Below are 110559 nucleotides of genomic sequence, written 5' to 3'. Positions count from 1 at the left end.
TGTATATCACCTTTGGAGAAATGTCTATTCAAGTCCTTTGCACAATTTTTAATCAGGTAATTTGATCTGTTGTTGTTGAGTTGTCAGAGTTCTTTGTGTATTCTAAGTATTAACCCTTTATCAGCTATATGACATAAATATTTTCTCTCATTCTGTAGGAGGCCATTTTACTCTGTTCATTGTATCCTGTTACTACACATATGTCCCCAGTGTCAACTGGAGGGCAACATTACCAGTGACTCTGAAGCCCCCATATATCCTCCTCCTCCCTTGACAGAAGCAAGCGCTATCCTTACTTTTCTTTGTACTTGGCCCAAATATGGATAATCCTTAAACAATATACATAGTTTGGTTTTATATTTTTGGAATTTATATAAATGGGGTCATACTGGATGTATTTTTCTGTAACTTGTTGCTTTAGTTTCATATTACATTAGTGACATGAACCCAAGTTTGAAACATATAGCTAGAGTTTATTCATTTTTATTGCTGAATAGTTTTCCATCATATGACTGTAACATTGTTCTCCTGTTAATGGACACCTACTTTTTTCTTTTCCTTGGCTTTTGCTTATTATAAATAAGGCAGTTGTGAATGATCTGTACACATAATCTGGTGTATTTGTGAAAGGCTTTCTATAGGATACACTCAGGAGTGACATTGTCAGGTTGTAAATATGTACATCTTCGATTCCACTGGGGTTTAGTTGCTAAGTCGTGTCCAACCCTTGCGACCCCATGGACTGTAGCCTGCCAGGCTCCTCTGTCCATGAGATTTTTCAGGCAATTCTACTAGATAATGCCAAATTGTTTTCCAGAGTGATTGTACTAGTTTATATCTCCCCCACAGTGTGTGAGTTCTTGCTACTCCAGATCACTGCCAACACGTGGCATTGTCTGACTTTTTGTCATTTTTCAGTTGCTAAGCCTTGATTCTTTGGGACCCCATGGACTGCAGCACACCAGGCTTCCCTGTCCTTCACTATCTTCCTGAGTGTGCTCAAACTCATGTCCAGTGAGTCAGTGATGCTATCCAACCATCTCATCCTCTGTCGCCCCCTTCTCCTCTGCCTTTTTCATTTCTTTCAGTCAGTGCATGGGACTAAAACGATATCTCACTGTGGCTTTTTTTTTTTTGACCGTGCTGTATGGCATATGGGATCTTACTTCCCCGAGCAGGGACTGAACCCACATTGCCTGCATTGGAAGCACAGTCTTAACCACTGGGCCCCTAAGGAAGTCCTCACTGTGACTTTATCTTTTAAAAAAATATGTTTATTTATTTTAATTGGAGGTTAATTACTTTACAATATTGTATTGATTTTGCCATACATCAACATGAATCCACCACGGATGTACACGTGTTCCCCATCCTGAACCCCCCTCCCACCTACCTCCCCGTACCATCCCTCTGGGTCATCCCAGTGCACCAGCCCCAAGCATCCTGTACCATGCATCGAACCCGGACTGGCGATTCGTTTCATATGATATTATACATGTTTCAATGCCATTCTCCCAAATCATCCCACCCTCGCCCTCTCCCACAGAGTCCAAAAGACTGTTCTATACATCTGTGTCTCTTTTGCTGTCTCGCATACAGGGTTATCATTACCATCTTTCTAAATTCCATATATCACTCTGACTTTAATTTGCATTTCCACAGACCCTTTCTAACTCACCAGAGAGTAAAGTCAGCTCTTCTGCATGAGGTGGGACAAAGATGTGAGAATCTAGCAGCTTTATATATACATATATGTATATATATATATATAATTTATGTATATAATTGAAATACATATGATCTAGTTACACAGACTCTCAATGGATCCTCCTGTTCTCCACCCCAGCACACACACACACACACACACACACACACACGCAGACACACACACATACACGCACACGCACACATACATGCACATACACACAGTATTTCTTCTGAGTTATCTGGTGCTTCCAATTCTTGTGGAAACCAGCCTCTGCTGCCAGCTGCCTCTCAATGCTGTTTTCAACAAAACCAAAGGCCGGTACTTTGAAATTAGTTCTGCTTTCTCAAAATACTGCAAAAGTGATGGTAAGGGGATGACAAGTGAAAAAAGGAATAAATGTACCACAGAAAAGGAGTACCTTTCAGGGGCTACACAGGTGTGCACGCTTCCATGCTTTATCCAGACCCTCTCATTACGTTGGCGAGGGACGTGGCAGCTGTGATTCTACGTCTTTTCCCTCCTGACATCATTTATTTGGATACCCTCTCCTTTCATTCTTGTCAGTGAAAGTGAAACTCGCTCAATTGTGTCCAACTCTTTGCGACCCCACGGACCATACACTTCATGGAATTCTCCAGTATTCTCTATAATACTAGAGTGGGTAGCCTTTCCCTTCTCCACGGTATCTTCTCAACCCAGGGAGTGAACCCAGGTCTCCCGCATTGCAGGCGGATTCTTTACCAGCTGAGCTACCAGGAAAGCCCGTCTTTCTTGACAGAGCCTTATCTATGTTACTAATTTCAGAGAACTTTTAGTTTCATCTTTGTTTTTTTCTCAATTTCATCAACTTCTACTGTCTTTGTGAGTTCCTTCCTTTGGCTTTCTTTGAGTTTATTCTGCTGCGGTTTTTCTGACTTCCTGTGTCAGGGTTCAGCTCCCTCAGGTTAAAGCTGGACGTTTCCTCATAAGTCCTACTTGAGCTACATGCTGCACGTCTTCATTGTCATTCAGTTCTAACATCTTTTAGATTTTCATTATCATTCTTCTGGACCAAATAAATTATTCGGAGGTGTATTTTTAAATTTAACTGTGTAAATTTAAAATGTCAAATGTGGGAGGACTTCATTTTAGCTTTATCATCCATTTATGGGTTTATTCTATTGCAGTTTGAGAACATGCTCTGTGTGATGCTCATTCTAGTATTTGTTGAGATTTGTTTGTGGCTGAGAACATGGTGGGTTTTAGTAGTGTTCAAAGTGAACTTGAAGTGTGTACTCCCTAGTTTTCATGTATCTGTTAATCAAGCTTGTTCAATTGGTGCTACATTCTTCCCCCTTTTGTCTGCTTGAGCTACCAATTGGAGTGAGGGGTAGTGTGACTTACTGTGGTGAATTTACTAATTTATTGATTTTTCCTTTTCCTGCTACTTTTTTTGTTTGATGTACATTTGAGGCTCTGTCTTTAGGCAGCTACACACACACCTTCAGAATGGTTAGTGCTTCTCAATGGATTACTTCTTTAATCATTGGGCAGCAACCTCTTGAATTTCTAGTAATGATTTGTGCCCTTTGTCCAAAGTTAACTTCTTTCCATTAACTTCCTTTTGAGTGATATTCACTGGGTATGTCTCTTTCCATCGATATCAATTAGGGTTTGGTGGCAGACCACAGAACCATTCTAGCTTTGTAAGTTGAAAAAAAAAAAAAAAGGGTTTATTGTCAAGTAGGGACAACTTGCATAATCTTTGCAAGAGACAGGGGAACGACTCCTAAACCTCTGAATTGTTAGCTCTCCCAGGATCAGGAACAACTCCTAACCTCAAATCTCAGATAAAACGCAATCTGCCTCCTGTTTCCCAGATAAGAGACCAAGGCACCTCCTGCCCACGCTGCTTCTCTGCTGGCCAATGCCCCCTCAGAGGACCTCCAGCCTGGAGCTCTCAGCCAGCTGCACCCTCCTAGTGCTAACTGCCTGCTCATCACCTCCAGTCGTGCCTTCTGCCGGGGCTGTAGGCCCAAGGCCAGCAAGCAGTCATTGGGCAGAGCACCTTCTCTTTGACCTGTCCTTTCTTCAGCAGGTGCCACCACCCACCCGGCCACCCAACCATCACCTTGAGTCTCACCCAACCCCTTTCCTGCCCCGGAGTTTGAGCTGTGTCACCCCCATCCGTTTATTTTTTTGGCTGCCCTGTGTGGCATGCACATGTGAGATCTTAAGTTCTCCCAAGCAGGGATTGAACCCAGGCCCTCTGCAGTGGAAGTGCAGAGCCTTCACCACTGGACTGCCAGGGAAGTCCCCCTGTTGATTTCTAATTACTCTCTAATCCATCTGGGGTTTCAGGCCTCAGCACATCCAGCCTGGGTTGTCAAGCAGTGTGCTCCTTATCTATGTCTCTCTGTATCCCTCCACCTATTATCCATCCATCCACCCATCATCATCATCAATCTATCATCTCTATTATCTATCAGTCATCCATCACTTCTACCTCTTTAGGATCAGTGTCTATATCATCTATTTTTCTAGGTACAATTCACATAAAGGCATGCCTTTTAAAGTGCATACTTTGTTGGCATTTAGCAGATGGACAGTATCTACAACCATGGCCTCTACAGATCTAGAACATTCTTATTACCCCCAAAAAGGAAAACTGAGCCCATTTAGCAGTCACTCCCCAGCTCCTGGCAGCCATCAGTCTACTTGGTAAGTGGAATAATACTCTATTGTATGGAGAGACCACATTTTGCTTGTGCATTCATCTGTTGATAGACATTCCAGTTGTTTCCACTTTGGATTACCATCAACAGTACTGTGAAGAATATTCATGTGTAAAGGTTTATGACTGAACATCTAGTTTCCATTCTCTGGGTCTAAACCTCTGAGTGGAAGTGCTGGGTCACGTGGGAACTCCGTGCCCAGCTTTCGCAGACCCACCACCCTCTTGCCCACCATGGCTGCCCCGTTTCCGGCCCCACCAGCAGGGGATAAGGGCCAGGTGTGGTGTTCTTGCCTCCCTCCACTCAGCCTCTTGAAGCAGAGCTCCCATGTTATCTCCATCCTGCTTCCAGAGTAAGTCCAAGCTCTTTAAGCAAGGCCTTGGCCCCTCCCTTCCCCCTGCGCTTCGCATGTGGCACAAGCGTCTCCCACTCCTACAAGGTCTGGAAGCCATGTCCCGCTTCCCTTGGGCTGGTTGGCTCAGGACTCTTGTTCCTCTGTGTCCCCCACCAGTCCGCTGCTTGATATCTCTCTCGAAGCTTCTCATGCATGGACCAGGCCTCAGCCCCTTCCTCTTCCCTGGCACAGGGTCCAGGGTCCTCTTTGGGCTTAAACATCATTTTTGGGAGATATTACAGATGCCTCCTTGCCACAGCTGGGTCCAGAGGATGTGTAGGCCAGCATCTTTGGCTGCAGGTGGGCCACCAAGGTTGCCCCTCACTCAGGCCCACAGCTGCCCCTCCTGCCTCTCCCCCAATCAAGCCCCCATGTGGACAGAGAGGCTGGGAGGCAAGAGTGCACTTTCCACGGCAGGTCTTTACTGAGGAACTCAGGGAGGCTCCCTGACCCCAGGGCTGAGGGCCCAAAAGGCACACGGCGGCATGGCGGCAGTGGGGGTCTCCCTCTCAGGTCGAGGCTGCCTTTGTGGACACAGCTTCCCTGCTGACCCCTCTTTGGCACTAGACTGGGCACCACGGTGCCCTCATGCCTGGCGGCCCCAGGGTCCGTCGCCCCTGGGGCCAGCCCTCCCCCACCCACACTCTGGTGGTCGGCAGTGTAAGCTGGTGGGGTGGTGGGCGGGCCAGGGGCTGGCTGACCGGGTGTTCCCGCTGGCAATGGAGATGTCTACAAACAGGAATCCAATAAATTAGCTTGGAGAAGCGGGGAGGGATGGGGCTACATTCTTATTATGGCTCGGTAGGAAAAGCTGTGCAATTCTTTTCCTTGTGGATTCTACAGAATGACGGGTGGAGGGGGGGGCCACGAATGAGGGGCTGTGTCTCATTCTGAGGGTCTCACTTGGCTGTTTTTACAGCAAAAAGGGCATCCCAGGGGATGGGAGCCTTGCTGGGTCCCTGGGATGATGGCAATAGAGGCATGGGCCATGATGTCTCCGAGGGACTGCAAAGCCAAGAGTGATGAGCTGCAGCCTTGGGAGGTGCTGCCTGGCAACCCCCAGGGCTCCAAGGCCCAGGCTGCTGCTGGCAGTAGGGTGCGCCTCTGGCTGCTCTCCCTTCCCCTCGCTCAGGTCCCCAGGAAGGGGGCACAGGTTTTGTGGGTGGTCCCCTGGGAGGCCTGGGAGGATGGTGAAGCATGTGGCGGGGGGTGGGGGGGCATGGGGCTGGGTTGCGCAGGCACTCTGTCTCCTTCACGTGATCCGAGGGTTGGGGTGGGGGTGGAGGGGGGCCAAGGGCCAAGTAAGAGAGAGCCAGGGCCCTCGGTCAAGTGGCAGCGCCCTGGTTGGCCCCGGGGCCCTGGCCCAGGATCTGGCAGAGCTCCTGGAGGCGCCGCTGCATCTTGGGGATGCCCGCCAGCTGCTGCTCAAGCCGCTGCTTCTCCTCAGTCAGGCTCAGGCGGGCAGCTGAGTCCAGTTTCTCGAACTTCCAGCCACCTTCCCCGTCGAACTGCAGCAAGTGGGTGTGGTACTTCCTGCGTCAGGAGAGGGACCGGGAGGAGGCACTCAGCGGGCCGCCAGGACCCTTGGCCAGAGTCCTGTGGGAAGGGAGGGCACACCTACCACAGGGAGGGTCGGTGGGTGATGGAAAGCAGTGCGATGCCTGCGTCCTTGGCCGCCTGGAAGATCTTCCCTTCCACGTCGATGCTCACGGCGCTGGTACACTCATCCAGGAGAGCGTACTTGGGCCTTGGGGGTGTGGCCACGTGGGTGAGGCTGCGGGCCTCCGGGGCCAATGCCCCAGGCTGGTCCCAGCCCCTCAGGTGGAGGCAGGGAGCCTGACCCCCAGTCCTGCCAGGCCCCCAGGGCTGGGGCCAGGCCTCCGAGCAGTTCTGCTCTCCCCGCTTTAGGAGGTCCCAGGGAAAGAGGTTCGGGGAACTCCCGGTGCCCGAGGGAGCCCAAGCACCCGGGACTGGGAGGCTGGCAGCTCACCTGTGGTAGAACATGCGGGCCATGCCAACTCTCTGCTTCTCGCCCCCTGACAGGACGTCTTTCCAGTCGCACACGGCCTCCCAACCTGGCACAGGACAAGGGTTGATGTTCAGTTCAAGAGAGCTGGGCAGCATCTGCAGAAGGACCCGGGCATGGTGGGTGTGGTGGGAAGGCTTGGGGTTGCTCAAAGGGCTACAGACACAAGTGAGAGCAGAATATGGCAGGGAAAGGTCGGCCACTGGGGACGTCTGCGGACACTGTATTAGTCCAAAAGGACTCGGTCCAGATTTACACACATTTCCTCCAATAGACACCGGGCAGTCCTCACCTGCAGGCCCTGAGGATGCCACCCACCGCATGTGGACACTGGGTCTTCTTAGGAGTGGTTGAGTTAAAGGGAGGTCACGAGGGTGGTCCTAATCCAATGGGACTGTGTCCTTATAAAAGGGGACACTTGGAGATGCAGACACACATGAAGGAAAGATGACGTGAAGACACAGGGCACAGACGGCCTCTCCTATCCCAGGAGAGAGGCCTGGAACACACCCTCCCTCACGGCCAGCAGGAGGAACCGACCTTGCCCACGCCTGGATCATGGACATCCGGCCTCCATGACTGGGAGACAATACGTTTCTGTTGTTTGCCCCACCCAGTCTCTGGTGCCAGCAAAATCACACAGGACCTAACGGGGCTAATGAAGTGCCAGTGGGCAGCAGACCGTCAAGGCAGAGCCCCAAGAATGGCTCTGGGGGTCTCTCTGGAAACCTTCTCACCCACTGGGATGAGGCCTGTGTGTCCCAGTGAGAAGCATGTCAGCAAGGCTCAGGAGAGTTCCTTGGATGAGGAGGGAAGTGGGTGATTCATGAGAAACGCCTCCTGGCTTGCTCCCTCCACTCTCTTTCCGGAGAACTAGAACTTTTGGTAGGGCATGTGGCCACCCACCAAAAAAAAAAAAAACACTTCAATGCCCAAGTTGGCCCGATGGGAGGTTTAACCACAGAATTGAATCCTGGCCAATGGGGTGTACGTTTAAGTGTTACACATGTGGCAGCTTCTGAAACTTTCTTTAAAAGACAGCATTTACTCAGTGATTGCCCCCACCTCACCTCTATCCTATGGCCCAGGATATGTGATGTGATAGCATCCACCGTGGACTGCGAAGTGACCTCAGGAATGGAGACCACATACAGCAGTGACCCAGGGGCCTTTATGGGGTGGGGCAATCCCCGCCAACTGTGGCCTGACTTCCTCAGGACTTCTATGTCCCAGTAAGATAAACTCGTAAATGATCTGAGCCACTGTTGGTGGGTAGTTCTGTTACTGTCACAGCTGAACTTGATGCTAACGGGGTGTAACAGCCAGCCTTGGGGACCCCAGGCACTCAGGGGCACATGTGGAGCCCAGGTGGAGGGGAGCGCTCCCCGGGTGAGCAAAAGGGGCCCCAGCAGGCCAGGAGGAAGAGAAGTGAAATGAAGTCGCTCAGTCGTGGCCAACTCTTTGTGACCCCATGGACTGGAGCCTACCAGGTTCCTCTGTCCATGGGATTTTCCAGGCAAGAATACTGGAGTGGGTGGCCATTTCCTTCTCCAGGAGATCTTCCCGATCCAGGGATCAAACCCGGGTCTCCGCATTGCCAGGAGGAAGCTGAGGATAAAGCTTTTCAGGGATCATGGCAACCAGGGGCCCCAGAGGAGCCGGCCCATTGAATCCACTGTCTGCGGCCCCTTTCTGCACAGGCGATGACACCTGTCAGCCCTGAGCTTGAGACTAGCACCTGCCCCTTCTACAGGTGGAGGGCATGTCCAGGGGTCAGGTTTGGGTCAAAGTTAAGCTGCCCCTCAGTGGCCAAGGCAGGACTCTGACTTCTATCATTCGGCTTTCAGTACAGAAATCCCAAAATTGGCAGTTGGGCCACCCTACCCTCCTCTAGGCACCGTGGGCATTTAAAGATCAACCTGAGAGGCCCCCGAGTACTGGCCTGTCCCTCCTTCCTGTGGTCTCTTCCCAGGGGACACAGCCCCAGGCTGGAGGCAGACACATGGGAGGGCAGGCGTCCCCTCCACCTCCACTGTCGTCATGCACATGCTAGGCTGCCCTGCCCACACCTGGGCTCCATCCTCTCACTGAAATGCCTAACGTACCTGTGTATTCCCTGCCTGGCCCGAGGGGGCCTTGCCTGCCCCTGAGCCCACCGCCTGGAGACAGTGCCCCTCTGGATGCCCCTGCCAGGGTTGGCTCCCTTCCATGCTCAGGCTGTCTGGAGTTGTGTGCTTCCTGTGGGTCCTCCACCAGGGTGAGGCTCTCCTGACTCCACTGCACTTTGGACTCCTGCACGTTGCTTGGGGTCATCTTCACCCCGGGGTGGGGGAGGCTAGGAGGGAGGCAGGGGCAGCACTGGTGGGTGGGGATGCCCCTTCTCCTACCTCCTTCCCGCTGCAGGATGTGGTTCAAGTGCACGATGTCCAGGATGCCTTCCAGATGCTCCTCGGAATAGCCCTTCCGGCGCATGTCTTCCACTGAGTCAGGGTAGATAACCTGGTCGCGCAAGGAGCCCACGGACATGTAGGGCCTGCAGGAGAGCCGGGTGGCCATGGAGGCAAGGCTGGCACCTCGGTGGGGGGCCCGATCAGAGGGTGGCACACCCACCCCTTGGCAGACTCAGACACACTCACGTGTGCACACGTGCCCCATGGCAGTGAGGCTTCTGGGCCAGCGGGTTGCGGTAGGGGACTGGCAGGTGGAGGTGCGCAGCCCCTCTGACCCCAGGGGCAGCCTATTGTCACCCTCAGCCCCCTCGGATCAGAGTGGGCAGGGGGTGCCACTCACCTCTGAGGGATGTAGAACATGCGCTGGGGTGGGGGCTTGTAGAGCACGCCGCCGTATGTGGGCCACAGCCCGCCCAGGATCCGGAACAGGGAGCTCTTGCCGCACCCGTTGGGGCCAGTGATGAGCAGGTGCATGCCTTCTTCCACCTGTGGGGGCGGCAGGCAGCTGTGGGCATGGCCCAGGCCCCCTCCCCTCACCTGTGGCTGACCTGCCGGCCTCAGAGAACACCCTGAACCTGGCCCACACCCACCCTCCATCTCTGGCTGTAGCACGGCAGAGCCCCTGGGGCAGGCTCTGGGGTTCAGCTGCAGGGCCCTGGCTTGTCCCTGACGCACGCCAGAGACCACGGGGACAGCAGGACAGCCTGTCCTGCCATGGCCCAGCAAACAGTCAGCGGTACCCCCCAGCACACCCGGAGGCCATGTGGGCAGCAAGTACTTCGGGCTCCACAAAGAGCTTGACATCTGCTGATCTGGAGACATCTGGGGGGTGCTGCTGTCTGCAGGGTGGGGACGGCACTGAAGGCACAGCTCCCCGATCCCCCCCCCGACCACCACCTTGTGTGATTTCACCGCAACACCCCGGGCCTTCCAGCTAGGGCGGTCCTCTCACCATCCCAGAGCATGTGTCCCAGGCGGTCTCCCTCGCCCCCTTCCCTGAACCTCTGCTATTGCCCTTCTTACCCCATCACCTGGCTGAACAGGGCCGGGGGCTCCCCGTCCCTAACCTAACCAGAGCCCAACTCCACCAGTGGCTCTGCCAGGATGGAGCTCTTTCTCAGCCCCCGGCCCCCACTCCCTCGCCTCACCTCACCTTCTAACTAGCTGCCCACCTGGGCTTCCCCTGGGCCTGCCTGGCAACCGTTCAACCTGGATAAACTGGCCGTCAGCGGCACCCCAATCTCCCAAAGGTGACTACTCCCAGGGGTAATGGTGATCATACCACTGCTCTGTGCCCAGCCTCTAGCTGGCAGCCTGCCCACCTGCCCAGAGGCTCCTGGGTGAAGCTTCATGTGACTTCTCTGCCCCCAGAGCTGGTGAGCTGTGGTTCTTGCTGAAACTGGAGAGCCATCTGACCCAGGCTCTTTGTGACCCTTAAGGGCTTCCCTGATTTACCTCTGGTTTACATTGCCCAGCCTGGAGCTCAGGGAACATTAGGTGAACGAATGAATGACTCCCATCCCCAGAATGCCCCTTTAGTCCATCACTCCGTCCAAAGCCCTGGCTAGGCACACGGGTGACTGGTGGCTCTCGGCCCCCAGGGAGTCCTGTCCACAGACAGCCTGCATCGTGGATGAGAGCTCCCCCAAGGGGCCAGGCCATGCCCACCACCTATCTGCCTTGGGGGCCTCTCACAGCAGATGGGTGGGACAGCATGCCCAGGTTGGTGGAAGAGCTTCTACCAACCTGGGAACAGAGTTGGACCAGAGTCCCCAAGTCCTGGGCTTCTCAGGCATGGGGCAGGGTGTGGGGTGCTGGCAATAATATGGCCAGGAACCTATGGGTGACTCTTGCCCAATCCTGGTAATCACAAGGCTCTTTTATCAGCTCTGACTCCATTGCCCCAGAACTAATAAGTAGACACATTGCTCTTTCACCTTCAGCTTCAGCTGCCTGCCACGTAGACCTGGGGTCAATGGCTACTGACAACACAAGGCAGGATGACCAGGCTGGGTCCTAAGGGCTGAGACTTGCAGGTGGCTTGCGGGTGCAGAAGGCCAGGCCCAGGGCCTCAGGGTTGGCTTCAGTCCCACCTGAGCTTCTGGGCTGGTGCTTGGCTGTGCCTTCTACTTACCCTGATGTTGAGACTGGCCACCACCACCTCCCCAGTGGGTGTGATAATGGGGATGTTCTCACACACGATGCCCTGTTCCACATCCACCACTTGGCCTGGAGAGAGGGCGTGAGGCAGAGAGAGGGGGGCGGAGTGCTCCCCCATCTTCTGCTGGCTTCCATGGGTCCCCACCTCCCGGCAGCCCGCCAGTGTGTGGCTTTACCATGCGCCCCTTGCTGTGCTCGGGGCTGGGGAGAGGGACAGTGTCTGCTCCTGCCCTGCAGTGCCCCCCAACACCAGCTCCAATGCTTGGGGCCTCTTCCACAGCATGCCCCCCCAGCCCCTACTCCACTCAGGGGCCACCCTCCACCTTTTTTGCAAAGAGAAATCCTGGCCAGGGCTATTGCTCTGGGAAGGAGGGCAGTGGGGACCACAGCTTGCCCGGGAAGCCCTCCAGGGCACACCAGGCAGTGGTGGGAGGGCTGGGACCTGTGGGGCCTCTTTGGGGAGGGCAAGCTTACCTCGGATCTGCAGGGGCCCCTCCACGCGGACGCCAGACCTCATGACGGCCCCAGACCCTGCCTGCATATCCTCCAGCTCCCCGGGCCTCTTGAAACGGCACTGCTGGACATCTTCAAACACCTGGAACATCTCGTAGACCCTGGCTGTGTAGCCAGCCAGTTCTGTGACCTGCAGAGAGGGTGATCCTGGCTTAGCCTCTGCCAGCAGGGGTGGAGGGGAGAGGGCACAAATGGGGTTGGGGGAGGGGTGGGGCATGGGCTGGACCGGGGGCTACCTCCTTGTAGGATGACATGACCCGCTCGATGGCATCTGCGGCAGCGGTGAGGAGGTTGCGGGCGATGGTGAAGGCTTCCGTGCGCTCGCTCACCAGTTCCCCCTCCTTCATCGCTCGGGCCGCCTTCTTCACCGTCTCTGAGTCTACAGAGCATGGTGGGGGTGGGTGGGGTGGGTGGGGAGGGGGCAAGGACAGTGGAAAATCAAAACTGACCCACTAGGGGAGAGAGGAAGTCCCTCTACCACATGGTGCTTGGACAACTGGGTCTCCATGTGCCAAAGACGAACCTCGACCTCATACAACACACAAAAACAAACTCAAAGAGGAGCCCTGGCCTGCACACAGAGCTAAGACTACGTAACTCTTAGAAGAAAGCACTTCGGCATTAGGTACAGCTCCTTGAATAGGACACCAAAAGCAAAACAGAGAAGGGAGCTTCACTGAAGAGAAAAAGTTGGGGGCACCAAAGTAAATCATCCACAAAGTGAAAACACAGCCTATGGACTGGAAGAAAGTATCTGCAAATCATGAATCTGATAAGGGCCTAGGTCCCAGAATACATAAAGAACTTTGTCAATTCAATAGTAAAGAGATAAACCCAATCAAACAGTGGGCAAAGGATCTAAATAAACGTTTCCATCTTAAGATACACAGATGTATATAAACATGTGAAAAAATGTTGATAGACCCTGTTTTACCCTCATCTCTCCCCTTGATGGTGTATTCTCTGACCATCCTCAATGCCACTATTTCTCTAAAGGAGCCCGCTCCTGTCTTGACTTGCTTTTTTCTTTTCTGTCTCAGTTGAGACCTTATGGTTGCCCAGTGCAACCCTCTTTTGTCCATGGCTTTGACTCTCTTGATCCTAGGGTCCCCTAGAGGGGCAAGGCTTTTATACAAGGAATGTTCTCTAAATGGTGATGGAAGCAAAACAGGCTGACTCTGAAGGTTAACTCTATCCATGGGCATAAACGGTTCTGAGCCAGGAGCCCTCAAGGATATGATGGTGAGGGTGGGGTAGGAAGGGGCAGAAAGGTTAGGGCAGGTACAATAGGGGGTAGACAATGCTAGACCACTGGCCAGAGCACCAGGAATCCAGGGCACTGGGCAGGGGAGGGGACTGGCGATTCTGAGAATCTAAGATCCCAGACCTTCCTTCCAACCGTGGTCCTAGGCAGGGCGGGGGAGGGGGGAACACAAACCATCTTCTCCAGATGTCCTGAGAGCTTGAAAGGGACTGCACACAAAGGGGAATGGTCTGCGGGGACCCTGGCAACAGCGGGTACATTCCTGGAGACAGCATAACCCTCTGCCGCTTTCCTCAGTGCCTGCAGCTAGACACTCGACAGCTATTCCTGGCCAGGTGGCCCCTCCCCGGCCTTCTAGCTTGGAGGTGCCGGCAGGCCAGAAGGGCAAAGTTAGCTACATCTGTTTTCCCTGATGATCGCCTGCCTCCTTACCTCATTCCCAGTGCTCTCCCATTTGCAGTTACTGGAGACACAGCAGGGACAAAACAGATACACCTCTGACTTCCTTGAGTCTGGCCACGAAGGTGGGCATAGGAGCTGAGGCCTCTGAATTGCCCACAAAGCCCAACATGGCAGAGGCTCCAGAAAGTCCTAGGCCTGCAGAAGAGGGAAGTGGCCGCAGGCGCTTCCTCCCAGAAACCGCAGGTTGGTTTCCTCCTGGGTCCCTTCCCATGCTCCTGGCCTAAATCAAGGCCACCCTTTGAATAGATCCATTGGTGGAAACAACGACCGCCTCCAACTAGATCTTTCCTCTTGGCAGAGAGAGACAGCTGAGGGTACGGAAGCCCCAAGAGAGAGGCACCGATACAGAGAGAGCGAGAGATGCTTCTGGTTCTGGAACGTGTGCGTCAGGCTCACTCTCTTTACATAGTACTGGAAACCCTCTAACTACCCAACTGCACAAGATACAACACCTTTTCCATAGGAGCTGTGCTTGCAGGAAAGCGAGGGAAATTCCCAGGAGCGAGAAGAGAAGCTAGCAGCTAGTGCTCCTGTGATGTCCCTAGAGACAGAGATGGGAGCTGCTGTCACAAAGCCAGGGCTCAAGATGCAAGGTCTCCTCTCCGAACTGGTGATTATGTGTCTAGGGCTCAAATTAATATCACTTCCAAGTTCAGGAACCCCTCTACCCCAAGTGGAGAAGTTAACAGGAAATGGCCTCCAAACGGTTCATTACCTGGGAGCTCAGCTAAAACCAAAGTCAATGAGTGCTCTAGGGAATCCTACCCTCCAGTGCTTGCTAAGCCCACAAGGACCTTGAGCAAAGAAGACCGGAAGCTGGAAGATGAAATTGGCTTAGACTCTCAAGAATTCAGACAACCAAATGGCTGGATAAATAGTGAAGTGGCTCAGTCGTGTCTGACTCTTTGTGACCCCATGGACTGTAGCCTACCAGGCTCCTCCGTTGTCCCATGGGATTTTCCAGGCAAGAGTACCGGAATGGGTTGCCATTTCCTTCTCCAGGGGGATCTTCCTGACCCAGGGATTGAACCCAGGTCTCGAATGGCTGGATAGAGACCTTGGAATAAGCATGATTAGTATGGTAGCTGGCCGAAAAGGGGCAGTCAGAGAGATGAGAAAAGCAGACAAACACAGCTTGAAATTTCTATTTTCAAATGTCTATTTAAAAGAGAATCAAGTAGAACTTTACAGAAACAAAATTGAAAATTAAAATAATTCAAATTAGATGCAGCCAAAGAGAAAACTAGCCAACAAGTGAGCGGGAAAATCGGAAGACCCCTCCCAGAATTTAGCACAGACAGTGCGAGGTGGGGAATGGGGCAGACAGAGGCCAGAAGGAAAGAGCACAAAGGACGAGAGAGGAATTCATTCAATTCATTCAAATATTTGAAAAGGGAACAGCTGAGAACTTTCCATGATGGAAGCAATCTGAGTGACAGAACAGTCTGGATATTCACAGGACATACAAGAAGTTTCAAGCAGAATAAATGGAAACACATGGGCAAACACCTCCCAGAGAAACTGCAGAGAAAAAGTCTAACCAGGGAGACCACAGCTGAGAGCAGTTAAGCTGATGGCAGGTTTTCCAATAGACGCAATGGGATGTTGTCAACGGGCTAAAGAGAGACAAACGGACCGCCTCAACTTCCTCATCCAACTAAACTTCAGTTGTGGGGGGGAGGGTAAAATAAAGACATTTTCAGGCAACAAAATATTCTCAAAGCTCCCTTGACAAAAGCCTCACGGTAAGAACTTCTGAAGGACGTCTGTCCGAAGGAGGGTTACCAGCCTGCAGGGAAGGGCTTTCCTAGAAAAAACTGCAGAGAAAGAGAACCAAAAAAAAGGCAGAAACTCACGGGCGAATCTGAACATGCAGTGACCTGATAAAGCCATGGCAAACTTGATGGTGGGCTGGTCCTCCAAAGTATGGTAAGCAAGGGCTAGGATGAGGAGGAGCTATTGGTTAACCCAGACTTTTCTCAAGTATGCACATTAACTTTTGAAGGGCAACCACGAAGACTGCAAATAGAATGAATTCCTTGCAAACTGGTAGAGGGACAAACTGGGAATCCTTCACAGTCCCCTAGGCCTCAGGGAAGAGGGTCCTGCCCTTGACAACCTGCAAGAGCTATTGCGGGCATGGGAAAGCCCAGGTTTGAGCCAGAAAGGGGTTCCTTGAACATACTTCCCCATCCTCCCACTGCCAAGATGGGTCAAGACAGGGCCAGATGGGCAACTGTGCAGATGCCTGTTGAAGGGTGTTCCTGAACTGCCATCCTTGGGCTTGGCTGAGTGAGACCAAGAAGCGTGAGATACTGTAAGGGGGACCCACATGTAGAGTGGCAGAGAGGAGCTCTGGGAGGGTGTGACCTCGGACGTTTCCTGAGGGTGCCAGCTGGGGTCCCCAGCAGTAGAAGAGGGAGGTGGGCCAGCTGGGCACCGGGCCCTCCCAAGCCTAGCCCAGTGGTCCAGAAGGCCGGCCCCCTCTCACCTGACTCTGAGTAGCCAGTGGCAGTGATGATGGGGACAGCCACCATGAGCAAGCCTGAGGCGCTCCACACGTACTTCATGAGGAACTGCTCCAGCATGACATACCACAGGCGTTCCAGCAGAATGAGGTTGATCTGGGAAGCCAGGTCCTGGTAGGAGTGCTGCAGAAGGGCCAGCTCCACCTGTGGGGAAGGGGTGCCAGAGACTCAGAGGCGTAGCAGTCAGTCCCCTGGGGCAACAGCGAGCATCCCTGAGTGCCAGGCTACACAGGCCATGGCATTCAAAGGCCATGACGGGGCTGAGAGCTGGGGCTTAGGACTGGGCCATGCTTGATGAGTCAAAGCATTGTTTACCAGAACTGGCTTTGCTTAATGGCTCAGCCTACCTGGTCTAAATGCCATACCTCTTGCCACCTCCAGGCTGTGTGAGCTGGAGCAGGTCACTTTCCCTGTCTGGGTTACCATGGACGGGGGACAGGTCTCAAACTCAGGAGAGGTATGGCATAGACAATGCAGAGCTGGGGTACAACGGCAGTGAAGGGGCTCACCGCCTCATTTCTGAGGCTCCCACCCCTTTTCCACTGTCTCTTCAGTTGGGATGTTCACCATGCCCCCTTTCTGCCCCAGAGAGTTTTTCAACACGGGCTGAGGGCAGCCACCTTGCCCATTTCTTTGAGCAACTGCGGAGGGGTCACCCTGAGTGAAGCGGAGGGGAGTGCAGGAAACGCAAAGGCAATAGCTGGTTTCGAAGAACGTGCTTCAGTCATCTCTACCTCCATAGGCCCTGGCCTCCCTTTCCTTTCCCACAGTTCCTCTGGGTGACAAACTTGCACTGTGTCCTCCCATTGTGATCGGCAGGGCACACTCCCAAGCAAGCTCGTTCAGGCATCACCCCCAGTGGACAGTCCCACACCCAAGCCAGCTGAGGACGCCAGCCCGCCAGCCAGGCCACGAGGGGACCTGCCCTGCTTGCTTGTGCACTGGCCACCACTTGCCATCTCAGGAGAAAGAGTGGGCGAGAAACAGGCTCTCTGGGACAGCAGCAGTTAGATGGGCTGGAGTGGCCAAGAAGCAGTCGCAGCCAGGTGGCCACTGGGTCCTGGATGGCTTGGTAGGGGCGCCTGCTCTGATCCTGTCTCCCTACCCAACGGACAAGAGCTGCCCAGCCTGGAATAGTTTCCTTTGCCAATTCACCATGTTATAGCTGACTCTTGACTTGATTCTCACCACGTCCCATTGTATGTGTATTCTCCTGTCTGTGATAGCCCAGACAGGCAAAGTGACCTGCTCCAGTTCACAAAGCCTGGAGGTGGCAAGACATATGGCATTTGGACCAGGTAGGCTGAGCCATTAAACAAAGCCAATTCTTGTGAACGATGCTTTGACTTATTAAGAAAGTCTACCCGTGCTCAGGCTAATAAGAGGTTGGATGTGTTGGTATGAGCCCGTCTAATAACCCTTCTGTGGAGAAGGAAATGGCAACCCACTCCAGTACGCCTGCCTGGAAAATCCCATGGACTGAGGAGCCTACCTACAGTCCATGGGGTCGCCAAGAGTTGGACACGACTGAGCAACTTCATTTCACTTTTCACTTTCATGCACTGGAGAAGGAAATGGCAACCCACTCCAGTATTCTTGCCTGGAGAATCCCAGGGACAGAGGAGCCTGGTAGGCTGCCATCTATGGGATCGCACAGAGTCGATCAACTGAAGCGACTTAGCAGCAGCAGCAATAACCCTTCTCCTTGACATCCCAGGAATAGCAGAATACTCGGCGGTCTGCCCTCCAGTCAGCCAGCTACCTCTGCCCCAGCCTGCTGATCTGAGCCTGGGCCAGTGTCCATGGGGACATCAGCCAATGGGACTGGGCTGAGCCACGTGCCCGCACAGTGAGGGCAATCAAGCCACCCATGAAGGCCCATCACATCACACAGCCCTTTGCCCGAGGCCTTGACAGACAGGTTGGGGACGCACATCAGGCCCCTCCCACCCCAGCCGGTGAATCTGCCCCATGAACATGCTATTTCCTGAAACTAACCCAGAGGAAATCCTTCAAAGAGCTAGTGATTCTCCCTTCTTCCCACCTCCCCTGTCCCCAGCTAGGTCTTGGGCATCGCTTTGCCGTTCCTGAAGTGAGCACGTCTACTCTGAGCGCCGTGGCGATCCAGGCTCGTGCTGGGAGCTGGCAAGAGTGCCAGCTGGGGCTGACAATGTAGCTGCGGGGAATGTGCCAAGTGCCTCACCCAGGGCCACGGCTGCCTGCCAAGACCCTGCGTCCCTGGAGCACAGGGGAGGAGGACGGGGGTTGCGGCTGCAGATCCGGCCCTTTTTCTCCTTATCTGGAGCCCAGCCGGGAATGCCCCTATCTGCTCAGGGATAAGTCTTAAAAAAAAAAAAAAAATCAGGGACAAGCCTGCCTCCCTGCCTGATAAGATGGGCTGCCAATGAGACAAGGTCGAGGACACAAGGCCATCTGACCTAGGGAGGATCCATGGGCCTTCAGGAGCTGGATGCCATTGTACCCCTCCCCCAGAAGCACTGGGGAACCGAAACCAGAGTCGCAGAGAACCTAGCCGGAGGCAGCTGCAACCCAGGCAGGAGGAGGGGAGGGGCCGGAGCACTGGCCTGGAGTAACCTCTCCCAGGCCCCGGCTCCTGGCCCTAGCCGGCTGGCCGCTGACCCAGCCTGCTGGGGAGCTGCACGGCTGGGACCTGGGCGGAAGGGCGGCCACACTGGGGGCAAGGTGGCCGCTGGGAGGGCAGGAAGTGCGTCCTGCTGCAGTGGCGGCTTGGGCCCCGGCACCCCTGGCTGGGGCCTCGGGGAGGCAGCCAAGCCCGCAGCCAGGCCAGTCTTTGGGCTCCGGAGGGGGGAGAAGCTTGATCTGGAGCGCTGAGATCCGATCGACACACCGAGCACTGCTGCTTGTTAACCTCCGCTTGGGCTGAGTCATGCCCATAATGCCCACTTGCCCGGCCGGACGCCGGGCTTCAAAGGGCCTGGGGGAATAGGAGGGGGCCAGACAGCAGGCTGCATCCTGTCATCCCTGCCCCCAGATGGCAGGAGCCCCTTCTCTGTTGGCTGCAGGCAGGGGGCAAGCTGGGAGCTCTTGGGTCTCCCATCACTAGGGTCCACAGCCCTAAGGCCAGGACAAGGGAGGTGGAGAGGAAGCAGAAGTGACCCAGGACAGTCTCCACCCAGCCTTCCTGCTTCTCCATTACTGTGCCCATCCGGGCTGCCCACGGCCCTGGTCGTCCACAGCCTCCCTCTCCCATGGCCAGCCCACACCTGTGCCATCAGCCACAGGCAGCCCCAGGCCTTCCTGCCCCGGACTCCCCCAGCCACGCGTTTTCCGGCCCCACGAGCAGCCCCACCTCATGGCCCCCATAGAAGGCAATCTCCTCTGAGTTGGCCACCACTCGGGAGTGCATGTAGCGCAGCTCTCCCTTGCGCCGCGCCTCCTCAGCCACCAGCTCCCCGAACTTGGGCGAGAAGGCTCGCAGCACATTGGCCGTGAGGAAGACCACGAGGCCAGCGATGGCCGAGGGCCAGGCTGTGCCAGCCCCGCGGGAGCGGGCTGCTCGAACCAGGGTGTAGGTGGTCACAGCCACGTCCAGGAGCGGCTTGGTCAGGTTGGAGTAGAGGTGGGCCACAGAGGCAGCGAAGGCCACCACGTCCTCTGTCAGGGACTGGTCTGGGTTGCGAAGCCGCCCGTCCATGTTGCTGACCCGGTAGTAGGTCTGCTGGGAGAAGTAGAGACTGTAGGCATGGGCCACCAGCCGGCTGCGGAATGCCAGGGCCAACTGGCCCTCCAGGTAGCGGATGGCACTGTTGATGAAGGTGGCAGGCAGTGCGATGAGCAGCCACTGCACGAGCTGCCAGCTGAAGGCCTGAGGGTCCTTGCGCACGATGCAGCGGGCCAGCCGGCCGTCCAGGCGGGCCACGTACACCGACAGGAAAGTCCGGCTCACCAGGGCGGCCGAGTGCAGCGCCAGCAGCCCCGTCTCCCGGCACAGGATCCTGGGAAAGAGCAGCCGCAGGAGCCATAGGAGCCGCTGCAAGAACACCTGGTTGACACCGGTCTTGGCCGCTGAGGCCACGGGGGCACCGGAGACATCTGGTGCAGGCTCCCCCTCCACCGCAGGCGCTTGAGGGCCCCTGGCCGGAGCCAGGCACTGGCGCACCAGAGGGTAGAGTTTGTGGGCTCCATAGGCCATGAGGGCCAGGACCACGGCAGTACGCTTCAGCGTGGTCACCCGCGAGGCTCTGGGGGTAGAGAGCACCGTCATGTCACCTGGGCTGGACTCACGGGACCGGGACGGGTGCCTGAGGCGGCAGAGGAGGCAGGTGGCTGCAAGGGTGGTGGCTCTGACCCCGGGCTCGTTGTCTAGGCAACTGGAGACCTCGCAGTGGTCCCTGAGACTGTCGCTTTAGGCCACCCGGGTGGCGCTGGGCCCCCTGGCGCGGGTGGGCTCAGGGCCCTCCAGGGTCACGGCCTCTTCAGGCGGCCGAAGTGGAGGAACTTGTCAGTCCCTTGGCCCTTGGGGTCAGAGCCTCTAGAGGTCTCCGGCCGAGGGCGTCTTTTTCTCTCCACCTCCTACTCCTCCTCCCCTGGTAGCGCCCCTCCCTGGGGTACCGGCCGCGTCCGTCCGCTCCACAGCCCGGCTGAAGCGACTGTGACTCCGCCACCCGCCCAGAATCCCCACCTACCCACCCACCCCTCCCCAGGGGCGAGTCGGGGGAGGGGGAGGAGGCGGAGGAGGGGCGGGAGGCGGAGCCCAGGCACGGGCCGCCCCACCCCGTTCTCGCCCCACGGTGGGGCCCCGCCCCCTCCCCGGATCACAGAGACGCCGGAGGACCGCGCGGGCTAGAGAAGCGGCACCTCGCCTTCCCGCCAAGGCCGGGGACCCGTCTCTCCGCGCGCGCGCGTGCGAGGCGCGGCTTCTTCCCCAGTCCCAGACGTCGGGAGCCTCGGCTCAGGGGCGGGGCCTCCGGGGCCTTGTGGCGGTTGGGGGCGGGCCGGGACTAGCCGGGCGCTTCCGGTTCCGGCCGCGGGGAAGGGGCGGGGCCGGGCTGGTGGTGGGAGAGTTTGGCGACGACTGGGCGTGCGTGGTGACTCTGGAGAACTCGGTGAGCGGACTCGCGCGCCGCGCTGGGCTCCCGGGCCGCCGAGGTTCCCTGGCTCCTCGACGAGGGGGCGCGGGGAGGCCCGGTGCGCGGGGCCAGGGCCGAGGCTAGAGTGCGGGGGCGGGACCGGGCGGAGGGAAGTCAGGGTGGCGGCGGGTGGAGCCATCTCCCGGGGTAGGGGGCGACGTCGAAGTCCCTCCGGAGGAGCCGGCGGGGTGGGGCTTGAGAGGGCGTGCCGGGTCGGGGCCTCGTCGAGGGGTCTTCTGGAGCCGGGTAGGGGCCGCGACCGACCTGGGAGGCCTGGAGGGGTTTCTCCGGCTTTGGAGGAGACAGTCTTCTAGAACTTTCTCTGGACGGGGCCGTGAGGTGCTGGGTTGAGACCCGCTCTTGCCCTTGGCTTCGACTCTCGTCCTCTAGGAGTCGCTCTCGGGGGCTCTCGGAGATAGTGAAAGCTGAGCCGAAGGGGCGGTGGTTGGGAGGCTTTTGCGTTCCGCTCCTGCCCTGGGAGGAGCTGCTCGCAACTCCTCTGTCGGCGCGGGTGGAAGGGCCCAGAGGTATTGCAGGTTGGGAGGAAGCGCGAAGGCATTACTAGGACCGAGGCTGCGGTGTGGTGGGCGGTAGCCTCTGGCGCCCCTCGGCGGGGGGCGATCTTCGGGCTCCCCGAACTGCCGATTCCCACCCACTGCTGCCAGGGTTCCGCAGGCGGAGTCTCCCGGACTCCACGGGGAGGAATTGTTTGGAAAGGTGTCTCTGGAGGTATTGGCAGCCAGGCTGCGGGGCTCGAGGGCTGGGAAGGCTCTGAGGTCTAGGGCTGGTGGCTGCCGAGCTGTCACGACGCCTGTTTGTTCTGTGCTCCATCAGGAACAGGATCACATCATCCCGGTGGAACGCTGCTAGCAACACGATGAGTCTGCAGTGGACTGCAGTCGCCACCTTCCTCTATGCAGAGGTCTTCGCTGTGCTGCTGCTCTGCATTCCCTTCATTTCTCCCAAAAGGTATGGGCAGGCAAGCCAGGAAGAGTCTCGGTAGCTTGTGCCTGCAGAGTTGGGGGGCCTTAGAGTTGAAGCCAGCCGGAAACAGGTAGAACCTGTCTGGGATGGGGGTGGCAAAGACTGTGTTTATTATCGCCAGCTAGGCCCACAGTTGTGCTCAGTCACATCTTGACTAGGTCCTTTCCCCTGCACCCTGCCTTCTGGTCTTCAGAGTGTGCCAGAGGGGACAAGACCAAGTGACCATTCTGGAAACGATGCCCTCCGGGTGTTTAGGGGATGGCATTGTGAGATCTGCAAGACTTGCCTCTGGGTCATGTTACTGTTGATTTGGTGACTTCTGTCCTCCTAACCAGTCTCGCTGGGGTTGCGAAGTGGCCTCATGAGCATTACTCAGCCTAGGAAGGCCGAAGCCATGTTTCTTTTCAGTGAACAGAGGACTTCTGAAAAGTTATTTTGAAATTCATCTTGATTACATATACTATAGGAACACATCTGATCTTAAGTTAGAACATTACAAATAAGACTCTTCACAGATGTTTTCATAGAAGCTTCTTTTTAATGAAAAATCACAGGCCGCTGTTGTGATAGAAAGTGTACAGCACTGCTTAAGGAATGTTCTTTACAAAAGCTAGATCTGAATCACCTCATACAGTTCACAGGAAATGCAGAGACAGTGGCCCACTTGGAGCTGCTACATGGAAAGCTTTGCAGGACAAACAGCCTGGTTTCTGCAACAGCGAATTAGGGGAGAAAACAGAGAGCAAGGGAGGGGGGAGTTCGTAGAATAAGGCCTGGTGTGCTTCGATTCATGGGGTCGCAAAGAGTCGGACACGACTGAGCGACTGAACTGAAGGTACTTATTAACAGAATGCAGAATCAGAACCTTGTCAGGATTCAAACAGACCAGTTGTTAAAAATAATTGCCTCAGTTGGACTTTGGAGTTCTGGCTCTGATGATGAGAGATTTTTCTTGATATTTTTGAGGCTTGACGGTGGCATTGCGATTGGTAGCCATTTCTGAAGGGTCTTCTTTGACGGAGCTGTATGCTGAAGTATTTATGGAGGGAAAGGTAGGGAGGTCTGGGGTCTGCTTCATGGTAATCGGGGGTGGTGGGAGTCTAGATGAGCCAAGATTGGGCACATGGGAAAACAGTTTAAAGAAATAATGTGGATTTGGCAAGCATTTTGATACTACAGAGGGGACGCTAAGTTTCGCATTTCTCTCCCCAGAGCCTACCAGTGTTTAAGACTTTTTCTACAAATTTCTATACTTGGACAGGTGTCTTTTTTTTTCTTTTTAACACTGTTGAACAGATGTCATAAGTTGGAAAATTGCAAGCAGCTGAGGCTGAATCTGTATGAGATATTCAGCCTTTGAAGAAGAGTGCAAAACTGTATCTGTTTTCAGGGCCCTGGATCCCAGGTGTGTGTTCTTACTCTACTGACCTTAGCCTTTTTTGTCTTTTTCACAGATGGCAGAAGATTTTCAAGTCCCGCCTTGTGGAGTTGGTAGTGACATATGGCAACACCTTCTTTGTGGTTCTCATTGTCATCCTTGTGCTACTGGTCATTGGTGAGTGAGTTGTGGCTGATGGTAGCTATCTGACTTAGACCTTTTGCCATGGCCTCTGCTACAAAGCCCTGTGCCATGTGCCATGTTCCATGATTAGAGTACAGCTTTGACTTCTCAGAGACAGACCATTTAGTGCGCCTGTCTTTCTCTTGGGGGAAGAAAAGCTCCCTTCATCCACAAAGACGTCAGCATCCCTGCTACTGACTGCTGGCAGGGTCTTTGCTTTGACCAGCAGCCTTTGTGCCCCTGGTGCTGACCATCTTGTGTCTCAGGCAGCTCCTTGGGTCCTTCCAGAGCTGAAACCAAGAGAGGCTAATGGACCTGTCCTGAGCTTGGTCTCAGTAGGCTGCAGGGTTTATGAACTGGGTGTGTGTGCTTTTGCTTTTAGGTGTGGGCTGGGGGTAAGAGTTGGGGTGGGGAGGGACCATGCTGGGGGGTGTTCACTTAGAGCTTTGCCCTTCTGCACACCAGATTCCACGAATTCTCCTGGTATGGCAGATGGGGTGGGAGAGGCCCTTTGCAGAAGGTGGTAGTTGGCAAAAGTGCCGTTTTTCTTTTTGAGGAGTCAGGGAACTGCCTGGATGTTCTAGAGCGACATCCTGCTATGATAAAAGGCTGCTTCATATCCTAATGTAATCTGTAGAGGTCTGCCTAAATAAGTTGTTCAGTTCAGTCACTCAGTCGTGTCCGACTCTTTGCGACATGAATCGCAGCACACCAGGCCTCCCTGTCCATCACCAACTCCCGGAGTTTACTCAAACTCATGTCCATCGAGTCGGTGATGCCATCCAGCCATCTCATCCTCTGTCATCCCCTTCTCCTCCTGCCCCCAGTCCCTCCCAGCATCAGTGTCTTTTCCAATGAGTCAGAGTAAGTTGTTAGCTAGTAGCAAATGCTAGCGACATAGCATAACTAGCTAGAAGCTGCAGCCCTGGCTGGCCCCTAGCCATCCCTGGGAAGGGGTCTAGGGCACATCTCACTGGGGGAGTGGGCTTAATGAGAGTTCAGGGTCAAGTGCCTTGGGCTGGAGGCCTGAGATAGAGAGGGTAGCCCTCTGCTGTATGACTTGAGCTAGTTTGGCCCAATGCCCCGATCCCTGGTTGGCTCTTTGCCATTAGTCAAGGTGGACCTTGAGGTGCTGGGGTCTCTGGCTGCAGAAGACAGTGTGGGAAAACATGTTTTTTGTTTAAATCACAAAAATAGCACATCTTTAGAGATTTGCAAATTTAACTTACAAAGTTAAAGGTTCCCATAAACCCATGTCTCACAGGTAACTATTTTAACAGTCTATGTTATGTTTCCACAGTCATTTTCTGTGTTGGCCGTGTCCTCACATGGAGGAAGGGACAAGGGAGCCCTCTGGAGTCTATTTTATAACGGCACTAAACCCACTCATGAGGGCTTTGTGCTCATCTTCCAAAGGCCCTACTTCCTAGTATCATCTGGTTGAGAGTTAAGGTGCCCAAATGGGAATTTTGGGGGTCAGGAACCCACATGTGTGCATGCTGAGTCACTCAGTTGGGTTTGACTCTTTGCGACCCTGTGGACTGTAGTGTGCCAGGCTCCTCTGTCCATGGGATTTTGCAGGCAAGAATACTGGAGTGGGTTGCCATTTCCTCCTCCAGAGGATCTTTGCAACCCAGGGATCAAACATACATTTCCTGTGTCTCCTGCATTGGCAGGCAGATTCCTTACTGTTGAGCCACTTGGGAAGCCCACGGATGTAACACAAAGATACCAGTAAGTGGAGGTGTGTTTTTATGATGTAAAATCAGCCTAAAAAACAAGCAGTCTCATACCAGAAATTAAGAACCAGATAGTAGCCTTACATTGCCCCTCTCCCATGGGGATCCATTAAGAGCCCTCTTTAGGTAGATCTTTACATAATGATTTAAAAAGATGTCTCAGATGTTCATTTCAGCAGCACATATCCTAAAATTGAAATGAGACAGATGATTAGCATGTCCCCTGCATAAGGATGACAAACAAACTCATGAAGCATTCCATATTTTTTTTAAAGCACATTGTAGGGGATACAGAAATAGAAATAAAAAGTACCAATGGAACTTATATAATGTTACAAATCAGTGTACCTCAATTGAGAAAAAAGAGATAGCAGGGTTGAGGGAGAAAAGTAGTAGGTATGGGATCGTTCCATTTCTAGCCTGTAAACACACAGATGTGAATATATATATATGAGTGGCCAGCAATGGTTTTTTAGAGCAGAGGTTGTTCACTGTTCAGGTGTTTGTGCTCCCCCTGTAACAGCCTAGAACTCTGTTAGGCCTTAAGGATGTAATAGGAAAGGTTTCTGTTCTTGTGGCGCTATAGTCTAATTTGGGGGACATGGACATTAATTTTAGGTGTGTGTATAACATTGACTAATGGGACTGGAAATCACTGCTTTATTTAAGCTGGCCGCATGAAGTAGGTTCTACTGGAGGTGATTGATTATGTTAGGGGCTTCTTTCTCCTACATTGAACATTGATGAGCATGAATTTTTTTTTTGTAAGCAGAATACACCAGTTTAAGTAACCAGTTATAAAGCTTAGACACTTAGAAATGAAAACCTTTGAATCTTTAGCAGGTCTTGACTCCTAGGCAGCTCATGCTTCCCTTGTGGGCATTTCCATAAACAGGACTCACCTGGCTTATCAGTTGGGTGGCTGATGGCCAGCCCCGTTTGTGATAAACAGAACCAAACAGTGGGGGCACCGTGGCAAAGGGAGTTGCCCCGGTTGCCAGCGACATCTCAGATTCGGTGAGCTTCTTGACACGGAGAGCAAGCTTGCGGTCTGGGTAGAATGGGTCCAGAGGGTGACATGAGAAAAGCTGGAGGAGAGAACAGGTCGGAGGGCAGCACTTCTGATAAGGCATCCATCAAGATGTGTGTAGAAGGGGAAGAGCAGGGGAGATAGTTTCGAGGAAAGCGAGGCTGCCCAGACTCACACCTTGCATCTCAGCTGGACTGATCCGGGGCTGAACACCTGTATCTCTGCTCTGCCACAGATGCTGTTCGTGAGATTCGAAAGTATGATGATGTGACAGAGAAGGTGAACCTCCAGAACAACCCTGGGGCTGTGGAGCACTTCCACATGAAGCTTTTCCGTGCCCAGAGGAACCTCTACATTGCTGGCTTTTCCTTGCTGCTGTCCTTGTGAGTGGGGAGGGGCGAGGGAGTGTGAAGGGACCTATGGGCTAGTCTGTGGCCTTGAATTGGAGGCCCTTTCTACGTTCGGGGAACCACACAGTTTCTCCAGAGGCAGCATTGAAGATGGGAGAGGGCTGACGGGAAGGTCAGAAGACCACGCTGTGGCTCTGCCATAGCCTGCCACATGTTCTTTTAGGGCATGTGTGCTACTGTCACCTTGCTCTCTGTACACAGAGTGAAGTAAGTGACGGGTGTTTTCCCTCCTCTGGAGAGGCCCTTTGGAGCCCAGCTTTAAAAGGGAACAACTGAATAGGGCCTTTTTGTGTATGGGGTCCAGTCCTGAGCAGAAAGGGCACAAAATGGGACTGAGACCAACCGTGTCCCCAGGGCCTTCCCCGGTGTAGACCTATCACAGGAGCGTGAGACCTATTGGAACCTGAGGGCTGGCATGCTACCTCCTGTTCACAGGGGTTCTGATGGAGTGAGGGTCTGGCTATTCTCAAGTGTGCTTACCTGGCAGGGAATAAGACATTGTGCTCGGGACAGGGGCTTCCAGGAGTATTGGGAAAAACTTACTGTGAGGTTACTCAGAAGTAAGGTGAGTTTGTGGATTCTTGGGCTGGGCTGCCTTAATTATAATCACCTGGACCTCCTTCTTCACTAGGCGTTGGAATGACTCTCTTGGTTTCCCTTTCGCACACAAAAAAAAGTCAGTTGCTCAGCTGAGCCTGGTATCTCTGGGTAAGAGTTGGAAAGTGACAAGAGGTGGAGCTGGCAAGGGCTTTTCAGGGGGATACATCTAATCCCAGGAGTGATCTGCAGGCCTGCCGTGTTCTACCTTCCGAGAGTCAGGAACTGAGAGTGCTGGGAGGAGTTGGACACAGAGCCCAGGGTTTTAGGGTTTCAGGAAGCTCCAAAAAAGAAGTATGATCTTGTGGACTGAAACTGAAAGGGAAGCAGATCCAGGGGACTGAGTCTAACCGCAAGTGAGCCAGAGGGTAGGAAAAGAGAACTGGCTGTGTCTGAAGGACCACAGAGGCTTTTGGGGAGGATTTCATCTGGAAGTTAGGAAGGACAGAAAGAAACCTAAGGTTTGGACTGGAAGAGGATAGGGAGCTTTAAGAATAGTATTGATGGGAGTAGGAAATGGCAACCCACTCCAGTATTGTTGCCTGGAAAAGTCTATGGACGGAGGAGCCTGGCAGCCCATGGGGTTGCAAAGTTGACACAGCTGAGCAGCTGAGCACAAACAAGGGCCCACCTTAATCCAGATTGAGCTCATCTCAAAATCCACAATCACATGTACAAAGATTGTTTTTCCAAATGAGGTCCTCTTTGTAGGTTCTGGAGATTACAACTTGGGCATACCTTTGAGGCCGCTATTAAACCTGCTGCAGTCTGGTAAGAGAAAAAAAAAAGAATAGTATTGAGAAGGCAAAAGTGTGGTGAGCACTGGATTGGGAGCACTGTGAGGCCTGGGAAAAAGACAGTCCCCTCGGTGTTTCTGTGTAAAGTAAGGAAATGGTGGATAGGGGGTCAGGGCAAAGGAAGCACTGGGATGAGAGAACTGAAATCCCAGACGGGCAAGGCGATACTGGAGCGCCCAGCTTCTCTGATTTAGTTTCTGCTTTCGCTAATGAAATGATGTCCAGAGGCTCTGGAGTTCATTTGCAGCTGGAATCGCCAGTCCTTGAGGAATTGCAGGGTAGGAGAGATTCTGTACGACTGCAGATGGGCAAGCATCCCAGTTTCCAAAGGAGGGAGATAGTAGGTGAGGAAACAGACTGGAGGGTCTGTCTGACTTTGATGTCAAGCTGTGTTCCAGAAAGAACAGCTTATATGCTTTTGTTTATTTATTTTTAAAATATAAAATTTATTTTAATTGGAGGCTAATTACTTTACAATATTGTATTGGTTTTGCCATACATCAACATGAATCCGCCATGGGTGTACATGTGTTCCCCATTCTGAACCCCTCTCCCACCTCCCTCCCCGTACCATCCCTCTGAAGAGAGAGGAATCATTGGCAACTATCGTGAATGCTTGGGGGATAGGTTCTGTCAGTCTTATCCCTGCCTTTGCCCATTTGGGGTGTGTGGATTTCTGCAAAAGGTTTGCCAGTCTCCAATTCAAGAAGATTCTTATGGACCAGGTGCTGAAGTGTGGGCAGGGTGCTGGCATAATAGTGTAGTTGGGTGGGGTCCTAAGTCCCAGGAGTGGCTGCTGTATGGGTCAGCTCCATCCAAATAGGGGTCTCAGGAGCTTGCACTCTGTTGCTGGCCTGCTCAGTGCTTCTCTGCTGAGGACATTTGTTATGGCGAGCAGGTGCAGGGAGAAATGGAAGTGGGAGCTGAACAACAGGTATATGAGCTACTACTCAGAACCCATGGCCATCTAGACAGGTTTGCTGATGGGGCCAACTTAGACTTGAGTTTTTAACGGGGTTACGTTTGCAAACGTGTGTGTAGGTTCATAAAGGGCAGTGGAGACGAGGACCTCAGACTTGGGCTTGTGCCTTACTGCAGCTTAGTAGGAGTTCGTGGCAGAGCTACTGCAGAAGCTCATGAGCTGTTAGTCCTCTCCAGTGAGGGCTGGAGGCACCAGCCTTGCTCGGCTCAGTGTCAGCCAGTGCTGCCTGGAGGGTTGCAGTTGGGGTCCCACCTTTAAAGAGATGCTGGCAAAGCTCAGGTGGTGAATTTAGAAGTAGTCACAGTGCTGGTGGGTGGAATGGTGTTCGTTCCTCACGTACTGTAGTTTTGAAGTCTGACTCTCCTGACTGCTCTGCTTTTGTGATCTCTTCCAGAAGAATGCCTCCAGGGCAGGTATTATCTGAGTGGGCCAGGGGACAGTGGGTAGCCAGGTATATCAGATGAGTGAGTGTGTGGTCAGCTCAGTCCTCTGCAACACCATGAAGTTAGGCATTCCAGCTTAATTCCTGCAGTTGACTTCAAAAAACTGGCGTAAAGCACAAGCCAGCATCTAGTTCTAGCTTGACCAGTGCAGAGAACACCAATACAGTCAGGGTGCAGAGCAGTTGGCAGTCTCCTTTCGAACCCAGACAGGTGAATTTAAAGAAGAGCAGTCGTCGTTTATATCTCTCCTTTTCCTAAGGGGGTCGTGGAGTCTACGAGAGGAGAGTGACATCTGGACCGCTGGTCCAGTACGCTCTGTTCTCTCAGCTGCTTCCCCCACTGTGCTGTGACCTCTCCATCTGACAAGCATGTAAGGAAGGTTTCAGCAAATTCCCTTTAAAATGTGTCAGACAGTAGCTTCTTGGGCCTGGTTGTTCCTGCAGCTCCCCATCTGTTCGTTGTCTATCTTGGCTGAAAGAGGCTTTGCTGTACCTGCCACACTCTCCTGGATCCCTGTCCAGTAGCTGATCAAAAAAAAAGATGTAAAGTTCTTATGTGACTTTTTAGAAAAGGAAAGTGACCCCAAGGATTGGTGTGGATTCACTAGTTGTCCACAGATGATCTGTTTAGTTTCTAGAATTTTCCAAGATGATATACTCCTCCCTAGTCTAGGGGTCAGACCCTGTATGATGGCTGTGACCCTTGAGGAACTTCTCTCTTTGCATGACATTAGCCATAGAACTGTTCTTGTCCAAATACACAGCTCATAGGCAGCTTGCAGGAAACGCTTTAAGGACACAACTATCACCTTTGTTACTCTGATTGCAGAAGTTATCCCTACTCACTGTAAAAATAAACAAAGCCCCCCAAACTTCAAATAGTAATGTGTGGTGAGAAACTGCAAGTTTTTATCTCCAGGGATAGCTATAGGTAATAAGTGGGATATTTCTGAAACTTTTAAAAATAATCTTTTACATATATGTTAACTTTTTTCTTATGAGCACTGTGGGGTTTTTTTTTTTTGCTCTGCTTTGACTTGCCCTTTTCACTCAATTATCTTGGTGGTTTTTCCAAATGACTTGCACAGACTTCTGTGCTTCATGGCTGTGCAGTGTTCCATGCTGTAAGGGCACCATCGTGTATTAAATCAGTTCCCTGGTCACACATATGTGAGCTGGTTGGAAATTTTTACCATTAAAAAACCACTTTCTCACATTGATGCTTTCTAATCTGGCACAGGATGCTTTTTTTTTTTTCCCCTTTTTCTCTGTTTAATTATTGGAAATGGGATCTGTGGGATGCTGGTTCCCTGGCACCTAGCTGCTCTCAACGTGGCCTGTGGCCAGCAGCATTGGCCAGACCTGGGGGCTTGTTGGGAATCGAGACCCTCTGCCCTGCCCCCGGCCTGCTGACAAGGACCTGCATTTCGCTGAGCTCCCAGTGACCCTATTGTTTGTTAACCATTGAAAAAATTGAACTATAGTTCATTTACAATGTTGTGTTAATTTTGGGTGTACAGCAAAGTGACTCAGTGGTCAAGCGCATTTAAAACACTTGGTGTACTCTTTCCCTCTCCTCGTGTATCTGGTTGGTATTTCCAGAAACAATGCTCTGTCCTGTAGTTTTGGAAGCACTTTCTTTTTGAAGACTGCCTTCTCTTCTCTGTCTGCCCTACATGGACTAGTTCCTTTATTGTCCTGCATGGCTTTGCTTCCGTGTTCCTCTCAACTTTTGTACACTTTTCTTTTGTATAAATGACCCACTAACTCTTGTTAGCCATGTGCAAGTCTGTGTGAAAGAACAAGAGAGATGTCTCTCTGTCACGGCTGGGTCAAGTTTAGGTGTATTAGAATTGTTTTGCAGAGTCCCACTCACGGTCTTAGCTCCATAACCAGAGCATCATTGTACAGGAGACAGAGCTGCTGCAAGAATACTGAGGGAGAGTAGTTGTGTGTGTGAATTGTTTGCGTTCTGGTTCGGCTTGAAATCAGTAAGGACTTCTGTAATACCTTCATAAATAAGGGGTCCTTTGTAAGTGGAAAAGGGCAACCCAGGAGAGAAGGGAGCACTGGAGAGATGGTCTGAGTTGTACAGGTTCTAAATGGCCAGCCCAAGCCTCTGCCTAGTTCTGATACCAGTTTGGATGCCCGCTTGTTTGTGTTGGTGTGAGCTCTTAGTAACAGATGTTGGTTTATAGCCTGCCTCTGACTGTAGACTAGATAGTAGGCTGTTTGTTCCTCTGGATTTTGGTAGGAAGGTGCCTGGGTCAAGCACACAGTCTGTGCATCAGCCTTAGCCTAAGTTGTAGGAGTACAGTGACTTTAATCTTAGTCCCTTTTGTACTCTGAAGATTATTTATTTGGCTGCATTAGTCTTACTTGCAGCCTGCAGGATCTTTGCTGTGTCATGTGGGATCTTTGTGGCCTATGGGCTCTCTAATTGTGGCACAGTCTCTGGAGTGCGTGGGCTTCGGTAGTTGTTACACGAGGGCTCAGTTGCCCCATGGCATGCGGGATCTTAGTTCCCCACCCAAGGATTGTCACCTGCCTTGCAAGGCGGATTCTTAACCACTGGACCACCAGGGAAGCCCCCATCTGAAGATTATTAAACCATCTGATAGTATATAGCCTTTGGAGGAAGTTAAGTCTTTAAATAAACAAATAAAAGACATCCTCTAAAATGTCAACCAACATTGCCACATGCCTTTGTTGAATATCTTTCTAGACTGATATCAGCTACCATATGTTAAGGATTCCATGTGCCAAGCATACATTAATTTTTATAGTAGTTCTGCAAAGCTGAGGTTCAGAGACCCAAGTTCCCAGAGCTAGTCATCAGTAGAACTGAGAATTCCAATTTAAAGTGATAGGACCTCAGCACCTGGGTTCTTTCCCTACAGCAGCCACACGTGTCTTCACATTGGAACTACCACAGGCGAACTTGGATCTTCCACTGTCTGTCATGAACATTGTTCTACGACAGCCCATCAGTTTCCAGTATTCTTACGAATCTACCAGTTCCCCGCTGCTGAACATCAGGCTCAGTCCCCCAGTTTTCTCTCATAAACCAGGAAAACCTCTTAGTTGCCACTTTGCATGCCTCTCAGCTGGACCTCCTGGTCATAGTGTTTGTGTCTGTCTTCCTATCTGATTTTCTCCTGCGAATTTGCACTTATCTCACTGGCAGGTACTGGCCCAGTCCCAGAACCCCAGTGGGCTGTTAGAGAAGGAGCACATGGAACAGGGTGGATGACACAGGAGTGGCCAGAGACATGGTGGAGGGTTTTTAATGCCAGTTTCAGAGTGCGTACCCGACCTCTGTGTGATAGAGCGCTGCGTTTTTCCAGCGGTGCTGTGCCGTGGTCCGAGTTGCACATTTGTACTTGGCAACGGCACCTGGGGTGGGGTAGTTTTTAGCGCAAGAGCACCTAGAAGCAGGGGGCGCAAAGGGGAGATCACTGAATTGGGAAATGCTGGTGCCCTGAACCAGGTTTCTGAGGTGTTGGTGGGAGAAAGGGGGGGAACTGTGGGGATCCCAAGCCTTGGAGGCAGAGGCGGTGGTGGTTCTGCTGTGGGTGCCCGCAGAGTGGCAAAACCCAGAGGAAGAGTGGCACGCTCTCATGCATGTGGGGGAAGGGAGCTTGAGAGGCCCGCTGGAAGGCACAAGGAAGCAGGGGCTGGGCGGTGGAGGTGGGTGGCTTCACGGAGGGGTTGAAGGATGGCGGATGGGTGAGAGGGCTGGGCGACCACTCCCTGGAAGCCAGGTTAAGGGTAATGAAGGCCGATTAAGGGAGAGACAAGACTAGGAGAGAGAGACAGCAGGTTAGTGGTGAGGGGACCACAGAAGGAGAGAGCAAGGCTAGGAGAAGAGGCTGGGAGTGGCGCTGCCTCCTCCTGGGTCTGCAGTTAAGAGCACACAGCAGGGAGAATTCCCTGGTGGTGGTCCAGTGGTTAAGAATCCACGCTTTGACTGCCGAGGGCTTGGGTTCAATCCCTAGTCGGGGAGCTCAGGTTATGCGGGCGACCACCACCAACCGAAAAAGAGCACATGGTGGCGGGGAGCCTTGAGCAGCCCTCATAATTGCAAATGGGGGCCGCGGACTTAAAAGAATGCATCACATCCTTAAACAAGTGTGTCCTTCCTCACAGAGCTCTGCCCTGATGCTCCATGGTTGCTCTAACGTGGGGCAGCTTGCTACCTTCCCAGGTCTCAGTGCTTCCTGCTGAGAAAGCCCAGCTGTGGGCTGGGCTGCGACGTTCGAGAACAGCTGTCTCCACACAGAAGCCTCGGGGAGTTCTGCCCGTTTTTCTCATCACAGGTGATTCCCCAGCTCCTGTGGTATCTTCTTTGTTCGTTTGTTTGTCAAACGTACATATAGCATCAAGCGGGCTTTCTGAACCACTTTTTCGTTCTTCTGTAGTATATGAGATTGTCAGACAGGCTTTCTCGTATTCATTGATTGCTGTTTTGGCCTGGCTGCATGGCTTGTAGGATCCTAGTTCCTCTACCAGGGATTGAACCCGGGCCCTTGGCACTAAAGGCACAGAGTCCTAACCACCGGACCACCGGTGAAGTACCCCCTCCACCCAAAACCATTTTTAGGTGTGCAGCTCAGGAGTGTAGTTCAGGCAGCCCTCCCAAACTCTTCATCTTCCAAACGGGAACTCTGTCCCCACTCCACAAACCAGGGAGCTTACCTCCTGAGCTTCTCTTCCTCGGTGTCCAGAAAGTGCTGCATCATCTCAGGTAGGCTTCCTGTCCCAGAGTTGCCCTCATAGCCTGTCTGCGCTGCCTGGTCCAGCTAAGCAAGCTTTCTGATGGTATAAAACCACCCCACTGCCCCTGCTTCCAGTGCCTTCAGAGCGGCTTTGACATCAAGGCCTGACCCTGAGACCTTCGGGATGTGACCCCTTCCTGCAGCCCTCTGAGTCTTTGCTTTGGTCTCTCTGTCATGAACCAGCCACCTGGGGCTCCTTCCCTATTTCCGTGGCCTCAGCCTGGACCACCCCCACCCCCACCCCCTGGCCTGCCACTCCAGCCCAGACCCCCCGTTTGTGCTTCCTGCCTTCCTGATCCTATGGTGCAAGGCCCGTGTTGTGCTGACCTCCAAGGCCCTGGTGGCCTGGGACATGGCGACCTAGGGTCACCCCCTCTAGTTTTGCCGGCTCCATGCCAAGGGCTGGGCACATACACAGGGCTGCCTTCCCCTTCGGGCCTGAAGGGAGTGTCCTGGGCAGACAGGGCTGGCTTCAGGCCCGTGTCTAGGTTGAACTCCTCAAGCTGCTGCGCTGACTGTTCTAGGTTGGACGTCCAGCTCTTCAGGTCTCCTGAGCGCTGGGAGCAGGAATGCTGCAGCTGCGGGAGTGCGTGTGAAGACACACGTATTGAGGACACGGATGCTGCTGGTTCTGGCACCGTGCTGTGGGTCTTTGGTCTGTGAGGGCACGGTGCAGGTCACCATTTAGTACGGACCCGGGCGGTGTGCACTGTCTCTCATCTGTTGCCTTCGTGCCTCCTTCCCTGCTCTGAGTGGGGCTGCAACTGGTCGGTGTCCCTCTGCAGTTGTGGATGTGGTTGCCCAGCAGCTCTTGCTGGGCTGAGGTTTGCAGGTTCTAAGACTCAAGCTCTGTTTTCTTTGCCTTTGAGGAAATGTGAATGGTCAGGACCAAACTAGTAGTTGCATCCAGACCTGGGAAGAGCCTTGTGTGTGAAATTGCTCCATCTATAACGACCTGAACTTGGTCTGCGGTTCCCTCTTGTTTTCTGTCTACTTCTTTAGGGCTGGGTTCTGTCGCCACAGTCAGTATGGATGGGGCGGCCTGGGCTTTGTTGCGAAGTTCCCTTGCCCAGGGGGCTGTAACAGCCCAAGATGGCCCTGAGAGGCAGGCGGCTGTAGTGAGAGTGGGTGTTGGAATTAGCTGGGTTTGGGCCCTGGGTCTGTTACTGTTGAGCCATGTCACCTTGAGGAAATCACTCAGTCTCTGGAGCCTTTTCCTTCCCGGTTAAATGGCTGAGAATGCCTTTTCACAGGCTTGGTGTAAGGATCAAGGTGACCGGGGCTGTGTTCTTGGCATCCTGCCTGGCCTGTGGGGAGTGTTTCATAAACTGATTGTTCCTGGTATCACCCCAAGTAGTGAGAGAGTTTTGTGGGATTTTCCCCACTCGTGTGGTGGGCTGTGCCACAGAGAATGCCAGGCCTGGCCCTCAGGGTCTTTCCGGGCTGGGCACAGGGTGGGGAGAGTGAGTGCAGGGGGACGAGTGGAGGGCCAGGAGAGGCCGGCTGAGGAAGGGCTTGGGGGGACACACCGAGGAAGCCTCAGGGCCCTGGCGTCTGGTTGGATGTTGCTGGGGGTTCTCAGGCCTGGCCGAGCACTGGAGGCAGCAGAGAAGAGCAGCCCCTCGAGGGTGTCACTCAGTTTCATCATCTCCATGGTCTCTTTGGCCAGTCTAGTTTGATCACCCCCATGATCCTCTAGTATGTATTTTGAAGCCAATCCCAAATAGCGTGTTTACAGGCAAAATAGGACTTTTTGCTTTGCTAAAAATAGGATTTTTAGCCTTGAAAAGAGAGGAACTTGGTTAAAAAGTCTTAGGCATGCTAGCATTTTGTGTATGAGAACCTTAGAGTAACTTCATAGTAACCAACTCAGTGGTGATTGGTCACATTTCCCAGATTACTTTGCAGGTTTTGCTTATACTTTTTTGAAAGTGAAAGGGAAGTGAAAGTGGCTCAGTCGTGTCTGACTCTTTGTGGCCTCATGGACTAGACAGTCCATGGAATTTTCCAGGGCAGAATACTGGAGGGGGGTAGCCTTTGCCTTCTCCAGGGGATCTTCCCAACCCAGGGATCGAACCCAGGTCTCCTGCATTGCAGGCGGATTCTTTACCAGCTGAGCCACAAGGGAAACCTAGAAAAGTATACTTTTTTACTCTTGCTTTAATCCGCATCTAAATAAGGTAACTGAGGGGTTTTTAAAACCTGATGCTCGAGATCATCCCAGAGATAAAGTGATTTAACTGAAGGGCTGACCTTAGAAGGCCAGGTGGAGGGATTTTTGGCCTTTATTTCCTCTTGATCTGTCAATCAGCTGCCATCATTTTCTGAGACTCTAAATACAATAGTGCTTCAGAGCTAAGCACTGAGTAACAGACTTTTTGATAAGTCCATTGATTTCTAGTCCCCTCCTCCTCCAGCCCAAGTCCCCCAGCTGCATTAGTATGCTGGTGTCCTGTGGGTGCTAGGCCCAGCAAGGGCTCTGATAAAGTGGGGACTGTGGTAAAGTGAGGGGAGTTGCCTGTGAAGAGATCACGGAAGACCATCTGACATGCATCGGAACGAGCATCAGCTTCTTTTAAAATTGGATTATTTGCTCAGCTACTTGGTTTTGGACAAAGAATTCTCTTCCTCATACTCTAAAGGCAAATGGCAAATGAGCAGTTTGGGGGCACAGTGCCAAACAATAGGGGCTCAGTCTTCCTGATTCCAAGGTCATGGGAAGGAAGCCTGATGTTCCAGCAGGGTCCCTTTCTCGGAAGGCAGAGGACAGGAGGCATGGAGAGCAGGTCTGTAGATGGGAAGGACTGTGAGCTTCTCCAGCCCAGCGCCATCTGACCAGTTGCCTCCAGGCTGGAAACATGCTCGCTGTGAACAAGTGTGGCTGCTGTGACTGAGGAGCTAGCTTTTTCATTTAATATCATTTCAGTTCAGTTGCTCAGTCATGTCCGACTCTTCGCTACCCCTCGGACTGCAATACGCCAGGCTTCCCTGTCCATCACCATCTCCCAGAGCTTGTTCAAACTCACATCCATCGAGTTGGTGATGCCATCCAGCCATCTCATCCTCTGTTGTCCCCCTTCTCCTGCCTTCAGTCTTTCCCAGCATCAGAGTCTTTTCCAGTGATTCAGTTCTTTGCATCAGGTGGCCAAAGTATTGGAGCTTTAGCAGTAGTCCTTCCAGTGAATATTCAGGACGGATTTCTTTTAGGATTGACTGGTTTGATCTCCTTGCTATCCACGGGACTCTTAAGAGTCTTCTTCAACACCACAGTTCAAAAGCATCAATTTTTCGGGACTCAGCATTCTTTATAGTCCAACTCTCACGTCCATACATGACCACTGGAAAAACCATAGTTTTGACTAGACGGACCTTTTGTTGGCATGCTTTTTAATATGCTGTCTAGGTTGGTCATAGCTTTTCTTCCAAGGAGCAAGCGTCTTTGAATTTCATGGCTGCAGTCTCCATCTGCAGTGATTTTGTAGCCCAAGGATATAAAGTCTGTCAGTGTTTCCATTGTTTCCCCATCTATTTGCCATGAAGTGATAGGACCAAAATTTTAATTTATTTGAACGGAAAGGCCACCAGTGGCCTCTGTGTTGGATTGAGTAGCTGATACCTCCTCTAGTCCTTTGCTTTGTTCCCTGTTTGGGCCAGGCCTCTTTCCTGGGCTCATTGCCTTGCAAGACACACTTTGCTTTGGATTGGAGTAGTGTGTGGGGCTTTCCTTGTAGCTCAGTTGGTAAAGAATCTGCCTGCAGTACAGGAGACCGGGGTTCGATCCCTGGGTTGGGAAGATCCTTTGGAGAAGAAAGTCACCAATGGCAACCCACTCCAGTATCCTTGCCTGGTAAGTCTCATGGACAGAGGAACCTGGTGGGCTGCAGTCCATGGGGTTGCAAAGAGTCAGGCATGACTGAGCGACTAACACTTACCTGCTGTGTGGGGCACATCTGGGGTGACTGCTCCCTCCCTCTGAAAGGTTGCTTCTGCAAGCCGAGTCACGACCTCCAGAGGAGAGGAGTTCGAGCCAGGGTCAGAGACGAGGCTTGACCACTTGGAGCATTTTGTGTAGCAAAGTTTTATTAAAGTATAACAGATAGGGAAAGCTTCTGGCATAGACATCAGAAGGGGACAGAATATGTCTGTTAGTAAGCTTATTAATCAGATAAGAGAGATACCTCAAGACTGGGGGAGTTTCACCAGGCCCCTCTCCCACCAATATATATGCATTTTTGAGATAGGATGGTACAAGTTGTCTCATTCCCCCGGCGATAAAACAATTGACATGAATACTGGTTTGTTGAACCATTATCAGCCCAAGGTTTGAGAAAAGAAAAAAAGTTAATCTTGAACTACTTTGAAGAAAGGCAGATTCTAAAGCAAATACATAGTTTCATTAAGAAAAACATTTCCATAAGAAAAACACTTTTGTGTGTGAAAGTTACTCAGTCCTGTCCGACTCTTTGTGACCCCATGGACTATACAGTCCATGGAATTCTCCAGGCCAGAGTACTTACTGGAGTGAGTAGCCTTTCCCTTCTCCAGGGGATCTTCCCAGCCCAGGTCTCCTGCATTGCAGGTGGATTCTTTACCAGCTGAGCCACAAGGGAAGCCCAAGAATAATGGAGTGGGTAGCCTGTCCCTTCTCCAGCAGATCTTCCCGACCCCAGAATCGAACTCGGGTCTTCTGCATTGCAGGTGGATTTCCTGATAGCTCAATTGGTAAAGAATCCACCTGCAACTGGGGTCTCCTGCATGGCAGATGGATTCCCTGATAGCTGAGTTCCACGTAGGGTTCTAACTGTTGCTTCTTGACCTGCATACGGATTTCTCAGAAGGCAGGTAAGGTGGTCTGGAATTCCCATCTATTGAAGAATTGTCCAAAGTTTGTTGTGATCCACACAGTCAAAGGCTTTGGCATTAGTCAGTAAGGCAGAAGTAGATGTTTTTCTGGAACTCTCTTGCTTTTTCGATGATCCAGCAGATGTTGGCAATTTGATCTCTGGTTCCTCTGCCTTTTCTAAATCTAGCTTGAACATCTGGAAGTTTTTGGTTCATGTACTGTTGAAGCCTCACTTGGAGAATTTTGAGCATTACTTTGCTAATGTGTAAGATGAGCAATTGTGCTGTAGTTTGAACATTCTTTGGCATTGCCTTTCCTTGGGATTGGAATGAAAACTGACCTTTTCCAGTCCTGTGGCCGTTGCTGAGTTTTCCAAATTGGCTGGCATATTGAGTGCAGCACTTTAGCATTGTCATCTTTTAGGACTTGAAATAGCTTAGCTGGAATTCTGTCACCTCCACTAGCTGTGTTCATAGTGATGCTTCCTAAGGCCCACTTGACTTCACACTCCAAGATGTCTGGTTTTAGGTGAGTGATCACACCATTATGGTTTTCTAGGTCATTAAGATCTTTTTTGTATAGTTCTTCTGTGTATTCTTGCCACCTTTTCTTAATATCTTCTGCTTCTGTTAGGTCCACACAGTTTCTGTCCTTTATGGTGCTCATCTGTGCATGAAATGTTCACTTGGTATCTCTAATTTTCTTGAAAAGATTGGTAGTCTTTCCCATTCTACTGTTTTCCTGTCTTTCTTTGCATTGATCACTGACGAAGGCTTTCTTATCTCTCCTTGCTGTTCTTTGGAACCCTGCATTCAGATGGGTATCTTTTCTTTTTTCCTTTACCTTTAGCTTCTCTTCTTTTCTCAGCTATTTGGAAGGTTGTGGTGGAGAGTTCTGACAAAGCATGGTCCACTGGAGAAGGAAACGGCAAACCACTTCAGTATTCTTGCCTTGAGAACCCCATGAACAGCATGAAAAGGAAAAAAGAATGGACACTGAAAGATGAACTCCCCAGATCGGTAGGTGCCCAATATGCTACTGGAGATCAGTGGAGAAATAACTCCAGAAAGAATGAAGAGGTGGAGCCAAAGCAAAAACAACACCAAGTTTTGGATGTGATTGGTGATGGAAGTAAAGTCCAATGCTGTAAAGGGCAATATTGCATAGGAACCTGGAATGTTAGGTGCATGAATCAAGGCAAATTGGAAGTGGTCAAACAGGAGATGGCAAGAGTGAATGTCAACATTTTAGGAATCGGTGGACTGGAATGGGTGAATTTAACTCAGATGACCATTATATCTGTTAATGTGGGCAAGGATCCCTTAGAAGAAATGGAGTAGCCATCATAGTCAACAAGAGTCCAAAATGCAGTACTTGGATGCAATCTCAAAAATGACAGAATGAACTCTTCGTTTCCAAGGCAAACCATTCACTACCACGGTAATCCAAGTCTATGCCCTGACCAGTAACGCTGAAGAAGCTGAAGTTGAACGGTTCTGTGAAGACGTTACAAGACCTTTTAGAACTAACACCAGGGGAACTTCCTTGGTGGTCCAGTGGTTAAGAATCCACCTTCCAATGAAGGGGATACAGGTTCGATTCCTGGTCGAGGAACTAAGATCCCATGTGAATCAGGGCAACTAATCCCTTGCCACAACTAGAGAAGCCCACTCACCACAAGGAAGACCCAGCTCAGCCAAAAATAAATAAATAAAAAGTTTAAAAAAAAAAAAACACCAAAAAAAGATGTCCTTTCATTGTAGGGGACTGGAATGCAAAAGTAGGAATTAAAGAGATACCTGGAGTAACAGGCAGGTTTGGCCTTAGGGTACAGAATGAAGCAGGGCAAAGGCTAACAGAGTTTTGCCAAGAGAACGCACTGGTCATAGCAAACACCCGCTTCCAACAACACAAGAGAAGACTACACAGGGACATCACCAGGTGGTCAATACCGAAATCAGATTGATACATTTTTTGCAGCCGAAGATGGAGAAACTCTATACGGTCAGTAAAAACAAGACTGGGAGCTGACTGGCTCAGATCATGAACTCCTTATTGCCAAATTCAGACTTAAATTGAAGAAAGTAGGGAAAGCCACTAGGCCATTCAGGTAGGACCTAAGTCAAATCTCTTAGGTTTATACAGTGGAAGTGACGAATAGATTCAAGGGATTAGATCTATAGAGAAGAACTATGCCTGAACTATGGACGGAGGTTTGTGACATTGTACAGGAGGCAGTGATCAAGACCATTCCCAAGGAAAAGAAATGCAAAAAGGCAAAATGGCTGTCTGAGGAGGCGTTATAAATAGCTGTGAAAAGAAGAGAAGGGAAAGGCAAAGGAGAAAAGAAGAGACACACCCATCTGAGTTTTGTGTAGAGAAGGCAAAAAAACCTGCACTTTATTTCCTCCTGCCGCTTGGGGAGCTCTGGCCTCCCTACCTGTTACCCACTCACCTCCCACTCTGTCCAAGTAGCCAGAGTGCCCCCAGCGCATTTCAGCACTGGAGCATCTGCCTGGGGTGTGTGGCCTCTTGGTTGCTCTCTGTCCCTGGTTTCAAGAAGGCAGTGTGACAAGCTCGCTCCTGTTTATGGCTTCTCTTCAGCTCCAGAGGGCCTGCCGCCCCTGCACTCTGTCTGGCCTTGCTGTCGCCAGAGTAGACATCGGGGCTTAAGCTCGAGTTGCTGCAGGGTCTTGGCCTTTCCCCAACCCCCTCCCGTTTTTTCTGACTTCAAGGGTGAAGAGGAACTCTGAGGGCTGAAATGTACTCCTGAGATGGATGGATGGGGGCAGCCCTCAGAAGATTTTTCCCTGGACAGTTTCTGAGTCAGTTCTTCCCCTTCTGCCGCCTCCTTATTTCTGTGACTCGAGACTCATTAGGGTGAGAGTTCCCTGCGGCCACTTCAGCCCTACTATTAGACTTTGCCTGTCTCCTTTGCCTCAAGCTTTTGCTGGGGCGGCACCTGGCTTTTGGCTCCTCGCCAGGGCGGCCACCTCCCCACGCTTCTGCACTGCAGCCTCTGTGTTTTGCCTTGGCGTCCACCTGCGGTGCAGGGCACCACCTGGGACAGAGTTGTAGTCAGCCTAGAATGTCAACAGGTGGCGCTGTGACCCCAGCTTCCTGCTCGCGCGGTACAACAGGGTAAGGGAAGGTGCCTGCCCATTTGTCTTGTCCTGTCGTTTCCTGAGGGCCGAGTGACTTGGTAAATGCTTGTGGCAGGATTGGCAACAGCCAGGGTGGAGCGGGGTGGGCACAGGCCTAGAATATTCCATTTGGGATGTGCGAGGACACTCCTTGCTCTCTTCTTACTTCCTATGAAGCCAGCCCTCCCCTCCAGTTCACCCAGAGGAGGCAGACAGGATTGGTGGAAAGCACCTGTGAAGCACGTCCCTGCTGTTTGATATGCTTGGTTCTCTCTCTACTGCTGACTCTTGTTTACTCAGTTTTTTAGGAAAGCCCTCTTCAGTGTCCAGAAACATCTCACCAGGTCTCTGGGGGTGACGTTTGTCTGCCAAGGCCACTTTTGGATTCTCTTATGGTTTGGGCCCTGACGTCTTCCTCTGTCACTGGATGCATTTATAACCCAGACCCCGGGCCCCTCTGCCAGCCCTGTGCCTCTGGGAAATCCCTTTGGCGGTGATTTCTCACCTGTTGTCCAGAAATGGCTAAGAATAGGTACCTGCAGAACAGGACTTGGGCGGTCGAGCTGAGTGTGATGGAGTGGGGCCAGCAGGCCTGGGGAGAGCAGGCCGCCAGCCTTCTCTCTGGGCTGACTGCCATCTCTGTGCTGTTGAGACTTGGAGATTCTGAAGTGGAGCACCTCCCACCGTGTGCCCTGCTCTGTCCTGGGTCTGGGTCCCAGGGTAGACTCAGAGCATTCAGGAGACAGACAGAAAAAGGGTGCACTGATGTGCCTGAGAGGGAGTGGAGGGTTTCAGGAGCTTTGGAGCTGGATCTTGGGTGAATGAAGGGCAGGCCCAGGAGCATGGGGCCTAATGTGTCAGGGGCAGTAAGAAGTTCTAGAATGTCTACTCCTGGGTAGGCCTGGATGGCCATGCTAGTGAGTGCTGCTCTTGGTTTTTCCAGGTAACCGGCAGGGGCACCCTTTGAACTTGGGCCAGGGCACTGGGCTCTGCCCCCAGCTTTGATGATGAGTGTTTCCCAAGTGCCTTGTCAGCTACCATGGCAGTCACAAGCCTAGCTGGCTCATCACCACGGGTCTGACATGGCACCCGCTGTCAGCCTATGGTTCAACTGATGGGCAAGCCCTGCCCGTGTCAGCCTGTGTCCCCCTCGCTGCGGCTGGGCTGAGGGAAGGCTGAGTCTAGTGAGAGCCAGGGCCCTAGACCCATGTTCTGTCCTGGCCAGAGGTATGGTCTCACAGCTGCGGGGGGCAAGAGACGTCATCTGCTGGGCCCCTTCCCGGTGGACCCGGGACGGGAGGGTTGGGAGATTGAGGGTGCTGTCCTGGGTCCAAAGGCATCTGTATCTGGGCAGCCAATGAGGAGCAAGTGACATGGTGATGTGGGGAGATGGTCAGGAGAGAGCAGGGACTGTTCAACGGGTAGAGGGGACCCTGGGCGTTGAGGAGAGGCTTGGAGGGGAGAGCAGGCCGGCTCTTGAGTCATCAGTGAGCACGCTCCACCAGGAGGGGGACTGGCGCCGGCCGACATGCAGCGGCGTGGTATGAGGCAAGTGGGAACTTGTGTGCTCACGCACAGCCAGCGGTTCAGTGTTACTGGAGTAGAGGGCCAAGCAGGTGGGGAGGGGACAAGAGCCAGCTCACCAACGGCTGTGTGCCAGCCAGAGGCAGAAGGGGGGCATCAGGGATCGCAGCAGAGGGGTGACATGGTCAGACTGTCTTGGAGAAGGGTCGCTGGCTTTCCTTGGGGTTGTGGTTTGCAAAACTGTATGATCAAGGATAGGGAGGAGGCCAGTTAGGAGCCTCCAGTTAGGAAAGAAGCAATGAGGCCTCAGGAGGACTGGGGCCCCGGGTGACATGCAAGTCCGAGAGCTCAGGTAGATTAGCGATGCCATCTACCGCAGGGCTGGTTGGCTTGTCTTGGATGGGCTGAGTCGGCCATGCCTTGGGGACACACAGGAGCTACCAGAGGGTAGGCCGCTGGATGTCGAGATCTGGCCAAGATCCTGAAGGCAGGCATTCGGGAGTGTTGGAGGGAAAGGCAGGGGAGAATTGCAAGGGGGTGACCTGTCAGCCGCCCCAAACGCTACAGACAGGCTGCTCCTGGGATGCGGTGGTTATTGCTGGTGGCGTGGTCAGGGCAAGGCTCAGGTCAGTGTAGGTTGGGGCGTGGAGGGGCCAAGGGAGCCACGAGGGGCTTGGGCTGCTGGGCAGGAGCGCCTGGAGGGATGAGGCTCCTGGCAGAGGGAATTACCCGGAATCGCCAGGGGCTGGGTTGGAGGAACAGGTCTAACAAGAAAGGAGAGGACAAGGATGAAGACGGTTGACGTGAAAGACACGTGGCAGGGGCAGGGCCCTGATCCTGGAGGCTCCTGACCTGAATCAGGGAGGCCCTCACAGTGGGCAATTCTGGGGCTCGGTACCACGTGTTCACTCTTGCTGCTCACCCTGGTTCTCCGTCAGTGGGGCTGGGCCGGGAGGGCCCCGAGCAGAGCTGGGCCTGGCCTCCCTGGCTCAGCCGCTTTGCTCACTCACAGCCCTGCCGCAGTCGGCCTATGGGGGCTGGCAAACAGGGAGCGTCACTTCGAGTTGGCCCGCCCCATCATTGCTGGCTGGGTCTGCCAGGTGGCACACGTGCCCTCCCCCCCAACCCAGTCTCCAGCTGGGAGGAGCAGCTGGCTCCACCCCACCAGGATCGTCTCGGGGCTGCCTGTGGGCTCCGGGTTGAGTGAGACTTGCCTTTCCTGAAGGGCTTCTCCGGGGACCGCCACTCTGCCTGTGTGCCTCAAGCACGTTGCTCCTCTCTCTCTGGCTCCTGGGGCACTCGAGAGGTCCCTGCATTTCGAGGGCTGCAGCCCGGTGGGGGGCAGGCTGGTGGGCAGTCATGGCTGAGACAGGGAAACCTGAGCCCCAAGCCACGAGGTCCCGCTCGCTAATTTTAGAGAGCACATGTCACTGGAAACTCTCCCTTCCTGCCAGGAATCAGTCGCCTGGCTCTCCCCATCCTGACAGGGGCCCCTGAAGCCGCTCTCTGAACCAGGAAGCGTGATGGGTCCCTCATAGCCCCCATGAACCGCTTCACCTCAGGCTCATCCCTGGCAGGGGCCCTCCCATCTCTCCCTGCTCCTCTCGGCCGGTGTGAGTAGCAGGTGTCCACAAGAGCCCTGTAGAGGCCAGAGATGATGCCTCAGAGCAGGCGGCCTCGGTTGCTTTGTCTCCTAAGAGTGAGCACTTCGTTGGGGAAATACCCTCGCTGAGTCCTCCCTTCGCCCCTGGGGCCCTGGCTGTCCCGCACCCTCCTCGGGGCAGTGACTGGGCATGTCCATCCTAGCCTTTGCCCTGCTACATTCTGTACTCCAAGGCCAAACGTGCCTGTGTTTCTTGCCTTCCTACTTTGGCATTCCAGTCCCCTATAATGAAGGGTATATCTTTTTTGGGTGTTAGTTCTAAAAAGTCTTCATAGAACCATTCAGCTTCTTCAGCATTACGGGTCGGGGCATTGACTTGGATTACCGTGATATTGAACATTTGGCCTTGGAGACAAACAGAGATCCTTCTGGCTGGCAGCGGCGTGGCTGGTCTGGACCTGAGATATGTGCCTGGGCCCTGATCCCTTGTCCTCTGTCCCCCTCGCCCTGGGAAACCTCAGGGTGGTGATCCTGTCTAACACATGTGCTCTGGCAGCCGCCTGTGGACTGCCCACGGGAAGGGGCTGAGGAAAGAAGAGGTGTCTCCATCTCGTGGTTGCCCTGGGGCGTGGTTCCCTGGAAACTGAGAACATGGCGTGGTTGCCAGCTCGGGCCTTGGGGTCAGAACGGGCAGGAGTGCACATTCCAGCCACATTGGTTTCTGGCTCGTAAGCAATGGCTTCAGCCGCCTGAGTCTCTGTTTCCCTCTGTAAAATGGGGGCAGCGGTAGTGTCTGCCTCCCCAGGTGGGCTGGACGATTCAGCTGGCCTGTTCGAAGTGCCCCTAGCACGGGCTGCTCCGGGTGATCAGGGCGAGCGCAGCCTTGCAGCAAGGAAAGGGGCAGCGGGGCTGCTTTGGCATGTCCAGGCCCCACCCTGCAAAGTGCCAAGTTCTGGGCCTCCAGGCTGGACGTAAACCCAGTCCCCATTGTCCTGTCAGGCCCCTGCTGCCTGTGCCTTCGAGGCTGGAAGAGAGCCCCAGGGCTGCAAGCAGCCTTTGGGGGGCATTAGCAATCATGGTGGCAGAGGACAACTCCCAGGTCCATCTCCATCTTTGCCCTCGTATTGGCAGTATGTTGCTCTTCTCCAGGCTGGCGATCCAGAAGGACAGGTCTCGGCTGGAGGCAGGTAGAGGGTGGGCGCAACCCAGAGAAGTTCACGCGAGCCATTTTTTCCTCTCCCTTCATTTTATCAACAATTACAGCCTGCTTAGACGCCTGGTGACTCTCATCTCCCAGCAGGCCACGCTGTTGGCCTCCAACGAAGCCTTTAAAAAGCAGGCAGAGAGTGCCAGTGATGCGGCCAAGAAGTACATGGAGGAGAACGACCTGCTCAAGAAGGTGAGTTGGGTCCACCTGACCCCCTTCCTTCCCCCCTGCCATGTGACATTCTTCGTGGGCCTCGGAAATGTGTGACGCTGCTGTTGTCCGAAAAGTGAAGCAGTCAGGCAGATGGATGAATGGACATTTTTTGCTGTGGAGGGCAGGTGTCTGGGGGTCATGGTGGGCAAGGGGGTGCCCTGGCTGCTCTGTTGCCTCCCTCTGCTGTAGCCAGGTCAGACTCTTCCCTGATAAAACCGACTCCCTAAGGAGCCGAGCCCTGGGCTGTGAGCATGGGGCAAGTTAGCACAGAAACACCCAAGATAAGACCCCACTGGTCTTCCTGAGGATGGCTATCAGCTGGGGATGAGGTGGGGCAATCCTCAAAGGCTTGTCTGAGGAGGTGAGGTGTGAGCCAAGCTGAGGAGGAGGAGATGGACGGAGCTGGATTCAGAGGCAAAAGACAGTTGGCCTGGCAGTGCTGTGTGGAGTCGTCTTGGCTAGAGTGAAGGGTGGCGCTTGGGGAGAGGGAGACGGGAGGGTCTGGATCAGTTGGGGTTGACTGGCTGCAGTCCCCAAATGACAGCAAGTTGAGTTGTTGGCTAGCTTGGGGGTAAACTCGGAGGAGCTGCTGAGAATGGAGCCAGGGCAGGCAGGGCGTGTGGCCTGTGAGCTGTAGCAGGTGGCTGGGAACACACAGTGGCCCGATTCTGTGCTGACATTTCCGAAGGGGCCAGTGCCCAGGGCAGCTTGAAGAATCCCAGCTCAGTGGGGAGGACGGACCAGGCCTTCTCTCCCTCCCTCCCCTCTCCCCTCCTCCACCTGAGTGACCTGGATCCTTGGCGCTCTTCCTAGGAAGCTGGCGGTGTCACCAAGTTGGGTGGCAGGGACAGCGAAGAGAAGGTGCAGGAAGAGAACAGGAGCCTGAAGGCTGATCTCAAGAGGCTGAAGGACGAGCTGGCTGTCAACAAGCAAAGTGAGCGCTACCCTCAGGTCGCCCGTGGCCCCCAGAACTCTGGAGCCTCCGTGGGTGGCTGCCGCACCTTCTGTGCCAAAGGATTCATACCAGACTCGCACGCAGGCTGAAGAGCTGGGTGAAAGTAAACAGTGGCTCCCAGCTCGCCCAGCCGAAGCCCAGCTGGGGTTGGCCTCAGCCAGCGGGGCTTCGTGGTTTAGCAGTCTGTGCAGGGTCCCACCAAGGAGGGCCCAGGCACCCCAGAGATGCAGGGGCTACCTCCAGAGCATCTCAGCCAGTGCCAGGCATGGGGAATGGCACTCTGTCTTGTCAGCAGGGGCCTGGTGGGTGGGGAAGGCAGGCTAAACCAGAGCTGCTAGTGATGCTCCCATCTGCTTCCTTCCTAAAGCCCTCTCTTGACACGTCTCTTGTTCCCAGCTTCAAGGCCGGGGTCCCGCTGCTGCTCTCGCCCCGAACCTTTTCAGAATGTTTCTCCCAGGCCTCCAGCCCCCCTGAAGTCACTCCTGCTGAGAGCCACACAGGGTCTCTCCATGACAGGGTTTGGGGGGAGGGAGCCCCGATGTCTTCTGTTGCTCCAGGTTTGTTGGCCAGGCCTCTCCCACTTCTGGAGACTCCCTTTCTGGATGCTTCCACAGCAGCTGGCGGAGGAGTCTTCTTGAGAGAGGAGGGGTCTCCCAGACACACTCACTGGGGGCGGACCTGGGGCAGCCGCATCTGCTGTCTCCAGTAAACAGGGCTTTTCTCCCTCAACCTCATCTTTTCATTTTCCTTCCCTCACCACTTGTGCTCCCCCCAGAACTGGAGAAGGCGGAAAATGAAGCTCTGGCCATGCGGAAGCAGTCTAAGGGCCTCACCAAGGAGTATGACCGCCTGTTGGAGGAGCACACGAAGCTGCAGGTCAGCCCCTCAGCCTCTGGGCCGACCTGTCTGCTTGGCGAGGCCTTGGCAGCAAGCTGGCTACAGTCTCTCCCAGTTCCCCTGATTTCCTTTAGTGCTGCTCCAGCCAGTGCCAGTCTGGGCCCCAATAGCCAGAACCCTTCCTTGGGTAGGAGGTCTGTGGCCTGGTAGATGGCAGTCACTTAGCAAGGTGGTCTCCAGGCCAGCCCTTTGCGCTGTGGGCCTTCCCAGCCTCGTGCCCAGCATCAGTGCCCTTGAGAAGAGGTCCTTTCCTGCCATGTACCCCTGGTGCACAGTTTGGAGCCCCCCTGACTCCTGTTCAGGTTTACTGAAGGGCCCCAGCAAGTACCAGAGAGATTAATGGGAAACTCCCCTCCCTGCCCCAGGCCTTCCCTGCACTGGGGCAGAGAGCAGGGAGCATCACAGGTCCTAGTCACTTGCCCCATTTCCAGATGCTCCGGGAGACCGGAAGCTGGGCGTGAGGGCTACGGAAATATCCCTGAGCTCTGACAGCTTGACTGAGTGCTTGGGGGCCCAAGTTGGGGTGCCACAGAGGGTGGAGAGACTGTCCCCAGCCCCCAAAGGAGGACCAAGAGCTGGAGTTGAGAGCAGGCTCGCAGGCAGGATGTGGGAGGGACTTGCAAATGTGGAGGCCACTGTGAGGATGAGAGGGAGGGCAGGTGAGGCCCAGGAGATGGGAAAGAGCAGCAGCTTCAGTGAGGGGCTGCTCAGGAGGGGCTTCCGGCTGCCTGGCATGTGGTGAAAGGGGCGCCCGGCTGGGTCTTTGGGGCTGAGGGGACTGGAAGGCAAAGGGGAGGAGTGCACCCTGCCCCCCTCCACCGCTTTGCAATCTTCTGTCTCCTCTGCAGGCGGCAGTAGATGGCCCCTCGGACAAGAAGGAGGAGTGATGCTCCCCGGCCGCCCACAGCCGGCTACCGCTGGAGGGCCTGGCCTCGCTCCGGTACCGCCATTCTCTCCTTTGCGCTTCTGTTCCCTCATGCCGCTTGCTGTTCCATGCACTGCCTGCATTCCTTAGGGGATCCGGGTCCCCCTCCCCCCCCCAGAATGAGCCAGGCTGCGGCAGGGCTTGCTTCCCACTGGGCTAAGCCCCTCGATGTCGCATGCTGATATTCTGGGCTCCTAAGGCCCCTCTCCTCCGGTCCTGCCGCAAGGCAGGCAGAGCAGGAAGAATAGCTTCGTGGGGGGCAATAAAGTCTGTTGTGTCATGTCTGTGCTGCGTGCGTGTGACTGAGGCCGCGGGGAGGCCGCCTTGTGATCCCCCCGCCTGGACCAGCTGAGACACTGATGGCAGGCAGCTCGGGCAGAGACCCTGGCCTCAGGCTTGGCCCCAGAGGCCTGCAGGACGCTTTTCCCTGCCTTTGTTCTAATTCCCAAAGGCTCCCTCCTCCCAGGCCAGGTGCAGGCTTGCACTTGCCCCATCTATGCCCTGCCTCGGGCACCCCAGGCCAGGCCTGGCTTGACGGCCATGTGGGGCATGTTGGCCCCGTCATCTTCTGGGCCCAGGGGAGCTCGGGAGACACAGGGAACCCACTGGGCTTCCGGGTGGCAGCCTCACCCGCCTCCTCTGGGTCCTGTTCATCACATTGAGGCCAGATAGAGCATGGCAGAGTGCCACTAGTCCCTCCCTGCCCCGCCTCCTCCTGAAGGTTTCCAGGATGACCTCTGACTAATGCCAGAGAGAGTGAAGACGTGCCCTTGGTGGTGACCTACGCCTGGCCAAGGGCAAACAGAGGCAGTGGGCAGAGCCTCCAGGTGTCTCTTGGGGTCCCCTCCGCCACCCCATGAGCCTGCTCTGGCCTGGACACCCCCTGGGCTGCCTTGGCAGGTGGCTGCCATCAAGGAGGCTCTAGTGTTTTTCTGCTTCTGAGGACTGGGTGAGAGGGGTTGGGGGCAGGTCGGAGGTGTCTTTTGTCGGCATTCGGGGGCCCCTGGAAACGGGAGTGCAGACAGCCAGCATTGAGCACCAGCTTCTCCCACCAGGCTCAGGCTGGTGGCTCCCTTCAGCAGTGTTCTTTGCCCACGTTCTCATGGAGAGTGCCACCCCCCCCTTTCCGGGCAGCCTTCTAGGTGGTGTCTGCCGTGAAGGGAGGCTGCAGATGACACCCTCTGGTTGCTATGCCAAGGCTGAGAGCTCGTCCCACTTTTCCAGGAAGTGTTCCCTGACTACCTCGGCCTCGCTGAGCTCGCCTTGCTCTGAACTCCTGCAGGCCAAAGTCCGCACTGTGGGCCCTTAGGTTCTTCCCTGGGCTGGGCGGAAGGGAAGCAGCTAGCTGGGGACGAGAAAAGAGTGACGGGGATGGCCAGCTCTTAAAAGTGGAAAGCATGGTGCCCACCTTGCTTAAGACTGGAGGGCCAGCTGTGGGCACTCCCCGCTCCGGCCCATTCTGAAGGCTGCTGTCAGCCGGCAGCCTCTGCTTAGAGTGGGGCTGTAAGCCACTGTACCCAATAGTCTCTGCCTTGCTTGCACCTCTGGTAACCTCGTGGGCACCACGGGGCTGGGCTGATCCATCTCCTGGCCTGTCTCTCCCACTGCTGGTCTGCATGTCCTCTGTCTACTGCAGGGACGGGTTCCCTAGTTAACAGGACCCAGCCAAGCAGCATGACCTCTGTCAAGTGCCCCTTACTGCGCTGTTGATGTTTTCTGAGTCTTGCCTGGTGGCAGGTGGCCTGGAGGCCATTTGGCAAGAGGTGACAAGGATGTGAGCCAAGGCACGGCCATGGCTAGAAGAATGGAGATGTGAGGGAGCTGGTGTGACTCAGGGTCAGAAGATCCCCTGGAGGAGGAAATGGCAACCCACTCCAGTATTCTGGCCTGGAAACTCCCCCAGACAGAGGAGCCTGGTGGCCTACAGTCCATTGGTTCGCGAAGAGGCAGACACGACAGCACATGCAGGGTGTGGAGTGGCGAGGGCCTGGGGCGGCAGGGACTGTTGAGTTGGAGGGTGTGAGGGCCTTTTTGGGAAAGCCACACTGGTGGCGCTGACCCACCAGCGCACGGGCTTCTTGGGGTTGAGGGTGTGGTGAGAGCAGAAGCTTGTAGGATGAGGAGCCTTTCAGAGAAGGGTGGGACAAGGGTTGGGTTGGCAGGCCAGGCGTTGGCACTGCAGGGGCTGGGCCACCATCTCGCCAGGGAGGTGCCTCCGCCAGCCGAGGCTCCAGAGGCCCAGCTTGACTTGGGGTGGGGCCTACTCAGCTGATATTCCTCCCCAGGCTCCAGTGACCTACACCAAGGTTCTCCTTGGTGACCACCAGAGCGTTTGCTTATGACTGGCACAAGTCAGAGCCCACCCCTGGCTGTCCAGTTGAGAGCTCAGGCCCTCCCCTCACTAAGGGGTCGCTGCCTGGCTAAACAGGGGGAATGGCCTGTGAGGGACTGAAGAGGAGCCAGTTCTCTGTTTTCTCTGAAGGGCCACCCCATCCCTTCTGCCCAGGCTGGCATTCAGAGCAGGCAGCCGGTACCCTACCTTGATGCCCACCCCGGGAAGGCCCGCCTCAGCTGATAAGCAGACTGGCCCTGGCCACCCGTGTCTGTGTCTCACCCCACCCTCCCTCCTGTTACTCTGGATGGATCCTGAATGGATTTCCTTGGTCCACTTCTTCCCAGCCCCTCTGAAACCTCGTGCCAAGGCGTGTGTAGTCTCAAACTTCCCCCAGAATCATTTTCAGGATGGCAGTTGAATGGCAGTAAGTGCATTTCCGTCGTGTGCAGCCATCCCCATTGTGCATCTCCTGAACTGTTCCCTCTCTCCAAACGGACACTGTCCCCACTGAACACTAATTTCCCCCTCCCCCCACTTTCTCTTGGAATTGCACTCCTCAGAGAGGTCAAGTCACACAGGATGTCTTCCAGCTGCTTTCCACCATGTGTCATGTCCCAGAGGTTCATCCATCTTGTCAGAATTTCCCTCAATTTTCAGGATGGAGCTCCTTTTTGTTCCTCTCTGCGGAGACTTGGGTTGTTTCCACCCCTTAATGCCATCCTGATCAGGTTTTTGCATTTCCCCTCACCCCAGATTTCTCTTGTCCTGTGTGATCTGATCACCAAAGCTCCAACAGAGCCCATCACCCCCTCCTCCCTGACACTTGGAGAGGATGGTGGGCCCTCACATGCGTGTTCTGGGTGGTGGAGGGGTGTCCCTCCCAACTTTCCTGACTCTGCAGCCAGCCCCCACTCTGTGTCCAGAGTGTCCCAGGGCCCCAGGGCTCGGTGCCTGGGCCAAGGCTCCCTCTCTAGCTACCCAGGGACTCATCCAGGCTCAGGGCTGTCTTTATGTAATGAGAACTTCCAAAGTTCTGTCTACAGTGCAGACTTTCTAGAACTTCAAACTCCTTGTCTAGACATTTCTACTTGGTAGATAACACTGTCCCCTCTGAACCTTGTCTTCCTAGTGCAGGGCCTGGCAACACCACTCTTCTTGGGGTCCCAGCCATCCGCAAACCTGTTAGTTGTTCAGTTGCCAAGTTGTGCGCAACTCTTTGCAACCCTATGGACTGCAGCATGTCCATGGGGTCAGTGATGTCATCCAACCATCTCATCCTCCATCACCCCCTTCTCCTGCCCTCCATCTTTCCCAGCATCAGGTGCAGGTAGGTCACTAACCTGGTGACCGCACCTGCTAGTGCCCTGGTCCTGCCCAGTGACCAACCTTCCCCAGGGCCCTACCTGCTCTCAGAGGAGCACCCTTGAGAAGCTACAGAGCCCAGACTTAACACCCACCTACCCTGCTTGGTGTGTTCCTTTTTAGTTGCCCTTGGGCCCCATATGTCAGCTCCCTACACTGTTCCTGGAACTGTGCCAGGTGTACAGACCTTAGAACCAACACTTGCCCAGGGAAGCCACTCAAGGTGGGGAGGGCTCATACCCCTTCATCCCCTGACTGCCCCCCAACACCTGACAAGCAGGAGCCATCTTTGGAAAATGATCTTTATTGCTGTTTGCAGTGGCTTTTAGCACAGTAAGGGCGTCCCCACTGGACCCTGGCCCTCCCCCAGCCCCACCCATCCAGCCCATGTCAGGGTGTGAGGGAAGCCCCTCAAGGGCCCCTTCAGGACTAGACATGACACACAGGGTTCAGTGAACCTGCCACATGGAGGATTTGAGACATGGACAGGGTATCAGCCTGAAGCTCTCAGGTGGGAGCCATACCTAGGCTGGTGCCCACCTTGGGTCCCTGCAGTGGTGGTGCCCATCCCAGAGGGCAGGGTGGGGGCCAGCCTGAGCAGGCCAGGTGGGAAGCCCCGGGCCCCCATGGTGATGCACCGGCCAACCCCCTCGACTTGTGGGGACACCCAGTGAGTCTCCCCCACCACCTTGCACTTTTCCACTGGTCTGGGGCTGGGGACTGCACATGCATACCCACACGATGGACTTGCACACTTGATAGCTTGAAGCTTCTGTTTTGCCTATGAAAATTAGATCTAGAAATTCACACTCCTTGGCTGGGGGGCACAGGTATAAGGGGCTGAAAGGGACGGGGCATGGCAAGGAGAGGGACATTGGGGTGTTTCTCTTAGAAATATACAAGCAGAAATCTCTCAAGTTTTTATAAAATGTGCAAAATACAAGCCTCATTTGCCCACAGGCACAACTTACACCTGGTATTCACCATTGCTAAGAGAGAAGAGATCTATACCCTATGTACTCACACACACGTGCACTCATACACAAGCTCACACAATTGATATTGGTGGCAATTGGCGCAGGAACCGAAGGTCCCGTTGCTGGCTGGCTCTCTAAGCGTCTAGATCGGGGATGGGGAGAGGGGTCTAGCCCAGCTGAAGTATCTGCCTTGGTTCTGCAGCTGTGCCCCCCACCTTCCCCCTCTGCTCTCCAATCCTGGGCCCCACACTGCCACCTCTGGGGTGGGGGCCACCCAAGGGTGTGTCGGGCAGAACCTGGAGAGGCAGGCAGGGAGCAGCGGGCTGAGGTGAGACTGCAGCGGGTACTAGCGGTGGGTGGGGGGGGGTAATGCTGGGGAGCAGCGTGTGCACCAGCTTGATTATGGGGGTGGGGGAGGCATCTATTTTTGGTGGGTTGTATTTTTTTTGGTGTTTTATTAAAAATGGAAAAAAAAGTTGAGTTATAAGCACTCTGGTGCTTCCTCCCCTCCCCCCACCCCAGGCAGGCAGACCCCCATTGAGTGGCAGGGAAAGGTAAGCCCCCCAGGAGGCGTGGGGGGGGTGCTAAAGCAGGGGTGCTATGGCTACAAGAGGGGGAGCTGGTGCCGGGGGCCCATCACATGACGCTCTCCACCACCACCACCTTGCTGCTCTCAGACACTGGGGTCAGGGTGGTCAGGCCCCTGACATCCGAGTCTTGAGCTCTGTATTCCAGGTGGTGGAGGCCCCAGATGGGCTGCGTCAGGTGCTGCCAGCGCTGTGGGAGAGAGGGGGGTGCCTTGAGTGCCTGGGGAGGGGCCCCCGCTCACCCTGGGCCTCTGGCCACTTCCCGCCACCTGCCACCAACTTGGAGCCCCAGACCAGCCCTCCTGGGGTCGCTGGCCAGGCTGCGACACCTGCACTAGGGAAACCAGGTTCAGGGGAGGGTCGAGTGAGTGAGTGCAGTCGCTCAGTTGACTGCGACCCCATGGACTGTCGCCCACCAGGTTCCTCCGTCCATGGGATTTTTCCAGGCAAGGGTACTGGAGTGGGCGGCCATTTCCTTCTCCAGGGGGATCTTCCCAACCCAGGGATCAAACCTGGGTCTCCCGCATAGCAGGCAGACGCTTTACCATCTGAGCTACCAGGGAAGCCAGTGGAGGGTTGAGTGGCTGTAAAAGCAGAGGCTGGGGACAGATCTCTCATGACCTGAGGCCCTGGAGGGCCCATTTCTCTTCCACCTATACCCCATCGAGGGCACCCCAGGCACCCTGGAGGTCCTGTCTGGACCCAAGGGGGGGCCGTGGATGGAGGGGGGCATGGGGCACTGACCTCAGCCATGGTCCCCTTGGCCCTGAGGAGGCAGCCCAGGAGGTGGAGGGGCACACACAGCATGGAGGAGAGCGCAAAGGCCCAGCCCACGGCCTCGCCCCACCATGGGTACACGTAGGTATTGTTGTAGACCAGCGGCTCGTGGTAGACCATGTTGAAGATGAAGATGCCCTGTGGGTGAGAGAAGCTTGGCACTCATCCCCAGCAGCCACGGCCAGCTGGCCCCTGGGTGCCCTGCACCCTGCCCGGCCTTCTCCCTTACCATGCACACCAGTGGGGTGAAGAAAGACCAGCACCATTTCATCCAGGGGCAAGGTCGGTACCCGATCATGCAGGCCACGTCGTCCATGAAGCGATCAGCTCCTGCAGAGACAGGGCGGGCCAGAGCTCGAGACGCCCACCGCTGCCCCTGACTGCCCCAGCCTGGCTCGCCTGTTGACCCCGACCTACCGTACACCCAGGCGACCACCACACACTCCCAGAAGGCCTGCCAGAGCAGCGTGGTGCCACTGGCTGAGTAGTAGTCAAACAGCTGGAAGACATACATCCCGCCCTGCGGAGGGGGCCGGGTCAGGGGGGCTGGCAGCTGGCCGCCTGCAAGGAGGGGTAGGGGTGGGCAGCCCACGTCCCACTCGTACTCACATCGGTCACCATGGAGAGGTCGATGACAAAGCAGATGGTGCAGCAGAGGGCCACGGAGATCTCCCTTTGGAACCGGAAGTAGTAGGAGGCTGGGAGGAGGTCCAGCAGGCCAGTGATGAAGCCTTCAACACCTACAAACTGTAGCCGGGCAACTCAGGCTGGGCCCCTCCCCTGCCCACCCACGGTCTCCTGGTGCCCAGGGTGCCCTAGGCCCACGACCACCCCCCATCACACACCTCTTAGGCCCACAACCCCTTGCAAACCTGGCTGTCGAGACCAAGCAGCAACAGCATGAAGAAGAACAGGGCTGCCCAGAGCGGAGCCACGGGCATCAGTGTGACGGCCCGCGGATAGGCAATGAAAGCCAGGCCAGGGCCTGAGGGAGAAGGTGCGGGGTGTGGACATCCAGAGCCCCCCACCCACATCTTGTCCCTCACCCCACCCTGCCCCCCAGCACCAGGGTAATGAACTATGGCAGGGTACCCTGTGGACAGAGGCCTTCCCACTTGTGGCAAAGTATCACCAGGCCACTCCCACCCCTGTGTGTGGGCCATGCCAGGGACCACGATGGCAGGTTCCCACAGGCCCTTGGTAGACTGACACCTGCAATGGGGATGTCTGGCTCAGCCTTTGGGGCCTGGGTTCCAGCACCCATTGCAGTCACAGGTTCCCACGGACCCAGAAAAGGCCACCCTTTCCCTGGGCAACACTCTGCAAGGAGGACACACCCCGAGGCCCCTGGAGAGACACAGATGGGGGCTTGGGGCTCCGGCCCTGAGCTCAGCCAGGCCTCCTCCTGGCCCACACTGATGGGACAAATTGAGTTGGACTTTTCCCCATTTCTCACAATGGCTATTTGCGTGTGTTCATATCCGTGGTCCAGCTGCGGCTCCAGAAGCCCGGCTGGGGCTTGCTGGGGCTGGGGGTTCTTTACCTGATTCTGCTACCTTGGAGATGTGCACGCCCTGTTCTGTGGCCATGAAGCCCAGGATGGAGAACACCACGAAGCCTGCAAAGAAGCTGGTCCCGCTGTTGATGAGGGCGAGTATGATGGCATCCCTGTGGACGGGGGACACGCAGGCTCTTGAGACTGCCTGCCGCCCACAGGTGGGTAGGGCAGGGCAGGGGCGGCCGGCTACAGTGCCTACTTGTAGCAGTTGTTGTTGAAGCGATTGTAGCTGCCCAGGGCGGTGAGAGCCCCCAAGCCGATGGCATAAGAGAAGAAGATCTGTGTCCCTGCGTCAATCCATACCTGGAGGTGAGCCAGGGAAGAGGAGGTGAGCCAGGGAAGAGAAGGTGTGGGAAGCCCTGCTGGGGTGCCTGTCCCCCACCCTGTCCCCCACCACCACCGTGTCCCCTCCCTCTGCTCTCCCTCACCTGAGGGGATGCCAGCTTTGACCAGTCAGGCTTGAGATAGTAGATGATGCCATCCAAAGCGCCAGGTAGCAGCACTCCGCGCACCAGCAGCACAACGAGGACCACATAGGGGAATGTAGCGGTGAAATACACGATCTGGGGGGGGGGTCAGGCTGCTCAGAGCGGGGTCCTGCTGGGAAGGCCGCAGTACCCCCCATGCTGGCCACTCAAACCACCGCCCCCTACCCTGCCTTCTAGTCAGAGCCATGGCTCCCAAAGGAGGCTGTGCTCAGCTGGGGTACTGGCAGCCCCAAAGCAAGCAAGGTTAGCTGCAGGGAGGGGGGACAGGGTCAGGTCCCATGCTCCCTGGTCCCCTGACTCTAGGTCATGTGCTCGCAAGGTCCTTGGGATTAGAACTCAGCCCGCCAGAGACAGGTAAGAGTGAGATAACACCGAAGGTGTCTGCCTCCCGAGCAGGTCCGCCTGCTCAGCACGCTCTTATTTTGTGTCTGTTCAGTGGTCCCCCCAGCCGGACAGTGGGCCCCTGAAGGAGCGATGTGTCCAGGCTTCCCGCTGGGGCCCTCTAGGCCACACATCAGGGGATAGAAACAGGCAGTAGACCGGGTCTACCCACACCCTAAAACTGACCAGAACCCTAAACCTGAGCCGGAATTGACAAACTGGGAGGGTGGGAAGGCGGGACAGGGATGCCCCACCCCCAGGGAAGGGGCAGCCACTGCAGGGGCGGTGGGGCTCAGGGGCCGGACTGAAGTACAACCCCTGATGCAGTCACCTCCCGTGGCAGCAGTGGTCCCTGGCAGCTGCACCCCACGCCCAGGCAGTGGTGACCCAGCCCCAGGGTCTCCCCCGGCTATACCTTGCCTGTTGACTTGACCCCCTTCCAGACACAGAAATAGACCAGCACCCAGCAGGTCAGCAGACACAGGGTCACCTCCCAGTTGAGGGCCCCCGGCACCTCCAGCCCTCCGGAGAGCCGCAAGACTTTGTTCCTGGAGAAGGAAAGCCCATGAGAGTTGTGCCTGCAGAGGCCAAGAGACTGGGGTTGTCCTGGGTGGCATTGCTCTGGCAGCTCTTGAGTCTAGCTGGTCCCACCAGTGCTTCTGGGAGGCCTGGTGTAAGTCCCCAGCCTGGGGTCCCTGCAGTCTGTGTGCCTGGACCCCCAGGTGGCCCAGCACCATGCCATCCCCAGTGGGCCCAACAGCAGTTCCTGCTTCCCTCCCCAGGCAGGCACAGCCTGCTCTGCATCCCTGATGGAATGCCTCCAGGGCGGGGCCCGGGACACACCCATGTGCATGTACCTGTGCGCACATGCACATACACACATGTGCACACACAAGCTACATGCAGGAGGCAAGACAGACTAGGCCTGGCTCCGAGGTGCTTTGACTCACTCCCAGAACTCGATGACTGGGGACCGGCGGTCGGCAAGCTGGTCACATGTGAGGTTGGCCATGGTGGCATTGGCACAGTCTTCGTGGCGGAAGATCTCCACACAATCGGGAGTGTTCCACGTGTGGCCACACGTGGCCCAGGGCAGCGTGGTGGTGAAGGACTTCACCAGATAATAGAAGCCCCAGGCCAGCACCATGATGTAATAGGTGTTGCAGTAGAAGACGATCACCATGGAGGCGTAGCCCAGGCCTGGGGAGCAGGGGAGAGTCTCTATCCAGGCTCATCCCTGGCCAGCCCCCCATTGCTCCCACAATCTGCTGACCGGGCAGTGCCGGTGGTCCCTGCTGGGCCCCTAACATCCTGCTCCCCACATCTCCTGACTTTGACCCCCCTCAGTGCAACCAGACCCTTCTGTTGCTGTCCACCCAGACCCCTCTGAGCCCCCAACTTTCCTTGTACAAGTGCCCCAGGCCAGGCAGACCTCTCAATCTGTGGCCAAAAATCAGGCCCTGTTTCTCCCCCAGCCCCCTGCTTCCTCCCCAGCCCTCGGACAAGCACACATCCCAGCATGAGAGGCAAGTCCTGTTTCCCTAGTCTCACACCTGTCATCCCCTGAGTCCCACTGCCAGCATGATGGGTGAAGGAAGGGCAAGACTTCACCTGTTTCCCGCCCCTCCCAACTGGGAACCTGGGGCAGGGTGGCAGACAGTCACCCTCTCAGGGGCAACCTCAGCCAGTCACTTCATGAGTCTGTGCCACAGCCTAGTGTCAGCTCCTTCAGCTTTTCCTGCCATCGTGTCTCACACCCAGCCACCCTCCTTCCAGCCCCAAGGGTGCTGGACAGGGCTTTCTCACCCGGCGGGGACGGGGAGAGGTCCATCCTCTCTGCCCCCACCAGGGTCACCCAGGTAGGTGGTCTTCAAATCCTCGCAGCTTGGGGGCCATATGACAAGCCTGGTGCTCAGACAGGATGAGGTTTACTGTAGTGGGTACCATCTTTGTCCCAGGGGTGGAGAAAGGCAGAGGTCCACAGGGGTCACACACGGGCTGCCAGAGCTGCTCACCTTTGAACAGGGGGCAGATATTCCAGACGTTGATGCTGCCGGCCTTCATGAACTGGCCCAGCGAGATCTCCAAGAAGAAGATGGGGATTCCTCCGATCAGGGCAATCAGGACGTAGGGAATAAGGAACACACCTGGGGAACAAAGCTGGAGGTGGGCACTTGCACAGGGTTGCCCCTCGGCCAGGCAGGGGACCTGACCAGAACTGCACAAGTGCGGTAAGACAGCCCAGGGCCTTCCCAAGCCCTGGGGGGTGGGTGGAGCCCCACCTTCAGGCTCCACCCAGGCCATGATAACTTCCCACTGAGTGAATCAGTATAAGGGGTGGCCGCTGACTCAGGAGCCCAAGGTGAATAGTATTGCGGCGGGGGGGGGGGGGCGGGCATCGGGCAGAACCCCATTTCCTTCTGGTTTCCTGAGAGCCCGTTTTCCCTATAGGGCTTTGGCCCCTACTCACCGAGGGTGAGCTAACTAACGGGCACGGCAGAGACACGCACTTGTGGATACAAGCCACCCCTTGAGCCGCAGTTTGCTGGGCGGCAGAGGAAGGAACTGTGAGGGCATGAATGAGTGTGCATGCTCATGCCTGTTGGCTGTGGTTGGCACTCGGGCCTGGGGACCCGCTGGGCTTGGGTAAGGGAAGGGAGCCTCTTGCCCGCACATCTGAAGGCCCAGGAAGAAGGTCGGTGGGTAGAGTTGTCTACCAGTGAGCAGAGTGCAGGGTATCTGAAAGGGTTGCTAAGTAAGGACAGGAAGTGACCAAGTTGGGGGAGCCTGGCAGGTACAACAAGACAGGAGCGCCCAGGATGGGGGTGGAGGACCCCTCCCCTCCAGGCCCCCAACCCTTGCCCCAGCTCACCAGGCAACTACTCAAAAGGCTAAGCTTTGGCTGCCGCTTGGCTGGGCCTGCGGTCTCCGCATCCTCCTGCTGTGACCTTGGGCCAAGGCCTTTGCTCTGAGCCTCAGTTTCCCACCTGCCACCTCGTCCCTGCAGCTTTTCCCACCACCCCCCTGGGGCTGCTTTGCAGTCACAGGACACACGCGTGCCCATCGCTGTTGCTAAGCTGGGCTGGGGCGGGCAGGCATGGGGTGTGCATACAGTGTGTCCAGCAATGGCGCCAGGCGGCCCGGGCTGCCGGCTTCCCAAGCCTGGCTCCGGCACCCAGTGTTCCAGGCCCAGGCTCGAGGGGAGGGGAGGGGAGGGGAGGGGAGGGGAGGCAAGAGGAAGAGAGAGAAGGGAAGGGAGGGGAAGGCAGGGGGAGGGACAGAGTGGCCCATTGTGTGTGTGTTCGTGTGTGCACACGTGGGGGGCCGGCACAATGTGCCACTTGTGTGCCTGATTGGAGGGGGCATCCAGGGCTCCTCACCTCTGAGGCCTCCCCCGAGGCGGGAGGCCTCGCCCGGCCACCTCAGTGGCCAGTCACTTGCGGGTGGTGGTGCTGGGGTGGGGGGCGGACACAGCTCGAGGCTTCCTTCGCAGGCCCCCTCCCCCACCACGTTGCCAGGCACATGACCAGCCAGGGGGGTGGCCGCCTGGCTGGGCCACCGAGCGGCGACGGCGGGCAAGGGGCGGCCCCCCGGCCCTTCCCCTCCCTCGCCGGCCCGGGGGCCTCCCCACCCGCTGGACTTCGCCCTGCTGCCCCGGTGGGGCTAGGGAGGGGCCCGGCGCTCACCTCCGCCGTTCTTGTAGCACAGGTAGGGGAAGCGCCACACGTTGCCCAGGCCCACGGCGAAGCCCACGCACGACATGATGAAGTCCATCTGGCGCGTCCAGGTCTCGCGCGGCGGAACGGCCAGGAGGCTGCCGGGCGCCCCCAGGGCCGCGGGGCCGTCGCCCTTGGCCGAGGCTCCGTCGGGCCCGGGAGCGATTAGGGGGCCCTTCTTCTCCTCGCCGGACACGCTGTAGATGCCGTTCTCCGCGCTCTTGTTGGCCATGGCCGGGGGCACGGTGGCCCGCGGGGGCGGGCGGGCAGACAGGCGCGGGGTCGCCAGCGGCGCAGGGGGGGATAAAGGCCCCGAAGGCGCGGGCCCGCCGGGGGCCGAAGACGGCCGGACCGGGGGGTCGGGGCGGCGGGCGGGAGGCGGGCGGGGTGCGGGACAGCGGGGGCGGCGCGGTCAGAAGCAGTCCACGAAGCACTTGAAAGTGAGCCTAAAGAATCTCATGTGTGTCGGGGGCCCGGGGGCTCGCGGGCGGCGGCGGGGCCCGATCGGGCGGCGGCGACGGCTCCCGAGGCTCCTGCCCGCAGCTCCCGCGGCGGCGGCGGCGGCAGTTGCTCGCCTGGCCTGAGGCTCAGCCTAGCCGGGGCGCGGGCGGCATCCGCAGCCCCCTGTCTGCAAGCGGCGGCCGGAGCAGGAGCAGGAGCCTGCGGCCCGCACCTCCCGCGCGCTCCCCCCCTCCCCCCCGCTGCGGCCCGGCCCGGCCCGGCGCGGCTGCCCGACTCGCCTGCGGCTCCCGCGTCTGCGGCGGCCTAGGCGTTCGCCCCTCCTTCTCGGCGGCGGCGGCGGCGGCGGCGGCAGCGGCTTTAGCCGCTCTCCGGCCCGCAGCGAGCTCAGCGACTCACCACCGCGTTCTGATCTCGCCTCTCCTCCTTGGCCGGACTACTGGCCGCTTATGAACCGTCTCCAGGGTGACGTCACTCTCGCCCCGCCCCCCCGCGGACGGGCCTCGCCCCTCCCCCTCCGGGTGCCCGCCCCCCCGCCCTGGTCACCCCGCCCACCTCCTCCCGCCCTTCTCCAGAGCCAGAGACTCCGCTCCCGCTGGAGGCCGCCCGCTACCTGGGGCGCCCGCCAGCGCCTCCTTCCCGGGGCCCAGCCGCCCCTGATCCCGGGTTCCTCCGGGCCCGGAGCACCGTCCAGCCACCTCACTTGCCCTTCCCGCTTCGAGGCCAGCCGCTGGCCTGGCTACCTTATTGGACATCCTGGGGCGCCCCCCGCCCCAACCTCCTTCTTGCAGCCTGGCCCATCTCTGAGTCCCAGCTGAGGATGGGTACCAAGGCCTCCAGCTTCCGGGCCCCGTGACACCACCTCAGGGGTGCAGGCTGCTTCTACCTGCTGAAGCACTGGGCCCAGCGAGCCCCCTCAGAAAGGCTGCGGTGGCGGTGTGGGGGTCTGTCTCCAGGTGTGCTGAGGGGCTTTGCTGAGACCCTGTCTCCTGCCCTTGGGTCCCCCACACCCCCCAGGGAGACAGCCTTGGTCTGTCAGTGTCCCGGTTGTCGGAGTGACAGCGCTCGGAGTGACAGCGCTCGCTGACTCTCCTGAACAGGCCGAGGGAAGCCTGACTGGCCGATGGACAAGGCCGCACTTTTTCACCCAAGTGGACGGTGGGAGGGATTCCTGCGGCCCCTCCACATGCCCGACCTGCAGGAGACTGTGGCACTATAGGGTAAGGGTGCCCTCTGGTGCTTGGCAGGTGCACAGACCCTCCCCCAAAGGCCTCCACTCCACGCTTTTCTCTCCCCAGGGATCAGCAGGACCCAGGTTCTTCAGCTGCTTCCCCAGCAGCCCTTGAGCCGCCTGTTTGGAATTTTCCAGGACTGAGAGCAGCCCCAGGAGGGGACAGGGAGGGGTCACCATCATGGCTGCAGATGCGCGCTGTGCCCACCCCCAACCCCCTGCCCCCAGTCCCAGGCTCCCCTGAGCGAGCCACCCTGCAGTCCCCAGATGGCTCATCCCGTTAAGCTAAACCCTCAGCCTTCCGGGCGGCTTTGGGAAGAAAAGCAGTTCCGGTCCGAGCCAGCTTGAGCTTGTTAGGTGAGGGAGGGGCAGCATCTCCAGCCGAGCTCGCTCCGGGAGCCTTGACTGGCCGCTGGGGGAGACGGGCAAGGTCTCAGGGCTCAGGCTGGGGGCGGGGCCTGGAGCTCAGGGAACCCCCCTTCCCAAGGTGACGAGGGTTCCCTGACTCCTCAGAAGCCCCGATCTGGAGCTCTGGCCCAGCCTCAGAGTGAAGCAGCTTGGGAGACAGGCAACTGAGGAGTATGGGACCCAAAGATGGCCTGAGGAAGCCAGGGGCCAATCAAGCGCAGGCACCCCCAGACACGTTGGAGAGAGCAAAAGAGTATATAAGCAAAGCAGGCAGAGGGGAAGGGGCAGAACGCCATTTGCAGGCCGGGTGGGGTGATGCCTCTGAGGGGAGGCTGTGGCGGGGACCTGGGTGACGTGACTACTGGGACAAGTTCAGGAATGGTGAGGTCCTGGCTGGGGCAAGGAGCCTCCAGAATGTAACAACTTGCTTGTTCTGAGGAGGTTGGCGGGGAGAGGGATCGCAGGGCTGGAGGAGGATACGGTGAACTGCTGGCACTTTCTGAGAAGGACACGGTGTGAAAAGAGCAGAGCCAAGAGTGGGGACCCCCTGTGACCTTGCCGGGAGGGCAGGAGACACGTGTCAAGGCCAATGGCAGGACGGGAGGGAGCTGTCACCTGCCGCGATCATGGTGGGGTCAGAGGCTTCTCAGGGAGAGGTGACTCGGTCCCAGAGAACTCTCAAGGGTGAGCTGGCTGCGGAAAATGGCTCCAGCTCCTTCAGAGACCACCTCCAGCCACTCGGAGCTGGGGTGTCCGCATTCAGGGGCTGCAACAGGCTGGTTCCAGTGGTTCCTGATACCACCTCCCGCCTCCCGGGACCCCACGTGGCCCCCTCCTGTGGCCCACACTTCTCTCAGTGACACAAATCTGACCAGGCCCTCCCCACGTGTCCTCTCCTGTGGTTTCCTCACACCAAAGATCCACGTAACATTCATGGAGCTGGCCCACAGGCCATGACCCGGGGTGCTTCTTCCTTGCCTACCACCTTCTGGTCCTGCACGGTTCAGGTCAGCTGCTATCTGGCCCAGGAAGCTGGAGAGGAGGCTGAGGGGGGCCTTGACCCACACCCACACCCACACAGCCTTCCACGTCCAACTGAGGTGAGCTGGCCTTCGGAGACACATGGAGTTCATGGACTGGTCCTCTGGTGTGTGGACCCCAGCAGCCCATGGGAGTGCCCCAGCAGACAGGGAGGTCTCCAGTGTTTGAACACAGGCAGAGGGGTTTCCAACCCTCAGTGGGGTCTCAGGGCTTTGCCAGCACATCCCTCTGCTGCAGCAGAACCTCAGCTGAAAGCCAGGAGGCTGTCCTCCACTGGCAGGGCCCAGGTATTGATGGCCCTTCCAGTCAGTTCAGTCACTCAGTCGTGTCCAACCTTTTGCAACCCCATGGACTGCAGCACACCAGGCCTCCCTGTCCATCACCAGTTCCCGGAGCCTGCTCAAACTCATGCCCATCAAGTCAGTGATGCCATCCAACCATCTCATCCTCTATCACCCCCTTCTCCACCTGCCTTCAATCTTTCCCAGCATCAAGGTCTTTTCCAGTGAGTCAGTTCATCACATCAGGTGGCCAAAGTATTGGAGCTTCAGCTTCAGCGTCAGTCTTTCCAATAAATATTCAGGACTGCTTTCCTTTAAGATTGACTGGTTGGATCTCCTTTCAGTCCAAGGGGCTCTCAAAAGCCTTCTCCAACTTCACAGTTTAAAAAGATCAGTTTTTCAGTGCTCAGTCTTCTTTATGGTCCAACTCTCACATCCGTACGTGACCACTGGAAAAACCATAGCTTTGGCTAGACGAACCTTTGTTGGCAAAGTTATGTCTCTGCTTTTTAATATGCTGTCTAGGTTGGTCATAGCTTTTCTTCCAAGGAGCAAGCGTCTTTTCATTTCATGGCTGCAGTTACCATCTGCAGTGATTTTGGAGCTCCCCGAAATAAAGTCTCTCACTATTTCCATTTTTTCCCCATCTATTTCTCATGAAGTGATGGGACCGGATGCCATGATCTTTGTTTTTTGAATGTTGAGTTTTAAGCCAGCTTTTTCACTCTCCTCTTTCACCTTCATCAAGAGGCTCTTTAGTTCTTCATCGCTTTCTGCCATAAGGTTGGCCCTTCCAGGTGGGTTCCCAATCACTCCTCCCCTGTGAGATGCAAAGCATTCCCCAGGCAGAAGCCACAATTAGACTGTGGGTGAGAGGGAGGAGGTGAAGAGGAAGGGGAGGGGAGGAGGGGAGAACTGGAAAGAGGGAAGGCCAGCCCAGAGGGCTCCTATTGTCCAGGGAGGCCTTGGAATTCGGGCTGGGGATTGGAACCAGTGCTGGTTGAAACTGGGGTCTTCGGAGTAGTGGGTTGAGTGGGAGGTCACCCTGCCCTGGGGTGACTGGTTATGCCAAGAGGGTCTCACAGCTGGAGACAGGGTGGGGGCAGGTTGGGGGCTCCCCTTCTTTGGAGGCTGGCAGGCACAGGAAGCTTTGGAGTTAGAATTAGCTGGGAACAAAGGAAAAACTGGAGTCTACCTTGAAGGGCTTTGTGCTTCCAGCCACTGGAAAGGGGAAGAAAGGTGCAGGCTGCCTGGTGGGCTGGGGGGAGGGCCGCCCAAAAGGCTGGAAGCCTGCGGAGGCAGATGGTGGACAACCTACCCCTCCCCAGCCCGCACAGCACACTGGTCCAACAGCTGTGCTCATCCACACAGACCTCCCCCAACAGGATTTTTAAAATTGGTTTCTGTGTTGTAAATGAACTGTCTTTTTATCAGAAGAGCTTTAGAGGCACAGACCAACAGCGGAGCTAATATTGAGAATTCCCACCCCCACTCCCAGCTTCCCCTGTTACTAACACTCTCCGTTGTGTGCTCCCGTTGTTACAATAATCAACCAATGCTCTACATTGTCACCCACTGAGGTCCAGTTTTCTGCCTTTGTCCTGGTGCCTGAAGCTGCCGGTACTGAAGACATGATGCCAAGCAACCCAGGGCCCTTTCCCTCTGCCTCTGTACGTTATGCAACCCGGGACCACATGCCCGATCCCTGCCAAGAAAGGGAAGGTTCCAGTCCACGGTCATATTCATATTTCCTCTTGTCTTTTTTCTGCCCCAGGATCCCATACTGCATTGGCGTCCCGTCTTCTTTGGTTCCTCTGGGCTGTGACAGTCCTCATTTTTGGTGTCCTGGAGGAGGTCCTGGAGGACTCCTTGGAGTTTTTCTGGTTTTCATGTCTTGAGATGACAGGGGGATGGTTATTGAGAGGAGGCCCGTGGAAGTAAAGTGCCGTTCTCATCACACCCCAGCAGGACACCATGCTTTCCACATGACTCCCACTGTTAGTGCTGACCTCGGTCACCTGGCTGAGGTCATGGTAGTTCAACAGATGTCCCCGTTTTCATCCTGTCCTCTTGGGAATGAAGTCACTGGGCATGGCCCACCCTTGATGAGTGGTGGTTATGCTACCGGGATAGGAAGAAAGGGGCCAAGGCACAATCCTTAAAGAATGACACACCCATTGAGAAAAGCAGGATATGACAGAAACTGGTTAAAACTGATTATGTCCAAGATGGCAGAAGATTCTACTTTCCGTAGACCTTGAGCCCCAATGTAATGCATTAACATACTAAATGACACACCCACAGGTGACAAGACAGTTCACAGGCTGACCATAAAAGGCCAAAAAGAGGGCGATGGCCTAGTTCTTGTCAGTCTCCACCCCTTCTCCAAAATAGTTGGGGTAATCCTCCCCCTAGGTAGCCTATGAAGCTACCCAGCCCCTAAAAACTAAGCACCTATATTTCAGGCCCACTGTCGCCTCTGAGACACACTGCAGTCTGCCTTTCGAGTGCGTTGTTTGCTGCTTAGTCGCCAAGTTGTGCCCCAGGCTTTGCAACCCCAAGGACTGTAGCCCACCAGGCTCCTCTGTCCATGAGATTGTCCAGACAAGACTAGTGGAGTGGTTTGCCATTCCCTCCTCCAAGGGATCTTCCCAATCCAAGGATCGAACATGAGTTTCCTGCATTGGCAGGTGGATTCTTTACCACTGAGCCACCAGGAAAGCTAAGGAGTATGTTTCTCTCTGTAAACCTGCTTTCACTTTACTCTGGCTCACTCTTGGATTCTTTCCTACACAGAGCCAAGGACCCTCACCTGAGAGCTGGGCATGGTATGCTCTTATGGCCCGTTTTCCTGCACCATCTTTCCTGATGATGGGACCTCAAAGGGCATAATCTCAGTCCATCTGTTGGGCTGTGGCTCTCCTCTGTGGAGGGTGGCTGGGACTAATCCCAAGCCAGGTAGATTCAAGTAGCCTCTCAGGTGGTGGCTGACACCGCCTGTGGAATCTAGCAGAGACCGGTTCTCTGGCCATGAAGGAACCTGAGGCTTTTGTCCTTTCATATTTATCATTCTCCCCTATTGCTCTGTCTCTTAGGACTTGAAAAGATTCACCAAGAGAACCATACAGACATCCTAATTACAGGGGCAAATAGGGGTAAGCTAAAAAGCTCGTTCGTTTTTTTCCCTAAGCTAGTTCTAGTAACACGTAGTTGTCTTTAACGTCATTCAAAACGATGCTCTTAGATTCTTTGGTGACTCTGTCATACCAGTGAGCGTTTTTAAAAAAGCATCAAAATCGGTAAACGTTTGTGTAACCATTTTAATATTGAAGATGGAAGAAAAACACCAGAATTTTCAACATATTATGCTGTATTATTTCAACAAAGGTAAAAAGGCAACTGAAATGCAAAAAAAAAAAAAAAAAAAAGATTTGTGCTGTGACTGATTGAATGTGTGGAAAGTGGTTTGTGAAGTTTCATGCTGGAAATTTGTCACTGGACAATGCTCCTTGGTTGGGGAGACCAGTTGAAGTTGATAGTGATCAAACTGAGACCTTAACTGAGAACAATTAACTTTACATCATGCATGAGATAGATGACATATTCAAAATATCCAAATCAAGCATCGAAAATCATCTGCACCAACTTGATTATGTTAGTCACTTTGATGTTTGGGTTTCACATAAATTAAGGGGGCAGGGGGTTGGGGGGGGACCAAATTGTGACAGGGAATGGAAAGTGGATACTATACAATATTGTGGAATGGAAGAGATTGTGGGCCCGGTGAAATGAACCACTACCAACCACACCAAAAGCTGGTATTTATCCAAAGAAGATGATGTTGCATATATGGTGGGATTGGAAGGGAGTCCTCTGTTATGACCTCCTCCGGAAAACCAAACAATTAATTCCAAGTACTGCTCCCAATTAGACCAACTGAAGTCAACAGCAAACACAGTTGTCCATCAGGAGACTACAAGATCACATGTTTCTTTGATGACCAGGCAAAAACTGTTACAGCCTGGCTGGGAAGTTCTGATTCATCCACTATATTCACCAGACAGCCCACCTTTGGATTTCCATTTATTTCGGTGTTTACAAAATTCTCTTCGTGGAAAATATTTCAATTCCCTGGAAGACTGTAAAAGGAACCAGAAATAGTTCTTTGCTCAAAAAGCCAAACTGTTTTGGCAAGATGGAATTATGAAAGTGCCTGAAAAATGGTGGCTCAGACGGTGAAGTGTCTGTTTACAATGTGGGAGACCCGGGTTCAATCCCTGGGTCAGGAAGATCCACTGGAGAAGGAAATGGTCACCCACTCCAGTATTCTTGGCTGGAAAATCCCATAGACAGAGGAGCCTGGTAGGCTACAGTCCACAGGGTTGCAAAGAGTCAGACACAACTGATTGACTTCACTTTTTCTTTCTTTAGTGGGAAAAAATAGTGACTATGTTGTTCAATAAAGTTCATGGTGAAAATGAAAAATATTTTTATTTTGACTTTAAAGCCCAAGGAATTTTTTTGGCCAACCCACTCACTGGTGACTCAGTTCCCCTCTATGGCTCCTTGGGCCTGACTCCAGCTCCATACTGGATAACAGTGTCAGTCTGGTTCTGAGGCACCAGAACTGTGGTGAAGAACAATTTGGGGGACTCTCTGAAGCTTCCTCAAGGTTTGCAGCTCGGCTCCCCATGAGGGCTGTTGGGACTAAGGCCCTCGTAGCACCCCCAAGCAGAAGTTGCAGGCGAGCACCTCCTTCTTGAGGGTCATAGTCCCTTCCCACGCTAGGAAGTGCACCTTCCTAGTCCCACCCAATCTTCCTCTTGATTTCAACCCCCTCATTGATGGTGTCACCAAAATGAGGGCTGTGTTCCCCACTCGCATCTCTTAAGGGAGCCCGGATACCCCTCAGTGGAAGCTGTGAGTGAGTGCCTTCTCAGGGGGCTTAGGAATCTCTCCTGGGAATGGTCGTGGTTGGACACCTTCCCTCCTATCTTGGATATTGCTTATGTCCTCCTTGTCTCCTGACTTCTTGGCCTTTCTCCTGATCCTTGAACCTCTTAGCCAGCTTTCCCAGCAGATGGGTGTTGCCTCTTTTACTTCTGAAGAGAGGGAGGCTCTTCTCCATCTCAAGGTCCATATCCTAAGGGGAACTTCAGCCTTGAGTTGTTATCACTGCCTGGTGGGTACGAACCAGCCCTACCCTTCAACTCTATTTGTTTCTCTTTTGTGGCAGTGATAAAGATAATCTCTAGTTGACTCAGAGCCTAGGTCTCCTTCCTCCTTCTCTGAAGGATTTAGGCCCTGGGACTCTGGTGGGGTTTTTTCCCCCCACTAATCCAAGAGGCCTACTCAGGCTAACCAACCTAGAACATTTGGGGTGCTCAACAGGGAACCCATGGTTGCCTTTGCCAAACAGACCCTTTCTCTCATGGCTGGACAGCCACAATCCCAGTTTTCCATGCTTAATTAAACACCTTTTCTGCCAAATCCCCAGAGTCAGGGACTGTCAGGGATCAGGCCAATTATACTGTCTCCTAAATTGCCATCAATGAATAGCAAGGAGACATAAGAAGACCTTCTTAAATGAACAGTGCAAAGAAATAGAGGAAAACAACAGGATGGAAAAGACTAGAGATCTCTTCAAGAAAGTTCGAGATATCAGGGGAGTATTTCCTGCAAGAGAGGACACGATAAAGACAGAAATGGCAAGGACCTAACAGAAACAGAAGAGATTAAGACAAAAAAAAAAAAAAAGATTAAGAAGAGGTGGCAAGAATACACAGAAAAGTGAAAGCGAAGTCGCTCAGTTGTGTCCAACTCCTTGAGACCCCACAGACTGTAGCCCACCAGGCTCCTCTGTCCATGGGATTCTGCAGGCAAGAACACTGGAGTGGGTTGCCATTTCCTTCTCCAGGGGATCTTCCCAACCTAGGGATCGAACCCTGATCTCCAGCATTGCAGGTAGATTCTTTACCATCTGAGCCACCAGGGAAGTCCATAGAAGAGCTATACAAAAAAGATCTTAATGACCTAGATAACCACAATGGTGTGGTCACTTAACTAGAGCCAGACATCTTGGAGTGAGAAGTCAAGTGGGCCTTAGGAAGCATTACTACCAACAAAGTTAGTGGAGGTGATGGAATTCCAGCTGAGCTATTTCAAATCTTAAAAGATGATGCTGTTAAAGTGCTGCACTCAATATGCCAGCCAATTTGGAAAACTCAGCAGTGACTACAGGACTGGAAAAGGTCAGCTTTCATTCCAAGCCCAAGGAAGGCAATGTCAAAGATTGTTCAAACTACAGAACGGTTGTGCTCATTTCACATGCTAGAAAGGTAATGCTCAAAATCCTTCAAGCTAGGCTTCAACAACACATGAACCAAGAACTTTCAGATGTACAAGCTGGATTTAGAAAAGGCAGAGAAACCACAGATTAAATTGGCAACATCCGTTGGATCATAGAGAAAGCAAAGCAATTCCAGAAAAACATCTTCTGCTTCATTGACCATGCTAAAGCTTTTGACTGTGTGAGTCACAACAAATTGTGGAAAATTCTTCAAGAGATGGGAATACAGACCACTTTACCTGTCTCTTGAGAAATCTGTATGCAGGTCAGGAAGCAACAGTTAGAACTGGACATGGAAAAACAGACTGGCTCCAAATAGGAAAAGCAGTACGTCAAGGCTGTATATTGTCACCTTGCTTATTTAACTTATATGCAGAGTACACCACATGAAATGCTGTGGTGGCTGAAGCACAAGCTGGAATCAAGATTGCCTGGAGAAATATCAATAACTTCAGATATGCAGATGACACCACCCTAATGGCAAAAGGCAAAGAGGAACTAAAGAGCTTCTTGATGAAGGTGAAAAGCAGAGACATTACTTTGCCAACAAAGGTCCATCTAGTCAAGGCTATGGTTTTTCCTGTGGCCGTGTACAGATGTGAGAGTTGGACTGTGAAGAAAGCTGAGCACTGAAAATTGATGCTTTTAACTGTGGTGTTGGAGAAGACTCTTGAGAGTCCCTTGGACTGCAAGGAGATCCAACCAGTCCATTCTGAAGGAGATCAGCCGTGGGATTTCTTTGGAAGGAATGATGCTAAAGCTGAAGCTCCAGTACTTTGGCAACCTCATGCAAAGAGTTGACTCATTGGAAAAGACTCTGATGCTGGGAGGGATTGGGGGCAGGAGGAGAAGGGGATGACAGAGGATGAGATGGCTGGATGGCATCACCGACTTGATGGACGTGAGTCTGAGTGAACTCCGGGAGTTGGTAATGGACAGGGAGGCCTGGTGTGCTGCAATTCATGGGGTCGCAAAGAGTCGGACACGACTGAGCAACTGAACTGAACTGAACTGATGAAGGTGAAAGAGGAGAGTGAAAAAGCTGGCTTAAAACCCAACATTCCAGAAACTAAGATCATGGCAGCCAGTCCCATCACCTCAGGGCAAATAGAAGGGAAGAAAGTGGAAGCAATGACAGATTTTATTTTCTCAGTTCAGTTCAGTTCAGTCGCTCAGTCCTGTCCGACTCTTTGCGACCCCATGAACTGCAGCATGCCAGGCTTCTCTGTCTACCACCAACTCTCAGAGCTTGCTCAAAATCATGACCATCAAGTTGGTGATGCCATCCAACCATCTCATCTTCTTCTTCTTTTTTTTTTTTCAATCTCATCTTCTGTCATCCCGTTCTTGGGCTCCAAAAATCACTGCAGATGGTGATTGCAGCCATGAAATTAAAAGACCTTTGCTCCTTGGAAGGAAGCTATGACACACCTAGACAGTGTATTAAAAAGCAGAGATATCACTTTGCTGACAAAGGTCTGTCTAGTTAAAGCTATGGTTTTTCCAGTAGTCATGAGATCTGAGAATTGGACCGTGAAGAATGCTGAGCACCGAAGAATTGATGCTTTCGAACTGTGGTGCTGGAGAAGAGTCTTTAGAGTCCCTTGAACAGCAATGAGATCAAACCGGTCCATCCTAAAGGAAATCAACCCTGAATATTCATTGGAACGATTGATGCTAAAGCTGAAGCTCTAATACTTGGGCCACCTGATGTGAATAACTGACTCCTTGGAAAGGACCCTGGTGCTGGGAAAAATTTAAGGCAGGAGGAGAAGGATTCAACAGAAGATGATATGGTTGGATGGCATCAACGACTCGATGGACATGAGTTTGAGCAAATTCTGGGTGGTGGTGAAGGACAGGGAAACCTGGTGTGCTACATTCCACAGGGTCACAAAGAGTTGGACATGACGTAGTGACTGAACAACAACAACGTTGCCATCAAGACTTATCTCTGAAACACTCTCTCGAGTGTTTAACGGGGTCCACCCATTTCACCCATTCAAATCCCTGGCAGCACACTCCCAGGCTTGTGGGATATCTATCAGGGACGCTGGCAAAGTGCCAGGATATCTATCAGGGACACTGGCAAAGTGCAGAATGAATAACCAGGATCTGGTCAGAATCCATCAGACCCCTGTGTCATTGTGACACCTTAAACAAAATGTGAGCAACTGTAGACCCTCTGAAAGAGTTTAGTTAGGATGCATATTAGCTAATTGGGGAAAATTTAGACAGTGTGGTTTAAGAAAAAAATTAATTTGCTTTTGTAATCCTGTATGGCTCCAATACAAACTAGAGGACCAAGAGATCTGGCCAGAAAATTGAGTCATTGAGTTACAACTCTATCTTGCAGCTGGACCTATTTTGTGAAAGGAAAGGGAAATGGAAGGGAGTCCCATATGTTCAAAGGTTCCTGTCCTTAATCTAAGATCCAGGTCTAAAGAACTCCTATCAGATGTGGCTGGCTCATAACCCTTCAAAGGGGCTTCTTCCCTGACAGGAGACTGATGTTTTGGAGAGTCCCCTTATGAGTCCAGCTCTGGGAATTCCCACCTCCCCTGATTCTGAGAGGGGACAATCTTCCAGATCATTCCCCCTAACTCCTCATCTGGGCATCTGGAGACCTCAGGTCCCCATGAATCAGCTCATGGACTTGGCCTTTGGAGTATTCAGTGATAGCGATGAGGTTGAAGAAGCAAACCAGATTCAGGGACAATAAGGATGAAAAGCACAATTACTGGGGGCAGCCCTGACCCCTGCACCACCTCAGAGTTACCCTCCCTTACAAAAGCCCATGGCATGGGCAGAGTTCAAAAAGCCAGGATCAGAGCCACTGTCTTGCCAAGAAAGTATCGAAGTGTGGCCAAGAGGAACATTGCAAGGATGAATGCCTTCTGTATGGGAAAAGCCCACTGGGTCCCTGCCTGATATGAAAACGAGGGCCACTGGAAGTGGGATTGGCCAGGAACCTCCCTAGCTCGAAAAGGAAACCTGGTCATTTGTCTGGAGCAGCCTCAGGTAACACTTGACGTGGCAGGTAGGACAGTTATTTTCTTATCAGATATGAGGGCCACCTACTCTGTGCTAACTGATTTCCCTGGACCCTGGTCCTTCTGATCGTGTGTGATAATGGGGCTCAATGGATGGCCAAAGCTAAGCAATAAGCCCTCTACCACCCTCAGCTGCTTCCTAGGAAGTCGTACCTTCACATGTCAGTTTCTGCTCAGGCCTGAGCATGCCTTCCCCTTGCTGGGAAGGGACTTGCTCACTCAGTTTGAGACAAGAGTCCAATTTGGAGAACCTTACGAGGAAGCCACCCTCCAAGAAAAACGAGCGCTCTTGCACGTGTGAGCCTGCCTCAGTCTTAAGCCAGAGGGGGTCTCCCCTCCACCCCAGGTTGATTCTCAAGGGAACCCCACTGTGTGTGATGCTGAGATTTTTGGTGGAGCTACTGCTGTTAGGCTACTTTTAGAAACAGGACCATGTGAGGCTGCTGTTGGCCAGTCTCTTCAGATATGAGGCTGAACTGGGGGCCATCATCAGAGAATTTTTTTTAAACCCACGGAAGATCTTCAAATAGTTTATAGACAAGTTACCAAAATGGGAGGCCACCTGTCTGATTAAACTAACCATGTGTTAGTCGCTCTGTCGTGTCAGACTCTTTGCAACCCCATGGGCTGTAGCCCACTAGGCTCCTCTGTCCATGGGATTTTCCAGGCAAGAATACTAGAGTGAGTTGCCATTCCCTTCCAGGGGATCTTCCTGACCCAGAGATCGAATGCAGGTTTCCTGCACTGTGGGCAGACTCTTTACCATCCGAACCACCAGGGAAGCCCTGTAACCATAGCTAACCATAGCTAACCTTAGCTGGTAGGAATCTGCGGGAAGGCTTTCCCCCCTAAGCTAAATGAGGGAAACTGAAACAGGCCAACATATAGGTGAATGGGTGTGTCACTCCTTTAATGTCATTGAGGTGGCCAGCCAATTGTTTGATGTAAAAAAAAAAACAATGATCTTCTTGTTTTGTAAATCTAGTCTTTACAGGACCAGAGGTGTGGCTCCAGAAATAATCAAATGCAGGGAACGTGAGTTGGCTCTCTCGTCTGGGAAGATCCCACGTGCTGTGGAGCAACTAAGCCCATGTGCCACAACCACTGAGCCTGTGATCACAGAACCCGTGAGCTGCAATTACCGAGCCTACGCCCCCTAGAGCCCATGCTCAGCAAGAGAAGCCACCGCAATGAGAAGCCTGCACACCGCAACTAGAGAGTAGCCTCCGTTTACTGCAACTACAGAAAAGCCCACACAGTAACAAAGACCCCCGCACAGCCAAAAAAATATAATAATAATAACAATAACATAAAACTGAAACAAAAATGCACATCTTGCAAAAGAGGGTAGGTGACTTGGACCTTAACTGGTCAAGGACAAATAGAAATTCTAAGTGGATCCTTCTAGCACCTGCCCCTGCTTGTGTGTGTCTTCCCACTGGCTCCCAGCATTTGTCTTCCATGTATTTAATTGACTGATTCCAGCAGGCAGGTAGAGAGTGCTCAGAATTATTAACGTTTACCTTCAGGAGGAGCAATGTTGGCAACTACAGCCAAGGGCTTACATGTCGCTCCTTCTGCTTTTGCTTTTGACAGATGCCACTCATTTCCAAAGTAACGTAGATCAGCTCCTTTCCACCCCACCCCCTATTCAGGGATGTGGTTTTGTACATTTCTAATACGTGTCGATTCTTTTTGTCACAGTCTGCATTCCTTCTGAGGCTGAAAGCTCAGCCTTTCTGTACACTGGAGCTGAATCGAGTCTCAGAGAGAGAATTTCATGTAAAGTAGAAGAAAGAAAGAAAAGTGAAGTCACTCAGTCGTGTCTGACTCTTTGTGACCCCATGGATTGTAGCCCACCAGGCTCCTCTATCCATGGAATTTTCTAGGCAAGAGTACTGGAGTGGGTTGCCATTTCTTTCTCCAGGGGATCTTCCGGACCCAGGGATCGAATCCGGCATTGCGGGCAGATGCTTTATCCTCTGAGCCACCAGGGAATCCCAAAGTATAAAAGTAGAAAAGGATAGCTTTATTGCTTTGCCAGGCAAAGGGGGACACAGCAGGCTACTGCCCTCAAAACTGTGTGTCCCAGCTTGGAAAAGACAGTGAGGAATTTTATAGGAATTGTTCAAAGAGAGCAGGATTGGCTTGTGGACCTTCTGATGGTGGTGAGGTAAGTAAGCATCAAGATTATCAACCTTCAGGTCCAATTGATCTGGGGTCTACATTTTTTGTGGGCAGTATACCAGGGGGCATTTCCAGAATCTGCAGGACAGCTCAAAGACGTTGTTCTGTGTAGGCAGGGAAACAGGACCTTGCCCCAACCTGCTCTGGACAGTTTATTTCTCCCTGGTGTGTCATCCCCTCCCTCTCCTAAAGAACAACTGCTTGAAACTGCGCATTGGAACTCAGGGAAGGTCACAGTGGCTGAATGAATGCTGTTTCCTGTAATCAAAGACACAGGCGCACAGAAAGGGTTTGGGCCTTGGAGGATCACTTTCTCGGATCTCCCAACCTCCTCCCTCTTTCTGCTGGACGGTTCTCTACAGGGTGTCATGTATCCACTGTGACAGCATCATCACGCAGAGTATTTTCATGGCCCTAAACACACCCTGGGCTTCCCCTAGTCAAACCCTACTCCCCTTCTCAAACCCCTGGCAATTCCTGATCTATTACTGCCTGTAGCTTTGCTTTTTCTGAAATATCATATAAAAGTAATCATACAGTATGCAGCCTTTCCCAAACTGGCTTGTTTTGCTTATCAATGTGCATTTAAGATCTGTGCTTTTTTTTTTTCATGGCTGCATAGCTCTTTCCTCTTTATTACTGAATCATATTTCATTGACTGGATGGGCCACAGTGCGTTGATCCATTCACCTAAGAAAGTACATCTTGGCTGCTTCCAGTTTTTGCTGATTGTGAATACACCTGATGCAAACATTTGTGTGCTGGTTTTTCTGTGCCTGGTTTGTCTCTACTCCTTTGCGTAAAATACAAAGGGGTGTGGTTGCAGGATTGTATGGTACATTTAGTTTGGTAAGACACCACCAAGCTGTCCTCCAAAGTGGCTGCATCATTTTGCAATCCCTCCAGATTGCAAACTCCAGGAATCAGAGTTCCTATTGCTCTACAGCCTCTACATGCCACCATGGGTGTTGTCCATGGTCCAGATTTTGGCCATTATCATAGGTATGTAGTGGTGTCTTATCGTTTGAATTTGCAATGCATGAATGACCTATGTTAAACATCTTTTCATATGCTTATTTGCCCTCTGTATTTTTTTCCTTGATTAGATATCTTTGGTCTATCTTTAAATTGGGTTGCTTGTGTTCTGTTCAGTTCTCAGAATTCCTTATCTATTTTGGTCCTTTCATGGATCACAACCTTGAGATGGTGAAGGGGCTTGCATAACTCAGTGAGAAAGCAAAGGAATTCCACAAAAACATCTACTTCTGCTTCATTGACTACAGGGAAGCCTTTGACTGTGTGGATCACAACAAACTGTGGAAAATTTTTCCAGGGATGGGAAAACCAGACCACCTAATCTGTCTCCTGAGAAACCTGTATGCAAGTCAAGAAGCAATAGTTAGAACCTTACATGAAACAACAGACTGGTTCCAAATCGAGAAAGGAATATGTCAAGGCTGTATATTGTCACCCTGCTTATTTAACTTATATGCAGAGTTCATCATGTGAAATGCCTGACTGGATGAAGCACAAGCTGGAATCAAGATTGCTGGGAGAAATATCAACAGCCTCAGATATGCAGATGATACCACCCTTATGGCAGAAAGTGAAGAGGAACTGAAGAGCCTCTTGATGAAAGTGAAAGAGGACAGTGAAAAAGCTGGCTTAAAGCTCAACATTCAAAAACGAAGATCAGGGCATCTGGTCCCATCACTTCCTGGCAAATAGATGGGGAAACAATGGAAACAGTGACAGACTTTATTTTTATTTTCTTAGGCTCCAAAATAACTGCAAATGGTGATGGCAGCCATGAAATTAAAGGATGCTTGCTCCTTGAAGAAAAGCTATGACAAACCTAGACAGTGTATTAAAAAGCAGAGACATTACTTTGCCAACAAAGGTCCATCTAGTCAAAGCTATAGTTTTTACACTAGTCATGTATGGATGTGAGAGTTGGACTATAAAGAAAGCTGAGCACTGAAGAATGGATGCTTTAGAACTGTGGTGTTGGAGAAGACTCTTGAGAGTCCCTTGGACTGACTGCAAGGAGATCAAACTAGTCAATCTTAAAGGAAATCAGTCCTGAATATTCATTGGAAAGACTGATGCTGAAGCTGAAACTCCAATACTTTGGCCACCTGATGTGAAGAACTGACTCATTGGAAAAGACCCTGATGCTGGGAAAGTTTGAAGGCAGGAGGAGAAGGGGACGACAGAGGATGAGATGATTGGATGGCATCACTGACTCAATGGACATGAGTTTGAACAAACTCCAGGAGATAGAGAAGGGCAAGGAAGCCTGTTGTGCTGCAACCCACGGGGACCCAAAGAGTTGGACATGACTTAATGACTGAGCAGCAACATCTATTCTGGATAGCAGTCCTATATCAGGTATACCTTTTGCAAAGATTTTCCCCCAGGCTGTGGCTTGTTTTCTCCCTCTCTCTCTCTTTTTTTTCTCATTGTCTTAACAGTGTTGTCTACAGAGCAAACATGTCACATTTTGATACAGTGCAATCTATCATTTTCTCTTTCATGGACCATGCTTTCCATATTGTATCCCCAAACTCATCATCAAACCCAACGTAAGACAGATTTTTCTCCTATGTTTTCTTCTAGATATTTGCCATTTTACATTTAGGTCTGTAATCCACTTTGGGTTCATTTTTCTGTAAGGGGTCCCCTGAAAAGATTTTGAAAAGCTCTTTACCCACCGCCATATAACACACACACGTGTATTGTGAAGTTGACATCCACAGTATTTCAACGGATGTTTCAACAGTCATGAAAGGTATAATTTCCAGTGTATTGTAAATAGTAGATTTCAAACAAAAACTGTGAGATCACTTTTTCCACTTCCACAGGTGATGTTCATGCCACAGGCTCTTTGGAGGTGGTTCTTTTCTTCCTGCCTCCCCTTTCCATCCGCTGCCCCTCCTTTGCCGTCCTTCTTCTCGAGGGCCGCCTTTTATTATTCACACATCCTCGTACTTCTCCAAAACACCAATTACATTTCTTGTTAGGACCTGTGACCACTGGGGCAGTGGATTAGATATGTGGATGTATAATTATGTAACAAGCAAGTAAGACGTGGTTTCTGTGTCAATTAGTCCAAATGTTCAAGAACAAATAGTACTTCTTGCCAGTATGAGATGGGGTTCACTGTTGGCTCCATTCCTCATTTTTTGCTCTTTTAGGTGGAGACTCTAGGAAACCCTGTGCACAGATCAGAGCAGTTGGGAGGGGAACCCAGGCTGCCAAGTGCTGAGGCCCCTGGAGCCTTCCCAAGGGAATTGAGAGAGGCGGTTGAGAAAGTGAAACTGAGGGGGCATTCCCCGACCCCCAGTTTTTAAAATGTAGTTTGAATTGGAGGATAATTACTTTACCATATTGTGTGGGTTTCTGCCATATATCAACATGAATCAGCCATAGGCATACATATGTCCCCCTCCCTCTTGAACCTCCCTCCCACCTCCCATCCCAGCTTACCCCCTCGGTTGTCACAGAGCACCGAGACCCCTCTATTTCGAACAAAGGATGTGCAGGCGTTGCAGTATGGAGAGACGATTTTGATTTTTTAATTTTATCTTTTGGCCTGCATGGTGTGTGGGATCTTTGTCCCCTGACCAGGGATCGAACCCATGCCCCTGCACTGGAAGAATGGAGTCTTAACCACTGGACCACCAGGGGTCTTGAGAGAGAGTTTTAAAAACCTTTGCCTGCCCCGTGGACCCTCTTGAACACTTTGTGTCAGACTGAGGGCCTACAGACCCCCTAGAGGACAGATTCAGTGGGATACTCACAGACCCTGAGATTCCTTGAAGACCCCACAACACTGGCCTGTGTGGGTGCCCTCCTGTCAACAGCCAGGATACCTGTCATCCCGATCCTTGGCGGGACCTGGACCCCCTGGGAGGAGTGCCAGAACTGAGATGAGACTGGATGGGCTGAATCCACTTATTGTCAGATGAAGGATTGAATTCAGTCACCCAGCACTTAACTTCCTAAGCGGTTCTCCTGGGCCAGGTCGGCAGAGACACTCTCTGGGAACGGATGCTTTGCTGAGATGTATGTTCTTCAGACAAGGCAGGCAAGGTGACGTTCTATAGAACGTGTTGGAGGGGGACAGCTGAGGCCAGTCAGAGGAGGCAACATTCTAGTTGAGACCTGATGGAATGAGGTAGCCAGCCAAGCAGATACCTGAGTGAAGAGTATTCCAGGTGTGAGGCTGGCAAGGACCAGTGCAGAAGCCCTAGGGCACGGGCCTGAGTGGCATGTTTGAGGACCAGTTAAGAAGCTGGTGTGGCTGAAGCTGGCCGCAGCTGCTAGAGCAAGGGGCAGAGTGTGTAGAGAGCAGCCAGAGCATTGATGGGGGAGAGGGACCCATCCTGCAGAACCCTGGGCCTCCCTAAGGATTTCTGCTTTGGTTTGCAGTGACAGAGTGCCACGGCAGGGTTTGGAACTCAGGGTTGGCCAGATCTCAAGGAAAGGCTTGCTCCAGAGGCTTGAGGTGGGGGGTAGGGGGGAAAAAGGGGCCAGTCGGAGAGGGTAAGGGTGTAATCAGAGGGCAGGGGAGCCCAGTGAGGAGGCTGGTGCTGTCCCCACCTGAGTGCCCAGGTGGGCTCAGGCCAGGGCTGCCAGAAGCAGCAGTAGCAAGGCTGGGGCGAAGGCGGGAGGCTGTTTTTGGCCAAGCGGCCTGATGGTCTGTCGGCGCAGAGGACAGTACAGCGGGAGACCTGAAGGCAGGCGGAGAGCCAAGGGCAACATGTGGGTGAAGAAACTTCTGCATGGCTGCCGCTGGTGGTGGTGCAAAGGCCCTGGGGTCGACCCCTTCAGGTTGCCAGCGGGGCCGGGGGAGGTGGTGGTTGCTGGAGCCTGCGGGAACCCGCACAAATGACCAAGGAAGGAGGCGGGGGCGGCCGGCGCGGGCCGATTGCCTTACAAGGCGCCCTGCAGGGCCGCGGCCGCATGCTCGGCCGCCAGCGGGCAGCGGGGCCAGGCGCGGAGGGGGCGGGACTGCCGGGGCGCGGGCGGGGGGCTCGGCGCGGCGGCCACTGCCTAGGGGCGACGCTGCGGCTTTGCCGGGGCTCCAGGTCCGCAATGGGCGCGCGCGCAGGCGGGGTCGCTCGTAGGCGAGGGGGCGCGCGCAAGCGGGGCGCGCGCAGGGGATCGGGCCGTGTCCGGCGCCGCGCACACCTGTCACTCCCAGCGCGCCCCCGGCCGGCACGCGCGCGGCCCACGCAGCTCCGGACTCGGGAGGCCCTGGCTGCGGAGTCCCTCCCGCCGCGAGGCGCCACGGGGCTGGGCTGCGCTGGGCGGCCGCGTGGGTGGCCGTGGCGGGCCGCTGTGCTCGGGGGTCGCAGGTGCATCTCGGGCGGGTCGGAGCCCTCGGGGGAGGAGGGCCGTGGGTGGCAGGTCTAGGCCTGGGGGTGAGCGGGAGCGGTGGTGAGGAGGGAGGCCCGGGGCAGGGGAAGGGGCACGGAGCCTTCTAGAAGGCGGCCGATCGCGGCTGACTAGGGCGTGCGGGGGCGGAGAGGGGGCGTCTGGGGGCTAATCGCGTCGGGGGCTGGTCGTGCGCGGGAGCGGGGAGGAGGATGGGCGTCCAACTGGGAGTGCGGACCCGGACGGTGGGGGAGGGGCAGGGCGGGCAGGGCCGGGCCGGGCCGGGCTGGGGGAGGGTGTGCGGGACCAGGGTTCCGGACTGAGGCTGTCTCTGAGGGCGCCCTGGGGGCACCGTTGAGTCTGGGATTGGGGCCTGGGGCTGCCCCTCGCCCCAGGGAGCTTCTCCCCACCTCGCCCTGCACCCCCAGACATGCTGCTGCTCAAGAAACAGACGGAGGATATCAGCAGCGTCTATGAGATCCGCGAGAAGCTCGGCTCGTGAGTGTGTGTGTGTCTAAGGGAATTTGTGTGCCTGCGTGGGAGGGGAGGGGTGCTATGGGACCGAGAGGGCATCCCCATCTCCTTCAGCTCAGGAGGTCCTTTCCTGTCCTCTCCCTCCCTGCCTGCCTGCCTCTCTGCCTCAGGGGCGCTTTCTCCGAGGTGGTCCTGGCCCAGGAGCGCGGCTCCTCACACCTTGTCGCTCTCAAGTGCATCCCCAAGAAGGCTCTTCGAGGCAAGGAGGCCTTGGTGGAAAATGAGATCGCGGTGCTCCGTAGGTGTGTGCCCCGCCAGGGCCGGGGAGTATTCTGGGCTGGAGCGCCCCTCCCCCCACCCAAGAAAGGCCTGGCCTGGGGCTCTGCCTGGCTGGACTGGGCTGGGCTGGGAGGAAGTAAAGAGACTGTTGGGCTTCCCAGTGGTGGCCCACAGGGGGCTTCTTTGTGCTGTTGCAGGGTCAGCCACCCCAACATCGTGGCTCTGGAAGATGTCCACGAGAGCCCTTCCCACCTCTATCTGGCCATGGAGCTGTGAGGATGGCAGGGTCAGGCGGGGTGGGGTGGGGGGCACTGGGTTTGGGTGGTAAGCTGGGGCCGGGGGCAGGGGGCTGGGTCCGCTGAGTCGCTGCTCTCCTCAGGGTGACAGGGGGTGAGCTGTTTGATCGAATCATGGAGCGTGGCTCCTACACGGAGAAGGATGCTAGCCACCTGGTGGCCCAGGTCCTTGGCGCTGTCTCCTACCTGCACAGCCTGGGCATCGTGCACCGAGACCTCAAGGTGCCTGCCCACCTGGGGCTTGCCTGGTGTCCCTGTGCCAGGGATCTGGGGAACCTGAGGGCACCTAGCTCCCAGAGGGGCGCTGGGGCTGACCTGCCGTTCTTTCTGCTATCTGTGCGTCACAGCCTGAAAACCTCCTCTACGCCACCCCCTTCGAGGACTCCAAGATCATGGTCTCTGACTTCGGCCTCTCCAAAATCCAGGCTGGCAACATGCTAGGCACCGCCTGTGGGACCCCAGGCTATGTCGGTGAGTGAGGGGGTGCCCCCAGGCTCCACGGGGAGCCGGGGGAGGGGGCAGGAGAACCTGTGGGCACTGTGGTGCCAGGGGCAGGGCAGGCGGTGGGTCCACTAAGCCGCACTGAAGGCGCGGTGTGCGTGTGCACGGGTGTGCGTCTGTCTGTCTCTGGCCTCCAGCCCCGGAGCTCTTGGAGCAGAAACCCTACGGGAAGGCCGTAGATGTGTGGGCCCTGGGTGTCATCTCCTACATCCTGTGAGTGACCACTGGGAAGGTTCTTCTTCTGCCTGCCTGCCCCCGGCTGGGTTGGGGAGGTTTGGACAGCTGGCTGATTCATTTGTGGGTGCCAGGCTGTGTGGGTACCCCCCCTTCTACGACGAGAGCGACCCTGAACTCTTCAGCCAGATCCTGAGGGCCAGCTACGAGTTTGACTCTCCCTTTTGGGATGACATCTCAGAATCAGGTGAACTTGAGGCTGATCCAGAGCTCAGGGAGGTGGGTAGGGACGAGGGCCCATGGGGACGTGGGGGGCTAACCCCGGCCTGACCTGGCTTCCTGGCTTCAGCCAAAGACTTCATCCGGCACCTTCTGGAGCGAGACCCTCAGAAGAGATTCACCTGCCAGCAGGCCTTACAGCATCTTTGGTGAGTGGGACCTCTGCTGAACTGTCCAGGGGGAACCTTCAGAACCCCCACTGCCACTGACCTCCGGCCACCCCCTAGGATCTCTGGGGATACAGCCTTTGACAAGGACATCCTGGGCTCTGTCAGTGAGCAGATCCAGAAGAATTTTGCTCGAAATCACTGGAAGGTTAGTGTGGACATGGACCTGGGGGAATCAGCTCAAGGCTGGCTGCTCCTTCCGTCAGCCTCAGGAGGATGGTCTGGGCGGCCAGTGACCTTTGTGGGCCTCCAAGTCTTGGGCCTGCAAGTCTTGGAGGACCTCTTTATGGGCCTCCAAGTCTTGGGCTTGAGATGTGGTGGCCTGACGCCCCTCTCTCCTGGCAGCGCGCGTTCAATGCTACCTCCTTCCTCCGCCACATCCGCAAGCTGGGGCAGAGCCTGGAGGGTGAGGAGGCCTCTGGACGGAGGGTGATGAGCCGCAGCCACCCGGGCCTCCCGACCGGCCAGCCCCCCGAGTGGTGACAGCCAGGTGCATGCTGGGAGATGGCTCCTTGGCGAACTCCAGAAGTGGCAGGCCCTGGGTGGCCTAGAGCTCAGTGGGCTGACAGCAGAGAGTGCAGACAGGGGCGGCAGGGGAGCCGGGGTCCGCTGAGAGGGGGATGAGAGAGAGGTTGGGGGGCAGGCCATGCTGCTGGCCTGGATTCTTGAGGGGCCCAGTGCCAGGCCCCAGTGGGCACCTCTGCTGAGAGCCTGGGCTGGGGGCCGGGGGCACAGGGCATGTCATGGGGTGGGGGCTCCTGGGTGTCCGCTTTCCTGTACTTCTCTCTTTCCCTCTCCTCCAGGCAGATGCCCAGGCTGAGCACATGGACCCTCAGACCCCCCAGCCCCACACACCCCACCCCGCCAGCCCAGGGTGGGTTGCCACGGGGAGAGTTTGAGTCCTGTTGGGTGGGGTGCATGATGCTGGGGTGGGGCATTTGCAGACTTCCCCTCCCCTGTTGCCACCACACCCCGGCTATGAGCCAAGAGGCCCCAGAGATGTCTGGCCCGCGCGTGTTCTGTGCTTCACTGTGGGTGGTCCTGCTTGTGTCGTGGCCCTCCGGATCCCCCACCCACCCCAGTCTCCCTCAAATCAATAAAGACAGACAGAGCAGTGGGCAGTGGTGAGCTGGAAGGAGGGATGAAGGGTGGCAGGGCAAGGGTGGAAGGGGCTGGGTGTCTTCCATGGGAAGGAAATCAAGGAGGCAGGTCCATGGCCGCGAGACTTGGCCCATCACCGCCCAAACTTCTGCACACAAGCACCCGGCAGGCCAAGGACTTCCTGTCCCCACTCTCCAAAATGCCAGCAAGAGTCAGCCCAGCAGGCCAGCAGGGCCACCACTCGGGGTCGGCCTGCATGTGGCTCTGGGGCCCTGGGAGAGAGAGAATGGGCGCATCTCCTGCTGGCAGCGGGGGTGGGAGGCGGGGAGGGCTGTCTCCAGGCCTCCAGGGATGGGCTGGGCCGTGCTCAGGGGCAACTAGAGTCCTGGGCGGTTTTCTTCCCTCTCTCCGTTCCTTTCCCTGCTTCCTGGGGCCCTGGATGGACAGTACACGCCCTGTGTTTGCAGGCAAAGGCTCTCCAGCCTCGGTATCCAAGGCTGAGGGAAGAGCCCCTGGCCAGTAGAGGGCGCCACTGGGGCCCCCACCATGTGCTGGGTCGTGGCTTTGGCGCACCTGGGATCCAGGCTCCACAGGGCCTTTGCCCGGTTTGTGCTCCTCACGGGAAGACTCTGAGGACCTTGGCCCCATCTGGGCCAGAGGGAGCACCCTGAGTTCTGGGCGAGCGGGCCACCCCTTAGCCCCACCGGCCCGTGCCAGCCTGAGTTGCCCTGAGCAGCACTAGGAAAGGCTCTGGACCCATCAAGGCCGGGCTCTGGAGCTCCGCCCCGTCCAGCCACCGCAGAACCTGATGAAGACGCTTCTCCGTGTTGACATTTGGGCCCTGAACGGAGGCAGCGAGAAAGCCCAGAGCAGGGCTGGCCTGGGGCTCAGGGGTGGGGCTGGAACAGGGCATGCCTGCCTGCTGTGCTTTCTCTGGCTTTCTCCTCTCTCCACTCACTATCTTCCATATACATCTGCCTACGGGCCCCTGAGCCCCGGGGCAAGTCCTGTGGGGGGAGGCAGCTTTGTCCTCTGTCACCACGGGCACTTTTAGGCTGTCGTTTGCTCCAGGCTTCAGGGTCAAACAGAGTCAAACAGTGAGGTCCCACCACACCAGCTGCCAACAGTCCAAGGGACCGTTGCCAGGTCTCCAGAGCTTGGCCTCTTAACCTCCAACAACCTGGCCTGCCTGTCACTTGGGGCCTTGTCAAGAACTGTCCTGCCCCCTCGGACGTTCACTTCACTGGCTCTCCTTCCCTCACTTCAGTTGTTCACACTGTCTCCCCAGCACACCCACGCTGTCTCATTTTGCCGTCCAAATTGATGGGGCCTTTAGTGTGTGCTAAGCACTGGGCCCACGGGTCAAGGGTGCCATACCCTTATGCAGAAGGCCCTGCAGTGGAGGAGTTGGGCTTCCTCAGACACAGGAAAGAGTAGCCGCTGGCTGCTCCTGGAGGCTTGAGCCGGCACGCCAGAGCCACCCTTCCAGAAGGAATGGCGCTCCTTCAGAGACACCCAGCCCAGGTTGCCCCCTGGTCCTCACCGAGGAGTCAGAGCCCTGGCTCTGGCCGCAGGGAAGTGAAGCGAAGTCACTCAGTCATGTCTGACTCTTTGTGACCTCATGGACTGTAGCTTACCAGGCTCCTCTGTCCATGGGATTTTTGAGGCAAGAATACTGGAATGGGTTGCCATTTCCTTCTCCAGGAGATCTTTCCGACCCAGGGATTGAAACCGGGTCTCCTGCATTGTAGGCAGATGCTTTACTGTCTGAGTCACCAGGGAAGTCATGCCTCAGGGAGATACGGTGCAATTTGACCTCCAGCCAGCAGGTGGCGGCAAGGTCACGTGTTTCCCTCCACCTCCCTGTTGATCCTTCAGCACCTGGGGCAGCTGCTCAGAACCACGTCTCCCCCAAATCCTGCCTTCTTCCGAGTCAGGCAGAGGTGGCATCTTTCCCTTCATCCCTCCAAGCCCTTTCCATTTGAGGGGCAGTTTGTGAAAAGAAAGCTTTGGGTCACCCAGGCCGTGGGAGCATTTCTGGGCTCAGGCACTGGGGCTGCTACTGGAGGGACCTGTCAGACTGGAGCCTGGCTGGGGGAGTCTCTGGCCAGTGATGAACCAGCGTTGGGGTGGGAGCCAGACAGCACCATTGTCCATGCTGGGCAGGTGCTGAGCTTCTCTGAGTTGGGAGTCGGGATCAAAGGACTGGCCAGTCCATCCTAAAGGAAATCAGTCCTGAATATTCATTGGAAGGACTGATGCTGAAGCTGAAACTCCAGTACTTTGGCACCTGATGTGAATAACTGACTCATTGGAAAAGACCCTGATGCTGGGAAAGATTGAAGGCAGGAGGAGAAGGGGACGACAGAGGATGCGATGCTTGGATGGCATCACTGACTTGATGGACATGAGTTTGAACAAGCCCTTGGAGTTGGTGATGGACAAGGGAGCCCCTGTGGGTGAGATGAGATGAAGCTGTCTCCCTTGTTCTGGGCCACCCAGGGTGGGTCTCATGCTCTGTCTTGGAGCAAACCCCTGGGTGTCAGAAGTTTCAGGGACGCTCAACCTGGGGGTCCTCCTTGGGGATCTGGAGACTAGGGCGCTGGTCCTGGGAGCTCTTTAGAAGTCAGTGATGAGTTGAGGGTGGGGAATGAAGGAGAGGAGGTCTGGGGTGGCCCATGGAACCATTCACCAAGAAGGGTTCAGCTGGGGTGGGTTTGGGGGAGAGACAGCAAGATTGGCTTTGAACATGGTGGTTTGGTGCTACCTGAAGGGACATACAATTAGAACATCAGAGACATGTTCCTCACCCTTCTCTAATCAGAAGAGTTAGCTCAGTGACGAGTCTTTATTGAGAACTTACTGTGTGCCAGGCACCTGGATTAACTCCAGCCTCCACTATAAGGTAGTCATTCTCATGAGCATCACCCCTACTTTGAATACAGGTGGACAAACACATCAGTTCAGTTCAGTCGCTCAGTCATGTCCGACTCTTTTCGACCCCATGGACTGCAGCACGCCAGGCCTCCCTGTCCATCAACAACTCCTGGAGCTTCCTCAAACTCATGTCCATCGAGTCAGTGATGCCATCCAACCAACTCATCCTCTGTCGTTCCCTTCTCCTCCTGCCTTCAATTTTTCCCAGCATCAGGGTCTTTTCCAATGAGTTAGTTCTTCACATCAGGTGGCCAAAGTATTGGAGTTTCAGCTTCAGCATCAGTCCTTCCAATGAATATTCAGGGTTGATTCCCTCTAGGATGGACTGGTTTGATCTCCTTTCAGTCCAAGGGGCTTTCAAAAGCCTTCTCCAACATCACAGTTTAAAAAGATCAGTTTTTCGGTGCTCAGTCTTCTTTATGGTCCAACTCTCACATCCGTACGTGACTACTGGAAAAACCATAGCTTTGACTAGACGGACCTTTGTTGGTGAAGTTATGTCTCTGCTTTTTAATATGCTGTCTAGGTTGGTCATAGCTTTTCTTCCAAGGAGCAAGCGTCTTTTCATTTCATGGCTGCAGTCACCATCTGCAGTGATTTTGGAGCCCCAGAATAAAGTCTCTCACTATTTCCATTGTTTCCCCATCTATTTTCCATGAAGTGATGGGACTGGATGCCATGATTATCATTTTTTGGATGTTGAGTTTTAAGCCAGATTTTTCACTGTCTTCTTTAGAAGGCTCTTAGAAAGCTTTAGAAGGCTTTTATTTTTTTTTTTGAGATTTTTCCATAAACTGATTTATTTTTTTTCTTTTTCTTTTTTTTTCCACTTTGTGCTTTTTATTTATTTTATTTTTATTTTTTATAGTTTTTTATTTTTTTAATTTTAAAATCTTTAATTCTTACATGTGTTCCCAAACATGAACCCCCCTCCCACCTCCCTCCCCATAACATCTCTGTGGGTCATCCCCATGCACCAGCCCCAAGCATGCTGTATCCTGCGTCAGACATAGACTGGCATTTAGAAGGCTTTTAAAGAGGCTCTTTAGCTCTTTTTTGCTTTCTGCCATAAGGGTGGTGTCATCTGCTTCTCTGAGGTTATTGATATTTCTACCGGCAATCTTGATTCCAGCTTGTGCTTCATCCAGCCTGGCATTTCACATGATATACTCTGTATATAGGTTAAATAAGCAGGGTGACAATATACAGCCTTGACGTACTCCTTTCCCAGTTTGGACCCAGTCTGTCGTTCCATGTCCATTTCTAACTGTTGCTTCTCGACTGAGGCATAGAGGCCATAAAACTGAGCTAAGATCACACAACCTTGTGCTCGACCTCCTGCTGGCCTCTGGGCAAGGAGGATGGCTCCCTGGGAATAGGAAGGCCACATGGGGACTGAGAAGAAGACAGTGGAGCTCTTCTCTACCTTTCCTTTGGTGAGCGCAAGTTGTTGGTGTGAGGACAGAGGAAGAACACTGGGCTAGGGGGGCATCCTGGATTGGAGTCTCAGCCTTGCAAGTGGTTCTCTTGCCTTTAACATCCTCTGGGCCTCTATTTCACTGAGTTAATTCCTTGTGAAATAGGAACCTGGGTAGTGGGGTCAACCCCTGGGGTTCACTGTGAGGGGCTACTGGGAAGTGGGGCAGGGCTGACACTTCTGGGGGACCGTGTCTGGGGGGAAGGCAAGAAATGGAGGGAGCCTGTGTCAAGGCAACTGAAGAAGGACAGGAAAGATGGAGGTTGGCAGTGGTGGATGGAACAGGGCTCTGTGAGGCAGACTAGGAGAGAAGCAGACCAGTTGAGGAGATGAAGGGGGCAAGCCAGGCCCTCTGTCAGGACTCGAAGCCTAGCTCTTTCCTGTCAGCCACTGGGTGGGCCCATGGCAGCCATGTTCTCTACCCAACCCCAGCTCTGCCCAGGTGTCCTTGTCTCCATCCCTGTCTCCTCAGGTGGGCAAGACATGGAGTATGGAGTGTTTCAGGAAGAAGCAAATAACCCGATTTGATTTCTTGAAGGTGGTTGTGAAAAGTGGTTCAGAGATTGGGCAGAAAAAGTGAACTTGCTCAAGAGGGCACTGTGGAGCCACTGGAGGGCTGTAGGTAGGATAATGACAAGATTAGATTTTTGCTTGAAGAGAGATTTCCAGTATTTTTCGACCCTATCTGTACCCTCTTGATAAATATAAAAATTTTATCTCTAGATTCCACCCCCCCACCCAGGCCCCACTGAGAGTTCTATAGTTCCCCTCATGCCAGGGAGCCAAGCTTGCCTCACGTGATGTTCCTAGTAGAGGCCCAGTTGCTGTTTTCTCAGTTGAGGCTTGTTGTTCAGTCGCTCAGTGGTGCCCAACTCTGTGACCCCATGGACTGCAGTACTCCTGGTTTCCCTATCCTTCACCATCTCCTGGAACTTGCTCGAACTCATATCCATCGAGTCAGTGATGCCATCCAATCATCTCATCCTCTGTTGTCCCCGTCTCCTGCCTTCAATCTTTCCCAGCATCAGGGTCTTTTCAAATGAGTCAGTTCTTCGCATCAGGTGGCCAAAGTATTGGAGTTTCAGCTTCAGCATTAGTTCTTCCAATGAATATTCAGGGTTGATTTCCTTTCAGATTAACTGGTTGGATCTCCTTTCAGTCCAAGGGACTCTCAAGAGTCTTCTCCAACACCACAGTTCAAAAGCATCAATTGTTCAGCATTCAGCCTTCTTTATGGTCCAGCTCTCACATCTGTACACAACTACTGGAAAAACCATAGCTTTGACTAAACAGGCCTTTTCTCGACAAAGTAACATCTCTGCTTTTTAATACGCTGTCTAGGTTGGTCATAGCTTTTCTTCCAAAGAGCAAGCGTCTTTTAATTTCGTGGATGCAGTCACCATCTGCAGTGATTTTGGAGCCCAGGCAAATAAAGTCTGTCACTGTTTCCATTGTTTCTCCATCTATTTGCCATGAAGTGATGGGACCGGATGCCATGATCTTTGTTTTTTGAATGTTGAGTTTTAAGCCAGCTTTTTCACTCTCCTCTTTCACTTTTATCAAGAGGTTCTTTAGTTCTTCTTCGCTTTCAGACATAAGGGTTGTGTCATATGCATATCTGAGGTTATTGATATTTCTCCCAGCAATCTTGATTCCAGCTTGTGCTTCATCCAGTCAGGCATTTTGCATGATGTACTCTGCATATAAGTTAAATAAGCAGGGTGACAATATGTAGCCTTGACATACTCCTTTCCCAATTTGGAACCAGTCGATTGTTCCATGTCTGATTCTAACTGTTGCTTCTTGACCTGCATACAGTTTTCTCAAGAGGCAGATAAGGTGGTCTGGTATTCCCATCTCTTGAAGAATTTTCCACAGTTTATTGTGATCCACACAGTCAAAGGCTTTAATGTAGTCAATGAAGCAGAAGTTGATATTTTTCTGGAATTCTCTTGCTTTTCCTATGATCCCATGGATGTTGGCAATTTAACCTCTGGTTCTTCTGCCTTTTCTAAACCCAGCTTGAACATCTGGAAGTTCTCATTTCATGTACTGTTGAAGCCTGGCTTGGAGAATTTTGAGCATTACTTTGCTAATGTGTGAGATGAGTTCAACTGTGCAGTAGTTTGGACATTCTTTGGCATTGCCCTTCTTTGGGATTGGACTGAAAATTGACCTTTTCCAGTCCTGTGGCTGCTGATGAAAGTGAAAGAGTGAAAGTGAAGTCGCTCAGTCGTGTCCGACTCTTTGCAACCCATGGACTGTAGCCCGCCAGGCTCCTCCATCCATGGGATTCTCCAGGCAAGAATACTGGAGTGGGCTGCCATTTCCTTCTCCAGGGGATCTTCCCGACCCAGGGATCGAACCCAGATCTCCCACATTGCAGGCAGACGCTTTAACCTCTGCAACACATATTTGCTGGCATTTTGAGTGCAGCACTTTAGCAGCAGCATCTTTTAGGATTTGAAATAGCTCAGCTGGAGGTCTATCACCTCCACTAGCTGTGTTCGTAGTGATGCTTCCTAAGGCCCACTTGACTTCACACTCCAGGATGTCTGGTTCTAGGTGAGTGATCACACCATCATGGTTATCTGGGTCATTAAGACCTTTTTTGTACAGTTCTGTGTGTTTTTGCCACCTCCTCTTAATATCGTCTGCTTCTGTTGTTAGGCCCATACTCTTTCTGTCCCTTTTTGTGCCCATCTTTACATGAAATGTTTCCTTGGTATCTCTAATTTTCTTGGAGCGATCTCTAGTCTTTTCCATTCTGTTGTTTTCCTCTATTTCTTTGCATTGTTCACTTGTACGTGAACAGCTATATGTATACATATATCCACTCATTTCTTGGAGCGATCTCTAGTCTTTTCCATTCTATTGTTTTCCTCTATTTCTTTGCATTGTTCACTTATACATGAACAGGTATACGTGTACATATAGCCACTCATTTTTAGATTTCCCTCCTATTTAGATCACCACAGAGCACTGAGTAGAATTCCCCATGCTATACAGTAGGTTCTCATTAGTCACCTATTTTATACATGGTGGAGTCTCTATGTCAACCCCAGCCTCCCAATTTGTCCCACCTACGCCTTCCCCCCTTGGTGTCCATATGTTTGTTCTCTCCATCTGTGTGCTTGTGCTTTATAGTCGACTTATACAGTGATAGTAACATAGCAACTGTATCTTTCTTTTGGTGAATACTTGTCTGGCATATCTTGTTCAGTTCTTTTTCTTTCAAACTTAATTTTTTTTTTTTACTGAGATATAATTCACATACCATAAAATCCACCCTTTAAAATGTACAATTTATTGTTTTTTTAGTATACAGATGGTCCCTGACTTAAAATGGTTTGACTTAACGATTTTTTGACTTTTACACTGGTGCGAAAGCAATACACATTTAGTAGAAACCATGCTTTGAATTTTCAGTTTTGATGTTTTTCCAGGCTAGCAATATGTGGTGCAATCCCCTCTCATGATGAAGCTCCCACTCAGCTGCTTGATCATGAGGGTAAACAACCGATAACGCTCATCAAAATTCTGTACCCAGATAGCCATTCTGTTTTTCACTTTCAGTTCAGTATTCACTTATATGAGATATTCAACACTTTATTATAAAATGAGCTTTGTGTTAGATGATTTTGTCAAATTGTAGGCTAATATTAGTGTTCTGAGCACGTCGAAGCTAAGCTATGATGTTTGGTAGGTTAGGTGTATTAAATGCATTTTTGACTTAGGATACTTTCAGGTTGTGATGAGTTTATTGGGATGTAACCCCATCGGAAATTGAGGAAGATCTGTATTTACAGTTTACATCATCTCAATCTAATTCCAGAACATTTTCATCATCCCAGAGGAAAATGCTGTACCCGTTAGTGGTAACTCTCCACTTCCCCTTCCCCAGCCCCTGGCAACAACTGATTTACTTTCTGTCCTTTCTGTCTCTGTGGATTTGCCTGCTCAGATATTTTACATAAATGGAATCCTAATATGTGGCTCTTTGTGTCTGGCTTATTTCACTAAGCATAACGATTTCAAAGTTCATCCACGTTGCAACATGTATCAGTACTTCATTTATTTTTATAGGTGAACAATGTTCCATTGTATGGATAGATCATGTTCTATTTATCCATGGATCCACTGATGGACATTTGAGTTGTTTACACCTTTTAGCTATTGTGAATAATGCTGCTATGATCATTTCTGTGCAAGCTTTTGTGTGGACATACATTTTCAGGTGCCTTATTTGATAGAATTCACCAGTGAAGACTTCTGGAGTTAGATTTTCTTTGTGGGAAGTTTCAATATTTCAACTTATTTGCTTGTCATAAGCCTATTGAGATTTTCCATTTCATTTAAAGTCAGTTTTGGTCATTTGTGTCTTTGTCCATTTCATCTGAATTGTCTTAATTTGTTGGCATAACGCTTGCCTTATAATTGTTAACATTTTTTAGTTCAGTAGTAATGTCCCTCTTTTCATTCTAGACCTTGGTAACGTATTTTTTTTTTTTGCTCACTGTGTGGTCTAGGTTCCCCAACCAGGGATTGAACCTGAGCCTGTGGCAGTGAAAGCACCGAGTCCTAACCACTGGACTACCAGGTAATTCCGAGGTAATCTTTTTTTCTTGATCAGTCTAGGTAAGATCAACTGTGTTGGTCTTTCCAAAAAACCAATTTTTGTTTTCACTGATTTTCTGTAGTTTTCCTATTTTCTAATTCATTTCTGCACTTATCTTACCTCTGCTTGTTTCAGATTTAGTTTGCTTTTTTTTCTAGTTTATTAAGATTTATCATTTGGCCATTGATTTGAGACTTTTTGTTGTTGTTGGTATAGGCATTTAAAGCTCTAAATTGCTCTTGTAAACAATATATATTCAATAGTTGAATCTTGTTTTTTTGAATCTCTGATTTTTTTTTTGCATGTTTTTTTTGTTTTATTTTTTTTAATTTTAAAATCTTTAATTCTTACATGTGTTCCCAAACATGAACCCCCCTCCCACCTCCCTCCCCATAACATCTCTGTGGGTCATCCCCATGCACCAGCCCCAAGCATGCTGTATCCTGCGTCAGACATAGACTAGCGATTCAAAAATCTCTGATTTTTGATTGGGGTGTTTAGACCATGAATATTTAATGTAGTGACTGATATGGCTGAATTTCCATTTGCCATTTTGCTATTGGTTTCTCTGTATCTTCTGTCTTTGTTGCTCTCTTCCTCCTAGACTGCCTTTGTTTGTGTTAAATGTTTTTCAGTGTACCTTTTTTCTTCTGTTGATTTTTAACTATATGCTTTTGAATTGCAGTTGCAGTACAATATATATCTTAAGTAATTGCAATCTACTTCATATTAATACTCATTTAGTTTTGGTGAAATGTAGAGACTTTTCTCTAACATAGCTCCATTCCTGCCTTCCTCTTTTGTGTTATTAATGTCATATATATATTACATCTATATAGATTATCATAGAAACTCAACATGACAGTGTTATAGCTATTGCTTTATATCAATACAATCTTACTTTTTTTTTGAAGAAGTTAGGAGAAGAAATGAGGAATAATATGAGAGACATTTGTATTAACCCAGATATTAATCATTTTGGCTCCTCTTCATTTCTTCTTGTGAATTCAACTTACTAACTGGTGTCAGCCTGAAGGACATTTTTTAGTATTCCTTGTAAAGAAGTATAGTAGCAATGAATTCTCCCAGTCTTTGTTTATCAGGAAATGTCTTTTTTTAACCTTCAATTTTTTAAGGGATAGTTTTTCTAGATACAGAATTTTTGATGGATAATCTTCTTTTCTTTCAACTCTTTGATTATGTCAGTTCACTGTCTTTTGGCCTCCATTATTTCTGATGAGTAGTTAACTGTTAATTTTATTATGGTTTTCTTCTACATGGGTCATTTTCCTTCTATTCCTTTCAAAATTGTCTTGGCTTTCAACAGTTTGACTGTAAAGTGTCTATGACTATCTCTTTATCTTTTTTGGGGTCCATTGAACTTCTTGGACCTGATCAACGTTTCTCAAAATTTTGGAAGTTTTGGTCTTGTTTCTTCAAATACTTTTTCTGATCCTGTTCTTCAAAACCCCCCAATACACATATTTTAGAATGTTTGATATTGTTCCAGAGGTGTCTGAAGTGCTATCATTTTTCTCTCCATTCTCCAGATTGTATAGTGTATATTAATATTGTTGATCTATTTTCAAGGTCAGTAGTAATTTCTTATGACATCTTGAACCTAGTCTTGAATACTTCTAAAGAAGTTGTCATTTCAGTTATTGCACTCTTTGAAGCTATTTTCATTTAGTTATCATTTCTTAATTTGTGTATCCATATTGAGAATCTCTATTTGTTGATTTGTTGTTGTCGTCATACTTTTCTTTAACTCTTTAAACGTGGCTTCTTTTAGTACTTTGAACCTATGTATAATATGTGGCTTGAAGTTTTCATCTGCTAATTCTAACATTTGGAAACACTCAGAGACAGTTTCTGTTGACTTCTTTCCCTAATGTGGATCATACTCTATTGTTTCTTTGCATGTTATACAATTCTTTTGTTGAAAATTGAACTTTTTAACAAATATTTATTTCTTTGGCTGTGCTGGGTCTTAATTGTGGCATGTGGGATCTTTAGTTGTGTGATCTAGTTTTCTGACTAGGGATGGAGCCTCAGACCCCAGCATTGGGAGTGTGGAGACTTAGCTACTGGACAACAAGGGAAGTCCCCCCAAATTGAACATTTTAGACAATAGTTTCCATCAACTCTGGATTATGATATTCCCTTTACCCCTAGAAGTAGTTTTCAGTGTGTGTGTGTGTGTGTGTGTGTGTGAACTTGTTTCTTTGTTGTGTAACTTTTTTGCACTAAGTCTGTGAAACTGTACTGTCTCCCACCCCCACCTGCAGTGTGCAGTCAGTGGTGTCTCTGTTGAGTTTAAAAAAAAAAACAGTTTAAAATGTAAGCCTGGTTTTCTAGGGGCTGCCGTATATCTGTCCAGCTTAGTGGCAAGTCAATGATTAGTCAGAAACTATGTTGAAAGATCTCAGGCCACTAAGGCTTGTGTGTTCTGATGAATCTGTGTGTGGGAAGGGGAGTTCTTTCAACGTTCAGGTTATTTTCAGGCCTTCCCAGGGTTTTCTTTCCCCTGACGCCTTTAAATCTCCTACATACATGTGTATAGCCTCAGTGTAGTCAGGAAAGCATGATTAGATTGGGACCTCTCCATTCTCCAACTAGTCAGGAACACACTTGCCCCAACCACATTCACAACCATCTAGTAGAGCTTTGTTAGCCCTTCCTTGTTGGTCTGCCCCTGAGAAGTTTATTTCCATTAACAGTGTCCCTGGGTGTGGATATTCCCCACCAAATTGACTTAGCCCCCTTCAAACCTAGGCAGAGAAGCTGCTGGTTTTCATGAGCTGCCTTGTACTGGTAGAACCTCCATGACAAACTGAGCTGGGAAGGATAGGAGCAGCTCTAGGCCAAAATGCCACAGATTCCCAAAGTTCAACTTCTCATTTTATTATATACCTTTGGTTGAGTTCTAGATCATAAAGGTATTTGTCAGCTTTCTCCAGCTTTATTTATTTATTTATTTTTTGAGGTTATTTGTTGATATCCTCCTTTGGCCATAGCTAGAAGTCCTGACTTTTCAATCTTTTCCTTTTCTGTCCTATCATTTAGATGTACCAGTTTTTTAATTTTTATTTTTGTGTATTCTTTTTTTTTGGCTGGGCTGAATGGCATGGGGGATCTTAGTTCCCCATCCAGGAATTGAGCCTATTCCCCCTGCAGTGGAAGTATGGAGTCTCCACCACTGCACCACCATGGAAGTCTCTAGATGTCCCTCCTACAAACTGCTTATGGGTGGATTTTTAAAAATCTTGTCTTCAATTGAAGAATTTAGTCGATTTTGTTTAGTGATGTTTGGCCTAATTTCTAAAATCTTATTTTATGCTTTCTACTTATTCCAATGTTTCTATTTCTTTATTTTCCTCTTTTGACTTTTGAATTGAGATTTTTCTCCTTGTGATTATATGATATTTTCCTCTACTAGTTTGAACGTAGTATACTCTATATTCTTTTAGTAATTACTCTAGAAAACCTAGCACGCATATTTGTCTTAACAAAGCTTAAAGTTAATACTGATATGGCCATGAAGGAATAACATGGCCCAGAATTTCCCTCCCTCCATATATGACTGGAAAACTTGGCAGATATTTGAATCAACCGTTTTAAGGTGGTGAAGACCTGGTGGTACCAGAGAGAAGGGAAACAAATGAGGTGAACTCTACCACCAAGACTTTCTGACTGAGAGAGAAGAAGCATAAAAATGTAATCTGTAATGATAAAGAATCAGCCAATCAAAACAGACCCAGGGAATTTCCAGTCTCTTATCTGGCATGTGAGGAGCCTGGGAGTCATCACTTGATGCCAACAACAAGAAAATGTTGAACAAACTGAAAAACCAACAACTGTTTTTAGATCCATTAGAGAACAGAGGTCAAATAGCAAAGTATTGCTCACAAAACTGAAGAAACAGACAGGTGGATACAGAAAATCACAATTTACCAGAGCAGAAACTTGTGAGTGGGTGCAGTGTTGGGTTAGGAAAACCTGAGCTTTAACTAATGATTTGCTGGAGGCTAGTGTGGAGAAATCCCATGGAAAATCCCATGGACGCAGGAGCCTGGTGGGCTGCAGTCCATGGGGTCGCTAAGAGCCGGACACGACTGAACAACTTCACTTTCAGTTTTCACTTTCATACATTGGAGAAGGAAATAGCAACCCACTCCAGTGTTCTTGCCTGGAGAATCCCAGGGACAGGGGAGCCTGGTGGGCTGCCGTCTATGGGGTCGCACAGAGTCAGATACGACTGAAGCGACTTAGCAGCAGCAGCAGCAGCAGTGTGGAGAAGTATGAGAGTTAAAAATTGCAAGGAGCCTATTCTTAGGGAGGCTCTCACCTCCTACACTTCTGTGAGTTTTACCTCTAGGAGCCCCATCAGATTCTCACAGTGAATACTGGAGAACAATTTCCTCATGTTTCCGGTTGGGGGAGGGGGGAAAGTTGACACTTTGAAATATACCATAACATTTTGTTCTTAACAAAGCCTGCTCTGAAGACAAACCATTATACCAGAGTCTGGCCTCTTGGGGTTTTATTAGAGTCTAAGGGACCTGGGGGAAGGGAAATATCCAACTTCAGCCCCATCTAGGCATCCTAGCCCACCTTGGAGAGGGGGAAACTGATAAGCACTTGTGAAGGTCACAACCCAGAAGCACAGGCTCACCAAAAGACTGAGAGCTAACCATTGGACTACAGAACGCTTCCCACCATACTTTAGCACTAGTAAGTATAGACCTCCTTACTGCAGCTCCTTTACCCAGTACATCGTGCCTGACTTTCAACCAAAAAATTGCAAGACACACTAATGGGCAAAACCCTCCACAGTTTGAAGAGATAGAGCAAGCATCAGAACCAGACTCAGATATGGCAGGGATGTTGGAATCACCAGACCAGTCATTTCAAATACTATGATAAATATGCTAAGGGCTCTGATGGAGAAGCAGATATCATGGAAGAACTTGGGCATAATCAAGGGAGGATGGGAATTCAAGTTTCCGGTTGGGAACCAAGATTCCCCATGAACCTTTGGAGATTTACTTCTAAAAGGGGAAAGGTCAGAAATCCAACATAGATTTCACTGAGCTAAAATTGAGGTGTGGGCAGGGCTGCATTCCTTGAAGAGTCTCAAGGAAAGAATCAGTTGTCTTGCCTTTTCCACCTTCTAGAGACCACCCACATTCCTTGGCTGGGGGCCCCTTCATCTTTCTTCAAAGCCAGCAGTGTCGTATCTTGGAATCTCTCTGACTCTGACCTCTTTTCTATCATCACATCTCATCTCACTCTCCTGTGGCCCTCTTTCCCTTATAAAGATGCATTTAGGGCCCACCTGCGTAACCCAGGACAATCTCTCCATCTCAAGATCTGTGACTTAATTATATCTGCAGTCCCTTTTTGCCATATGCACAGGATTCCAGGATTCTTATGAGGCCATCTTGGGGTGGGGGGCAGGATACTGTGCTGAAGACACCTGTTGAGAGCACAGCACCGCCCTTCAAAAGTACTGGCTTTATGTGTGGGCCCAGGAGGTATCTCCCATCTCATGACTGGTGTCTGGAAGGCCATGGAAAGGTGTCCCAGGAGAAAGGATGGGCTCTGGCTCTTGGGTGTAGATGCCCCTGGGTCAGGTGCTGGCCCCAGAGCTGACTCACTTCTCTGGACTCAAGTATCATTCCTGATCTTGGAGGCTTTCTCTTATTTCCCTACCGGCTCAGCCATTCATGCAAACAGGTTTTTAGGTTCATTCTACATTTTAGAGGTTCTCGACCAGGAGGGTGGCTCTGGACATGTAGGCCACATTGCCCATAAAGTCCAGTGCCTTCTCACACTGTGCTTGTTGCTGCCCACCCTCCAGCTCCCTTCCACTTCCTGCCGTGTCTCTGTCACTGGGAATCGTGACTTTAGAATGGGTGCTCCAGCTCCAGTGTGCAGAAGGCCCTGGAGGAGGCCGGAGAGGAGCAAGGCCTTGCTGTTGTTTCAGGTGACCCAGTGGCCTCCGCATGCTCCCCCGGCCCCCAGCCCTGGCCTCTGGAGTCCCAACTCCACCCTGTGTCAGCCAGAGGGCCGCACGCTGGGATGGGCAGTCTTCTCACATCCCTCACCAGCTTGGGTCTTCCTGTGGCTCCATCTCCTTGTCCTGGGGCTTGGGTTTGACTCTGCACTGAGTCTCGGGGCTCAAGTGCCCATCCCTCATGGTCACACCTGGGTCCTTGCTCCCCCTGTCTGTTTGCCACCCTGGGAACCTGACGTCATTTGCTGCATCACCAGATCTCAGTGCCTCCCTCCCACTCTGGGAAGCTGACTGTGAGCAGGATGCCTCTGACTTGCAGCTGCATGCTAGTCTGCAGCCTGCATCCTAGTCCCAAGCCACGGGGCATGGAGTTGGAGTTCAGTGACTTGTGAGTACAGGAGGTGTTCAGCCAGAGGCTGGGCAGCGTGGATGCTGGATGGCACATGACAGTGGTGATGGGGTGTGGTGTGCGAGTCCCCCGTGCACCCCCTTCCCCAGGCCTCCCTCCCCACCTTCCCCCCCAGACTCTCCAAGGTGCTCAGGATCTCAACAGAAACCATTTATTGAGGACCAATTAAAGAAAGCAACCGCGCTGTGGATTCCCCAGGGTGAGATGGCCTCGCCACGGGGACTGCTGGTCCTGGGCTGGGTCTGTAGGCCAGGAGAGTGTGTGCGTGCAAGTGTTGATACATGGACACACAGACATACATGCACACAGGCTGCTCATCAGGGAGTTGTACTGCAATGAATGACCGTGTGTGTGTGTGTGTGTGTGTGTGTGTGTGTGTGTGTGTGAAGCTTGGCCCTTTCCCCACCCCCCCCAATCTAACCAGGGCCGCGTGGGACCCACAGCAGCAAATTCCAGGCTGTCTTCTCCCCTTCCCCCACCCAGCTCTTGCTTAAACCCCATCTCCTCCGGCGGCAGTCTGACCACCCTCAGTCACAAAGAGCCCCAGTGATCCTGTCAAGACATCTGGGGGAAGAGGGAAAAAAAAAAGCATCTTTTCAAATGTCAAGTGGATAAACAGTCAGGGCGCCAGATGTGAGGCTGGGAACCCGCCCAATGGCTCCTGGCAAGGAGCGCACCCAGACGCGGATGGTCCCCGTGGCTGTGGGGTGGCTGCTGAGTCTCCAAGGTCATGTCCCCTGGGAGTCCCCTCACCCAACGCCCCCATCCCAAGAGGCCTCAGGCCCCTGTGGAGGAGCGGCAGGTGACTATGCTGGTGGTGGTGGTGGTCCAGCTGCGTGGCAACAGGGATGGGGCTGGGAGCAGGTCCCTGTGGCCATAAGAGGCCCATGCCCTTCCTGAATGGGAGACCCCAGGGAGGCTCGGGAGTTGTCTGGGCACACATCTCCTGGGCCCTGGGAACCGGCAGCTATCTGGAATCGTCCCTCGGAATGGGAATCCACCCCCCACCTCCAACCCCCCCCCCAAAGAAAAGTAACAGTCGTAGAACAGGCAGGTTCTGGAGCGGGCTTCCGCCCCAAAGCGGCACGGGTCAGGCCGGTGGCCCTAGGCCTGGCCCGTAGGCACGTTTAATAGGATTCCTCGCAGATGTTTCCAGTGGGTAGGACAGGGCTGTCCCCACCGCCACCCTGGAGGGGGTCCCCAGCCTCTGCCTTGTCCCACAGCCCCGAATGAGGTATTGTGCTCTCCCCCCACCTCCCCCCCCCGCCCCCGCTTAGGCCAAGCCCCCTCTGGCCTCATCCCCAGCATGTGGGTGGCTGGGCTGGGCACACCCGCTGGAGGGTGCCCTGGGGCCCTATGTGGCGTCCAGCTCGAAGACGCCATCGCTGGTCGGGGTGGTGAAGAAAGAGGGGGGATCAGAGGCGGCCGACTCCTGCCCCCCGCTGCCCCTCTCTCGGGCACGGCGCTCTTCCAGCTGCAGGGTGCGCTCGAAGTCCAGCAGCTGCCCCATGAAGCTGAAATTGGGCGAGATGTTGGACTTCTTCCTCTTGACCAGATCATAGGCATCATTGAGCGAGAGGTGCAGCTTCTGCATGAGGTAGGCCACGGTGACAGTGACAGACCGGCTGACACCCGCCAGACAGTGAACGAGCACCCCGCAGTTCTGCGACAAGGCCTCGTCTAGTGGGGGCAGATGGGGGCCCCGTGTGAGATGGCCCATCACGGGGATCACATCCTCAGAGCCGCCCGGCCCCAGCAGGGCCATCCTGGGCTGGGCCCAGGGGGAAGGCAGGCCTGGAGTGGGGCTGGGGAAGGAGTGGGGAGGGTGGAGTGGACTCACCAATGAACGCGATGGCCTCCGGAAAGAACTGGGACAAATTCTGGCTCCAGTGGTCCGAGATGGGGATCTGCTTGTAGTGAAATTCGCCATTCTTCTCAAAGAGGTTGGGGAGGTTGGGGGTGACATTGAGGATGTAGCGGATGCCCAGCTTGGCCAAGCTCTCCACGTTCGCTGAATCGCGGGCACTGCCCAGGTAGAGGTTGGGCAAGATCTGGACGGGGAAGGATGACAGCAGCCCCGCTGGGGGGGGTGTGGTGCCCTCCAAATCCAGGCCGCAGCTCATGGCATCACGGTCAGGCTCGGAATCCGCATCAGAGCAGTCAGAGCCCAGGCACAGGCCCCCCAGCCCCACCACTGGGCTGGGCAGTGGGGCCATGCTCAGGCCCCCTCGGCGGTCGAGGCTGGTCTCACAGAGGTGAGGGCACTCGGCCTGGAATCTGCTGAAGCCACCTGGGAGAGGGGATGAGACGAGGGGCCCATTGAGGTGGCCTCTTGGGCAGCTAAGTGCCCTGGCTGCGGTTAGGGATGCAATCCTAGATCCTTCTGATGCTGGAAGAGGTGGGTGGGCAGATGTACCCAAGAGGAACTCGGGAGTGAGCAGCCTTGACCTACATGGTGTCCCAAGTGGTGTGCTTAGTCCTGGAGCCGGTCCTTTGGACGGCAAGCCAAAGAGGATCTCACATCCCTGGGGCCAAGCCAAGGCAGGCGTGAGGGCTCAGCACGTAGTGCCAGCCTTGGGAACGACAGCAGGCATCAGTTAAAGACGAGGAAAAGTTCAGATGTGAGTTGTCTGCCTGGGTGATTCCCAAGATCAGGGGCCAGGGCACAGCCACGTCTGTGCGCTCTTCAGAGAGTCCGGGAGAGAGTGTAGCGTGCCACCTGGATGGTCCCAAGGTGCTCAGAAGGGAACATCTCCATCTCTAAATAACTACTATTTTCCCCGGGCTGGGGGGCTAGGGGGCAGCGCTAGAAATCCAACATGTTCTATATTTCTATATCCCTGTGCATTCAGAATTGAGCAAGGGACGACAGTCCAATGACCCTCCTCAATGGGGAGAGGGGTCTAGGTTCCTGGAAATCCTGTCTCTATCCTGGATCTCTGAGGTGGAGGGTGTGTTTGGCTTGGCAAGGAGCCAACACGCCTGTGTCTGTCCATGCCTCCCCGAGCCCTGCGCTGACCATGGCGGGGGGAGGGGAATCAGGGGAGGTCTCTGCCATTGAAATTTCTCTCCCTGTCTCCCCCCGCCCCCCGTCTTCCCCTCCCCCTTCCAGACCCTTCGGGTGAGCTGGGGGGATTTGTCCTGGGGCTCCAGTCTCCTTTATCCATGGCTGAGCAGCTGGGGGAGGGGGCGATAGGGACCTGCTGGGATTCCCGGAGCGTTCTCGGAGCCAGGTCAGATCAGATTCTCCCATTTTCCAGGCTCAAAAACTGGGGCTCCCAAGAGTGAAGGGCTTCCCCAAGGTCATGCTCAGAGGAGGACAGACTCTCATCTCCACTTTGGACCACAGGAGGTCGGGCTCGCCTACGATCACATGGATTAGGCTGGCCCTCCGAAGGTGTGGTCCTGCACTTCCCGGGCAGGGGTCCTCCCTAGACAGGTGCCCGCCCGCCGCCCACCACCAGTACCTACCCTGTAGGTAGTAGGCCAGGTAGCCTTCCTCCCGAAGCTTCTGCAGCAGAGTGCCCAGCACCGAGTCGGCTTCCCACTCCTCGGCCTCGGCCTCGGCGCGCCAGTGCCGGCCCCCGCCCTGGTCGTACAGGAGCACCGGGGCGGGGGGCGGTGGCTGCAGTGGTGGCCCCGGTAATAGCGCTCGCACCGACAGGCTCCCCCGCCGCAGGCGGCGCAGCAGCAGCGCGGGCAGGGCCACGCTCAGCGCCCCGCCGATGCGCGCCGACTCGTAAAGCTCGCGGCTGCGGCAGTCGAGCAGCAACAGCCGCGGGCGCGGGGGCGACAGCTCCCGGCGCAGCCACAGGCACGAGCGGCCCAGACCCTCCATGGCTTCGCGGCTCCCAGCACGTCGGGCTTCCGGAGCTGCGGAGAGAAGGAAGGCACGAGACGTGAGCCCGCGATCTGCGCGTCCATAAACAGGGCGCCTGGGGTCTCGCGGGGGAGTCGCTCTATCGCCGGATCTTCTGCCTCTCCCACGGCATGCCCAAAGACACCCCCGTGCGCACCAAGAAAAACGCCCCAGGCAGCCACTCGAGTGCCCCACTGGAGAAGGGAAATGCGAGAGGTGCCCCAGCCAAGGAAGGCTGAGCGTCCGACGGCCCCCTTTGAGAGCCGCTACAGTCCCTCCTGGCCCCTCGGAGGGGCTCAGGCCCCTTCCTGCGTCTCTCACGCCCGCGATCACTCCCCGCTTTCCAGCTTCCAACTGGGGGGGACCGCGTGCGCCGGGGTGGGGGCGCGGCGGGGAGAGGGGCTCTAGGCTGAGATCATCCCCACGGCCCGCCGGGGCCGAGGAGATAAAGGCGGTGCCCAGGCGCTGGCCCTCGGCAGGCGGGACCTCTCGGGGCTGCCCGACTCCACCCGGAGAAAACAAAAGGAGAGACCTGGAGCGTGATCCCGCGGCGAGCAATCGCTCGCGGATGTCCTGGACACAGCCACCGCGGCTCGAGGGGCGTCGCTCCTGGGCTGGGTTGCCCCGGCCCCGGCCACTGGGAAGAGGGAAGGATGGCAGAAAGAGCGCGCCGCACGTGGAGACAAGTCCACCGCCGCCTGCGCACACCGGCAGCTTCCTGGCACTGCAACCCAGCTTCCCACCTTGGAAGCAAGTTGCCTTTGGACGTGGAGTTGCCTTTGGAGGGGCGGGGCGGTGGGGGCGGGCTCAGGGGGGCCAGCGAGCCAACGGGTGCCCTCGAAAGCCGGTGAGTGGGCCCCCGCAAGTGGCCCGCTGGGCCGGGGCTTCCACCCAAGCGGGACAGGGCCAGGGGCAGAGGCCAAGGGCAGGTCAGGGGCCCAGCAGGGGACCAGCTGCAGCTCCCCAGGCCGGCGCCAGCCAGGCCCCTGGAGGCAGGGGGAGGGGTGTGTACAAGAGCCCTGTGTCCCGGCCCCAGAGGCTACCTCCAGCCAGGCTCATTTGGGGTGCCCCTGGACCATCTCGTCCTGGGACTGGACTTTAGTGGCTTCATCCATACAACAGGCTCATCACCACGGCTGCCAGGGAAATGGTGGAGGGGAAAAAGAAGCAGAACCACAAATCCACTGCTGCCTTCTGGCCAGAACTCGGCCCAGGGCTAGCTGGAAGGCTGGGCAGGCAAAGGGCAGCTTTGGGGCACCCCAGTAGCTTCACTGGCATGAGCCAGGCCAAAGACTCCAAGAGCCCTGCCCTACTGATCGTGGGAGTCAGCCTGGCTTCTCGGGCTGCCTCCTTCCTAGTCAAGAGTCAAGGGGTTTCTACCTAAACAAACGTCTTTCACTTCTGTACTGTCCCCTCCACCCCCTGTGCTGGCCCAGGTCGCCATCAGAGCTTTCAAAGCCCTCTCCCCATCTCCAGGCCTGTTTGCCTCAACTCCCCTCAGCCCTGCCCTACAGCAAAGGCCCCACGGTGGCCTCCAGAACCTTCTGTGGACACAGGACGATGAACCGTCAGGACACACTTGGGCCCTTGTTTGCAAGGCACTCCCAGGCCAGCAGGACAGGTCAGTAATAAACCGAGGATGAAATGAGAGAATACCAGGTGTGATAAATGCTAAGACAATGAAATGAGGTGGTGGAGCTTCTGAAAAGTCTGGTCTATGTCCCCCCCCACTTTTTTTTTTTCTTAAAGCCCTAAAGCAAATAGGCCAGTTGAAGGAAGGTGTGCAGCAGATAAAAGAAAGCTCATACAAATTAATCAAAAAGTTGAGACTCCTATAGGCACATGGGCAAGGAACCAGAAAAGACTGCATGAAGGAGCACATGCAACTGGTGCAAGGCATTTGGGAAAGGTACAACTTCACGCATGGGAAGGAAAAAAAAAAAAATTAAAAGCCCAGCTAACAATGACAGAAAACAAGGTAACACTTCCTGCTTGTTACATTAGTAAAATGTTCTCAGATTGAGAATACCCAGTGCTGGCATGGCTGCTGTGAGATGGGCATGTTGCTCTGTTGCTGATTGCTAGAGGTATGCTGGTGTGACTCTTTTGGAAATTAACTTGGTAATATATATCCAGAGCTGGGAAGAACCCCACACTGGGAATCTACCCCAAGGAACTAAGTAAACAGAGGTAAAGCTATGCACACAGGATGGGTACCATAAGAGGGGTAACTAAGGAGTGAAAGGTGCAAAACTGCTGGAAGGTCACTGATCAGAACATAAAATAGGATGGGAAAAAGCAGGAGGTATTGCTGGGGAGATGGCAGGTCACAGATAGCCAGGTTGCCTCATAGGGACCTCTGGTTGCCCCTTCCTACCCTGCCTCCCTTCCCAGCCCAGTGGGCCACCAGGCTGAGACTTGTCTCCAGCCACACTCCACCATGTCTTGGTCTCTGGGATGAGTCCCATCACCTGGCTCCAGGGGCCGTGGGCAGCTGGGCTGGGTCCCCTCGCCCTTAGCCTGGGCTGCCTCCTCTGCAGCCTGTCCTGATTCTATTCCTTCTTCACTCCCCTTCCGCCAGGTTTCTGTCTCCCTCCTCTGTGCTACAGACCTCAGTTCCCTGAGGTTACCAGCTAGGCTGGAGCCGAGTGGAGGGGGCGGGGGTTTGTGTGTGCATTTCGTTTCTCTCACATCCCAGTTACCACAGGCAGAGGTGGGAAGCCACCAACCCTGGGGGGCTCCCTCCAGGCCTGCTGCAGCTGTGGGCAGGACCCCGGAGTGGGCTGGGGTTGAAGGCACCCAGGGGTTCTGGGATGTGCCAGCCTGGTGTGTCTGGCTTGGCCAAGTCGCCAGAATGGGGGTGGCTGCCCTGCTCGGGGAGGAAGAGAGAGAGACACACCCTGCTCCTGTCCGGTGCTGCGGTCTCCGGTCTCCGGGGTTGGAGAGAGGGTCGCCCTGCGGTGCCAAGGCCTGCTTTCTGGAGAGGGCTCCCTGGGGGAGGGAACCAGCATCAGGCCAGGGAGGCAAATTCTGCCCCTGGGCTGGGGTCGTGCGGGTCTGCCCCTTGCCCAGATCTCTGCTGGTCAGCTGAGAGTGAGCTTTGGGGGGGGGGGGGGGTGGGGGGCGTTCAATCACCAAAGTGCTCACTGCCCAGCGCCAGCAGCTCCCGCTGCGCCAGAAGCAGGAAGATATCCTGAAACCTGTTGCCACCTCTGCAGTGCAGGGCTGAGTGCCACCAAGCCCCCCTTCCCCGACCCTCGCCAGGCCCCCCGCAGCGCCGGCTGGGGTGGGGGCTCCGACACTGGGCCCCGCACCCACTCCCCAGGCGCGCGCGCGCTCCAGGCGCGCAGTGGCCTCCCCAGGCCCTCTTAAGCGGGCAGAGCTTGGCCGCGCACTTCCCGTAGGGTGGGCGCTGCGCCCGCCGCCCGCCCCCTTCTCCTGCCGGGCGCCCCTGGCCTCCGCCCAGCCCAAGCAGTGCCCCTCGGAGGCCGCGGAAACGCCGCTGCCCATAGGCCTCTAGCGCGCTGCCCATGCGCCCCTGGGGCCCGGGAGCCTCCCGAGAGCGGCGCCCCGCCTGCTCGCCACAAGCCCGCCTCCACCCCCAAACACTCGGGTCCCCGCCGGCCTGGTGGCGGCAATTGGGCCGTCCCGCCCGGTTAGAACTCCCAGACACAGCGCTCCGGCCAAATCCGGTGTCTTTTCCTCCACATCCACTTTCCGCTGGGGATGGCTGCTTTGCCGGGTCGGCCTCCTGGCGGGACTGGGAGTTCCTCCATGGCAGAATCGGTTGTGTACCCGGCCCCGAGCTGGCCCCAGCCCCCCAGGGAAGGGCCTGGCACGCGGCGCTCTTGGAAGAAATGCTCGTGAACAAAGAAGGCATGAATGAATGAAACCAATTGTTGCACCAGGGAGCCCAGGGGGGGTGGCTTTCTCCCTCAGCAGGTCACTCACCCAGACACACAGAGGCACACGTGTGCACGTGGTTCCTACCCTCCCCCCACCCGCCCCCCACCGCACTGGCAGGCGGACACACACACACACACAGGCACTCCGATTCCTGCCTCCAGGAAAGCCACCTACTATGTGCGTGCCAACACCTGGGGCCCCTTTGGCCGCAGCTGGGTGGCTTCCATCTCAATTGCCTGCCTCTCCCTTGCCCTCCCCCATCTAAGTACGGTACCTTGCACCCCCAGTGCCTTCCTTATCTCTTAGGGACCAGGCCAAGTCAGTCGCTGGGGAGACCCGGGGCCTGTTTAGGGAGCCACCTGGGGGGCCTCAGGGTGGTGAACCACTGCTGCAAAGGCGAGCCAGTGGCGCCTGGCAGAGATGCCACCAAATGCTGCAGCCTCCAGAACCCGTGTGCCAGGTGTTGGAGGGAGGGACTGAAATGTGTTAGAGGACGTGCAGGGCTATGTGTCATGGGTGCGGGCCAGGGTGTCCAAGAGCCAGAATCCTGCAGGTGTGCACACATATTGGGGGTGTACGAGGTGCAGGCCTGGGGAGCCAGCTGGGCTTCAGGAGTGCAGCGTCGGCCTCTGGGTGAGGGTTCCTGTTGGGGCTTCGTCCAGGGATGGGTGGATGTCAGCGTGTCTGGGCTGGGAACGTGGGTGGGGTGTCTGTGATGAGCATATGGGGAGTTGGAGATGGTGCAGGCCGGCGAGGGGAACTGTGTTAGTGCAGATATCCCAAGGATGTGTTGGGTATCTATGTGTGTGTGTGTGCGTCTGTGTGTGTGTGTGTGTGTGTGTGTGTGGTGTGTGTGAACGCGCGCGCGCACGCTCTCGCGCCTGGGTGTGTACTGAGGCGTGGCAGCGTCTGGGATGGGTGCTGGCCTGAGTTGGGGACAGTAGTCGATGGTGACTTAGCGGCTGCCGGGGCGTGCACTGCAGGGCCCTGGGTCCGCGGTGCACGGTTTGTGCACGCGCGTGTGTCAGGGGGTGTGCGTGGCCATGGACACGGGAGGTGCACGGGCGGGCGCACTGAGTGGGTCTCCCAGGGGCGCGTGCGTCGGCCTGGCGGGGTGCGCGCTGGCGAGACTTTGGGGGCGCAGGGCGGAGGCGCACACACGTCGGGGGGGCGGCCAGGCGGGGTGGGGGTGGGGTGGGTGCCCGGGCGCCGCGTGCCCCGCTCACCTCCGTTCCGCTCGGCTTCCTGCGCCGGCTCCGCGCGTCGCGGCCGGGAAGTTTCCGAAAGCCCGGCCGGCGGGAAGCGCTACCGCCGCGGCCGCCGCGCGCCACCGGAGCCTCGGGCGGCGGCCTCGCCTGGAGCCGAGGGGCCGCTGCCGCCGCCGCCGCCGCCGCCGCTGCTGCGGAGGGAAACTCCAAATCCCGCCTCCGCCGCCGCCGCCTCCTCCCCTCCCGCCGCCGTCTTCTCCGCCCCCTGCCCAGGAGGGGCAATGTCGCCGGCGGAGGCGCGCGAGGAGGGAGCGGGGAGGGGC

General features: G+C 53.8%; 5 protein-coding genes and 3 non-coding genes across 10 annotated transcripts; 3 read left to right on the top strand and 5 right to left on the bottom strand.

The window, feature by feature from the left end:
- Nucleotides 1–5216: 5216 nt before the first annotated feature.
- On the bottom strand, nucleotides 5217–20851 carry ABCD1 (ATP binding cassette subfamily D member 1). The gene is made up of 10 exons (XM_052662842.1): nucleotides 19551–20851; nucleotides 16183–16363; nucleotides 12202–12344; nucleotides 11927–12095; nucleotides 11427–11521; nucleotides 9633–9778; nucleotides 9230–9375; nucleotides 6807–6891; nucleotides 6438–6563; nucleotides 5217–6349 (listed from the first exon to the last, which is right to left on the bottom strand). Exons 1-10 carry the CDS (start codon nucleotides 20463–20465, stop codon nucleotides 6142–6144), a joined length of 2214 nt encoding a protein of 737 aa, XP_052518802.1. The 5' UTR covers nucleotides 20466–20851; the 3' UTR covers nucleotides 5217–6141.
- Nucleotides 20852–21223: 372 nt separating this feature from the next.
- On the top strand, nucleotides 21224–50244 carry BCAP31 (B cell receptor associated protein 31). The gene is made up of 8 exons (XM_052663081.1): nucleotides 21224–21306; nucleotides 22165–22299; nucleotides 23769–23869; nucleotides 26880–27027; nucleotides 47027–47162; nucleotides 47997–48117; nucleotides 48914–49014; nucleotides 49884–50244. The coding sequence occupies exons 2-8, from the start codon at nucleotides 22208–22210 to the stop codon at nucleotides 49920–49922; spliced, it is 738 nt and encodes a 245-aa protein (XP_052519041.1). The 5' UTR covers nucleotides 21224–21306; nucleotides 22165–22207; the 3' UTR covers nucleotides 49923–50244.
- Nucleotides 25780–25882, top strand: LOC128070729 (U6 spliceosomal RNA). Its single transcript, XR_008201699.1, has one exon. It is a non-coding gene; the product is annotated as a U6 spliceosomal RNA (small nuclear RNA).
- Nucleotides 50245–53954: 3710 nt separating the features above from the next.
- On the bottom strand, nucleotides 53955–62698 carry SLC6A8 (solute carrier family 6 member 8). The gene is made up of 13 exons (XM_052663821.1): nucleotides 62112–62698; nucleotides 60441–60572; nucleotides 59376–59625; nucleotides 58841–58973; nucleotides 57985–58119; nucleotides 57756–57859; nucleotides 57542–57666; nucleotides 56871–56983; nucleotides 56608–56745; nucleotides 56416–56518; nucleotides 56228–56328; nucleotides 55966–56136; nucleotides 53955–55411 (listed from the first exon to the last, which is right to left on the bottom strand). The coding sequence occupies exons 1-13, from the start codon at nucleotides 62371–62373 to the stop codon at nucleotides 55271–55273; spliced, it is 1908 nt and encodes a 635-aa protein (XP_052519781.1). The 5' UTR covers nucleotides 62374–62698; the 3' UTR covers nucleotides 53955–55270.
- Nucleotides 55713–55784, bottom strand: TRNAS-GCU (transfer RNA serine (anticodon GCU)). The gene has a single exon. It is a non-coding gene; the product is annotated as a tRNA-Ser (tRNA).
- A 4457-nt stretch (nucleotides 62699–67155) lies between the features above and the next one.
- Nucleotides 67156–67283, bottom strand: LOC128070665 (small nucleolar RNA SNORA57). The gene has a single exon (XR_008201639.1). It is a non-coding gene; the product is annotated as a small nucleolar RNA SNORA57 (small nucleolar RNA).
- A 14647-nt stretch (nucleotides 67284–81930) lies between these two features.
- On the top strand, nucleotides 81931–85821 carry PNCK (pregnancy up-regulated nonubiquitous CaM kinase). 3 transcript variants are annotated; one of them, XM_052663033.1, is made up of 12 exons: nucleotides 81931–81986; nucleotides 82961–83030; nucleotides 83177–83308; nucleotides 83483–83557; nucleotides 83665–83803; nucleotides 83929–84052; nucleotides 84220–84295; nucleotides 84391–84503; nucleotides 84606–84684; nucleotides 84763–84850; nucleotides 85048–85192; nucleotides 85506–85821. In XM_052663033.1, exons 1-11 carry the CDS (start codon nucleotides 81938–81940, stop codon nucleotides 85183–85185), a joined length of 1083 nt encoding a protein of 360 aa, XP_052518993.1. In that variant the 5' UTR covers nucleotides 81931–81937; the 3' UTR covers nucleotides 85186–85192; nucleotides 85506–85821. The 3 variants fall into 3 exon arrangements, with proteins under 3 accessions (XP_052518993.1, XP_052518995.1, XP_052518994.1); XM_052663035.1 differs by lacking the exon at nucleotides 81931–81986 and adding an exon at nucleotides 82174–82243; XM_052663034.1 differs by lacking the exon at nucleotides 81931–81986 and adding an exon at nucleotides 82394–82513.
- Nucleotides 85822–102617: 16796 nt separating this feature from the next.
- DUSP9 (dual specificity phosphatase 9) lies at nucleotides 102618–105101 on the bottom strand. The gene is made up of 3 exons (XM_052663641.1): nucleotides 104735–105101; nucleotides 103104–103553; nucleotides 102618–102943 (listed from the first exon to the last, which is right to left on the bottom strand). The coding sequence occupies exons 1-3, from the start codon at nucleotides 105099–105101 to the stop codon at nucleotides 102618–102620; spliced, it is 1143 nt and encodes a 380-aa protein (XP_052519601.1).
- Between the last annotated feature and the right edge of the window lie 5458 nt (nucleotides 105102–110559).

Source organism: Budorcas taxicolor, chromosome X (assembly GCF_023091745.1).
Source record: "Budorcas taxicolor isolate Tak-1 chromosome X, Takin1.1, whole genome shotgun sequence".
NCBI classification, from domain to species: domain Eukaryota; kingdom Metazoa; phylum Chordata; class Mammalia; order Artiodactyla; family Bovidae; genus Budorcas; species Budorcas taxicolor.
The sequence above is the reverse complement of the archived record's forward strand: the minus strand, read 5'-3'. Positions and strand labels throughout refer to the sequence as shown.

Excerpts from the sequence above, each read along its gene's own strand:
- PNCK (XM_052663033.1), top strand. The coding sequence starts at position 81,938 with ATGGCTGCCGCTGGTGGTGGTGCAAAGGCCCTGGGGTCGACCCCTTCA. Across the intron at positions 83,309-83,482 it reads GAGATCGCGGTGCTCCGTAG|GGTCAGCCACCCCAACATCG; the intron begins GTGTGTGCCCCG and ends GTGCTGTTGCAG. Across the intron at positions 84,851-85,047 it reads TTGCTCGAAATCACTGGAAG|CGCGCGTTCAATGCTACCTC; the intron begins GTTAGTGTGGAC and ends CTCTCCTGGCAG.
- BCAP31 (XM_052663081.1), top strand. The coding sequence starts at position 22,208 with ATGAGTCTGCAGTGGACTGCAGTCGCCACCTTCCTCTATGCAGAGGTC. Across the intron at positions 47,163-47,996 it reads AGAACGACCTGCTCAAGAAG|GAAGCTGGCGGTGTCACCAA; the intron begins GTGAGTTGGGTC and ends CGCTCTTCCTAG. Across the intron at positions 48,118-48,913 it reads GCTGGCTGTCAACAAGCAAA|AACTGGAGAAGGCGGAAAAT; the intron begins GTGAGCGCTACC and ends TGCTCCCCCCAG.
- DUSP9 (XM_052663641.1), bottom strand. The coding sequence starts at position 105,101 with ATGGAGGGTCTGGGCCGCTCGTGCCTGTGGCTGCGCCGGGAGCTGTCG. Across the intron at positions 103,554-104,734 it reads CCTGGCCTACTACCTACAGG|GTGGCTTCAGCAGATTCCAG; the intron begins GTAGGTACTGGT and ends CCCCTCTCCCAG. Across the intron at positions 102,944-103,103 it reads GGAGGCCATCGCGTTCATTG|ACGAGGCCTTGTCGCAGAAC; the intron begins GTGAGTCCACTC and ends TGCCCCCACTAG.
- SLC6A8 (XM_052663821.1), bottom strand. The coding sequence starts at position 62,373 with ATGGCCAACAAGAGCGCGGAGAACGGCATCTACAGCGTGTCCGGCGAG. Across the intron at positions 59,626-60,440 it reads TATCTGCCCCCTGTTCAAAG|GCCTGGGCTACGCCTCCATG; the intron begins GTGAGCAGCTCT and ends CCTGCTCCCCAG. Across the intron at positions 56,329-56,415 it reads GGTGGTCGCCTGGGTGTACG|GAGCTGATCGCTTCATGGAC; the intron begins GTAGGTCGGGGT and ends CTGTCTCTGCAG.
- ABCD1 (XM_052662842.1), bottom strand. The coding sequence starts at position 20,465 with ATGACGGTGCTCTCTACCCCCAGAGCCTCGCGGGTGACCACGCTGAAG. Across the intron at positions 12,096-12,201 it reads TCATGTCATCCTACAAGGAG|GTCACAGAACTGGCTGGCTA; the intron begins GTAGCCCCCGGT and ends CCCTCTCTGCAG. Across the intron at positions 6,350-6,437 it reads ACCCACCGACCCTCCCTGTG|GAAGTACCACACCCACTTGC; the intron begins GTAGGTGTGCCC and ends CTCCTGACGCAG.